This window comes from Theropithecus gelada, chromosome 17 (genome assembly GCF_003255815.1).
Source record: "Theropithecus gelada isolate Dixy chromosome 17, Tgel_1.0, whole genome shotgun sequence".
In the NCBI taxonomy this organism is placed as follows: Eukaryota; Metazoa; Chordata; class Mammalia; order Primates; family Cercopithecidae; genus Theropithecus; species Theropithecus gelada.
This window is the reverse complement of record NC_037685.1, coordinates 18,539,611-18,683,789: the sequence shown is the minus strand read 5'-3', so window position 1 is coordinate 18,683,789 and position 144,179 is coordinate 18,539,611. Positions and strand designations below refer to the sequence as shown.

Genomic DNA, 144,179 nt, shown 5'->3' with positions numbered 1-144,179 from the left:
AAATATCAAAAGAATATGATTCAGAGTGTACATTTTGGCAATCTCACATTTAAAACTTCATAGTTTTATTTTGTATACACACATGCACACACACACACACATAGACATGTATACATTATGAAAATAAAAACACATAACTAAGGCAACCCTAGGAGTCCTAGGATACCAAATGCCTAAATAATAAACTGAGATTAATTTTTAAATACCATACATAGCAAGTTGTTTCTTTCCTTCCTGCTTGCCTCCCTTGTTTGTGCCTTTCCTCTCTTCTTCCTTTTCTGTTACATTTCACAACAGGAAAGAAGGAAGGAAGGAAGGAAGGAAGGAAGGAAGGAAGGAAGGAGACGGAGCGAGGGAGGGAGGAGGACGGAAGGAAGGAGGGAAGGAAGGAAGGAAGGAAGGAAGGAAGGAAGGAAGGAAGGAAGGANGGGAGGAGGGAGGAAGGAAGGAAGGAAGGAGAGGGAGCGAGGGAGGGAGGGAGGAGGAAGGAAGGAACGAAGGAGGGAAGGAAGGAAGGAAGGAAGGAAGAAAAGGTAACTTCAAGAGGGGCGCAGATCAAATTTGCATTCCCAACACTGGCATGTGCATGTGGTTGGTCCCAGCCAGCCACCCCTTGAGCATGTTTGCAGATTGGTCATTGTGGCATAGTGCCAATGAGAAATGATTGTAGTGCCAGTGTACACAGATAACGGCAATCATTTCTATGGACCATGTAGCAAGATTGTGCCTATGACATTAAAAAACTGTACCCAGAACCAGGATGATGATCCACATAGCATAGTTTACTTAAGACAGGTTTAGATGCCATATAAGTCCTCATACAGTTTGTTGGGAGAGCCCTACTTAACAAGAAATAAAAACTGACAAATTCAATATTTCTGTGATCTCTCCCAAGGCCTTGGGAAAGGCTCATGCAAGTGAGAGATTCTAAAGCTTAAACTTAGATATTCCTCTGCTCCAATAGGGCACATTCTTTGATGTGGCACAACCTTCCCATGGCCAATTACAAAACTATTGCCACCAACTGCCTTAGTCCATTTGGGCTGCTATAACAAGATACCTTAGACTGAGTGGCTCAAAAACAACAGCAATTTATTTCTCACAGTTTTGGAGGCTGGGAAGACCAAGACTTAGGTGCCAGCTCACTTTCTCGTTCACAGATGGTATCTTCTCCCTGTCTCCTTGCATGAGGGATGGGGCAAGGCAGCTCTCTGAGGTCTGTTTTATAAAGGCATTAATAACTTCCTAAAGGCCTTACCTGCTTATAACTATCACCCTAGTGATTAGTGTCCAACATATTAATTTTAGGGGACACAAACCTTCAGACCATAGCACCACCCAAACACATGTCCTCTGGGGAAATCAAGAAGCTACATTCTCTGCTTATCTGAGCCACACAGCATCAAAAAATGATTTCGGTGACAATTTTCTCTATTAGCCCAAGATGGTCACATAACTAATACCACTCCAGATGTATAGGATAGAAGTTAATTATTTGTATATCATGGATGCATTAGTGCAATAAGGCCTAATTCTCTCATGGAACTAGTTGAGAAAGACTCCTTTATTCTCATATCTTGTTATTCTTTGCTGAAAATGTATCACTGGAAGTTACACAATCAAATGTATAAAATACATGTGTTAGAGTACTAACTAGTAGTAATCTTCAAGCCAATTTCTGTGAGACTAATTTATCACTCTAGACTATAGTCCCAGCAATAGGGGTTACTCAGAGTGGTCACATATAGGCAGATATAATCCTCTGGTTAGTACTAGAAGAGCAATGTCAGTCACTAGGGCCAAGAGGCAAAGATAAGGTCATAAACAGGAAGTGAGGAAAAGCAGCAGGAACCATGGTGGTCAGGAAAGAAAGTATCAAGTCTAAACAAGGAAGAAATGTTGCAAACTTGTTCTTAACAGGCCTGAGTCCCATGGCACAAACACCAGCTTGACAGAATGAGTCCCAAATGAGAGTCAGTGGTGTGCTGACACAGAGAAAGAATACTCTTTATTACTTATTCTCATGTTTTCCAAAAAAGGAGAACAATCTTTTAATGAACAATCATGAAGTTAATATTAGTCAAGAGTAGAAAGTCACAATTAAAGAACAGGTTGCAAAGAGCATATCAATAATCTGAATGAAGTCTGGTAACTTGCATAAATTCCATGTCAGTTGTGAGATGCATATTAGCTATTCCAGTGGGGAGAAAGGCATCTAGGAGGGATTCTCAGAAAAGGCAATGCTTAAGATGAACCTTAGAGATGAACAGAACATTTCAGGATAGATTAAGTAGGGTAAGGATAACAAAGTGATGTGAATAAGAACTTGTATGTGTATCAGTGTACTTGAGGGACTGTGAAAGATGCAGGAATATAATAAAGATTATCTAACATTCAAAAGAGATAAGAAGATCATTCCACACATTTCCCAAGGAGGATTCTAAATTGGATTATTAAAGAATGCTTCAAAGTCTTCTAGTTCCCAGCATGGATTAATTTGAAAAGATCAACACATCCTAGTCTCTCCAAATCCCACTTCTACCATTCATTACCCACATTAGAGAGTGTGTCTGTGTGCTTGCAGAGGGAGTGGTGGGGAGGAGAGAAGGAGAAGAGAAACATTTACTAAGGGGCTGCAATGAAAGTTAGTGCAACATGACACTGGAGATTGAAGCAGGCAACAGAAAGTCTATAGCAATGTGAGCTCTTTAGGCCAGATGATCAAGAAAAGAAAAAGAAAAATTTTGCCAAGTTTCAAAAATACTAGAAAAAAAGTTGCAGGAATTGAAGGCAGAATGCCCTACCGAAAATATAGATCCCAGGAAACTAATAGCACATGCAAACAGTTTGGGATGAAATAGGAGGAAAGGGTGAAAGTGGGAGAAGATAAACTCTTGCTCTAAAACATTGGTTCTTAGAGTTTGGTTCCTAGATAAGCATACATGAAAATTTGTTAGGAATGCAAATTCTACTGAATTAGAAACAGGGTGGAATCCAGAAGTCTGTGGCTTGATGAGCCCACCAAGCAATTCTAGTGCACACTGAAGTTGGACAACTGCTTCCCTAGAGTGTCAGCTAGAGTTTGCAGCTTGTTTTAATGGGATTAGGGAGCTCAGTGTAATTCCAATGGCCAGTTTCTGCCTTGTTATATGTTAAAATTTTAAAAAGCCATCCAAAATCTTTACCCTGCATTTGGAGTCCAGGGATCAATCACAAATCCTTTTGCTAAAAAGATCTGCTACACAAAAGAATGCCAGTTTTTTCCTAGCCACCGAGAGTTACAGTGCTTTTTATAGTTCTGAAAATAAAAGACCTAAAAAGAGAAAACTTAGTGAACTTGCGGCTGATTCATTTGTATGAAAATTTAGTGAACTTGCTGCGTCGAATTTTATTGACCAACCAATACAATTTATGAACCACCATCAATTTTTCACTCCAGCTATTGTTTTATGACTTTTGGCAATTATTTGCAATACTATTTCATAAAATCTTAATGCTAATTCAAGCATCAAGGTTCCTATTGTGTATTTCATAATAGATAAAGTCAGGTTTCCATAGCACATCCTCTTCTTCTTCTTGGGGACAGGAGCTTAGAGAAAAAAATACTATACACTATAAAACAAAATGTAATCTGATTTAGGATCTGTATTTCTATCCTAATAAATCCAATGAGCAAAAGACAATTTACTTGGAAAAAAAAAAGTACATGATTTTCTTTTCATAGGGTTTATGAGCCAGGGTCCAGGCAGGAGACAGAACCACAGCAGTTATTTAAAAGCAAAAGTTCAATATTAAAAATTGTTAGTTGAAGGGGTTATCTGCGAACATGGGCAAAAGGAATACAGAAGTATTGGGTGTAAAACAGCAGCTACTACCTACCTATTGTCTGTGAAAACACAGACAATAAAGGAACTAAGTAAGTACCAAGAGAAGGCTGCTTCTTGAGCCCAGGCTGAGATTTTGATCTCTTCGGAGATCAAGCCATTGCCATGGAACGCAACAGCCTGCAGGTGGTGAATGAGGTTGCCAGAGTGGAGATTGGCTCTGGACTGTAGAAGAGGCTTACAGGCCAGGCGCGGTGCCTCAGACCTGTAATCCCAGCACTTTGGGAGGCTGAGGTAGGCAGATCACCTGAGCTCAGGAGTTTGAGACCAGCCATTCCAACATGGTGAAAACCCATCTCTACTAAAACTACACAACAAAACAAAAATTAGCCAGGCCTGGTGGCCAGCGCCTGTAATCACAGATGCTCGGGAGGCTGAGGTGGGAAAATCCCTTGAACCCGGGAGGCAGAGGTTGCAGTGAACTGAGATCTCACCACTGCACTCCAGCCTGAGCGAAAGAGCAAGGCTCTGTCTTAAAAAAAAAAAAAAAAAAGGCTCACAGTTGTCAGGAAAGAAGGAGTGGGCAGAATAGTGTTGCTCAGAAGTGGGTTCTGATAAGGAGATCATGGGCTCAGGGTACGACGAGAGCTCATCTGCACGGCTGGCTACTCATCTCCTGTTCTGAATAATACTATTTAAGGACTGGAATCCGGAAGGGGAAGGGTCTTCCTGCTGCTATTGCCTGACATGGTTACACCTGTGCCCCCTACTGGCGAAGTCTAACATTCCCCTGGCAGGCAAGTGGGAACTGTTGAGTCCAGCTGCAGTATCATAAAACACGGCAAAGAATAGTGCATTTGGAGCTGAGAGACAATAAATTAATAACTGTACAGCCCACCCTTTGGCTACTTAGCTTCCACTTACAGTTTTCTACACACATTTAGACTTCTACTCAAAAACAAAACCACTCAAGTTTTCCATCCAACCAGATGTAGCTATCCTTCATACAAGTGAAGTTCTGATCTTCTTCCCAAAATGAGAGGACACACTATTCTAAGGGTTATTGTCATTCAAAGTCCCACCAAATACTCTGTTATCTAAAGGCTAAATTGTAAATGCAACCTTCAGAAACTTGTATGTAAAATAATAAATGAAAGAGAAGAAAATCACTAATACATACAAATAAATGCATACGCATACCAAGCAAATAGAAAATATACTAAGCCTCTACAGTCCTTGTTTCTGGAATAGGTCATGAGGCTGTAATTGCTATCTACATCCTTCTTCAACTATCCTTTCCACATTTCCCTTGCTTTCAGAAAAATATCAACTGACTGAGCCTCTTTACCTGGTGTAATAACCCAAAACCATGGATAAGATATTCATATTTTATAAAGTTGATATAAAATCTTTTTCTAGTGGATGACATGGATCACATATTTGCATACATAATACATAAAGTGGACAATATTTCCCTTCTTTCCTTTTTCCCAGCAAGTTATGATATGAACTTCTGATGATCCTAATGTTTTTTGTTTATACCAAACTTTCCACAGTTTGTCCTTTTTTATTTTTTCACTAGCTATAAGGCCAAAGTTTGTCAAAGTTTCTCATATAAATGAAATGGCTTTAATTATAATTACAACAATGAAAATTAGTCTTGTAAAAAACACTTCTAGAATTTTTCTTACTAATATCACACTCAATGTAATTTTATAATTTAATATTTATTTTATTTAATATTAATATTTAATGTTTGTGCTGAAAATATTTATTATATTTATAAATATATAATATTTATGCTGAAAATATAACTGTCTTGTTTATGAAACACATGATGTATTGCAATTCCAAATACCTGCTTCAAACATTGTTAAGGCCGGGCGCGGTAGATCATGCCTGTAATCCTAGCACTTTGAGAGGCCAAGGTGGGCAGATCACAAGGTCAGGAGATCGGGACCATCCTGGCTAATACGGTGAAACCCTGTCTCTAATAAAAATACAAAAAATTAGCCAGGCGTGTTGGCGGGCGCCTGTGGTCCCAGCTACTCGGGAGGCTGAGGGAGGAGAATGGCAGGAACCTGGGAGGCGGAGCTTGCAGTGAGCCAAGATCTTGCAGTGAGCCAAGATCCTGCCGCTGCACTCCAGCCTGGGTGACAGAGCAAGACTCTGTCTCCAAAAAAAAAAAAAAAAAATTGTTAAATGTTTCCATTTTAAAAAAGAAAAAACCCAGATTTAATTTTAATCAGAGTTCTATATTCTATTTATATGAAGAGTTTAGGAAATGAAAACTCAGTTTATCTCATCAGCCTCATTAATATTTACTTTTGCCCAGATAGAATGTTAATATAGCTTATAAAAGCTACTGAATTGTAATTAATATATACAGTTTTCCAAACAATAGCTAGAAAAGGATGATTTTGTAATTCATATCTCTTATTTTAAAATAACTTGTACTTATTTTTTATTTATTTTAGCATAGAAACTTGATAAAAGTCAAAACTGTAAGACCAATATAAAGAAATGTTATGGGCTGAATGTGCCTCCCCCTAAAATTCATATATTGGAGCCCTAATCCCCAGTATCTTAGAATGTGACTGTAGCAATAGGGCCTTTAAAGAGGTAACCGAAATAAGGTCATATTGGTGAACCCTAATCCGATAAGAATAATGTTCTTATTAAAAAAAGGAGGGTAGGGCCGGGCGCGGTGGCTCACGCCTGTAATCCCTGCACTTTGGGAGGCCGAGGCGGGCGGATCACGAGGTCAGGAGATCGAGACCATCCTGGCTAACAAGGTGAAACCCCGTCTCTACTAAAATACAAAAAAAATTAGCCGGGCGCGGTGGCGGCGCCTGTAGTCCCAGCTACTCGGGAGGCTGAGGCAGGAGAATGGCGCGAACCCGGGAGGCGGAGCTTGCAGTGAGCCGAGATGGTGCCACTGCACTCCAGCCTGGGGGACAGAGTGAAGACTCCGCCTCAAAAAAAAAAAAAAAAAAAAAAAAAAAAGGAGGGTAGGAGATAGACATGTGCACATACACACAGAGAAGAAAGACCAGGTGAGGGCACAGTGAGAAAGTGACCATCTGTAAGCCAAGGAGAGACCACAGAAGAAACCAGCCAACCCTGTGGATGCCTTGATCTTGGACTTCTAGCCTCCAGAACTGTGAGAAATACATTTCTCTTGTTTAAGCCATAGTCAGTCTGTATTACTTTGTTATGACAGCCATAGCAAAATAGCACAAGGAGTTTTTGACATTTTTCTCAACCTGTGTTGAAAATGCCTACTATATGCTATACACTATGAGAAACACAAATGTTTTAAGAAACGATTGTTTCACTCACGTTTGGGATATTCATGCTTATTGGGGTTGAAGACCACATTTGTAGATCTTATATTCTCTAATAAGCAGATGAGAAATTTGAGGGCTTTTTTCCTTCATGATGGCTAAAATACATCTGATAGCATTTGTTTGAACTCTAATACATAAAATCTTTCAATAACATGCACATATAGTTTATTCACAGAAAACGTATTAATGAAAGACAAGAATTTTTTCAATTCAACTGCACTATCACAAGAAATAGCAAAGCAAAAGCAGTGAAACTTATACTGCCTTTAACTGAGAATGTCCCAGTAATTTCCAAACAGGTGCTTATTATCAACTGAGTACCCACTGAAAAATAATAATTTGGGGCCAGAACACTGATAACTAGAACTGAGTAGAGAACAGAGTCCAAGCACCAATGGAACTATCTTCCCATCTGTGATATCCAGGATTTTTCTGTTTTTTTTTTTTTTTTTTTTTTAGATGGAGTCTCGCTCTGTTGCCAGGCCAGAGTACAGTGGCACGATCTCAGCTCACTGCAACCTCCACCTTCCGGGTTTAAGCTATTCTCCTACTTCAGCCTCCTGAGTAGCTGGGACTACAGGCACATGCCACCGCGCCCAGCTAATTTTTGTATTTTTAGTAGAGACGGGGTTTCACAGTGTTGGCCAGGGTGATCTCTATCTCTTGACCTCGTGATCTGCCCACCTCGGCCTCCCAAACTGCTGGGATTACAGGCATGAGCCACCGCGCCCGGCCTTTCTGTTCTTATAAAACAGGAGTGGCTCTGGTATTTGTTATGGTTCTGAGGAGTAATTACAGAGAATTTCTCTCCAGTAAGAAGTTTTGAGTTCTACACAACTGCTTTTATCCACTTAAAAAAGAAAAGAAAGAAAAAGGAAAACCTGGGGTATTACTTAAAAGAAGATATGTTAGTAAATGAGAGTTTCGTCTGTTCTCTGTGGATTGGTACAAGCTGTATAATCCATTCCAACCCACTCATCTACATTACTCATCTCTATCACTGAATAATTGAAAGTTAGCCTCACTTTTGGGCACTTACTGCATTGTCTTCTCATACATTCTTAATTCTGCATTGCTAATAATGTATTAGCAATACATTGTTGATAACGTACCCCCTTATATTAGAAATAAATAATTAATCAAAGGTGCTAAACTCTGGGAATATGAGCAGTCAGCTTTGCTTTCCTCCCTAAATATTGAGTTCATGACTTTTATTACTTGAGCCAGTGGTTACAGTTAGCCCACTCCCTGCTGAATATTAAATAAGCATTTGGAGGAAACTCCTTCTGGAAATGAACTAATTAATTTTATTATAAAGGGACAGAGGCAGATTTACAGACATGTTTATTTATAGTACTTGCTAAGAAATGTCCCCAACACATACTTGTTGCTGAATGTGAAGCATTCTTAGGCTGTGTCTCTACGTTTTATGATTAAATTAAACAAGATTAATTCCATTCATTGAGTCAGTCAGTCCACAAACATTTGTTAAATACCTGTGGTAAGATATTATCTACATTAAGTTCCCTAGAAGCAGAGTGTGAGATGGGGATTCTTGTTTATTTATTTATTTATTTCGAGACAGAGTCTCACTCCGTTGCCCAGACTGGAGTGCAGTGGCTTAATCTCAGCTCACTGTAACCTCTGCCTCCCAGGTTCAAGCAATTCTCCTGCCTCAGCCTCCCAAGTTTGTGGGTTCATAGGAATGTTTCCACCACACCTGGCTATTTTTTGTGTTTTTAGTAGAGACAGGGTTTCACCATGTTGGCCAGGCTGGTCTTGAACTTCTGGGCTCAAGTGATCCACCCGCCTTGGCCTCCCAAAGTGCCGGGTCTGTCCCGCAGACCCTGGCTGACGGATGAAATGAGTACTCAGAAACAGGTGTGCAGTGTAAAAGCAGCTAGGTGACTGCCTGGCTCTAGTGGCCAGAGAGCAGCCCCAAGAAGCTGGAGCTGCTTGCTTTTTTTCAGTACAGGCATAATGCCGAAGGCCTGGAGCAAACACAACCTCTAGGTAATTCACATTTATTGTTCCCCTTTCAGGGAACGTCTTGTGCGAGGTTGATCAAAGGTCAGTTCCTGGTCAACATAAGTAAACAAGCCTGTTTAAGATAAATTCCCCTACACTCCCTTGTACCTACACCTTGCCCTCTGCCTCTCAGTTATAGAACAGCTGCCTTCAGCTGTTCTCCCCAAGGGCTCTGCAGAACCTTCCGAGCTTTCAGAAGGTTTGCATCCTTTCCCTATAGTTTTCCCACCACTCTGACCAATTTCCTCACCAAAGTGCTGGGATTACAGGTGTGAATCACTGTGCCCAGCCCAAAATGGGGATTCTTATTTAAATGATTAGTTGAGGAAATGCTCAGGAAAAGTGGGGGGTGGGAGGCAGGAGAGTGCAGGAGGAAAAAGCTTAGCAAGGATGTAGTCTCATTAGGACACAGTTTTCTGTCCAGTCTGATGGGAAACTCTGGTACCACCTTCAGGGAAGGGAGTCACCTTTTGTGCTTCATGTCAGTCAATTATTGGATGGGATTATAACCCTTGAAGGTGTGGCTGCTCTAGTCTTCTGTTCCACTGAGAAGAGACCAATTCTCCTGAAATGGTGACAGTTGTGGGTTGTTAACAGCAAATACTCATAAGAGCTAAGGAATAAACCAAGGCCAGGGGAGTGGGCACCAACAGCGTCCACTAGATCAGGGGCCTCCAACTCCCGGGCCATGAACCAGTACTGGGCTGCACAGCAGGAGGTGAGTGGCAGGCTTCATCTGTATTTACAGCCATTCCCCATTGCTCACATTACTGCCTGAACTCTGCCTCCTATCAGATCAGCAGCAGCATTAGATTCTTATAGGAGTGCAAACCTTATTGGGAATTGCTTATGCAAGGGATCTAGATTGTACACTCCTTATGAGAATCTAGTGCCTGATAATTCCTCACCGTCCCCCATCACCCCCAGATGGGACCATAAAGGTGCAGGAAAACAAGCTCAGGGCTCCCACTGATTCTACATTATGGTAAATTGTATAATTATTTCATTATATTACAATGTAATAATAATAGAAATAAAGTGCACAATAAATGTAATATACTTGAATCATCCTGCAACCATCCCCACCACCTTGGTCCATGGAAAAATTGTCTTCCATGAAACTGGTTTTTGGTATCAAAAAGGTTGGGGACCGCTGCACTCGATGACTGTGTTAGATATGATAATGACTTATTAAATTTTACAAGTAGAAAGTACCATAGAGATTATATAAGAAATTACCACTCCTTTTCCACATAAGGACAACTGAGTTGAAACACAGTCCCAGAAGCACCCAATTTGGCATAATTTGGATTAAAGCACAAATCTCATTTCCAGCAAATGCAATTTTTATCATAGTGTAATCCTTGTTTACTTCCAGAAACTCTTCTGTTGATTAATACACAGGTAGCAGAAATCTTATCTCTAATATGTTTCAGAGAACTAAAGGACTAGAGAACATATTTTGGGGCTGAGTGTTGTAATAGGAAAGAATTAACTGCTCACGAACAGGTAACTGGATGACTTCTTCCTACAATGAGTTTAAGAATTCAGCATCAAAGTTTATATGAAAATGCAAAAAATAATAATAATAGAGCCCCAAACTGCACATAAGAATAGGGAACAACAGATCTGTTTCTTCCTGTCCTAAGTGACAAGGCAGAAAAACCCCAGGGCTGGAATAATGCCTAGAAATGGAAGAGCTGAAAGAGATGTCTCGTCACCAATTTTTTTTAAAAACACCATTAAGTATTTTGACCATATTTTATGAGGTGGAATCTCGAAAGAATGAGGATTCTATATTCAAAGCTTTAGAATTGACATAGACAAAACCAGGAATTTTCCTTTTCTCTTAAAATGTCCTGGTTTTATAGGTATATATTTTTTGCTATCTTTAAGGATTCTGTAACTGTACCAAATAGCCAAAATGTGAGAGTCATAAATTCTATTTATCTGTTTATATCAGGAGTTCTTAACCTGGAGTCCCTGGATGAACAAAGGGTCTGCATGGATAGAATTCAGAGGGCCCTTGAATTTGAATGAAGAAAAAAAATCACTTCTGTATTTTCAGTAACATTTAACTGAAATATAGAAAATCCTTCAAGTATAAATGCTTGCAAGAATCTTAGTCCCTGTGACCTTGCCACCAATAGAAATTACAGATACTTTCCTGTCACAGTGAATGCATGAGTGCATTAGATCTCAGCTTTCCTGTCTACAGACACTCATGCACCAGAGCTGGCCAACCAGAGTGCAATGCTGGGCCTGCAAATGGTGAAGCTGTGTAACCTCATAATAGAAGTTTAACTCAATGGATTTGGATAATTTTCATATTTGCAATGGAGTTAATGTTTGTGCCCCCCGCCCCACAAAAAATTTACATGTTGAAATACTAACCCCCAGTGTGATGGTATTAGGAGGTGGGGCTTTGGAGAGGTAACTAGGTCATGAGGGTGGAGCCTTCACTAATGGGAATAGTGGCCTGATAAAAATACATGAGAGATCTCTCTGTTCTCCACCATGTGAGAATACATGAAGAAATTAGCGGTCTGCAATACATACAATGGCCCTCACCAGAACCTGACCATGCTGGCACCCTGATCTTGGACTTCCAGCCTCCAGAACTGGGAGAAATATGTTTCTGTTGTTAATGTCACTTAGTCTATGGTAGTTTGCAGTCCAAACTGGCTAACATAGTATTTCTTGAGAGTACCTATCCGTTTCTTATTAAGCAAACCATGGAAACTTTAATTATATTTATGGTAATATATTTTTTAACCATCAGGAGGCCAGATGTGGTGGCTCATGTCTGTAATCTCAGTGCTTTGGAAGGCCAAAGCAGGTGGATCACTTGAGGCCAGGAGTGCGAAACCAGCCTTACCAACATGACAAAACCCCATCTCTACCAAAAATACAAAAATTAGCCAAGTGTGGTGGCATACTCCTTAGTCCCAGATACTCAGGAGGCTGAGTAGGAGGATGGCTTGAGCCCAAGAGGTGGAGGTTGCAGTGAGCCATGATTGCGCCACCGTACTCCAGCCTTGGTGACAGAGCAAGACCCCATCTCAAAAAAAAAAAAAAAAAAAGAATCTGGATTATCAATACTTGAACTAAAAATACCAAAAGCTAGAAGTCAACTGGGTTTTTACATGACATGCACATTGCCTTATCAAAGTTTTTTATTCTTATCATTTTTAGCAACAACAGCCTCACACTGATGAACATGGTAAAAATAAAATTTAACTTTGACTTGCCAATATTTTAAACCTATTGTAATTTAACATGTTTTAGAAGCTCATATTTTGCTATCTTATAAAAATATTTTCGGGCCGGCGTGGTGGCTCACGCCTGTAATCCCAGCACTTTGGGAGGTCAAGGTGGGTGGATCACCTGAGGTCAGGAGTTCGAGACCAGCCTGGCCAACATGGTGAAACCCCGTCTCTACAAGAAATACAAAAATTAGCTGGGCGTGGTGGCACATGTCTGTAATCCCAGCTACTGGGGAGGCTGAGGTAGGAGAAATGCTTGAACCCAGGAGGCAGAGGTTGCCGTGAGCCGAGATCATGCCACTGCACTCCAGCCTGGGTAACAAGAGTGAAACTGCATCTAAATGTGTGTATATATGTGTGTGTGTGTGTGTGTGTGTGTATGTGTGTGTGTATATATATATGTGTGTGTCTGTATATATATATGTGTAATTGATTTTTCCTTGTAATCTTATATGTTTCTTATATATTTTATATATTCCAAACATTTTCTTAATAGGGGTACATTGACTTTACCAGACTGCCAAGGGCCCCATGATATAAAAAAAAGTTAGGAAACTCTGGTTAGGTATAAATTACTTTCTATCTATGTAAATAATGACATTCACTGGCCTTTGCTTTTATGTTTTCACTTAAATAATTCTATTATTTTCAACTCAATTTTTTCCTATTTTTAACACATTTAACAAAATATATCATATATTATAAAATTCACCTATTTATTGTGTAAAATTCAATAATGGTAATAACTTTATCAAGTGGTGCAACCATCAGCATAAGTCACCTTTAGAACATTATCATCTCTGCAATCAGATCCTGCATGCCCATTTACAGTCTTTAGCTCATTATTAGGCATATTGAAATTGCATTCCACCTAGAATGCAATTGATTATAAATATTTTTATGTTATAAAAGTGAGTCTATAATAAAAATTCTGCAACAGTGCTGACACCATAGCATGACATTTTAGAAACAAAATTAATTTAAAAATACTCGTTCCAGGTTAATGGTTACAAACATGCAGTTAGAAGAAACACGTTCTAGTATTTGATAGTACGGTAGTTTGACTATAGTTAACAATATATTGTATATTTCAAAATATCTAGAAGAGAAGATTTGAAATGTTCCTAACACAAAGAAATGATAAATGTTCAAGGTGATGGATATCCTAAATACCTTGACTTGATCATTGTACATTCTATACATGTATCAAAATATTACACATACACACTACAAATATGTACAAATATGTATAAATAAGAAATTTTTAAAATATTCTAATTGATTCAGGCAGGAGTCATCAATGGATACAAAAACTAGTGTGAAAATGTTTGAGGAGTAACCAGATAGTTATGTAATCTCAAAATATCTTTGCGTAAGACATTTATTAATTATAATGGGTATAACAATGTTAAAGTGGAGAAACACAACAGGCATCAACTTAGCCAAATAGTCAAGGTTAACATCGCCAATAACAGGACAAATCAACAGCAAATGCCTTCTAAGATGGTGCACCGAGAGGAACACAGCATCATTTCTCTGGTATTCCTGCCAAGAGTATATAACTTGAATCTAATCAGGAGAAAACATAAGACAAACCCTAATGTGAAGGACAGCGTGCAAAATAATTGTCCCATACCCTTAAAAACATAAGCTTCAGTGGGTACCATGACTCATGCGTGTAATCCCAGCAATTTGGGAGGCCGAGATGGGAGGACCGCTTGAACCCAGGAATTTGAGACCAGCGTGGGCAACATGGCAAGACATTGTCTCTACAAAAAAAATTTTTTTTAAATTAGCCAGGCATGGTGGCACCTGCCTGTGATTCCAGCTACTGGGCAACACAGTGAGATTCTGTCAAAAAAAAAAAAAAAAAAAAAAAAAGAGGCCAGGCGCGGTGGCTCACGTCTGTAATCCCAGCACTTTGGGAGGCCGGCGGGGGCGGATCACGAAGTCAAGAGATAGAGAACATCCTGGCCAACATGGTGAAACCCCTTCTCTACTAAAACTACAAATATTAGCTGGGTGTAGTTGCGCACACCTTAATCCCAGCTACTCGGGAGGCTGAAGCAGAAGAATCACTTTAACCCGAGAGGCAGAGGCTGCAATGAGCCGAGATCATACCACTGCACTCCAGCCTGGTGACAGAGCGAGACTACATCTAAAAAAAAAAAAAAAAAAAAAAAAGGCAGCTTCATGAAATACACGAAAGACTTTCTACAAAGAAAGCCTCAGGAATTCCATAATATAGGCAAGTAAAGAGATAAGGGCTGTATATTAAGTAACAGTATTATATCAGAGTTAATTTCCTAATTTTTATAATTACGCTGTAATGTAAGAAAATGTCCTTGGTTTTAGGAAATACACCCTAAAGTGTATAGCAGGAAAAAGACATTTTATCTACAACTTATCCTTTTCAAAATGAATTTTATGGTGTATATTTGAGAGTTGCAACATGTTATGGCATACATACAGATAGTAAAATGGTTACTATAGTGAAGCTGATTAACATATCTATTATCTCGCATAGTTTCTATTTTTGTGGTAAGAGCAGCTAAGATCTACTTAATTAAAAATTTCTAATGCAATATAATTTTATTGAGTTTAGTCCTCATGTTGTACATTATATCTCTAGACTTGTTCATCCTACATACCTTCTATTTGGTATCTTCTGACCTTCATCTCCCCATTTCTCCCCCACTCCGCCTCCCCTGCCATGGTAACCACTGTTTCATTCTCTAGCTGTGTGTATTTGAAATCTTTTTTTTTTTTTAATTCCACATGTAAGTGAGGTCATGCAATATTTTTCTTTCTCTGTCTGGCTTATTAACATAATGTTCTTCAGGTTGTTCCAAGTTGTGGCAAACGGCAGGCTTTCCTTTTTTGTAAGGCCAAATAATATTCCTGTGTGTGTGTGTATATATATATATATACACACACAGACATACACACACATTTTCTTTATCCATTCATCTGTCGATAGACACTTAGGTTGTTTTCATATCTTGACTATTGTGACTAATGCTGCGATAAACATTGAAGTCAGATATCTTTATGAGGTGGGGATTTTATCTTCTTTGGGTATGTACAGAGAGGAGAAATTGCTGGGTCATATGGTAGTTCTATTTTTAATTTCTTTAGGAACTTTGCACTGGTTTTTGTAATGTCTATGCCAATCTTCATTTCCACCAACTGTGTGCCAGGATTCCTTTTCTTTCACAGATTTGCCAATACTTAATATCTCTTTATGGGTGCCATCTTTATGCGTGTGAGGTGATAACACACAGTGGTTTTAATTTGCATTTCCCTTGTTATTAGTGAGGTTGAGCATCTTTTTATATATACCTCTTGGCCATTTTTATGTCTTCTTTGGAAAAATGTTTGTCTTCAACTTACTTTTAAATGGTTAAGAAAATGTATTTGCATGGTGTGTGTTGCGGGGGAGGGGGATAGAGAGAGAGAAGAAGGAGGAGGAGGATAAGAAGAAATAAAAATTAACATTTGGGGAATCTGGGTAAAGATTATTCTGAAATTATTTTTACAGTTCTTGAAACTTCTATGAGTATGAAATTATGTTAAATGAGAAAAAAAGGCACTTAGTCTTAAGTGTACTCACTGTCATACTGAACACTGAGAGTTCTGATACCTCAATTTATACTCTACTATCAGTTATCTTTAGCTACTGGGGTAAATTTTCTCCATAGACTTTTTTTGATGTGCCCCATTTGCTTCTTTATTTGAGTCTTTGTGCTCTCGTGTTTTGTTTATTACTTCCCTAGGGCAGATGATGCTCAGTTTCAAACATATGGCCATCTTTATTTTCTGCCAATCACATGCAAAAAAATGCTAAGAAAGACCAATCGTTGTGATAAACTAAAATAAGGTATGGAAAATGTGGAAAAGAATGAGTCATGTGTTTTGGGAGTCAGCAGCTTTGGTTGGCCACTGATTCAATTCATGACCTTGGAAAAAACCACGTCATTGCTTTGTGCCCTATTCTCCTCATAATCTTTTCCCAGAGCTTGTATTACAGAGTGTTGACAGGATTAACTTATGATTGTGCATCTCTTTGAATCTCCATGATTTAGGTATTAAAGAAGTTGCCACAAATAAATATCCCTAAAAATAGTGTGCTTATGCAAATCCTCCTCTTGATATTTTGGTGGTTGTTTTAGAACTGTAAATGCTTTTCAGAAAACTCACAGTATTACTGGCATTGGCTTGTGGTATACTTTCTCCCTGTGGATATTGTATTATTGAATATTATTAAAGACACTAGAAAATCATACAAGGAATTTATTGAATATCCAGTATGTTTCCTATTTTGCCTTTTCATTTCTAGACTGGAAGTGCCTAAATTACAATTTTTTTCTTCCAAGTTTTTACCCTCTGCATCAGGCATACTATTTTTGCCTTCCTGGCATCTAGTCACCCTTTTTCTGGCATCAGCATGCTGAGTTTCTTTTCAGAAAATATGCCTCCCCCAACTTAGTTTATCTGATTTAATTGGGACTGACCCAGGGAGATGGGGTGCATGAAGCAGATCCGACCAATCAAAGCAGCACATGTCCTATCTACAGGAACGAAATGTGATACCAAGGACCATGAGTCCCATGCATAACTCATACTGAAATTATTAAGAAATGGGTGATCTCTTTCCACTGGGATTGCTAAACTGGGAAAATGGAAGCCTGGTCTTTCTCGCAGCTATCTCACTAACTTGAGGAAGGGATATGTCTAAGCCTGTTTCCAATCCAGTTGAAAGAAGAGCTGAGAAATAAAAGGAATAAGTTTCCTTTTATTTAATGATTATTTAAGCACCTAGATTGGATATGCCTATATAGAGATAACTGAGGTTTGCTAATGTGGGTCAATATATTTCCTTGCCTTTCTTCTGCTCTCCTTCCTCCTCCTCTGTCTCCTTCTCTTTCTCCTTTTTCTTCTCCCTCTTCTTCCTCTTTTTGCTTAAGTTTGTTGATAGAGCTCTGACCAAATCATATGGTGCATGTGGTAGAGATAGCTAGTTGTTTATTCAATATCCATTTCCCCCTTTATTCTCAGCAACGTAACTTCAGTTTTATTCAAGATGTCAATGCCCCCCCCCCCCTTTAAAAATTCACTTCACAGCCTCTTTCCTAGATAGGTATGACCATGTAACTAGATACAGGCCAAAGGGATATAGACAGAAGTTATAGGATGGAATTTATTAGAAGGCTCTTATTAACAGAAGCTCAGATGAGTTCATTTGCTCCTTGCGCCTCTGCTTCTTCCTGCCTGAAATGGACATATGATGGTTGTGTCACGGGATCCTTAGGGTGTCACTTCGCCAGCCGGAAACCTCTGTGGCTGGCAGTGCCTTCTGCCTGAGTATTACTTGCTCCCACTGGGCTCGTTCCACCCACTCGGCCTGGCAGGCTGCACTCAGCTCGCGCTACCAGCCCGGATCCCACACCTGCCAAGTGTGAGCCAGGCACAGAGTAGCAAGGGGTGTGTGGGCGAGCAAGTGCGGGGTCCAGCCGCTGTGCACACCCAGGCATGCTGGCTGCTGCAGTGCGGCAGGCAGCTCCAGGCACTGGCATAGGTGCCGGCTCCGTGCAAGGCTGAGGCTGGATGAGATGTACTGCACGTGGCTTCTGCTGCAGGCATCTACATCTGGCCAGGGGGAACACAGTGCTACCTGGAAGCTTGGAGATGCCAGGAACCACAGGACCCCAAAGAGCAGGTGTCACAGTCCTGGCTCAGGGAGCCCCCAGGTCTGGGATCCCCAAAGGGCCACAGCTCTTTTCTTCTTCCCTCTTCTCTCCTCATCGCCCGCAACATGGCGAGTGCAGGGGCATGTTTCAGCTCTGTTTGTGTTACAGCTCTTTTAATCCCGTCATTAGCGGGCCCCGAGGTCTTGTCCCACCTCCAGGAAGAATTAGGTATGCAGACACCTGGAGGGTGAGCAAGACAAAAAGGTGCTTTATTGAGAGCCAGAAAAGCTCAGAGGAGACCCTCAGTGGGTAGCTCCTCTCCGCAGGCAGGTTGTCCCGTCATCTGCCAAGTCGGGTGGAGTCTGAGGTTTTTACGGGCTTCAGAGGGGAGAAAGTGCATGCTGATTGGTCCATAGGCAGCCGTGGGTGGGCCCAGAAAATGTACCGTAAATTCTCACTCCAGTCCACAGAACTGGCAGCCAAGCCCTCAGGCTTCAGGCCATCCCTGGCTTGAAGGGGCTTCACCAGGAACCCGCCCCTTTTCTCCCAGGAGCCTGTCTGCCTCTTGCTGCCTTCAATCCACCATCTCTGAACAGCAGAGGCTGTTCATGCCTAGGGGTGCCTACAGGCCCATGCAGAGCTGCCCTTAACCCTCCTTGGCCTCCCTCCCATGCTGATCGGAGCCCAAAGTCCAAAAGGGGCCCAAGTGGCAGGGGGATGGTTGTCAGCACTGCCCAGAGCATGCACACACCCAGCCAGGTCATGACAGTGCCTGGGATAGGCCATAACCTTGCTCCAAATTGGAGCAGGGGCCAGGAGTCGGGAGAGGCCAGGCAGTGGGAGTAGGCACTTCCGAGCCTGTGGGAGCACAGGAACTTCCCGGCCCCCGAGAGTGCAGAGATGCCCAGGTCCACAGCTGCACCAGGGAGCACAAGGCTCCCCCACCCTGCCAGCTCAGAAGGGGATGGGACTTCTGCCTGTTGCCAGCTCTTGCCGGCTCTGTGGCGCATGCAGCCCTGGCTGTGCCTCCCCTGCTGCAGGCAGCATCATGACAGCGGCCACTCCAGATGGGCCACCACTGCCATCAGTTGCAATTCCAGTGGCCATCTTATAACCTTGGGGATGAAAGACATGTATTAAGAAAGGCCTAGATTCCCGCTGTCTTTGTGGAACTCCATATCAGTGTGGATCACCCATTTCTGAACCATTTTTTAATGTAAAATAATATAATCTTAGGCATTTGAGTCATTGTAGTTAGGTCTCTATTTCTAGTAGCTGACAACATTTCTAGCTAATATGATACTTCTCTGCAATCAGACATCAATGAAATACTTTGGTTATTTCGTGTGGATGTGATATAAGGAGAAATTATGTAACAATATCTTTGCTTAAAATGATAGGTATTTCTCTTTATTTTTCCTCATTTATGAATTCTAGGTGAGAAGCAATCAGTGCCGGCCACTACTATCTCAACTTTTTAATCTCATCTTTTCCATATTATTACAAAAAATTTGGATAGGTCAATGTGTGGCAGTTTAGAATCACAAAGCTTCGCCAATATGAGCTCATAGATCTCCTCAACTTTTAACCTTCTGTTTATGTTTACTATTATTGTCCCATTTTAGGCCATTATCATTTAGTCAGTTACTTGGGGCTTCCTGTATCTAAATCTTTTTCACTAAGTCTAATTATCTGCACTGACATCAGAATAACCATTTAATATACATTCTGATTTTTAAAATTGCTTTAAAAACAACTACCTAAATGAACTGGAGAGTAACTAAAATCAGGCAGAAGCTGGATATAAGTCAACACTTAAAGGAAAAAAGTGGCAACAGATGAGATACAGCACTAGAAAGAAATGAGCTATCAAGTCATCAAAAGACATAGAGAAACCTTAAATGTGTATTACTAAGTGAGAAAAGCCAATCTGAAAAGGCTACATACTGTATGATTCCAAATATATGACATTCTGGGAAAGGCAAAATTAAAGACACCAAAAAAGATCAATGGTTGCCAAAACTTGTGGAGAGGGAGGGATGAATTGACAGAACACAGAGGATTTTTAGGGCAGTGAAACTATTCTGTGTGATACTACAATGGTGAATAAATGTCATTATATATTTGTCAAAATTCATAGAATGTACGACAGCAAGAGTGGGTTCTAGTGTAAACTATGTATTTTGGGTGATAACAATGTGTCAGTATAAGTTCAATTTTAACAAATGTTCTAATATGGTGTGAAATGTCCATAGTTGGGGAGATTGTGCATGTATGGGGACAAGAGTGTATGGGAAGTCTCTGAACTTTCTGATCAATTCTGCTGTGAACCTAAAACTGCTCTAATAAATAAAGTTTAATTTAAAAATTTATAATCTAAGAAATATGATAGAATCCAAAGTCTCTACAATATGATTTTTTCAAGAACACATAGAAAATTACTACCTACAGGCCATACTTATAAGAAAAGGTAATCAATGAAGACCAACCTCGTGATGAGACTCAAATGTTGGGATTAGCAGAGGATTTTAAAGCAGCTGTTATGCTGTACTCAAGGATATAAGAGAAAATATGCTCATAATGCTTGAACAAATAGGGAATATCAGAGAAAAAAACAAAAATAATATCTGAAATTTTAAAAATACTGTGTGGGCTTAACAGCAGTTTAGAGATGATGAAAGTCACTGAACTTGAGATACAACAATCAAAATTATCTACTCTGAGAAACAGAGAGCAACAAAGATGTAAATTAAACTGAAAAAAACCTCACGGTATTGTGAGACAATTGAAAAAAATCTAATATATGTAAATCAGATTTCTAGAAAGAGAAGCAAGTGGGACTGAACCTGAAAAAATATGTGACTTAATAATTTGTTAAAAAATATAAACATACAAAATCAAGAACCTCAGACAATCTCAACTAGAAAAATACGAAGACAATAATATCATAATCAAATTGCTGCAAATCAAAGAGAAAAAGAAAATCTTGAATGCAGCCAGAGTAAAATGACACATCACATATAGGAGAATCATGGTATGAGTGACTGCCAACTTTTCTTCAAAAACAAGGGAGACCAAAAAGACAGTGGCACGACATTTTTAAAGGGCTGGAAGAAGATTACTATAAAACTTATATCCATGGAAAAGATCCTTCACAAATAAGAAATACATGTATTTTCAAATAAATATAAACTAAACCTTACAGCAAAGAAATAAAAATGTATATGTATAAATAGATATGTACAAGAATGCTTGTAGGCTTGTAGCAGCTTTATTCTTAATTCTTAAAGCAAAACAGTATCTACAAGAGCATGGATAAAATGTTGGTATATTCATGCAATGGAAACTACTCAAAAATAAAAATGAATGCAATACGGATATATACAACAACATGGATGAATCTCTAAAACAATGCTAAGTGAAAGAAAGTTTATGCAAAGAGTACATACTGTATGATTCTGTTTTAGAACAGTGGTTGTCTATGGGTGGAGGGGTGGGCATTCGCTGTAAAGGGAGTATGAGGCAACTTTTGTGGTGATAGTAATTTTTCTGTATTTTCTTTCTCAGTCATTTGTTCAAACTCATGGAATAGTACACTTAAGATATGTGCATGTCACTATATGTAAATTTTATCAAGACATAATATAAACAAATAATGAACTCATGTTAATGACAACAACAAAACTATAATTATAACACTTCTACATATCATAGTGGCTTATTCACTCTTTTGTCACACTTATTAAGTATAATGTGCTCAGGTAAACATTCCATTGCCATGGAAGGATGGTATTTTAACGATGGTAAAGTGAATATTGGATAAATTGCATTTGTGTCACAGAGAGTAAGTTGGTGGATAGATTTCTAATTACAGATTCAATCTTTTAGTCAGTTTTAGTTCTATTCAGAATTCTAATTTTTCCTCATTTTTTCTAGGAAATTGTCCTTTTCACCTAAATTTTCGAATATCTTGGCATGAGGTAAGATTCTTTTTATGCTGTTTTAAATCTCTATTGTATTTATAGAAACGTAATTTTTTAAAATAGGAGGTGATCCTGGTTGGATCACATTCTCTCTGTTGGAATTTCATTGTGTCCTGATTTTGTAGTGTTGGAAGTATCCAGGCCAGACATATCACTAACTAGTTTTAGTCCAGTTTTCTGGAATGAGTTTTCATAATATGTATACATACACAGATAATATAAATAAAGACTAAAAACCTACATCAGTAAAGGCTTGAGGTTTTGATTTATGGGATATTCCCTCCTCCCTACCATGGCTGCCAGAAGCCTCAGCTCATGCCCTTATGACTCTGATTTGAATTTTCTTTTTCATTTCTGTTACTAGTGGCATAGTACTTTCTTTGTTGCAAGCTTAACTAGGATTTTAAAACAATTTTCTCAAGCAATTCTGAGAAGAAAAATGTCTAGCATTAATGGTTATAGAAATAAAAATGAAAATAAATGAATCAAGCATTTTACTCAAAAGATTGACAAGGAATTACAAAATAAGCAAAGGAAAACAGAAGGAACTAACACAGATAAAAACAAACATTGGTGAGTTAGAAAGCTTAAAGAAAAAGTAGAGCTCAAGAATACAGTTACAGAGTAATTTGGAAAATCAGTTAACTAGCTAAGATAATCAAGAAAAAATAATACAAAATAAAGGGGAAAATAAGTAAGAAACAGAACTTAGAATCATGAGACAAGTTCGCTTAAAACTATGCCAAAATGTTAGAACACCTGAAAAAAAGTATAATTTTCTAGGAAAATTATTTGTGAAAGCTGAACTCTGAAGACAGAAAACTTTTAAAGAGATCAACTACCCCAGGAGAAATAGAGGAAGTAAAGACCTAACTCTTCAAAAGGCCCGGATCCAGACAGCTCTAGGGGAATTTAACTAAACTTTTTAAGATCATATAATTCCAGTGCTGTTTTAAAATGTTCCAGAGCAAGGAGAAAAAAACCTACTGAGTTCATTTTTATTAAGTGAGTAAATACTGATTCACTATCTGAAAAAATGCACAGAAACCTGTATACTGATTTACATGAATACTGGTACAAAAATATTAAACAAATGATATCAAAGAGAACCCAGGATGGCAATAAAAAAAAACTATCACCATTTGGGATTTATTCCAATAATGCAAGAAAGCTTCAATCTTAGAGTTGTCAACCTAAATAACATAGAGAGAGGCTCTCTTTCACAGAAACCTGTATACTGATTTACATGAATACTGGTACAAAAATATTAAACAAATGATATCAAAGAGAACCCAGGATGGCAATAAAAAAAAAAAAAAAACTATCACCATTTGGGATTTATTCCAATAATGCAAGAAAGCTTCAATCTTAGAGTTGTCAACCTAAATAACATAGAGAGAGGCTCTCTTTTAAAAAATGCTATTTATTAGAGAATAGATATTGCAATGGGAATACATGTGCCACAGTAAACTATGTGCGTACTCAAGGAGTTAAAACAAGCCGGGCTTGGTGGCTCAAGCCTGTAATCCCAGCACTTTGGGAGGCCGAGACGGGCGGATCACAAGGTCAGGAGATTGAGACCATCCTGGCTGACTAACATGGTGAAACCCCGTCTCTACTAAAAATACAAAAAACTAGCCGGGCGACGTGGCGGACGCCTGTAGTCCCAGCTACTCGGGAGGCTGAGGCAGGAGAATGGCGTAAACCCGGGAGGCGGAGCTTGCAGTGAGCTGAGATCCGGCCACTGCACTCCAGCCTGGGCAACAGAGCGAGACTCCGTCTCAAAAAAAAAAAAAAAAAAAGGAGTTAAAACAAGAAAAAGGTTTTTTTTTAAAGGAAAAATGAGGAGGATTAAATAATTGTTTTGAGATAATTATCCTTGGCTACAAAGATCGGTAACAAGAGTGATACCAGTCTGAGATTGGACAGGCAGTTGCTGGGCAGACAACCTCACGGAAGTATTTTTGTGTGTGTAAGATTGCAACGCCCTTCGTGCAAGGTTGTGTTTTTTGCAGTCTTTTGTGATAGTTCTTGTTGTCAGGCATTCATGCATGACAACTCTTCCTTCATGGCCTTCCCTGACGCCATTTGTCAGGGTTTTAACACAAATAACTCCCATTTTGATTCTGACAACTTTCACAGGTCTTTATTAGTACATATAATATTAATACATATACAATGAAAAATAACATAATCCTGAATCATATAATGACCTCCACAGATGGTGAACAGGCATTTGACAAAATCCAACAACTACTTATTATTAAAAAAATTTTAATGAAATAGAAATTCATTGATATTTCCTTAAAATGAAAATTTTACCTATCCCTGACCAAAATTTAGCATCATAATTGTGATCAAACTTTACAAGCATTTCTCATTAAAGCCAGGGACAGGACAAGTCTGCCAACTGTCATCGCTATAATTATTATTGTAGTCTAGCTACTGAAAAAATAAATAATACAAGAGAAATCTATTTGAGGCACAAAATTGGAAAGAATTTAAAACTATCACTATTAGTATTACTATTAGTACACAGAAAATCCAAAATAAGAATAGAAAAATTCAGTAGGGTAGTGAGGTAGAAAATAAAGAGCTTTCTTATATACATATTACAATATAATATGTAATTTTAAAAATCCAATTTATAATAGCAACAAAAAAGATAAAACTAAAAAGAATGCAATATATGTATATAAACAACTGTAAACTGCCTCTGAAAGACATTAAAAAATAGAAAAGTAAGAATTAGTATTATATGTATACATTTTTACAAATTTTATTTAAAATATTAATAAAAAGCAAGTAACAAATATCAACTTTGTTTTCAGTACACAGTTTGATCCTAAAACTCATAGGAAAAATAAACAGTCAAATAGCCAGGAAAGCTCTGAAAAGGAAGAGCAATGAAGAAGGGCCAGAATTACAGAGCAATAAAATAAATTATATAAGCACCAATGATTACAGTAAAAACTACAGAAATAGAATCAGAAGTGTAAGAAAATTTACTATTTGACATAGGTGGTACTGGAACATTTTGGTAACCATTTGGAAAAACAGATATGGATCCTTAACTCACACAGTACTTTATTTGTGAATAAAGTCCAAATCTAAATATTTCAATGAAAATTTAATAAAACATGAAAATACTAGAAGAAAACACGGAAGAATTCTTTATACTATGGGGTTAGGGGTGGCTTTTCTATGACCCCACATCTAAAAGGCATTAAACAAAATTGATAAATTTGGCTACATATATATGAAAACTGCATGCCAAATAAAAACCATAAGACAAATGACTTAACAAAGTGGCAACACATATCACAAAAGGCTAATCTCCCTACTCAATAAAGGCCTTCTACAAATGAACAAGGAAAGGATCCTAAAAGTGAGCAAAAAATGAGCAGAAAGTTAACAGAAAGGAAATACAAATGGCTTTGACACATTCTAAAGATGTTCAACTCACTCATAATAAGAACAGTACATTATACTGAGAGGATACATTTTTCATCTATCAGACTGGCAAACATCAAAAGTTAGATAAGACTCAGTTGGCAATATTATGAGGAAATAGACATATTGCTCCTGAGGGAGTATAAGTAGCTATAATTTTCATAGTGAAGTAATTTGGCAATATCCATCATTATTACAAATGCTTATGTCCTTTTACCTAGCAATCCCACTTTTGGGACTTTATCCTTCACACACATAGTCTTCACATGTAGAAAATGGCAAATATATACAAGTTCATTATTGGAGAATTTTCTGTAATTGGAAATGGAAACAACTGAAAAAATTTATTAAGTGGGAATAGATAAATTACTGTATATTCTTACAATTTGTCTGCTATACACTACACACACCTAAAAAAAAAAAAAGTAGTAAGGTCACTACTATAGACTTATGCCAATATTTCCAATATATATTAGTAAAAAGAGCAGGATACAGAATAGTGTGTATGATATGCTATTTTTGCATAAGAAAAATTCGATTAGAGTAAGATTTTATGTTCATATATGTCTGTATATTAATAAAGAAATTCTGAAAGGATACATAAGAAACTAATAATGGGTCAGATGTGGCGGCTCATGCCTGTAATCCCAGCACTTTAGGAAGTCAAGGCGGGTGGATCCCTTGAGGTCAGGAGTTTGAGACCAGCCTGGCTAACATGGTGAAACCCTATTTCTACTAAAAATACAAAAAATTAGCTGGGCATGGTGTATTACAGAATCCCAGCTACTCGGGAGGCTGAGGCAGGAGAATCGCTTGAACCAGGACATGGAGGTTGCAGTGAGCCTAGATTGCGCCGTTGCACTCCAGCTTGAGCAACAAGAGCAAAACTCCGTCTCAAAACAAAAAAAAAAAGAAAAAGAAAAGAAAAAGAAACGAATAATGGCATTTATCTGTGTCTTTGGAGGGGCTGAGAATTGAGTGAATGGGAATGTATTTAAATTATGTGTTTAATTTCATGTGTGATAACTAAATTTGAAGTGTGTTATATTTGTCATTTTTTATCTGTTATGTTTTATGCTTGTAGCTGGAAGGTTTCCATTTTAGTTTACTCCAGAAATCTCTTTTATAAACTTTTTTTTTTTTTAAGTAAGGGCTATTGGAAAAATAAACTGAATAGCTGAGTGCAGGTGAGTGCAGTGACTCACACATGTAACCCCGACAACTCAGGAGGCTGAGGTGGGAGGATTGTTTGAAGCCAGGAGTTTGAGACTAGTCTGGGCAACACAGCAAGACCCTGTCTCTACAAAAAGTAGTCCTAGCTGCTTGGAAAGCTAAGGCAGGAGGATTGCTTTAGCCCAGGAGTTTGAGGTTGCAGTGAGCTATGATCACATCACTGCACTCCAGCCTGGGTGATAGAGTGACACCCTTGTTTCTAAAAAAATTATAATAAAAGAAAAACAACTTGAAAGTATGTAATTTTAATTGGCATTTTTACATAAAATAAATATCATTAATATCTTTTTATTTAGAATAGATTTATTATTTCAACCTAAAGTATGAAGTGTTTTGTTTACTAATATATTTTCATTATTTAAATAACAACTGCATTATTTTTCAGAATCCAGCAGCTTTTTTTTTGTCTTTTTTCTTGGTACTCATTGGTTATAACATAGTAGCTTTTAAAAGATTTTCTTTAGTAAGTTGAAAATAATAAAAAAGTATGAGCTCCCTCTGCTGGCCCTGAAGTGGCATATCAAGGTACATTTTGTTTATTTGGAAACAAACTGGCACATGGTACATGCCATTAATGCAATTTGCTAATATTAAGAAGAATAGTTTTAAACTGTGTTTTCCATAATTTTATAAAAGTTAAATTATGCTAATGTGCCACTAATATTGGCAAGTAAGATTAGCATTTCAATATAAATTTTAAAGTTGTATTCATTATGTACCTGAGCTATTTGGTATATTCCTATATAGTGCCACATAAGTGTGTTGAACAGGAAAAGTTTCTGCATGCACCACAACAGGTACAGGAGGATTTTAGTTTTAAAATTTATTATGACTTTTGAATTGCAGTAATCATAAAACCATGTTGTGTTAGTATATTAATATTTAGTTCATTAAAAATATCATAGTTTTTGTTGTTGTTGTTTTCAGACAGAGCCCAGGTAGAGTGCAGAATCACCCAGGTTCAGATTATTCTCGTGCCTCAGCCTCCGGAGTAGCTGGCATTACAGGTATGCTCACGACGCCCAGCTAATTATTCTGTATTTAGTTGAGATGGAGTTTCACCATGTTGGCCAGGCTGGTCTCAAACTCCTGACCTCAAATGATCTGCCCACCTCGACCTTCCAAAGCGTTGGGATTACAGCCATAAGCTACCACATCTGGCCCATATGTATATTTTAAAGCTAGGAAAAATAGAAAATATTTGCATAGTAAGCGGTGACATATAATTCTGAGTATAAAATTTTTTGTCATGACACATAATCCCTGATGCATTGATTTATGATGTACTTTGCAAAATTTCAAGACACTTTTATTTTTATGATTTGTTTTTATCTTCCAGATCATTGATCTGTGTCTCAGTGGTGATCATCTCATCCTATTTATCTACTAAATTCTTTACCTTTTTGTGTTGTACTTAAATCTGCTTAATGATGCCTTTTTAAAAAATTCAAATTTTCATCTCTCTTTTACAAGTTCTACTTTCCCCTTGTTTCTTCTGACTGATACTCCTCTCTCAAATTGCTGTCTCTTACATAAGATGCTATTTTTCTTGGTTTGCTCAGAAGCTCAATTCTGATTGTTGAAATACTGGGAATTACACATGTGGTAGAAGGCAAAGGTGTTTCTAGTCAGCAGTGTGCTGAAGCCAGTTGTCACTAGCCTATGAGAGCTGATTATTAATTTTTCAAGAATTCTTCAAGCTAGTTGTTAAAGACAGATTTTATTAAAGCTGACACATAAACTTACTTATATTAAAAACCAACACAATTTTCAAAATCATTTCCTAATTATTTAACTTCATTTTATTATTATTTATGCTCCTCAGTTAATTTACATCAACTGCATTTGTATGGTGAAAATATAGTGTAATGGGGTGCTGCTGTGAATCTCTTTCCAATTCTGCATTCTGTGATCTCATAGTGGTAACTTGAAATCCACCATGGTGGGGACATTTACACAATAACTGGCAAATGCTACAAGGCTGGGCTTTTTCACTGTTTTGTTGATTGTCTGGACATAAAAAAAGTGATACAGAAAATGTTACCGATACAAGCATTTGGGAAAAATAAACTAAAACCTTTTGTGAAAAACAATAGGTTCTATGGAATTTACAATAAATAATACTGTATATCTTATTATTTGTAAATTCTGTGCTACACATTCTTCATATCAGTAAAACTTAGAACATATATATGTATCCATACATTTTGTTTTATAGAAAGCCACTGGTTGAACATTAACCAGCACATTACTGGAGTCTCTACCCACAAAGGTAATATAGGTGGGCAAGCAGTCAATTCTCTGTGAGACTCCTGGGGGAGTCACGGACTTAGTACATCAACAGTAGTGCTATGATTTTAAAATATGTCCACAAATTCTTTGACACATCTTCTATCTAAAGACAAGCCCTGATTTTCCTCCCCATGAATGTGAGCTGTACCTAATGACTAATGAATGTGGTGGAAGTAACCGTGTTAGACTTCCAAGGCTAATTCATAAAAGACATTGTGGGCTCTGTCTTACTCTCTTTTGGACTGCTTGCTTTGGGGAAAGCCAGTGGCCATGCCATGAGGACATTCGAACATCTATGAAGAGGCCCCACATGGTGTGCATGAGGACTCCTGCAACAGCCATTTTGGACCTAGATTCTCCTGCCCCGGACAGGGCTTCAAATGACTGGGGTCCCAGCAGACATCTTGACTGCAACTTCACAGGAGACTTTGAGCCAGAACCTCTCAGCTAAGCAGCTCCTGAAATTATGACACACAGAAACTGTGATGTAATGAATGTTTGTTGCTTTAAGTAAGCCCCTAAGGTTTGGAGTAATTCATTAGATGGCAACAGATAACTAGTATGAGCAGGGAATACTCATTATCCTCATTAAACTTCTTGGACTTTTGAGAGTCAATGAAATCTAAGACTCTCTCATATGGTGCTATACCAACTTTGTTGAAGGAAGGGTGTCTTCCCAGAGATCTGTGAAAACCAAACTCTATTCAGGATTAAGGAGGTTCAGAAGCCACCAGTACCACTGTTCTTCATTTGTTTGCTTAATCCATGGGGGAGCAAGTCGTGGACCAACTTCTCATAGCAGAGTCCCCAACAGAGGTCAAGGTCCCACCTTCTCCTACCTTCCTATAGGCCTTGGCAAGGATTTGGCTCAAGGGAGGCAAATGTCTTAGAGCTGGAAGAGAGGGAAAGGGAATTATGGCTAAGTTGCTATTTTTTAAGAATCTCTTGTTTTATATATATATATATATAATATATATAATATAATGTATATATATACACACACACACATATATGAGATAGTAATCTTATTGCCAAAAAGTAAAACAAAGTCAATAAAATTAGGTAAAAAGGTTTTAAAGACATCCATTATTTGAGAAAATGAAAGAACAACAAATCTCGCGTGTAATAATTTCTTTCCTATTCAGTTTAAATATTTTTCATGAAAAAGCACAAATGAAGGCCAGCATTTATTGTATTCATGCCTTTGGGCCATCTATAAACCTTTTAAAACTTTCTCCTAACTTTATATTAATGGAAAAATATACTAAAAAAGGGAAGTGGACCAACAGTCTTGTGTATTTTGCCTCTCATACCTACTAAATCATAATTACCAAAATGTCCAAGGCCGTTTGTATCTATTATTTGTATCTTTTATTAGAGACATTCCATTTTACATTTTTTGTTGATATATTCATATATTTATAGTCCAAATATTGAGGAAATGAACTAATGCATAAATAATGTGATTTAATATCGCTATTTTGTGGTTAGCTTTTTAATTTTAGTATTTTATTTGTCTATTTTTAACTAAATAGCTATTGCATTCTGTCAGTTAACAAAGTCTGAATTAAATAGCTATCACATTCTGTCAATTAACAAAGCCTGAATTGAATCTGGCTCTGGGTCTTACAGCAGGTAACTTGTTTCTTCTATTAGCTTTCCAGCTGACTTTGGAAAAGTCCTTGCACATGCCTAGACCCCAATTTTGTCATCTGTAAATATGAAGATACTGATTTAGGTTATTCTTAAACTCCTATTCAGTTTCTATACTTTTAAACAGTTATTGAATAAAATACTAATCATATAAAAGGATACAAAAAAATAAAAACTGAATTCTTATCTGAAACAGATTAAAATTTACTTGGCAAAAATAAATTCATATAAAGAAGTAGCTGGTCAGTTAAGTATTAGAAGTCACAAGGAGGAGAAAGGAGTAGAGGCTGTAGGGGTTAGGGAAACTCAGAGGAAACAGAACACAGTGTGAATCTAAAGAATCTGAAGTTGATAGAAAAATCCAAGCAAGACCTCATAAGATCATTATTGCTTTTATAGCTCCCAGAAAGTCTTATAATGATAATTTGCACTAGGTTTGTTTTGGTGTTTTGTGTACTTGTATGTCTGTTTGTGATTTGAATTTGTCTTTCAAACATACAGCTCTCCAACTCATATAAATTAGTATCTACCTTCTGGAAAATTACATGCAAAAAGTTAATAGTTTATTAAAGAAAAAGAATTAGAATCGGGTTCTTGTTAAAGTATTATAGTCACAACTTTTAGCATGCCAAGTGATCTCCCAACTTCTATTTGTAATAAATCCCTCTTCCTTACTCAAAGTGATAGGCATATACTTAAGCAAAGTCAATTAGATTCTCTATCTTGATAATTTGTATCTCAACACCCAGGATGGGTGATTGTTATTGAGTCAGTTGAATGCAGGAGCATTCTATAGAAAAAGCCCATGACTGAACAAGTTTTGGCAGCTCTGATTCCTAGAGATTTGATGGTTGCTGTTGCCTTGGAAGCCTATTCAGCATTTCCTTTGATGCAATGAGTTACCTGAATTTCATTTTTTAAAAAAGAATTTATTCTTATATAAGTAAATTGACTATGGATATTGGTTGAATGAATGGAAGTACAAGCTGTGTTATAAGAAAAATATATGTCAACAGAGGTCGCGAGCCTCAGTGTGTGTTTGTTAGGCTTTGTATCAATGTTCACTACCCCAAGCTTAGTGGCTTAAAAACATTTACTACTTTTCACCATTCTGTGAGTTGCCGGGGAGTTCTTTTGGTTTGCACTACCTGTGCAAGTTGGTTGGTTTAGGCTGGTCTCACTCACATGCCTGGTGGTTGTCAGGCTGGATCTTACTGGGATCTCATCACATGGCAGCCTCAGCATTCAAGCACTTTTCTAGTTGTTGCTTGCATCACATTTATTTTTATCTCATAATATTTACCTTAATCTCACTAGCAAAGCAAATCACTTGGACAAATCCAGAATCAATGTGGGAGGACACTACTCAAAGCTCTGAATATGGGAAGTGTGAACAAATTGAGAGGACATTACTGTAGAAATTTGTCAGGTGCTTGGAAATATGAGTAGAGACGGCTTTTAGCCTCCTCTACCTTTCTAGCTCCTTAAAATGCAAAACAAACAAAAACCCCGTAATTCTTTTTTTTTTTTTAACTAGTTCATTTTATTTTTTCCTCTTTCTCTGGGAGATTTACAAATATCAAAGAACGTCCGTTTAAAAAAAAAAACAACAAAAAACCCGACTTTCTTGTGGACTAATGTTTCACTTCATGGCACCTTGAGAGTCAGACAAGTGTCAATCAACATTTCAAAAATGGTGATTATAATGTAGGAAAAAAGTGATAGACTTTAAAAAGGTATCATCTATCCTATGTTAGATTTTGGGAATAAAACAGTGGATGAATAAAAGCTTTTGCCTTCAAGGAACCTAATCTTTTAATAATACAACATGATGTAATTGTAACAGAGATAAACACTGTGAACACTCAGCCCAGTCAGGGAAGGTTGCCTGGAGAAAGTGACTTTTAAGGTAAGTCCTGGAGTTAGATGAAGGATAGGGTTGGGCATGGTAAATGTTCTAAACCGAAGGGGCTCTTTGTGCAAAGAACACAATGAGGGACACCATGGCTTGTTTGCAGAAATAGATTAAGGAATTTACAGTCTCTATACACCAAAATATTATAGTGCTCTCTCACTTGAAATTCAAAATAAAAATAATGCTAATTATAAAATTACATGTAGGGAAGTCTTTCTGATTTTTCCCATGTTCTCATCATTTAAAAAATAATAAATACTCTAAAAACTGCCCCTGTGTTGATGATTTATTCAGCATATACCAGTTCATCTATTGCATAACGCAGTAGTATTCTGGGAACTGCAGATACATGGTATGACACCATTGTAGAATGTAAAAAGTGGAGAATGGGAGAAACTGAAAAGCTAGGCAGGTGTCAATTAATGAAAGATGTAAGAAAGCATGTGGTTAAGGATGTGGTGTTGATTACTGACCTGAGTTCAACCTCTGCCATTGATTCTATACACTTGGGCAACTTGAAGCTTAATTTCCTCAGCTGTAAACTGGGAATGCTAAATTGTGAGAATAAATAAATGTAAAGCATTTAGAACAGTGCTTAATACCATAAAACACAGTTAATTTCAATTAAGTATTACAATTAATAAATTTGTACTTTAACCTGGGATATGGGAAGCCAATAAAGGTTTACATGTTTAGAGGGGGCTTTAATGGGTTTCTTTGGCTGAAGTGTATCATCTGGGTTGAATGACAATGAGCAGTATGCCTAGGAGGAAGACTCAATAGATATTAATTGGGATATTAATTGGATAGTGGTAAAAGAAGAAGGATGATACCTAGATTTTTGACTTGAGCAATTGGATCATGGTGGCTTTCTATGAGTGACATATGACAGGAAAGGGGCAAAATTGGTTAGTGAAGATAATGAGTTTAGTTTTGGAGACTGATTTGAAATGCCTAGAAGACATCCAAGTAATGACCTTTGGGAAACATCAGCATGGATATAGGAGTTTAGTAAAAATAGGTAAGATGGGTTGGGGATCACGTTTAGATTGAAAAAAGGACCAGCAGGAATTCCAAGGCACATCCATATGAAGTGTGGTGAAGTTCAAGAAGGATACTTTAGAGGGTTCAGAAAAATCAGGGGGAAAAAAAAACCAAGATTGTGATACAGTAAAAATAGTGGGGAAAAAAGCGTTTCAAGAAAAAAAACGTGAACAATGCTGTCAAATGTTATATTTGGTCAAATAACACAGGACTAAATGTGGACATTACATTTAGTCAATGTCAGTGAAAAGCAAATCACTGATAACCTTGGCAAGAAGTGTTTTGGTAAAATGATGGAGACAGAACTAGTTCATACTGAACTGGAGTGATGGGAGGAGAGGGAGCTGAGACAGTGAGTACAAACAGCTCTTGCTTGCCTGTAAAGAGAAAAGAATGGTGGCTGAAAGCAGATCTTCAATTGATAGAGCTGAATAGTTGTTTTTTAAATGATAGACACATAATGTCTATCATTTTGAAAATATCAACACCATTAACACTCTAGTTCAAACTTCCAACATCTCACATGGACCATTACAATATTCTCTTGTTTCCTTCTTCTACCACCCCCATTGTATCTTTCTTGGCTACCCCTCCCTCAGCCCCATATACACTCCATACAAATCTAATTATAGCCTTCCCTTACTCATCTAAGCCAGTTGTAGGCGGCTTTTCCTTCTTGAACTAGAATGGGTATACCTCTTAATATTCTCTGGTGAGAGAGATCAGAGAAGCTATGGGGCCTCACACTGCTGGTGAGTGTTCATTTCTATCCAGTAATTCATCTGCTGGTAAGTGTTTATTATTACTTAATAGTTCACAAAAGGAAGGGTGGTGGCCCCCACTTTGCTCTCAGTATTGGCTGGTCCCCCTGCAGGTACTCTTCCCTCCCTGGGTCCTACCACACCTGAGCTTCCCAAACTGAACAAATGCCAATGGTGTTTTCAGTAGTAGTTTCATAGAAGCATTCTAAAACATACCAAAGCAGTACAGAGTAAGAGGACTAAGAGTTACTCTATTAATACACTGAGCTCTTTATTCCTCTCCTTTATTTCACATGAGAGGAAAAAGTTCTTACCTTTTAGGAAGGCACTGTCCAACAAAAATATGTGAGCTGCACATGTAATTTTAAGTTTTCTAGGGGCCACGCTTTTAAATAAAAAATAGTAATAAAAAGGTGAGGGCCAGGCGCAGTGGCTCACGTCTGTAATTCTAGCACTTTGGGAGGCCGAGGCAGGCAGATCACTTGAGGACAAGAGTTCAAAACCAGCCTGGCCAACATGATGAAACCCCATGTCTACGAAAAATACAAAAAAATTAGATAGGCGTGGTGGCAGCTGCCTGTAATCCCAGCTACTCAGGTGGCTGTGGCAGGAGAATCACTTGCACCTGGGAGGCAGAGGTTGCAGTGAGCAGAGATCGTGCCACTGCACTCCAGCCTGGGCAACAGAGTGAAACTCCATCTCAAAAAAAAAAAAAAAAAACAGTGAAATTAATTTTATTATTATACTTTATTTAACATATTAATAGGCCAATATATCCAAAATATTATTCTTTCAATGTGCAATTTAAGAATTAAGATATTTTACTTTTTTGTTGTTGAGGAACAACACATGAAAAACATTGTTCACGTTTTTTCTAAGGCTTTGAAATTTGGTGCACATTTTATACTTACTGCACACCACAATTCCAAATAGCCACAAGAACTCAACAGCCACACATTGGTAGTGGCTATGGTATGTGGCAGTGTAGTTTGTTTTACCCCCTATGTTTACTATTCATTTACTATGAAAACATGATGAATGCTGCTTCCACAGCCAGGAATTGGTCCAGCTGATGCTGTTAAGGGAGTCAACTCTTTCTTCTGGGAAGGAAGGATCAAATCCTGTCTGAGCTCTGGCAGTTACATGAAATGCAGGCTGTGAGCTCATTCCAAAATTCTGGGTCACCTTGTATAGTAGATTATATTATAAACTCACTTATGTTTGCTGCTCCTCCTTGCTCCAGCTTATTTTGAATCAGGCTTGGTCACATGACTTGCTCTGGTCAATGAAATGTGGAGAGAAGTGAGCAGAAATTGTAGGAGACAAAACATGGTTTGCCATAATCTCTTTTGTGTCCACCATTATGACTGACAATGTCCCAAACAGACAGAGGCTGCTCCATCAGCCTGGGACCTGGAGGGAGGACCATGTGGAGTAGAGGTGTAGCTAACCAGTAATGGACATGCAGGGTGTGAGAGGAATGAACCCTTGTTGTTGTTCATTACTGCAGCCAAACCTGGCCTCTTCCTAACTTATGTACTATTGTTTGTAGGTGATGCAGACTGTTTTTTCTCTTTGTTGTCTGGAGGATGGGACAGTGCAGCTTCAAAACTTTTGACAGTGTCTCCTAAGGGCATTTCATTATGCCTGATATTTGTTATTGCAATGTTATTGGTTGTTTTCCTGGCTTAGGTTCTGACCCCCAATAAAAATGGCCTCAAATTTCAAAAGCCCTAATTAAGGTTCTACATCATTACCTTTTTCAGTTTTGTCCTAAGGCTACTAAGGAACTAAGAACAATATGCAAAGGTGAATTTTCTTCAAAAGATTATCTGTGCCTTCCCACACTTCAATTAGTAAGCAAATAAGATTTCTTTTCTGATTTTTTCCCCCTAATTTTTGACTTGAAGGACAGAGATACCTCTACAATAAATATTTGTTGAAAAAAAAAGGAATGAAATGAAATGATATGATAGCAGCTTTCTAGGTGGGATCATATGCATATAAACATGTGCATATCTACTTATGAAATCCATGGTGAAAGTTTGTGAATCTGCTTTCTCTTGGAGTGGTTAAGTATTTATTCTTATAATAACTAACAAATGCCATTTGTAGTGTGACAGGGGAGTGAACCCCAGGATTCTTGACTTTGTCTGAGCTGACAGACTGTCACCTAGGTTATGGGTTTTATTCTCCAACGTTCATTCATTCAACAACAGAACCTGCCACGTGCTATCAACTTCTCTAAGCACAAGAGATGCAGTTGTAGAAAAGACAGGCAAAATTTCTGCTTTCCTGAAACTTCCATTGTAGCCAGTCTGTTAGACATTCCCAGAGATCTTTTTGTTTTCTGGGTCTCTCTACCTTAACAGATTTTTTTAAAAAACGTTTTTTATTATGGAAAATTTCAATATGTAAGAGCTCAAAGAATTATAACCATCCCCCATCATCCAATTTCAACCACAATCAACTCATGTCCAATCTTATTTCACTGATACTCTACTCTTTCTTATTCCATTTCAAATCATTTTGATAGCACAAGTATCACATCATTTCACTTACATGATCTTTAATAATATTACATACATGTTTTTCCTCTGGATGCTGAGATTTATACTTACCTGTCCTCATTTGACTGTTTGTATGGGAGACTTTGTGTCTGCATGTCTGTGTGTGTGAACATGCAATATATGTATCTATACCTTTTTAATGTTATGATTATTACCCACCATAACCATATTCATAAACAGTTCCACAGCACTTATAGAGATGGAGTCATAATTCATCATGGGTATAAACAGAGTGCCCCCTGAAGAGTTGGTGATTGCCTCTCAAAGCTTTTTAGGTAGGTGTGGTGGCTCATGCCTGTAATCCCAGCACTTTGAGAGGCCAAGGCAAGCAGGCAGATCACTTGAGCTCAAGAGATCAGCCTGGGCAACATGGTGAAACCCCGTCTACCAAAAATACAAAAAGGAAATTAGCCAGGCATGAGTGTCATGTCTGTGGTCCCAGTTACTCAGGAGGCTGAGGTAAGAGGATCACTTGAGCCCAGGAGGTAGACGTTGTAGTGAGCTGAGATTATGCCACTGTACTCTAGTCTGGGTGACACAGAGACTCCATCACACACACACACAAAACAAAAGCAAAAAAAGCTTTTTGTTTTTTTGGTTTTGGTTTTTTGAGATGGGGTCTCAATCTGTTTCCCAGGCTGGAGTGCAGTGGTGTGATCTTGGTTTGCTGCAACCTTTGCCTCCTGGGTTCCAGTGATTCTCCTGCCTCAGCCTCCCGAGTAGCTGGGATTACAGGTGTGTGCTACCGTTCCCGGCTAATTTTTGTATTAAAATAGAGACAGGGTTTTGTCATGTTGGCCAGGCTGGTCTCAAACTCCTGACCTCAGGTGATCCACCCCATCAGCCTCCCAAAGTGCTGGATTACAGGTGTGAGCCATAGCACTCGGCCTTAAAAAAGCTTTTTATGCCAGAAGTGCGCTGGTCCAATTTAGGGGGATATGATAGTACGTCTTTTTTTTTTTTTTTTTTTTTGAGATAGAGTCTCGCTCTGTTGCCCTGTTGCCCAAGCTGGAGTACAGTGGTGCAATCTCAGTTCACTGCAACATCTGCCTCCTGGGTTCAAGTGATTCTCCTGTCTCAGCCTCCCTCCCAAGTAGCTGGGATTACAGGAACCCACCACCATGTCCAGCTAATTTTTTTGTTTAGTAGAGATGGGTTTCACCATGTAAGCCAGGCTGGTCTCCAACTCCTGACCTCAAGTGATCTGCCTTCCTCAGCCTCCCAAAGTGCTGGGATTACAGGTGTGAGCCACTGTGCCTGGTCTGGGATATGATACTATGTATGTCTTCTGATCTCAGTTTACAACATCAGTAATTGCTCAAGTGTTTCCTCTTGAATTACCTAAGGATATCACAGAAAGTGTTATTTTTCTTTGCAAGTCATCAGTGTCTAGTCTTAGATAAGAAAACTATATTCCCTTTATTAACATGACCTTGATCTTCCAGGAAAATAAAAACCCTTGAATTATTATATTAGAGTACGATATGCTTCCTGTTTTTATTTTAAAATTCCCAAATTTAATCAGATTCTCTCTTAAAAGAAGTATGCGCTGGTGTGTTCATATTTTAAATTCATCCTGCCACACCAAAAACCTTTCAATGGCTTCACATCATTATTTTAAATAAAATCCAGTTCCAAAATCTTAACATGAAATTTTTTTTACCTCTAACTCGACTGACAGCCATTTCCCATGTCCCTAATTTGATACCCTCCCACCACTCTGTCCTTAAGATCCTGACTCTTCTTTACCTCAGGAACATCCCACAGGCTATTATGTGTGCTGGAATGTTCTTGTCTCTACTTTGATTCACATGACTTTTATTCATTATTCACTTTTCTTAACCATTTAAGTATCATATCCTTACAGAAACCATGCTTGAGCCTTTACAGTCTAAATTGCTAAAATGGTTCATAGTTTCCTCTTTCATAATACTTAAAATTTTATTAGTAACTATGATTTTAAAAATGTACAAAAATAGAATGAATCAGATGATTAAATTTGTGTTATAGTGTTCTCTGGGGAGTGGATGCTGAGATGGGGTTAAAAGTGCAAAAAGTTTACTGGAGAGTAGCACCGGTGAAATGGAAAGCGGGGAAGCAGAATTGGGTGGGAGAGCCATTAGATTACCATGCAGGTCTGACAATACTTCTGCCATCCCAATATCGAGCAGGTCCTTATCCCTTGCTCAGTCTTGAGCTGGGGATGGGCATGCAGGAGAGGGTTTGCCCTGAGAATAGTGTAACTTCAACGTGAAAGCTGAGGTGAACCTAGAAAGAATTAACAACTGGAGGCTGTCATGTATCTATGCTCCTTGCAGTTGGGCAGTGAGTCCTTTCTTGAAGGGAGATCTGAGCTGCACACCCCTGTGACTGCTATATATTGTAGGATGTCAACTCAATCCAAATTAATCCATAACTTCAATGAAGATTTTTTTTTTTTTACAAGTTCAACCATCTTGTTCTATGTATTTGGAAAACTAAAGGTTCACATTTATTTATGCATTTATTTATTTAGATGTAGTTTCACTCTGTCGCCAAGGCTGGAGTACAGTGGCACAATCTTGGCTCACTGACAACTCCACTTCCCAGGTTCAAGCGATTCTCCCACCTCAGCCTCTGGGCTGGGTACTACAGGTATGTGCTAACGCACTTGGCTAATTTTTGTATTTTTAGTAGAGATGGGGTTTCACCATGTTGGCCAGGCTGGTCTTGAACTCCTAAACTCAAATGATCCGCCTGCCTCGGCCTCCCAAAGTGCTGGGATTATAGGTGTAAGCCACTGTGCCAGACCAAGATTCATATTTAGCCAAGTTAAATTTGAAAAAGAGCAGAGAAGAGGGATTTGCCTTATTATATATTAAGATATTCTATAACATAATACAATATTAAATAAAAACAACATGGTACTGGTGTAGTCACAGACAAAATGACCAATTGAAAAATAGGTCAGAAGCAGAACACAAATGAAATGAAAACAGAAAGATACAAGTGGCATCAAAAATCAAACAGGAAGGAGACTGGGCACGGTGGCTCACACCTGTAATCCCAACACTTTAGGAGGCCGAGGCGGGCCGATCACTTGACGCCAGGAGTTCAAGAACAGCATGGCCAACATGGTGAAACCCCATCTCTAATTAGATGGGCATGGTGGTGCACGCCTGTAGTCCCAGCTACTTGGGAGGCTGAGGCAGAATTGTTTGAACCTGGGAGGCAGAGGTTGCAGCGAGCCAAGATTGTGCCACTGCACTCCAGCCTGGGAGATGGTGAGAGACTCCATCTCAGGGGAAAAAAAAAAGAAAAGAAAAAAGAAGGAAAATCAACAGGAAGGAATAAACTGAGTAGACTTATGGAAAAAAAATGGCCTAGATCCTCACTTTACACCACAAACAGGGATGTATTACAGAGAGAATAAAGACTTAAGTGTGATTCTAAGTAGAGTAATGGACTGTAAAAAAAACAGAAGAAAATACAGAATCTCTTTGTGATCTGGAAATCACTGGAAATGCAGACTGTTTTTAAAGAAGACTTCAAAAGCACTATTGAAAGTAGTAAGGCTGTACTCAACTGGAGAAGACAGCTGGAAAAACCTGAGGAGGAATTCAGCACACTATAGAGAATATTCCCGGGATCAGTGCAGCTGAAAGATGAAGGCAACTTATGGTAATAAACCATAAAGAAATATAGGTCTGTTAGAGGGTATATCACTCTCTTGCCTATCTGAAATATTTTCTCCTGCCTCTGCTTCCTTCCTATTTAAAACAAAGCATGTGTCTTCAATAAACATTTTTTGAGTTTCAGACAGAGTTAAGAGCCGATAGTAGAGAGGAATAAACTTGAGTCCAGTCCTTAAAAGAGCTCATAAGGCCAAGAAAGATGAGAAAACTAAATAAAACGTTTTATTTTTATCTGTCCTCACTATCTCTTCCCAGTAAATGTTTTAACTCCTGTTCTACAGGTAGGGAGATAGACCTTTGTCTAGGGTATCACTGAGGTACTGGCATTTGAGCAATAAGGAAAATCATTCTGGCAAAAGGAACAGCGCTAATAAAGTCACAAGGCCTTGAAAGAACATGGTGTATTGGAAAATGTTAAGCAGGTAACCTAATACTGGACATCCCAAAATGTACGTTACTGAATAGAGAAAGTAGTCTATGGCAGCTGTTTAGTCTTCTCTTAGTAGAATTGATGATTATATCAGCTAATTGTTACCTTTGAAGGCAGGGCCAAAGAAGATGAAGCAGGGATAAATGAAGGATAAATGTTAATGGTTAAGGAAGAGAAGCATTCTAGGAAGCAAAAATGACTTGCCGTGGAGTGATAATAAACACTGTACTATAAATTTAGAGGAGGAAGATATTGCTATCAGCCACAGTGGCCAGGAAAGGCTTCATGGAAGTGGTAGGGCTTCCTTTGGTCATTCAAAAAATAGAGTTGATCCTTATTACTTGCAGATTCTGTATTTGTGAGTTTGCCTACTTGCTAAAATTTATTTGCAATGCCCAAATCAATACTTGGAATGCTTTTGCAGTCACTTGTCGACATGAACAGAGGCAAAAAATTTGAGTCACGTGATGCACATGTTCCCAGCTTTGGTGAAACAAGGGGATGCTTTGCCTTCCTGTTTTAGCCCTCACACTGGAAACAAGTGTCCTTTTCATGGTCTATTTAGTGCTATATTTGTTGCATTTTTGAGCTTTTTGTGATTTCACTGTTTAAAATGCCCCCAAGTGTAGTGATGAGGCTATCTAGTTCCCTAAGTGCCAGAAGGCTCTTCTTTTTAAAGAGAAAATACATACATCATGTAAGCATAAGTTATAGTGCCACTGGCTATGAGTTCAATGTTAATGAATCAACTATATTAAATAAGGTGCCTTAAAAATTTTTTTCTGCCTACATAAGGTGCCTTTAAAAAGAAACACACATAAAGCAAGGTATTTATGGGCTGGTTGACAAACATTTGATAAGAGGCTTGAAGGAACCTAATCCTGTATTTCTCCTAGTAGCAATGGTTCCATATTCACTAATTCATTATTTGTGGCTTTTTTACAGAACCACTGTGAATAAGAATTGGCTGTATATATTAGTAGCTGTTCTTGAAGCGGGGGATTCAAAGCTATAATCCACTAAAGAACAGATAATCATATACTTGCAAAAATAAAGCTATGAGTGCTATAAAAGAAGCAAACACAGGCTGATGTCAGAACATCTCAGAGAGACTCTTGCTTCAGATAAGGGAGGTGAAGGATGGATTTCCAAAGGTGATGCTGCATTTTGCACTGCAAAAATGCACTGCATTTTGACGCGTAAGTACAAATCCATCAAATGAAAGGTAGAGAAATGCATTTTGCAATGGCTCAGTTTGGTGAGAGGACACACTTCTGTGGAGACAAACGGTTACTCCATCTTGAATGCTAATTTGTCATGCTGACTTCTGATTAGGCCCAGTTCTGTGATTATTACTTTATTTACTGTCCTTAGTGTAAGAACAAAGCAACCCTGATTTTATCACACAAATTACAGGCTATGATGCATACAGCATTCTTGCCTGTCTGGAGGGCTGCCTTTAAATGTCTCTATAGAGTACGTACACCCCTTCCTTATGGCACGTAAGTACTGGTCTGGGGAGTAATAGGGCAGAGATCTACCTGTCTTGCTGCCACTCAAGACCATGCTTCTGTCTGTAAGTTACCCCCAACAAAACACTCTTTACTGACCAAACTGGATTGTCTGCTTTGTTCATTTGATTTCTCCTTTGATATCTGGGGGGCACCTTGCATAAAGGGCCTTTTCATGGAACAACTTCTTTTAAGGAACTCAAAATAGTTTAGGATGGCTGGAGCAAAGACTGAAAGGCACTGAAAGGAGTTTCTAGGCAAAAAGGAAGGTGTCTGATTTATGAAAGAACCTTTATAGGATGTTAAATAATGTGTTTTATTCTAAAGATAATGTGGAAGTGAAGATTTTAAGCAAGAAAGTGACATGATTAGATCCAAATTTTTGAATTATTGCTATTAAAGGCAATGATTATGAGGGTAACTGAAGATGAACTGAGATGGAGGTCAGCATAAAAGGCAAAGATATTAAAAGGCTTTTGCTATTATTTAGGAAGAATAAAAAACTTTAAATAAGACAGTGACAGGTATGAGAGATGGATGGGCAAAGTTTGAGCAGTCAGGGAAAGAAGTAGAAGCGTTCTCTGTGAAAATAAAGTGAACAAATGTTTGGAGAAGGGGAGGGTGAGCAAATCAGTTTACCTGGGGTATACAGTATTTGCTAGAAGCTTTGGAAGGCTGAAGTGGAGAACCAGAGTCATGGAATAGCTGGTGATAAGGCTGAAAATATTGGTGACATCAGCCTGTGGCAAGGCTACAACAAACAGACTAAACAAATATAATTTTAACTTTTGGCAGTATTAAATTTATAAACAAACTTTGTTGTAAAATACATATAAAACCTACCGTTTTCATTAAGTATATGGTCCACTGCATTAAGTACATTCATATTGTGCAACCCACACACCACCACTCATCTCCAGAATCTAAATCATCCTAAACTGAAACTCTATTATTCACTGAAAAATAACTCATTTCCCCTTCTCCTGGGCACCCTCTCCACCCCTGCTCTTGCTACCTTTCCAGCTTCTGTCTCTAGAAGTTTTGACTACTCTAGATACTTAATGGAAGTAGAATCGTAATATTTGTCCTTTCATGTCTGGTTTATTTCACTTAGCTAAATCACTTTAATCAACACCCTGGTTATTCAGTAGCTGGATTCTAATTTGTATTCTACTCTATATGCTGTATTTTAAAACAAATGTCTTGCTTTGTAGTTCATAATCTTTCCACTTAATCCTTGAGGAGACTTCACTCTAGCAAATTATAAACTCAGAGTTCCTAAGAACAATTTAGCCTATCGGTGTCTCTCATAAAGAGCTTTCATTGATCTCCTTACTGAAAATGTCTTTAGATTGTGAATATTTTCATTCCACTACAGTTCATGGAACGTAGACGCTTCGTAAAATTCCACCTAGTATCTAAATAGAACTCAAGCAGGAATCAAACTTATTTGATCACCCAGGAAAATAGTTTGTTTATTTGGGTTGCTGATATGAAGACTCTCTTTTTTGATACTATATAATTTCCCGATGTGAGATAGGGCTGAATTTGCTCTAAATAAAGAGCATTTTAAAAATAACAAAACTTATCTTTATCTGGGGGAAAGTGCAGGCTGGAAACTACCTGAGAGACGTGAAGGTTCTCTCACCTTTCCCTTGGAGCATCCCTGAGTCATTAGGGCTCTACCAACAAGTCGAGTACTGTTGGACGAGGCACTAATCCTCTGGCGGTCTCGTTGGGCTCCATTAGACCAGCCTGTATTTATAAACCTCGTTCACATCACAGCATACACAGAATATGGTACTGGTAGGGCACTTGGGTAAATTGACGAGGTAGCGCGCTCTGCACCTGGAACCTACGGGCCGCCTGGTGTCGCGCACGCGGGTGTGTACGCTCTCAACGAGCGATCCATCCGGCAGGTCCGTTCCAGCTGACAGGCCACGGCCGTCTTACCGGGGACGAGCTAGGGCTCCCGCTGTTTCTGAAGTTCTAGCTCGGGGACGAGCTAGGACTCCCTCCTTGTAAGAAACAAGTTCTTTATATCATAAAGATAAGCAAAGAATAAAAAGGCACAAAGGCCGCAAGCAAAGCACACACTCAAAAACCTAACTACAACACTCGACCCGCGCATTCTCCGCCGACCTTACGTCTCTTCCCAGCAGGCTCCAGGAACCACCGCGAGACTTCATCAATTATCGCGAGATTTATCGGCAGCCATCTTCTTGGGGGTGCTGGGAGGCAGGAAGACCCCCTGAATCGTTCCCATTGAGCTGCTCTTCGCCTTCGCTTTCTTTACTTTTGCCTTTTCGACGTAGCCAACAAGCACCTGGTCCCGAGGCCGAGAGAACGCCTGGGTCTAAGCGCGTGTCGCGCTTCCGGTCTGGGTAGATTTGCTGGGGAAGAGGGAAGGGGGAGGGCCCGGGCAAACCGTTGCTGCTTCAGCCCGGGCCGGGGTCCGGGGACGGGGAGCTCCTGGCATCCCGTGCATTTGCGGCCTGCGGCGGTCCCTGCAGAGCTGTTCGCCGACCGGGGCCCGCGGGAACCTGCCACCGGCGCCTCCCACCGCGGTCCACGCGGGCGGCGCGCGGAGGAGGGGGCGGGGGCAGCGGCGGCTGTAGCGGCTGCGACCTGGGCGGGCGGAGGAGTGTGACGGGCCTTAGGGCCGCTGTGGATGGTTTCTAAAATGATCATTGAAAACTTCGAGGCACTCAAGTCCTGGCTCAGCAAGACTCTCGAGCCCATGTGAGTATCCGGGGGATATCTCTCTGCAGGGATGGCAGTGGGAGATAGGCGGATCCACAGATCTGTGCGGTTTCCCCGAGCGCCTACGGTGGAGGCCGAAGCGGTGAACGGAGGTCCCAGGGCTCTGTGGCTTTTACTTCTCGTCCACCTCGCTTCTAGGTTCAAGATACCCCCAAGAGCCTGACTCGAGTTTTATTTTATTGCTGAGCTGGTCTCGTTTTCCCGTTATATGTAGACCGATTCCAACCCCCCACCCCCAATATTTTCCGAGGGCCTCAAAATCGGTTTTTAGTGAAACCGACTGTATTTTCCTTCCTACAGACTATTTTACCTTGTTTTTCTAAATGAAGTAGACGGCCTTTATTAGGGATTCGGGCAGTTCTAGCTTAAATCACTCACGTTTCACCTAAATACAATTCCTGAAAGCAAGGCCACGTCTCCCATGTGCTGTCTGGCTCATCTGCACCTCTCTTCACTGATTGAAGATGTAACAGGTGCTGAGGTGGCCAGTAAAATTCCCCTTTCCCGCCTACACGTTCGTTAGCTTGGAGAGGAGGAAGAAAATTGAATCTTCATACATATGGAATATTTAGCAGTTTTAAGTGGGATGCTATAGATAGACTTTGTGTTGGGGGGGGGCCTTAGAGTGCTGAAATAGTCTTAGATTGGAAAATTTAAGGAGTGTTTTGACGACTTGTTAATACTAAATATAACATGGACCAAGTCCTTTATCAGAATTGGTTGATTTATAATGCAATAAGGAAAATTCATGCATTTAATGAAGTTATTAGGTACCTACTATGTACTACGGGAGGCTTTGGGGATAGAGCTTTTAAATTCTAAAATCGACAAGAGATAAATCCAGATATTAATAGAGCTGTGACTATTTTAATAATCATGTAAAAGAGTGATTATGAGGGAGGCTACTTCACATTGGTCAAGGAAGGACTCTCAGAGAAGGTGACATTGGAGCAACATCTAAAGAAGAGAAGGGACCATCTGTGTCAAAGTCTTGGAAAAGAACGTTTCTTGCAGAAGGAAGAGCAAATGAAAGGCGCTGTAGCAGAAGTAATTGTGGTGTGTTTCAGGAAGAGAAAGGCCATTGTGGCTGCAAGGAGCCTTGTGATGAGGGAGAGAATGTAAGAGAAGTTGGACAAGTAGGTAGGGGCCACATCATGTATGGGAAGATGTGAGATGATTTAAAGCAGACAAGGACTGATTTAATTTTGTTTTTAGTGTGCCTATTTTGTAGCGACTGAGAGGACAAGAATGGAAGTAAGACTATTCAGAAGGGTATTGTAGGCAGAGATGTGGCTAGTTTGCATTAGAATTTATTGTAGGCAGAGATGTGGCTAGTTTGCATTAGAGTGATGGTGGAGACAGGCAGATCCAAATACATTTCGTAAGTAAAATTAATGGATTAAATGTGAGAGATGAGGGAAAGGGAAATCAAGGGTGATGATCGCCTTAGATAAACCAAGCAACTGAATGGGTTATAGTAGAGAAGGCAGAGAACAGGTTAAGGAGAGAAGGAAAGGGGTTGGCTAGTTTTGATAATAAATACAGTAAGTGTGAAGTCTGTGGGATACACCTAAGTGTGAGATCATTGAATGTATGAGTCTAGAACTCAGGACTGGAGAAATCTGGAGTCATGCAGATGGTATTTAAAACCATGACATTGTGGGAAATTTCCTACGAAAAATGTGTAGATAGGGAAGAGAAGAGGACCTAGTACTGAGGCAGGAGGAAAACTGGGCTTTATGTCATTAAAGAACAAGTGTGTGACAAAAGAGAGGAGTTTATGAAATGCTGCAGAATGCGTGAAAAAATGTAGGCAAATAGGTGGCCCTTAGATGTAGCAAAGTGGAAGTCGTTGGTAACCTTAGCAAAATAGTTTCACTGGAGTGGAGTTGTGCGGATGGAAGCCCTATTTCAGTGTATTGGAGAGTGGGCATCATAGTATAGGGGTGAGAAGAACTCTGGAGCAGAATGTCTGGTTTTGAATACTGCCGCTGCCACTTACCAGCTGTATGATATTGGGTAAGTTACTTAACTCAGGGCTTCCATTTCCTCAACTGTAAAATTGGGAAAATAATGAATGTATATTAAGGAAATCTTAGACTACTGCCTGGTGCGTAATTAGCATTCAGTAGTTATTAGGTGAACACAAAACTTATAAATGTTTTGGGTTGAAATAGCTTTCCTTTAGGCGTTCAGTTTCATATCAGATTTACTGCCGTATCCCCCCGTCTTACCTAAATGAGAAGACTGTAGCCACTTAGAGTGTATGCTTGTAATTTTTCTTTAGTCTTAATAAAACATTCCATGTATCATAAAGCCTACTCTCGATGGCTGTAGCACTGCAGTCATTATGTTGTCGTAAATAAGGCACTGCTAGTAGAGCCTAGACACTGGGAATTGTAATTGGTCCTTTTCTAATGTATGTAGCTGTGGTAAAATTGAGCCCTTATCCAAGTTCTTGTCCTTTTAATTGCATTTCAGGTGGATTCTTTTGTATAATTTATAAAAGCTGATCCCAGTTGTTTAAGATCAGTGATTTCTAACCTTGGTTTTGTGAAATGTTATGATCTGTTATCTAAAAGGATTTTTTATTTTTTTATTTTTATTTTTTGCTTTAACATTGTGATTACCAAACTACTCTGTTTGAGAGAGGAACATACAGAGGACCAAGGGTAAGCTGTAACTTGAAACTTACATAAAACTTTTTAGTTACCTGTGCTGGTTAAATACTTCATGGTTTTGGACTTACTCCACATTTTGAACGTGTTAATTCAGCAAACATTTATTTTAAGAGTACTTAACCTACCCTGTGCTAAGCAGTGTGCAAGATATTGGGGAAATAGGTAACAAGACGTGAAATGACTCTCTTCATTTTATTTACCATTTAGCAGGAAAGATAGGTGTTGAAGTCTAGGAACACTTCCCTGGTGTAATGTTTATCTCAGCTTGGAAGGATGAAGAACACTTTGCGGGGGAAAAGGATGGGATTGGAGACCTGTGAAAGCATTGTAGGTTTGGTGAACAGATTGTATGGAGGTCCTAAAAATGGACAAAAAAAGATATCTTGGAGGAAGTGAAAGAAATAGAAAAAAGCAAGGGAGAAGAATGGCAGTGGAAAGCTCCAGAGAAAGGAGTCAGATCACACAGGACTTTGTTGAGTCATGTTTAAGACTTTGGATGTTATTGATAGTGGGAAGCCAGTGAAGGGTTTTAGGGCAAAAGGGTTTTCAGATGGATGTTTAAAAAAAAAAGCCTGGTTGTGTTTTCAGCGTGGAATAGAAGTCTGCATATCTGTATTTTACTCTTTAATAACTTCTGTACATGTACCAGGGTTCTGAGTTTCATAAATTATTGAAAATAATTTTCAATGTCTTTTTCATCAAATTGAAAATTTTGAACTTTATTGTCATCTTCAAACGCTTAAGACTGATGTTTTGTTATCTCAAAGTTGTGCTTAGTCATACTTGCTAATAATATGAGACTAAATGTTAGTCTTTTTTCTAATATTTCGTTTTGGTGATAAGAAGTCCTGAAAAAAAATTAAGCTCTTTTGTTGTAGTAAACTTACAAAAACAAAAAAAAAAAAACAAAAAACTTTCTACTGTATTTAAAACTTTTAAGTGGACTTACTCATCAAAGTCATGTTTTTTGTTTGTTTTATTTTCTGAAGAGACACCGAAAGATCTAATGAAACTTTAATTTTTTAGAAAATAAAATTGAGGGGCAGATGGGTGTAATGATGTACTCAGGTTTTGTGAGTTGAGTAGTAAAGAAGAAAATGCCTAGTGTTGTGCTTCTGCCACTGTGTAGTGCTGTGGAGGAAGTGTGTGGTGGAAAGAAGATCTCTGTGCCCAGATAGATCAGTATTCAAATCTCACTTCTGCCGTTTATTAGCTGTCTAGGCAAAGGAACCTCGTCTTTCCTTATTGGTATAATAGGAAAGGGTTGAATGGGACACTTGTTTGAGAGCCTTGCCCTTCCCCTCCTTTCTTAGATAATTGGTTGATTAAACACAGATAGGTTACATTACTACTATTGCTACTGTTAGAATTATCACCAACACTCCTGCTGTGGCTACCACCTAAACTGTATGCATTGTTGTTAAACATTTTGTATTATTGTACTTACAAGTTTTATAAGGTAAGCATTGTTATCTCTCCATTTTGCAGGTGATGAGACTGAGGCACTGAAGCATGAAGTTAAGATTTATTTGCCTACAGTGATTTAAACTGTGGACAAACTCTAGAGCCACATGCATATTCTTAATTTACTGCTACACAATGCAGCATCCTAGTGTTTTCTATTACTGTATATACTTTTTTACTATGACATTTTCATAGTATTGGCTACTATTGTAAAAGAACAAAATTCTAAAGCATCGTGGTTATCAGTGCTTTAGAGTTTAAGAAATACACATCTTTGGGGTTTTTGTAGTATTTTTTCCTTCACCTGTACTTGTTACTACACCTTTCTCACCATATTAAAATTTATTTTTGTTCCTGTCTGGTAGGAAGAATTATTCTTTTGGGTTTGCTAAATGATCTTTTTACTCCTGAACTTTTGAGTATTTTTGCTTCCTTTGACCTTTCCTTTTCAATTGGCTCCTTTTGGCATAGTAAGTCCATTTCCCATTCCTTAGGAAAAACTCAGCAATAGCAGCAAAAAACAAAACAAAAAATAAAATGCTTCTAGTCACTTTCTTGCTAGCTTTCTGTTCCTGTCGCTGGTAAATCTTGAAGTAGTAGTCAGACTTTTAATTTTTTGTTAATTTGACCTCAACCATTTACTTCTTAATGTCTTGGAATAGAATTTCTTCGTTGTAATATAATTAGAACCAAAATTGCTTACCTCAGTGTTACCACTCAATTTATATTTATTAAAATAAAGGCCCAAACTTTTATGTTTTTTGCCCTATGCATGTATAACATCAGTGTTGATGCCGCCTTTTTAACTTACTTACCTTGAATCCCTAATATGTTGGTTCCTTTTCTTAAATCAGTCTTACCCTCTTTTGTTCCTTTTCTTCAGATTCTAATTGTGTTTTTCAGTGTTGTTTCATTGATATTTTTTTCTTCATCCATTTTTTACTTCTGACATTTCATTAATTACTGCTAAGATTTAAATGTTTGTCTTCTCCAGAATTATTGTTGAAATTTAATTGCATTAAGTATTAAGAGGTGATTAGGTCACAGGGGCTTTGCCTTTGTTGATTGGATTAATGCCTTTATAAGAGGTTAGTTTTGCCTCTGCCCCTCTGACTTACTTCTGCCATGGGAGGAACTCCAGAGGATGCAGTGTTCAAGGTCTGTCTTGGAATCAGAATTTTCAAACCTGCCAGTACCTTGATATGGGACTTCCCAGCCTCCAGAACTGTGAGCCAATAAATTTCTTTATAAATTGCCTGTCTTGTCGTATTCTGTTATAGCAGCACAAACGGACTAAGACCTTTCCCATGAATGGTTTTCTTTGTAATCCATGCCAGTGGTTCTTAAAAACTTCTTTGGGAGTGTATATTGTAGATCCTTTAAAGTCTGATTAAAGACAGCCTCCCTAGGATTTGCAAATACATACACATTTGCATTGAATTTCAGAGCTTTTCACCCTGAGCTTGTTAATGGATTCCAAACTAGAACCTCTACTCTGCATTTATTTTCACATAAGTATATTTAGACTTAACCACTCTTCACAGTCTTAAGCTTTTATCTCTAATTACTGGCTGTATATCTGCTTGGATCTCTCATCTAAACTTCAGACTAATTTCTGAAAAGAAGTGTTCTCTGGATTCACTTATTTTAATTTCACTTCTCCAAATTATGCTGGCTTGAAATTTTTTGGCTTCTCCTCCCTCCCATTCACTTAGTCATGAGGTTCTCTCTTGATAATCCTTACTGACATTGCTTAGTAGGGGGCTCACACTCCGTATCTAAATGAATGCAATTTGCTTTCTAACAAATCTATTTTTATCTCTAGGCCTTTCTCCCTTCCAGTTCTTCTGACATGGATGCCCAGCCTTGTTTATATCCCATTGCTTGATCAAAACCTTCAGCATTCCCAGATCATAAATTGCCTTCTTTTTAGCTTGCCTTTAAGAAAGCTAATGATTTGCTTTAAATTATCTTTCCATTGATATCTTTCTACTTTTTATATGTCCTAATTTCAGCAAAGTTGAACTTTCGTGATTCACTGTCATGTTATTTTTACTGTTTCTTTTTTCTGAACATTAGTAGTAGGCACCATTTATTGAGTGCTTACTATTAATATATGTTAATCATTATACAGTCATTGTGTGCAAGATAGGTTCTTGTTTCTTGAAGATGAGGAAATTGAGTATTAGGAAGATGAAATAGCGTACTTTATTCATAGCTAGTAAATGATGGAGACGGGATCCAAAATAAGACGTTTTGATTCCAGAGCCTTGTGTTATGGTGTACTGTCTTTATATCCTTTCGGTGTGTTGAAGTCAAAGATGAAGTGTGATTCCAATTCTTCCAGAAAGCTATCTATGATCTGTCTAGCTGGACGAAGTGACTCCTCCCACCATGACTTCTCTCTCAGCACTGGTTTCAGTTGTCATGACACTCATCACTTATACATTAAATTATTTAGTTGTGTTATTTTAGCTTTATTATTAGAGTCTCAGGTCCTTGATGGCAGACTCCAACTCTTAAAATTTAACTATATTCCTGTTCATTATATACATTATCTAGCACAATGCTTTGTGTGTAGTATATATCTGATTAAGTGCATTAGTTGAAATTTCAAGGTTGTGTACCTAAAGCCAAGGGAAGAGGCAATAATTTGGGTAAAACTATAGAATCTACCCTGCTTCAGAACAGCAGATATGTGAGCCATTTGAAGATTAAGTAGTCTTTGGGTCTACTTCTGTATTTTTACTCCTAGCACCTTTGGTTTAGGTAAAGCTTAAGTTTAGTTCAGATTTTTTTTTTTTTCTTCTTAGAGGGAAAGGTCACTGAAGTATATTAATATTTACTTGTTAAAGTATTATTGAATGTTGCTATGTGCAAGATTGCTGTCTCCATAGAGCTGCACATAAAATAATTATAGTAATTCTAACCTGATGAATGTTATAGCTGGTAGAAGAGTTAGTAGTCTATAATTATTGGTTAAAACATTTTTCTTTATCTCTTTATCCCCTTAACTTTTGATGAATTGACTTTCATAATCACATTTTGCTGCTGCAATCTTATTTGGCCTTTCCGTCTGAATGCTGAGTTTAAATGCATTTAGTACTTTTTTTCTGTATGCTTTAGCACTTCCTTATTGTTGGCTGACAGTGCTTCTCAAAATTATTTTACATGCTTAAACCAAGATACAGGGACTGTATTATGAGCAAAATGTAAAATATTCCCATGTTAGGTACATACATAACGTAAGCTTGAGAATGACTAACCCAAGCTTGAGCTAAATAGCTTCTAAGATTTTTTTTTCCCCTCTTCTTGCTTCCTTTGTGCCAGAGAAAAGAATGAATGAGAGGAATGAATGGTAAGCTGTTCCTAATAGACTTACTCATTACTCTCCTACTACCTACCTTATTTCTGTGGAAAAAAATCTTTTCAATTTACATACAGTAACTTTGAAATAGGTGAAAGTTTATTTTTAACTTAGGGTTTTATTTAGTATCTTTTATGTGTGTATTAAATAATGGAGTAAGTTCAAGGTCTGTGACTTAGTGATTCTTCTTGAGATATTTTTCCTATATAGAAGCATTTCTTTTGTTATATATTTTTTCTGTGACATGTTTTACAAGTGCTTTTAAACTTTTGATTTTCTAATTTTTATTTTTAGTATAAAGAAATATATTTGTATATTGACCTTGAATTCTGAAATTTTACTAAGTGTACTTATTCTAATAGCTATTTTATAGATTCAGTGGAATTTTCTTACACCAATCTCATCATCTATGAGTAATGACCATCTTTTCTGATTTTTATACCTTCATTTTATTTATTTATTTATTTATTTTTGAGACAGAGTCTGGCTTTGTCGCCCAGGCTGGTGTGCAGTGGCATGATCTCAGCTCACTGCAGCCTCCACCTCCCAGGTTTAGGTGATTCTCCTGCCTCAGCCTCCCAAGTAGCTGAGACTGTAGGCACGTGCCACCATGCCTGGCTAATTTTTAGTAGAGACGACGTTTCATCATGTTAGCCAAGATGGTCTCGATTTCCTGACCTCGTGATCCACCGGAGGATTGATTTTCAAATATTAAGCCAATTTTGTATTCCTGAGATAAACCAGGCTTGGTCATGTTGTATTACGCTAGATTTGATAATATTAAAACAAGTGGAAGTATTCGATCCTCTGTTTTTCTTAAAAAATTTATTTAGGATTAGTACTTTTTTTTTCTTAAAATTTTTGGGATCCTTCAGTGAAGCCATCTGGGACTGAAATTTTTGTTGTGAGGATTTTTTGATTATAAAATCAGTGTCTTTGACAGTTATAGGGCTGTGTAGGTATTTCTGTTTCTTCTTGTGTCACTCTTGACAATTTATGATATTCAAGGATTTTTCTGAAGTTGCCAAATTTATTGACATAAAGTTAGTTGCATGTAACCTTACTGTTCATTTAATAACTAGGATTTACTGTGATGCTTCCTTTCCCCTTTTTAATTATACCTTTGGTTGCTCTTTTATTTTCTTAATCAATTTTGCTGTTGGCTTTTCAGTTTTACTCAGCTTGTTAAAGAACTGTGTTAACTTTTTTTTCTATTTTCTATTTCAGTATTTTATTTTTATGATTCCCTTTGAAAGCACTTTGGGTTTAATTTGCTGTCCTTTTCTTCTTAAAGTGGAACCTAGGTCATTGGTTTTACACCTTTCTTTCAGCTATTTTATGATGTTGTTCCATTGCCACTGTCATCTGTTGTTTCTGGTGAGAAATCTGCTGTCATTTCAGTCTTTGTTCTCCTGAATGTAATATGTCTGTTTCCCCCCTCTGACTACCTTTAGGATTCACTTCCTTTTATTTGGTCAGCAATTTGACTATGGTAGGCTTGTGTGTCTGTGTTTGTGTTTTATCCTTCTTAAATTTGCCAATTTGGGTCTGTGTTTTGGATCTTTCATCAGTTTTGGAAAGTTCGTGTTCACTATATCTTCAAAATTTTTCTGCCCCATTTTTCTTTCCTCTTTTTCTGAGACTTTATATTTAGTTCCTTGTATGTTAGATTATTTGATAGTATCCTACAAATCTCATGTATGTTTTAAAAAATTACTTTTGTCCCTTTGCTTTTGATTTGGTTATTTTTTTCCTTTTTTTTTTTTTTTTTTTTAAAGAGACAGCATCTCACTCTCTTGCCCAAGCTAGAGTGCAGTGGCGTGATTGTAACTAATTGCAGACTTGACCTCCTGGGCTCAAGGGATTCTTGTGCCTTGGTAGCTGGGATGTCAGTCACACACCACCACACCCAGCTGATTTTTTAATTTAAATTTTTTTTTTTTTTTTTTTTTTTTTAGAGATGGGGTCTCGCTATGTTAGCTAGAGTTGTCTTGAACTTCTGGTGTCGAGTAATCCTCCCACTTCAGCTTCCCAAAGTGCTGAGATTATAGATATGAATCTCTTTCCCTGTTTTCAAGTTCACTATTGATTTTTCTCTACTGTTTCCAGTCTGCAAAGGAGAGTTATTTCTGATTCAAATTTTTTATTTCTAGGTTTTCCCATTTGGCTCTTTTTAATAGTTTCTGTGTATTCACTGAAGTTCCCCCAGCTCTCCATGCATGTTGTCCACATTTTGCAGTAAATTCTTTAGCATTTTTATCATTATTGTGAAGTCCCCATCTAATCTATTATTTGGGCAGTCTCTGAGTATGTTTCCATTGACTATTTCATCTCATGTAGATCACATTTGCTTACTATTTTGTGTTCCCCTCAGTTGGTTTTATGCTAGATCCTTTGTGTAAAAGGACTGTAGAGACTGAAGTAAATAAGATTTATTTTCAGTAAAGGGCATGCCTTTTTTTTTGTTAGGCCACTTGAGTGGAGGCTGAGTCATTTAGTTGCCCTGTAGCCTAATTGGTTCTGGGCTTTGTAACAACTTTCGTTTGAATCAGTTCACCTTTGGCTTCAAATGCTTTGAGGGCAGAATCAGAATTTTCCCTTTGGGGCTGGGTGCCATGACTCACACCTGTAATCCCAGCACTTTGGGTGCCAAGGTGGACGGATCACCTGACATCAGGGGGTTCAAGACCGGCCTGACGAATGTGGTGAAACCCCGTCTGTACTAAAAATACAAAAATTAGCCGGGTGTGGTGATGGGCACCTGTAATCCCATCTACTCAGGAGGTTAAGGCAGAAGAATCACCTGAACCCAGGAAGCGGAGGCTGCAGTGAGCCGAGATGGTGCCACTGCACTCCAACCTGGGCAACAGAGCGAGACTGTCAAAAATAAAAATAAAATAAAATTTAGCTAATTGCCGCAAGGGGGCTGGACTTCCTTTCATTCAAATATGAACTTGAAAGTCTTGATGCATGTTGAGAAAGGCATGGAATAGAGGAATGGATGCTACAGAAGGAAGCTGGGAGGAAGCGAGAGAAATACTTATGGAAAGCCTTTATATGCTTCCAAAAACAGCACTTTGATTCCAGAGGGCAACGTTTATTTGTCCTCTTGATAGAAAGTAGTAACCTCTAGAGGACTTAGGGCTTGAGGTAAGCACTCGCAAATGGCAAAAGAAGAATTTCTCTTCCTCCTAAAGGGGTGCTAATTCAAAAAGCAAGTAGGGGGAATCAAAGGGCCAGAGTGAGCCCTTATGCAGGTTGACAAACTGCTTCAAAAGGCACCAGAAAACTCAACCATGGGGCATAACAGGAATGGAAAGCATATGGTAAGTCATAAGGAGCTGACAGAGCCGCAGTTCCAATTAGTGTTTGTCCCAGCAATGTGCCAGCAGACAGGGGAAGGGTTGGAGGTCATTTGAGCTGGTAGGATAAGAACAGGTATACATCTCGGGATATCTGTAGGGGATCCTGGGCCTTTGCTACTGTGTAAACTCAGTAAAAGCCGCAGGTGCACAAATAAGAAGTGTGTATTTAAGAAGTCATGTGGCATGCAGAGTGAAAACAGGCAGATTTTCTCCCAAGGTGAACAGTCCAGCAGGCGCACACAGCCATTTGCAGAACACACACGCACAAAAAGAATAGGCAGTGCCGCTTCTTGGGGAAAACTGAGTTTAGTTGAACAAAGAGGAAACCCAAAGCACTACACGGTTTTAGGCTTTAGCCCTATCATTCTCATGAGCCTCGTGTCCAGGAGGGTCATTAGTGCCTCAGTTCTACTCGGTGCAGACCCCAAGGTCCTTCCCACCACCACGAGCCACTCAGTAGGGTGATCTCAGTGGTCAGATGGGGGAGCAGAGCCACTTATGACCAAGAGGAATTGTTCTGATGGTTGGTTAGTAAGCTAGACAGTGAATGGGAGAATAAAACTGTGTCTATGTGGTTTGAATGCCTCCAGCCGAAGACGGCACTGCGTACAGGTCTCTTATGAGTAGGGAATGTACCCAGGTCATGCAGCACCGACATATGTTAACTGCTGCAAATTCGTATGGGTCTGCAGCAATCTCACTTCTTGTCTCCTCAGAAGAAAAAATTCGACCAAGGAGATATAAGGCAGAAGGAAAAACTGAGGCAAGTTTTAGAGCAGGAGTGAATGTTTATTAAAATGCTTTACAGCAAGTATGAAAGGAAGTACACTTGGAAGAGGGCCAAGTGGGCAACTTGAGAGAGCAGGTGCCTCTGGTTCCAGGTTTTTGAATTGCTGAGGAGATCTTTGTTCTTCAGTCTTACCTCCTGCCTTTATGACTTTTGGAACTATTTTTCAACAGTGTTGTTCCTTTCCTTGTCTTTTGAATGGTAACCCACCCAAGAATGCCTCAGAGGGGTTTCCCTCAGCCCTTGTGCTCTACCCTCAGACTTTGTTAGCTGGAAGCTTTTAGTTTCTTGGTGATCACTTCTAGTTCTTCCTTGCTCCCAGAATTACTCACGAGTCTTTGGTTAGTAAGTGTTGATGAGTGGCTGTAGACTCACTTTGTGGCTTGTGGTACTTCTGAGTCTAATCTCTCTCGACAGCACATATATATGACTGCTAAAAGATGATTTAAAGTTTGGCTGGTTTCTCTTTACCTCCATCTATGGAGTCATATTTTTCTTCCTGACTTTCCACCAGGAATGAGAGTAAACATGGGTTTCTTTGCTCTTCTGAAGGGCTTGTCACTTTCTGGAATTTAGTTAGTTCATTTATGAATTTTTTTTTTTTTGGTCTCCTCAGGCTCTTTAGGTTTTAAAAAATACTATAGTTTTGTAGTTAAAGTGGCTTGTTTTTTGTTGTTGGGGTGAAAGCAATGGTCTCTTGTGATTTTCCACATCCAGCCCAAGATGGAATGGCTAATGTAGTTTTAATGTGCATTTATCTTATAAAAGTTAGGTTGAAAAATTTTTCCTATGTTTATTTTTATATATAAATTTATGTAAATTATTATATATAGATAATATGTATTTTATGCATTAGATATGTTTATATGTATAACATATATAATTATATAACTAATATATTAGAATATGTTTATGATTTATGATGTAACCATTGCTTATATATAATACATACTTATATAATTATTATATATAATATATAATGCTCCAGAGATTAATAATTTAAGAAAATAAGCTTTTTTCCCTAAAAAGTAACGGTTACATCATAAATAATATATAATGTAATTATGTATGATTACTAATTGTATATTACTATTATATAATTATATTACATATATAATTATAATTATGTAATATATAATTATATGTTGTATGTTACATATTATGTATTTTTTTCTGTTGATTGTTCTTACACTCCCTGGTTTTTCTGATACATTGTTGGTTTCTTAAAAAGTTGATTTGTAGGAGCTTTTCATGTATTAGGGAAATTATGATATGAGCTGCAACTTTCTCTTTTCCATACTGACATTTATGTTTTGATCCGGCTTGTGTTAATTTTTCTAATATAGAAATGCTTCAGCTGGGTGCGGTGGCTCACGCCTGTAATCCCAGCACTTTGAGAAGCTGAGGTGGGTGGATCATTTGAGGTCAAGAGTTTGAGACCAGCCTGGCCAACATGGTGAAACCCTGTCTCTACTAAAAATATAAAAATTAGCCTGATGTTGTGGTGGGCACCTGTAATCCCAGCTACTTGGGAAGCTGAAGCAGGAGAACAGCTTGAACCCAGGAGGTGGAGGTTGCAGTGACACGAGATGGGGCCACTACACTCCAGCCTGAGTGACAGAACAAGACTCTGTCTCAAAAAAACACACACACACACAAAGAAATGCTTCATTTTATGTAGTTGAATTTATCCTTTACTCCATGGAGTCTAGATTTTCTATTGTAGTCATAGTCAGAAAAACTTTCCCTGTTTTGAGATGAAATTACTGCCAGTGATAATATAGCAAAAGTTATCACTAGTTGTGCTTACTGTATGCCAGTGTACTAATTGATTTACCAGTCAATTAATGAACTCTAATTGACAATATGTGTGCTATAAATCATACTGTGACCACGAGAAGTCAGGCAAAATGGAAACCAGTCACTGTATTTTCTCAAGTAGTATCACACATGTCCTTTATTATCTTATTTTGAAAGAAAATCCAAGTTTGAAGTAGGGATAAAGCCTTATTTATGTATTTTTATCCAGATGCACACAAAGGTATCTCTATAAAACTTGACTGCGTAATCCGTGTTTTCCCAAGGATTTGAGATGCAACCTTAAATAGACACTGAGTTCTTATATGTATTTGGGTTTATTCTAGACTTTTTATATGTTATATTTATCTATGTCTTTTACACTATTCTCTTATTTTTGGTGATAAAAGGCTAGTCCCCTGCCAATAATGTTCATTTTTAGAATTTTCCTGCCTGGTTTTGCTTGACTGCCCTTGCCCCTCAACTTTATTATGAAAATTTTGAATATACAGAAAAGTTGAAAGAATTTTACAGTGACATACCCATCATTGAGATTCTGCCATTAACATTTTAGTGTGCTTGTCACTATTATCCTTTGGTTCATTTCAGAATAAATCGCAGATGTCAGTGCACTTACCCCTAAAGCATGCATACCATGCTTTACTTCAGGATTTTAGTTTTTATTTTAATTTTAGAATTTTGATACAATCAAGTGCACAGATCTTAAGGGTACCATTTCGTCCTTTTGACAAGTGTATACATTTTTGTAACCCAGTCACCTGTTAAGGTAAAGAACATTACTATAGCCCTGGAAAATTTACTCATTTCTTTTCCCGTGCCCCCACCTACCTCTAGAAGGAAGCAGTGTTCTTTTTTTCCACGTATATTAGTATTACCTGTTGTAAAACTTTCTGCCAATGGAATCAGAGTATTATTTTGAGCAAGGCTTCTTTTTAACTCCTTGTTAATATGGCTGAGATTTATTCATATTATTGCATATATCTGTAGTTTGCTTCTTAGTATTGCTGAGTAGTATTCTGTTGTCAGATTCATGGTATATATAGTAGTTAATGATAATGCTCTCATTATTTTTAGGCTGGATTTGTTAACACAATTTCTTAAGTCTTATTAATTGAAAATAGTACGTGATGGTTCTAATAAAAATTTAAACAGCATAGAAATAGAAACCAAAAATGAGTCTTCTTATTGCTTTCTGATTCTCATATGTAAACATGTAAACATATTTGTAAAAATAAACATGTGCCACCTATTTATGAAGATACGTAACTTTTTTTCATAGATAGAATCATTTATATGTTACTACTGCAACTAGTATTTTCAGTAACACTGCACATCATCCCATAAAAGTATACTATTAGGTAGATTCCTGTTCTTTCCAGTGGTTCCGTAGAATTCCATTATGTGAGTATATTGCACTTTGTTTAAATAGTACTTTATGATGTAATTATTACTTTTTAGGGGGGAAAAGTTTATTTTCTTGAATTATTTAAGTAATTCCTGTACATAGTCAAGGAAAACTTAAAGACTTTGAAATGAAAAGCAAAATCCTCTTCACGTTTCCCATCCTTGAACTTTTACTATTAATATGTAGTTTTTATGCTGTTACAATGGCTGAAATCCAGTGTTTTTGCATGACCAAATCATCTACGGCCATACCACTCTGAACACCCTTGATCTCATCTAACTTGGAAGCCAAGCAGGATTAGGCTTGGTTAGTACGTGGATGAGAGACTATAGTTTATGTAACCGTTCTGTTCTTATTTGTCATTTAGGTTGTTTTCTTTTTTCTTTGGCTTTCCAAATAACTTTTTTTTCCCCTGTTTCTTTTTTTCTTTAACAACACAACTGGTACACTGTTTTTGACTTTCTAAATAACTCTGCAATGAACATCTTCCTCTGTGTGTATGGTTTGCTTTATTCTCATTAGTAGAAGTTATTTTCTAGAAGTCAGCTAATGCTGCTATTGGGGGCTTTCTTAGTATTAAGTATACTTTCTTGGTTTAAATCCAGTAGTTCAGATGAACTTGTTTTATGATGTTATGTATTGCATTATTAGTAATTCCTCATTTTGTTTTTTAAAGAGCCATTTTAAAAGAAGTGACAGGAGATAGTGTATCAACGTAAATTCTAGTCTGCTTTTGAGTTCTCTGTATCTCTGCTCCATACATTCTGCATTTATTTATTTTCCATTTTACGGGCAATTTAAAAGTCGATAAAAAACATTTATAAAATCTTAAATGAAGTCACTTATAAATGAAAAGTGTTTGAATGATTACAGATTCCACATTGCATTAATATATACTTCAGCAGATCATTTTTTGGTTGCTCTTTGTATTAGTTATAAATGCAATAACAGGTGCTGTAAGGTCTATAACTTGTGATCTTTTTGTGGGCATATTTTGTAAGAGATTGTTGTTGTGATGTTTCTTGTATGTTACTGTTATTTTCTTTAATGATCTCTCAAATACTTATCTTACCTTTTTAAAAAGTTTAATTTTTTATAGTAGCTGGCAGACTGTGAAATAGGTAGACCTTATTTTGAAAACTGCTTTATAAACTTGCAGTTACCAGTCTGCAAAGTTATTAATGTACTTTCCTAAATTGAATCATGTTGAGTTTGGATGCCTCTGATGAGGTTAAACAGCCAAATTGGAGGAACAGTTAAGTTCTGTGAGAATACATGAAGTTTGGAGGAATCATGAGTATACATTGTGATTAGGAAAAGGCTCTTGAATCCACCTAACCTGTGGGTTTCAGATGTAGAGAAAGTTTTATTGCCATACTGAAGTGATCAGACAGTTTTGGAGCTATATTAATGACATGTGGTGAAGGTTAAAACAGGGGTTACTTGATCCGATCTCTTTTTAAGAATGTTGCTTGCTGGGCACAGTGGCTCACGCCTGTAATCCCAGCACTTTGGGAGGCCCAAGCGGGTGGATCACCTGAGGTCAGAAGTTCAAGATCAGCCTGGCCAACATGGTGAAACCCCATCTCTACTTAAAATACAAAAATTAGCTGGACATGGTGGTACATGCCTGTAATCCCAGCTACTGGGGAGGCTGAGGCAGGGGAATTGCTTGAACGCGGGAGGCAGAGGTTGCAGTCAGCCGAGATTGCCACTGCACTCCAGTTTATGGCATGTAGAGGTTTGATTAGATAAAACATTTTGAAGACAAAGGAAGACTACTTAGCCATTTCTTAGTCTAGTTTAAGACTGAGTTGTGAAATGCCTGAATTTAGATTGGTATAATGTTGGTAATTAGAAGCTCCTTCTCAATACATTGTGATTTGTTCTAGGGAAAAGGCAGACATAGTTATCTGTATACCAATGGGAGAAACAGACAAACATACCAGTAGTTGCTATATAACAGTGGTAGAAACAATGTATAGATACATAGGTCTGACAATTTAGGAGAAATATACAAAATGTTTCTATTAAGTAGAATTTATCTATTTATGCCTTCCAAGAGCTCAAAATTTGGTCATGAGTGCAGAGGAAATGGGATTCTGTGACTCTTCAGAGAGACATAAAGGAAAAAAAAAATCTCTTGATGATTCTAATGCTCTGTGCTGAATTATTCTGAAGTTCAGTTAACTAAAAGTTACTGGGAATGAGAAGGGAGAAAGAGTGCAAAGTGGTGAAAGCTTAATATTTTTTCACAAAAATGACCCACTTCTTCAGATTGTATGGTTCAGTGCCTTTATTTTTAAAATGAGTAAACTAAAGCCTAGAGAAATAAAATGCTAACACAGGATTATATAACTAGTGAGTAAAGTAGAAATGACACCAGACTGGAAATCTGAAAACTCTGTGTTTTTTGGAGTACAGTTCAGTGCTTTTCTTCAATACCAGACCGCTTCATAGAAAGGCTGACAATTTGACTTGGGACAAAGTAGGTTTGAAAGGGAATATAGGACTTAAAATATGACAACCAGAATTTAACTAAAGTATGTTTTTAGGGGCGATTATAGGCATTTTAAAATCATAGTTCATTATTTAGTAATTCCTTAATGATTGTTAGGGTGCTTGGCAGGTTAATAAAGTGCTTCTTATTTGTAATTATACTTATTGGTAATTATTTCTAGTTTGGCAGGTCAGCTGTTAGATGAAGAAACTGAAGCTTAGTTTGCTTAGTCTTAAGATTCATGAGCGGAAAAGTGTCTGTAATAATTTCTCCTTTTTAAAGAAAGATTTTGGCATGACTCTGGTAACCGTATCAGAAAATTTTGGTAGCAATGTTAGAGAAAGACTTAAAAATGAATCTCTAGCATACATAACCACACGGCATTAGCCAGACCTTTTAAAGAAATATCAGAAAAAGTTTAAAGGTTTAATCGACTCAGCCAAATTTATCCAACAGGCTGATAGAACTAGATTTTTTGTATTTCTAGTTTTAGTGCTATTTCTTTTGGATAATTTTGCCTTTTTGGTTTTAAAAGAAAATGTTCACTAGCCTCTACTCTCTAATTTTAGTAACCAGAGGGATAGATTATCTGAGCTCTGTTGTTAACTAGATAGAATGTGAGTAACTGGAGTGGGGGTGGCCTCTAGAACCAGTCTTTTCTCAGAGAACTCAATTCTTCCTCAACTATAAATAGGAATTACAAAAAAAACCAAAAACTAAATATGAAGATTAGTCATGGGCTACCATATTGCAGATCCACCTTTTTTTTTTTTTTTTTTTAAAGAGAGAATTCTGTGGCTTGATGTTATAACCATACTTATAACCACAACGATCTGTGCTTAGTTTGTCATTTGGGCTGCTGCTCTTTGCACTGAATAGCACAAACTTTTACTTTGGTTTTGTGATCTGATTGTTGGGTCTTTGACACTTAATGGACACTTCTTTTTTTTTTTTTTTTTTTTTTAAATTTAATTTAGAAGTTACGTAACTTCTAAAGGTATGGTTCCCAAGTGTGGTATGAGGATTCCTGGAATTTCCTGAGAGCCTTTCATGGTGTCTGTGAGGTCCTTATTTTTCCAACTATGTATCTGCGTCAGGTCAGTTTTTCTTCATGTACTTCAAGCAATATAAAATATCATAACAGACTGAATATAAAAACAGATATAAGAATCGGCCTGTCCTCCATTAAGCCAGACAAAGGTATTTGCAAAAAGTGTAAAACGTGGTCACTCTTCTCAGAAAAGTTGTGTTTTATTTTGGAAAAATAGTTTTTGGGTTTTTTTAATTTAAAAAATATGGTATTTAATTTCAGGTGAGGCTGTTTATCATAGAGCTCTGCCCATCCCTGACCTGCAGTGGGGATATGACCTAAGCTGGGAAAGATGAGTCATTTTCAGAGGCCAGTATGGATGCTGGGGGAGAGAAGAGTAGCGTCCTTTTTCTGGTTTCACTAGCTGTGAGAATAATGTAAGCCTGGAACTGCTTGGGGGCCATCATTTTTGCCACACATAGAGAGCCTTTCTGAAAGTGAAAATGCAGAATAGAGAGTCCTGGTGATATGATTTGAACTCCTGGATTCAGAAAAAAAGCCAGCCCCACATATAGGCTTCCTGTTTGTTTGCACGAATAAATTCTTCTTCTCATTACTCAAACAAATATATAGGGTTTTTATGCTAAGTTACAATGGATTTATTATTTCAAACTAAACTAAATTTTTTCTCAATTTTAATTCTTAATAAATATTGATATAACTCTTTTAAATAAAAAGCTGTTTGGACTGGTTCCTTATTTGTAAAGCTTAGAGGGCTCCTGATACCAAAAATGTGAGAATCGTTGTTCTAAAAGTAAGATGGAATCACTGCTATTTCTTGGAGTGATGTGGGGGAATAAAAGAACTGGCCAGTAGTTTTCAGTGTTGTAATTACATGTATTGTGATACATTTTGCAGTGATGAAGAAGTATTAATAGAATGTGTGATGCTCAAGGATGGATCATGTTTAGATGATTTTATTTTGTAGAATGAACTGGGTGTGTAATAATTCTTAATGAGTAGTCTTTGCTGTAACTAATTGCTGTATATAAGTAATCTATTTTTGCTTTCTTGTTCGAATTGAATGAAGCATGTAATAAATTACAGCAATTGAAAATTTCAATGTATGTATTATGCTTGCTGCAATGAAATTTGGATTTTTAAAAGAGTAATTCGAAGTACAGAATATAAAATCATGACTTTGATGCAAATTAGATATTTTTCCTGAATATAAAATGAAAATTTGGAAGGAACAGACGTGGGTGCATATCCGTGTTCTAAAGTTACTCAGTTAACATATTTAAATTTAATTTTTAATTCCCACTGCCACCTCCAGCTCCTTTTCAAGATTACTGAAAATGGAAGCTTGGGTTAAATTCTGTGAGTTACATTCTACTAAATGTCTAAAGTCTCGAAGAAACTCGTGCAAAACAAATTTTTTGAAATACTGTATTGGAGTATTAAAGATTTCTTTACGGTCTCATTACTGTTTTGAAAATCTCAAAAACTAAAACACAGTATGAGTGTGTTGGGGGATTAGTATGACCTTTATTTCTAAAGGTGATTTGTTTCTTATTAAGAATATTTAGTTTTTAAAGATATTTTATTATAACATTTGATTTTCTGTATTATTTTTGGCTTCTGTAACTTTAGTGTGTGTATTTCCCTCTCCATCCCAGATATAGTTGGCAGAGAATTACCTTCTTAGATGGTCACTTGTATGCTTTTAAAGGGTATGCATGAAGCTGGAAGTCTCCAACTGAACTATTTTTAAAAAAAACAAAGATGCCAGCTGGGCACTATTGCTCACACCTATAAATTCCAACACTTTGGGAGGCCGAGGCAGGGGGATCACTTGAGGCCAGGAGTTCAAAACCAGCCTGGTCAACAGAGCAAGACCCTATTTCTACACACACACAAAAATGAGCCAGATGTAGTTGTGTGCACCTGTAGTCCTAGCTACACGGGAGGCAGCGGTGGGAGGATCTCTTGGCAGGAGTTCAAGGCTTCAGTGAACCATGATTGCACCACTGCCCTCCAGCCTGGGTAACAGCAAGACTTTGTCTCTAAAAAAGTAAAATGGGAAAAAAGCTTTATTAGCTGTGTCGTTAACACAGTATATTCAGGAATCGACAAAGTTTTATTTTTATGCCTTTAAAATCATTGATGTGAATGACTTGGTAGTGATTTAGAGATTTAATTTGCCAGAGCTCACTGAAGCAGTTAATTTGAAATCCTTGGAGAATTAAAATTGGAAACTCCAGTGTTCATGAATGCTCACTTTGCTCCATTTCACTTGACTCCTATCCTTCATATGTGTCAAGTAGGTCAAGTAGGCCTTAGGCTCTTTCTGATAGGTTCCCTTGGCCTGGGCTTTTAAAATTTTTTTTTTGTTTTCCTAGATAGCCATAAAGCATGCTTGCATTCCATTTCCATTCCTATCAAAATTCAGATCCCTGTTTAAATGTCACTTCAACAGAGTCCTTCCTTGATGATCTTAAATAATACTTGTTTTATCTTTTCTTTCTCCTTACCTTTCTTCCTTTCTCCTCCTTTACACTTTATCCTTTCAACCTGGATTTTTCCTCAGAGCACATGTTGACAATACATAGTATAAATGTATGTTTGTGTAATATGCATATTGTCTCCCCCCACCCACCAATGTAAATTCTGTGGCAACAGTGACTTTTCTAAAAGTTGTGTTTTCAGGATCTAGAACAGTGACAGAGTAGGTGCTTTTAAAATGTTCTTGAATAATGAATGCGATATTTGGACGATAATCACCAAACCCAACATATTTTCTTATTTTATTCATCAAACTTTATATGAAGATGAAAGATAATCCCTGACAGAAATGAGCCATTGATCTAGTGAAACAGATATTTGTACGTATATTCTCTTGCTTAGTAACTATTAATATGTCTCAGATTTTTTGTAAGGTATATTTTATCTACAGTGTAATTTTTTAAAAATGCTTTTTTATTACTAATATATGTAGATCAGTAATTGAACAGACTACTGTATTATCTTATATTTCATATATATGCACAATATCTTATGAACAAATTTAAACCTAATGATTATATGCATTGATATTTGTGAGGGATTTACTATCCAATCCAGTGCTTATCTGCCAAGAGCTGTTCAGCCTATGCTTGAAACCATTCTAATGATGGAGAACCCTCGGGCAGTTTGTTCTGCCTTTGGGAGGCCTCTGATTATTTAAAAAAAAAAAAAGTCTGTCTCTATTTTAAGCCAAAACCTGTTTGGCTGCTTCTGCTTACTGGCCTTAGTGACGTTCCTTGGATATATTGGACAAATGTAATCCTTTTTCCTTGTGATAACCTTTCAATTATTTGAAGACTTACCAAGTTCTCTCTGACATTTCAGTTCTCTAGGCTGAGAATCCCTAGAAAACCGTCTAATAATGACATCCATGTACCATCTTGGTCATTTTCTAAGAATCTGTTTGAGTTTGTTTATGGATTTATAAAGGTGGTACCTAGAACTGAAAGCACTAACACTCTACTGCATAGGAGAGCAGCACTCTTTCCTGTCCAGTTCTCAGTTTTCTGTTTATTGCATGTTTAGAGTTTGTGTTTCCTCCCAGCCATTTCACACTTTCATTTCCTTTAACTTAGCCATTTATTAAAGTACTTAAGTTGTTCACCTTCTATTTGCCCTCTACAAATGCTATTGTTAAGTCACATCTCATGCCTTGTTTTGTAGTTTTTGCTTTTGTTTGTATTCTGTCCCCTCACCAGCCCCAACACACACAGAAGAGTAATTGCAGTTGGAGCACTTGGTGGTCAGAATCCTACTTTATTGGCAGATTTTGTTGTTTGTGGGAGCTAAGAAGTAATTTTCAAAACTTGATTTTCTTTTTTTTCCTTGATCTGTAAGGCAGTTTCAGCTCTACTTTTTCTTTCACGCATTTTCAGGATGCTAGCAGTATAGCAGGGGTAAAGAAAAGTCTAGCTCTGACAAGATACAGATCATTCAAATTACAAACCTTTTATCAGCAGTGGCAACTGGTAAAGTACCTCGAACAATCTTGCTAGCCATGGAGATAATTTTTAAAAATAGTTTGCTATATGAATATAGTTTTTTAATTAGGTAATTTGAATATTTAATTGACTTTGCATAACATCATTACTAGATGTTCAGATAATATAACACATAAGACGAATAGAAAAGAGAACATACGTTTTGCCTTTCTGTTCCTGATATATACCATTTCAGTATATTACTAAATTTCTGTGGTCTATATTTTTTACTCAGCTTTTTGTTTTCAAAAATATTGAAGTAAAAATGGAACTTCTTATAGGACTTAAGGAAAATTGCCTCCTAAATGCAAATTCAGTTGTTTTGCCATTAAATGCAAAATTTTAACCCCTGCTTCTATGTAATTTGAACTCTTAACACATGTTAAAAAGTCATCTGCCTTTCAGATTATTTCAAGGATTTAGAACTGTATGTGGTAGTTTATTTGTTGTGGCTAATGGTTTTTGTTTCAGTTCAGATTGCTTCTACAGAAGATGTTGAGCAGAGATTCTTCTGGAATTCTGTCTTGCTGTTCTATAAAACTGGTTTATAGACCATAATAATTTTAAAAATCATGAAAGGCTTCCTCTAGATTTTTAGCTGCTAACATTTTAATTCATTTTTAAAATGTCCTATTTAAAAAATAATGGTGTGAAAATGAAACAGATTTGGTATTTCGTTGAGAGAATTGAAAAATGACAGGTAAGTTACTGGAAAAACCACTAATAAGTTGAAAATTCACCATGACACCCAAACCAATATTAAATTACAGCATTTAGACTCAGTGTAGACTGAATTTATTTACAGCAGTTCAATAAAACGCAGTAATAGTATGATGTATCATAATGATTTCCAGTAAATTGAAATAGGTTTAGCTTGATGTCTAGTTTGGTTGATGTCTGGTTGATTGTGCTTATTCAGGATATCTGTTTCATGGTCTCATACAGTATTACCAGATGGCCAGATGTAAGTATATCTCGAGATACATCAAAAGGTTATTATTCCAATTCTTCATCCTTATTTCATCATAGATCTGAGTATTCCCATGCTGATTATGATAAAACAAAAATTTAGTGTATCATAAATCATTGTATTTAAAAATGTTGAAATAAGTATATGGAAGTAAATTTTTGAAAGAAAAAGTGAAAGTCTTAAATCTCCTTATTTAAAAATGTTGAAATAAGTATATCGAAGTAAATTTTTGAAAGAAAAAGTGAAAGTATTTTAAAAATCTCTTGTACCATCGAAGTGGATTTTTTTTCTTGTTGCATAGATCATAACTCATTTCAAATCTTTGTAAATAAATGGAAATAGCTTTATGAGAAAAGTTGATCTGTGAATCCTGAGTGACAAATTACCCTGAAACTTGGTGACACGGCATACATTTATTATCTTACGGTTTCTGTGGGTCAGGAATTTGGGAGCAAGTTAACTGGATATTTCTGACTCAGTGTCCCTTATGAGATTGTAGTCAAGCTGCTGGGCACACGTATAGTCTTAAGGTTGTGCTGGGACAGTAGAATCTACTTCCAAGCTCACTCACATGTGGCTGTTGGTTAAGAGGCCTTAGTTCTTTGCTAGCCATTGACTGAAGGCCACATTTATTAGCCACATGGTGTTCTCCCTAAGGCTGCTTTAGTGTCCTTCCTTGGGGAATAGCAGGTGATTTCTGTAGAACAAGAGAGAGAGAGAGAGACAGAAAGAAAGAAAGCCTGCAGGAAGATGTCACAATAACTTTTAAGACCTAGTCTTAGAAGTCAAACACACCGTCACTTCTATTTGTAAAAAAACAAGTCACTAAATTGAGTCTGTGTTCATGGGGTAGGAAATTAGGCTTTACCTTTCTGAAGGGAGGAATGAAGAATTTGAGGATGTACTGTAAAACAACCACAGTGATGTTGATCAAGTGAGTCTTATAGCATATACAATAAACTACTAGTTCGTTAAGAAAGTAGCTCTTATCTCTGACACTTTATCAGTTGCCTTTGTGGTCTTTATGATAAGTAAAATCCGTCTGTTGATTGACTTACAGTCAAGTTTCTCTGTACAAATTCTGTGCAAGCAAAGCTATCCACTCTTTAAGATGTACTTTTTGATTCAGTGACATTTGTTACTGTTTACTCTTTTTTTTTTTTTTTTTTTTTTTTTGAGACGGAGTCTCGCGCTGTGTCACCCAGGCTGGAGTGCAGTGGCGCGATCTCGGCTCACTGCAAGCTCCGCCTCCCAGGTTCACGCCATTCTCCTGCCTCAGCCTCCGAGTAGCTGGGACTACAGGCGCCCGCCACCACGGCCGGCTAGTTTTTTGTATTTTTAGTAGAGACGGGGTTTCACCATGTTAGCCAGGATGGTCTCGATCTCCTGACCTCGTGATCCACCCGCCTCGGCCTCCCAAAGTGCTGGGATTACAGGCTTGAGCCACCGCGCCCGGCCTGTTTACTCTTATAGAACTATTATATGCCAGAAACATAGGAATTGAGATGTTTTCTATATGTCTTGCAGTATTTGCTAGCTTTACTTTGATGTGTATCAGTTATTTTATTAACATTCTGCTTTTCAACTTTAGGTAGAACATGTAGAATCTCTATTTTGTATTCATTATTAGTTAAAATTGCTAACAGATAAAGAGATTGAAGGATGTCATGTCAAATATATCATTGTATGTATCTCTTTTTCTTCAAATGAACTATTAAGTTATCCTTTCCCTGTGCTCATTTGTAGTCATCTTCCTACTGTGATTTCCTAATATCTTTATTATATCCTTTTAAAGCTATTACTGTTAAACCTTTTTGTATCGTCAGTATCCTTGGAAGATATTATTTACTGACCCTCACTTATGTTATGGGTGTGAAATTAAGCCATTGTTTTTATGCTGCCAAGCTATGAAATTAAATCTAAGTTGAGGGGTTGATTCTCTGTTGGCATTTTACCCAGCTGGATAGATGAAAGGATGGTAAGAGGACCATGAGTCATACGTGGTTGAGGCATTGTTTAGAGACTGCTTGAAATAATGGTCTTTGAAAATTAAGCTAAGAAGGGGAGAGAGGACAGGAAGAGGTGAGCATGGACTGTGTCATGGCAGCAACTAAGGATACAGGGAGGTGGAAGCATTGTGGATGAATTTTTTTGAGATGGAGTTTTGCTATTGTCGCCTAGGCTGGAGTGCAGTGGCGCGATCTCCGCTCACTGCAACCTCCACCTCCCATGTGCAAGCAATTCTCCATCCTCAGCCTCCCGAGTAGCTGGGATTATAGGCGCCCGCCACCACGCCTGGCTAATTTTGTGTATTTTTAGTAGAGACAGGGTTTCGCCATGTTGGGCAGGCTGGTCTCAAACTCCTGACCTCGTGCTCTGTCCACCTCAGCCTCCCAATGTGCTGGGATTATAGGTGTGAACCGCTGCGCTTGGCTGTGGATGACTTTTAAAAGGAGTAATCAAGTGAATAGGGAGTGACTGTAACTCTTAAGTGTTTAAAAAGTAAATTGGAAGTCAGGTTTCTGGCACCTCGTTGTAAGAGGCAGTCTAGTGTGGTGGTTAAGAATGTGGACTTTGGAGTATGAGATTTAGTTTTAAATCTTGATTCATTTACTTGCTATATTGTCTTGGGCAGTCTACTTAGCTTTTCTCTGAACCTCAGTTTCTTTGTCAGTAAAGTGAGAGCCCAATATAGTATGTAAAATTAGAAATGCAGTTCATGGCACAAACTAGGTCTTGAGTAAGTGTTAGTAATTAACTACTGCTATTATTTTATTGTTAGTTACTCTAACTTGTAAAACCTACATAATAATTTTAGCTTAGTTATAAATTATAAACAATTATATCATTTTTTTGAATTGGATGAAATAGTTCAGACATCAAACATTTTCCATCCTGATGTTGTTAATTGAAATAAACCAGGCACAGAAAGATTAATGCTGTATGTTACCACTCATATATGGAAGCTAAATAAGTTGATCTCATATAAGTAGAAAGTAGAATAGTGGTTACCAAATGCTGGGAAGAGTGGTAGGGAGACAGGGAGAAGTTGGTTAACAGATACAAAATTACAGCTGGATTGGAGGAGTAAGTTTTAGTGTTGTTTAACGCTGTAGCGTAACTATAGTTAATTTATTATATATTTTCAGATAGCTAGAAGAGAAGATTTTGAATGTTCCCAACACAAAGAAGTAAATGTTTTAGGTTATAGATATGCTAATTACCCTGATTTATTCATTACACCTTGCATACAGGTATCAAAATATCACATTGTACTCTATGAATACATAGAATTATTATTATTATTTTTTAAAAACTTTCCCTTCTGACCCTGTCCTTCCTTTACTTATAGTTCGTACTATCATCCTGCCAAATAGCCGTAGTTTATTTATCCTTCCACATATATATAAGCCAGATTTCTCCCTTCTCCCCCAACACAAGTGGTACATACTATACAAACTTTTTCTCTGTCTTGCATTTTAAATTTAATAAATTGATATGAAGATTTCCTTAAGGGTTGAAAACTTCATTACCTGTTTCTTGTATCCTTTTGCTACATGTCATTCTTTTGTGTGGATTTTAATACAGTTTATTTTTCCAGTCCTCTCTAAATGGACATGTGCACATTTTTGATTTTACAATCAGTATGACAATAAGTAACTTGTACGCATGTCATTTTGAACACGTGAGTATATCTGTAGAATTCATAGATGTAACTTGCATTTGTGACTTTGATACTACCAGAATACTCTATCATCTACCAGTTCACTCACACCAGCTCATGTTTAAAATTGCTTTTTCATTAGTCTTGCCACCAGAATACATTTTCATATTTATTGGATTTTGCCAACCTGATAACTGAAAAATGTTTCAGTTTAACTTAAATTTGTATTTCTCTTATGGGTGAGGTTGAATTTTTACTCGTTTAGGAATCATTTTTATTTATTTTATGGTTTAGCATCTATTCATATCCTTTGTCTTTTTTTCTCTTATGATGTTGGTCTTGGTAAAAACACTGTGGGTTAGGGGAATTAACCTGTTTGTGATGAGATAAACTGAGCTTGTTTTTCATTTGTTGACTCTTCATTCTTAGTTTTTTTTTTTTTTTTTTTTTGTTAATAATCACATTACTTTTTTGATGTATGGATGTTATGTCTTTCTTACTCCAGGGTTAAATAAACTGTGTTTTCCTCTAACATGTTTCCAAGTTTATTTTGTAAAGATAACTGCCAAGTTGTCTCAATACATTTTCTTTTCTTTTTTTAAGACAGGGTCTTACTCTGTCACCCAGACTGGAATGCAGTGATGCGATCACAGATCGCTGCAACCTTGAACTTGGCTCAGATGATTCTTCCCCCTCAGCCTCCCGAGTAGCTGGGACTATAGGCACACACTATCATACCTAATTTGTTTTTCTTTTTTTTTTTTCTTTTGGTAGAGACGGGTTTTGCCATTTTGCCCAGACTGGTCTTGAACTCCTGGGCTCAAGCGATCTGCCCGCCTCAGTCTCCCAAGGTGCTGTCATTACAGGATTGAGTCACTGGGCCTGGCCTCAATACGTTTATTGCATAATTTATCTCTTCTTTGTTGGTTTGGATGCCACTTTTATAAAATCTGAATTCCTAGTACGTTTGGATCCATTTCTAGACTTTCTTTTTTTGCTGTTTAAACTAATATACTGATGGGTATGTTTTTAAGAAATAAAATGGCTGCACATAGCATTAAGAAGTGTTAGTATAAAGAGAACTTAAATTTCTTCAAGGTCCTCTGTGACCCAGGTGCTTTTTACATGTATTAACTCACTTAACTGTTATTCTCACTAATTCAGTTTGTAACTGGAATTTGTAGAATGTGCAGTTGACTAAATTTTCTTCAACGCTGGTTTTTTTCTTTAGCTGTGATGCAGATCCATCTGCCCTAGCAAAATATGTTCTGGCTTTGGTAAAGAAAGACAAAAGTGAAAAAGAGTTAAAGGCATTATGTATTGATCAGCTGGATGTATTTCTTCAGAAAGGTAAGATCTTTGGTTTGAAAATACTACTATATTTTAAAAAGTTAAGCCTTGGCACAGTGGCTCACGCCTGTAATCCCAGCACTTTGAGAGGCTGAGGTGGGTGGGTCACCTGAGGTCAGGAGTTCAAGACCAGCCTGGCCAACATGGTGAAACCCTATCTCTACAAAAAATATAAAAATTAGGTGGGCATGATGGTGGATGCCCGTAGTCCCGGCTACTTGGGAGGCTGACGCAGGAGAATTGCTTGAACCTGGGAGGCGGAGGTTGCAGTGAGCCAAGATCGCGTCATTGCACTTCAGCCTGGGTGACAGAGTGAGACTCATCTCAAAAAAAAAAAAGTTATTTAAAATAAGTTTATCCACAGAATATTAAAGGAACTTAGTAAGAAGCCCTAATTTTAACAAAGTTAAATAAACAATATTATTACTGAGTATATCCTTAACTTACTTAAAATGGATGCCACCTCTCAGTAATGTCCACGTGCTTATTCTTAAAGCATGTTGATATTTTTTCTTACGTAGATTAAAAGATTAAGAAAATGACTGCTTATTTATTTAAAGCTAATACTGCTTAGGAAACTGCTTTGAATCTTACCTAGCACATTGCTTTTCAGCTTTTTGCACCTTGCCACATCTAGATAATGATAGTGTTTGTGTTTACCACACTGAGTAGGCTACATGGAGAAGACTTAGTCATGGCTGGAAGTGACTGACCCAGAGGCTGCGGCCATTCCAGCCCCTGCCATCTTGAAAATAGCATGAATCAGTATTGCCTCAGAACTTGTGCCATTGCACACTGATTGGGAAGCTGTTGATATTAGTATATTTTCTTCCTTTTTTTTTTCTATTTTTTGAGATGGAGTCTTGCTCTGTCACCCAGGCTGGAGTGCGGTGGCGTGATCTTGAGTACAATGGCGCGATCTCGGCTCACTGTAGTGTCTGCCTCCTGGGTTCAAGTGATTGTCCTGCCCCAGCCTCCCGAGTATCTGGAATTACAGGCACCTGCCATCATGCCTGGCTAATTTTTATGTTTTTGTAGGGACGGGGTTTCACCATGTTGTCCAGGCTGGTCTTGAACTCCTGACCTCAGGCGATCCGCCCGCCTTGGCCTCCCAAAGTGCTGGGATTACAGACGTGAGCCACCATGCCCGGCCAGTACTAGTATATTTTCTAATTTGTAAAGGTCAAGGTGTATTTCATCATATTAGAGATAAGAGATGTGGAAGCGGGGAATTAATCTTAACAAATGTCTTTTAATCTATGGTGTTTGGTTTTACTTTTAGAGACACAGATATTTGTGGAAAAACTTTTTGATGCTGTGAATACAAAGAGTTACCTACCTCCTCCAGAGCAGCCATCATCAGGAAGCCTGAAGGTAGAATTTTTCCCGCACCAAGAAAAAGATATAAAGAAAGAAGAGGTAATGATTTGTGTTATACCTTACAGGTTATTTAAACACATAAGAGGAATAACTAAACTGAGTTTTTATCTTCTATATCTTTTTGTTGGGAGTCCTCAGGACCACTCCCAGTTTAAATGATTTCTCTAGGAGGACTCATAGGACTTTGCATGTAATTATGCCCATGGCCCTGGCTTATTTCAGCAAAAGGATTCAAAGCAAAGTCGGCAAATGGAAAAGGTGTATGAGGCCAAGTCCAGTGGAAAACAAAGCGCAAGCTTCTAAAGTCCTCCGAGTTCCACAGGATGTGCTTAATTCCCCTAGCAGTGAACTGTAACAACACATGGGGATTAGGCAAGCTCCTTAGATACTCTGCCCAGCGTTCTTACTTGGAACTGGTCACATAGGCATCGCCTACCTAGTATGTACCAAAATTCCAGACTCCTGGGAGGAAAGCAGATGTTCAGTGTAGACCATGTTGTTTCATAAACAGTTCAGGCATAGTGAACCATTCCTTATCAGGGAGTAATGGGAATGCTCAAGAAATCAAAGTGCCCAGGAGCCAGCCAAAGGCCAGCCTTACAAGCATGCTGGCTTTCTAAGGATAGTATTGTCAGGCCCGCTTTTACTCTGCACAATATCTTACAGAAATAGAGTCTTATCATCTGTTCTGTGAAAATAATTAGGTTGACAATTGGTCTGTTTGCTTTTGTCCTACGTGCATTTTAGTAGGGGACTGTTTTTAAGGTAGTAAAACACAAGGACCTTCACAGGACAGTGGAACTGACTTCATACTTCAAGAGGTCCTGAAATTTTTGTGTGTATTTTATAACCTCCTTTCTTCACCCTAATAGTCATATAATAATTTATATCTTTTCAATTTGATGTTAAAAGATTATAATTTGGCCAGGGTGAGCGTGGTGGCTCATGCCTGTAATCCCAGCACTCTGGGAGGCTGAGGCGGGAGGATCGCTCGAGCCCAGGAGTTTGAGACCAGTCTGGGTAATATAGTGAGACCTCATCTCTCTGAAAAAAAATTTAAAATTAGCCAGGTGTGATGGGGTGGTGCATGCCTGTAGTCTTAACTACTTGAGGGGCTGAGGTGGGAGAACTGCTTGAGCCCCAGAGCCTGAGGGTGCGGATTGAAGCACTACACTGCAGCCTGGGCAACTGAGCAAGACCCTGTCTTAAAACAAAAACAAAAACAAAAAATACCTATAATTTTAGTGAAAATAATTGTTTGCAGTTAAGCCATTATGTTTCTGCATTTAGCCCTAGCTTTAGGTCACACAAATCTTGGTTAAAATTTTGGTTCTACAAATCACTGGTTTGTGACCTTGAAAACTTTACTTTTCTGAGCCTCATTTTACTCAGCTGTGAAATGGAAATACTAAAGATTCTTGTGAGAATTAAGTAAAATAATGTATGTAAAGCACTTGATTGGTGCTTTACATACATTATTTTACTTACTTCTCACACATGGCACATGGTAGGTTCCCAGTCAATGGTAGCTGCTGTCATTTTTGAGATTGTAGGAGATGTTGCTGTTGTGACCTTTGTTTTTTTTTCTCCTTTTATGCTTTTTCCAGATTATATATAAATAATACATTTTATTATGCAATAAAATATATATAATATGTAATAATTATCAAATATATTTTTATCTCTATCTGAATATATTTACACACATGTATATTTGTATATTTTCGTATACACATACCCACATGTAACATCCCAATCAGTTTTATCTGCCTGGGAAGACCAGAAATGTAATTTATAACTGAACATATTTCATACCTAACAGTATAGGGGTTCTGTTAGGAAGAAAGGGACGGTGGATATTGTATTGGCAATTGCTTATGCCACATAGAGATATGCAGTGGTTTATTCAAGTTTTGTCTATTGGTGGAACTTTGGGTTGGTTTCAGATTTTTGCTGTTAAAAATTATACTTTGGCTGGGCGTGGTGGCTCACGCCTGTAATCCCAGCACTTTGGGAGGCTGAGGCGGGTGGATCACCTTAGGTCAGGAGTTCAAGACCAGCTTGGCCAACATGGTGAAACCCCGTCGCTACTAAAGATACAAAAATTAGCCGGGCGTGGTGGCAGTCGCCTGTAATCCCAGTTACTCAGGAAGCTGAGACAGGAGAATAGCTTGAACCTGGGAGGCAGAGGTTGTAGTGAACTGAGACCATGCCATTATACCCCAGCTTGTGTGACAAGAGCGAAACTCCATCTAAAATATATATATATATATATATATGTTTTAATTCTCAAAAAATCTTGAGTAGATCACAGTCCCTTGGTTTGAGAAGTAGTCTTCCCCCAAATCGAGTAGTAGCAAAGCTTTAGTCTTACTATCTATTGATGTAATACTTCCTGTTTTTTCAGTCAGTTGTGGGAGATACTTATCCCTGATCTTTCAGAATTGTCAAAATGCCAGACAGCAATCTACGTTTAAAATGCTGTGGCTATACTAAGATGGGCATGTACTGTGGAATATGGTGATCTGTTAGATTACTTGCAAAAGTGCATTGAGTAAATAGAAGGGAAAGAGTGTATCAGAAGGGTTGTATTAGTACCCAGTTTTTTGTCTGGTCTGGGAGGAGAGCTGGAATAGGTGGAAAGAGTACAAAAGTACTTGAGTTTAAAAAGGCAAACTGTTGAAAGAATGCTTTAAAGTTTATTTCTCCTAGTTTGGTCTGTTAATAGGATTTCCATCTGATTTCTCATCTAAAGTGGCACACTTCTTTTTTTTTTTTTTTTTTTTTTTGAGACGGAGTCTTACTCTGTTGCCCAGGCTGGAGTGTCGTGGCCCCATAGCAGCTCACTGCAACCTATTGCTTCCTGGGTTCAAGCAGTTCTCCTCCCTCAGCCTCCCGAGTATCCCTCCTGTAATCCCTTCCTGGGATTACAGGTACGTGCCACCATGCCCAGCTAATTTTTGTATTTTTAGTAGAGGTGGGATTTCAGCATGTTGGCCAGGCTGGTCTTAAACTGCTGACCTCAAGTGATCCACCCACCTCGGCCTTTAAAAGTGCTGTGATTACAGGTGTGAGTCACTTAGCCCGGCCTAAAGTGGCACATTTTGACAGAAGGTCTTATCAAAGGGATGCTGGAACAGCTGGCATAATCTGGGACATGTGTACCCTGTGCGTAGACTACCTGCATAAGAATATCTTATAGTTCTCAGTAACGCAAAATCTTGAGCCCTGTCTTATTTATGGAAGCCACTTGCACAATATTTCCTGAATTTGTTTAACCTCTAAGTCCTTTTTTTCTAATTGTCTAGAAAAATAGTGATTCCTATTGTTGAGGACCATTGTTCTCAACAATATAGTCTGGAGAAGGTAGCACTGAGAATATTTTCCAGGGTTGCTTTCTAGTAGCTATATGATGTGAATGGAAGCACCTTGTAGGAAACAGGAATATATAGCTGTCATGCTGCTGTGAGAAACTGGAAAACTCCTTCATCTTATACATTGTTTTCCCATATATATAAATGTGTATATAAATATGTAAGTATATGTAAATATATATTTATATTTTTACATTTATATATAAGTATATGTATAAATGTGTGTATATATGTGTATATGTGTGTGTATCTGTATTTATGACTTGGTGAGTTCTAATGTAGTCTCCTATTTTCTTTGATGTGTTTGGTACCAGACCAAATCCATGAAACCAAAACACGAATATGTGTTAGACTTTTGAAAGAGGAATAAAATTGGATTTCCATTAATTATGTTAAAATGAGCATACTTGCTTAAAATGTTTTCTCACCAGTGTAATCATTTCATTACAGTTAAATGATGATACTTAGTAGAGGAATTTACTTTGTTTGGATACTTTTAGGAGATGATTTTGCTTCTACATTATATAAACTAATATTAATTAAATGTTAATGTTAATAAAGTCTTAAAGTAGTAATGTGTCTACCTAAGGCTTTTTTTTTTTTTTCTCTGAGACAGAGTCTCACTCTGTCGCCCAGGCTGGAGCGTGCAGTGCCACGATCTCAGCTCTCTGCAGCCTCTGCCTGCTGGGTTTAAGTGATTCTCCTGCCTCAACCTCCAGAGTAACTGGGATTACAGGCACCCGCCACCGCGCCCAGCTAATCTTTGTATTTTCAGTAGAGACGAGATTTCACCATGTTGGCCAGGCTGGCCTCGAACTCCTGACCTCGCGATCCACCCGCCTCAGCCTCCCAAAGTGCTGGCATTACAGGCGTGAGCCACCACGCCCGGCCCTATCTAAGGCTGTTTAACAGTGGAATAACTACTAAACTTCTTGTACACCTTTTTTTTTGTATATCAGATCACTAAGGAGGAAGAGCGGGAGAAGAAGTTTTCTAGAAGGCTAAATCACAGTCCTCCACAGTCAAGCTCCCGATACAGGGAAAATAGGTGAGCGGTTCATTGAACCATATTCAGTGTTTTGACATAAGTTACCTTTTATATGAATGTTTAGACTTGGATTATCTTTTATGCAGAGACAAGTAATACCTACTCTTTTATTGGTCTAGGAAAATATAACTAGGTCTGTTTCTATCATGAAAATCTAGGTCAGATTTGTAGATCTTGGGAGTGAGTTTAGAACAGTGCTTGACATATATTAGCTGCTAATCTTTTTATTCCTAACTTCAGATTCCAGTAGAATCTTAATGTGTGGCTCTTTTTTTTTTTTTTGCCTGCTGTTTCCCTTTAGTGTGATTAAATTGTTTTTCTCATTCAGGCTTCAAAAACCCTTAGAATAGAATGCATGCGATACATGTCTGGAAGTGTGTGACTGTATGTACGGGATAGTATGTTCTATATGTACTGTAAGTCATATGTATAGATGCCTTTATCTACAGATGCCCAATTGTATAGTTGCCAATGTGTATAAGACTAAGGGTTAAGGCTTTAAAAAGATTGTTTTTCATTTAAAAGGGATTTAGAGTACTAAATATTAAGCTCAGTTTTTTCAAGTGTCTGATGGTAGGATAAAAAGTTATGTTACAAGAATTAAATATAACTTTTGCATTTAATTAGCTTTTTCCTGTGTCACTTAAAAATTATTTGTATAAAAGTGACCATATATTTCTTTAGAAGCCGTGATGAGAGGAAAAAAGATGATCGTTCTCGCAAAAGAGATTATGATCGAAACCCTCCTCGAAGAGATTCATACAGAGACCGGTACAATAGAAGACGAGGGCGAAGTCGCAGTTACAGCAGAAGTCGAAGTCGAAGTTGGAGTAAAGAGAGGCTTCGTGAAAGGGACAGAGATAGAAGCAGGACTAGAAGCAGAAGCAGAACACGAAGCAGGGGTAAATAGTACATGTATATGTATATTTTGGTTATCTTTTTATTGTGAAAAACTCCATGTTTAAGTGTTTTTAAAAATTGCTTAACATTTTGTCAGCGTTTTCTTCTATTATGATGTATTCTGTGGTCCAAGAGAATGCTTTTTAAAAATTCCTTTAAAAGTTTTATTCCGTGCAATTAAAATCACAGTTACCACTACACATTCAACAGGATAGCCACAATGATAAAGACTGATTCTGTTTGGTGTTGGTGAGAATGTAGATAAGCTGGAACTCTTTGGAAAACATTTTGGCAGTATGTAAAAATTAACATAGGGGTCCGCTATTCTACATCTTACTGTTTAAAAATGAAAGTTTATGTCCGCACAGATACTTGTTCACAAAGTTCATAGCAGACTCATTTGTAAGAGCCAGATGTAGAAACAGCCTAAATGCCCATCAACAGGTGAATGTATAAACATGTTGTGGTATATCCATACCATAACATGGATGAAAAGAAAAGAACTTTTGATACATGCAACAAAATGGATGAATCTCAATATAATTATGCTGAGTGAAAGAAGCAGGAAAACAATATGTATGTATATCAAAATATTTTTTTCTTAGTCTTTGTTTTTGAGACAGTATCGCTGTGTCACCCAGGCTGGAGTGCAGTGGCGCTGTTTCAGCTCACTGCAACCTCTGCCTCCTGAGTTCAAGCGATGATCATGCCTCAGCCTCCTGAGTAGCTGGGATTACAAGCGAGTGCCACCATGCTCGGCTAATTTTTGTATTTTTAGTAAGAGTCATGTTGGGGGTTTCACCATGTTGGCCAGACTGGTCTTGAATTCCTGATCTCAGGTGTTCACCTTTCTCAGCCTCCCAAAGTGCTGGGATTATAGGCCTGAGCCAGTGTGCCCAGCGTAAAGTTTTTAAAAATGCTAACTAATCTGTGATGACAGAGAGCAAAGCCAGTCGTTGCCTGAGATGGGAGTAAAGGAGGGATAGATTACAGATTACAAAGGGGCATGAGGATTCTTTTGGAAGTGATGAGTATGTACATCATTTCAGTTGTGGTATTGGTTTCAGAGGTGTATACTTTGATTAAAACTTACACAATTTAATATGTTCAGTTTATTATGTATCACTTACACTTCAAAACTGTTTTTAAAAGTTTAAAAAGTGTTATTTCAGATACATATTTCTGCAAGAGCATGTCATTCCCAGCATGTGTAATTTTTCTTCTAGTACATGTTATTGAAAGTAAGATATTGTAGTAAAACACCTAAAACACTTTTCAGTAAAACACCTTTTCTCAAACTTTTTTTACTACTCTTAATACTATTTATGGCCTTTGTATAAGCCCTGTATTCTGTTACTCTTTTCTTAGAAATTTTCCGCTGCTGTGATCTAGGTATACTGGGCTTCTTGGAATGTTGCTTCACTTAACTAATCTCTTTAATTGCTTTTCTTTTTCTTGAGGACCATATGTATAGTCTAGTTAGTTTCTTTGTGCATGTTTAATATGAACTCCTTTTGGCTCATCCGTTCTTATCTTAATAAACAGCCATTGTAGTAACTTCAGATGGATGACTACAAAATGTTCACCACAGGAAAAATAACTCTACTTTATTGCATGTTTTGTTTTGTGGTCTGCAGTTATGTATACTAAGATTGTGATGAAGAAAATAAAAAATTTCTTTTTTCTATAAACAAAACTCTAAGGAAAAACATTAAATACAGCAGCGTTACCTGGTTTTGTAGCTTGGGTTATATTGAAAAGAAATAACTTTTTAACATTGTGTATTAATTAAATATTTTTTAAAAGAAAAGGATTATTATGCAAAATTTAAAACTTTTTTTTCTGTTTATAAAAATATCACTGTTTCTTAGATCTGGGACTTGTGTTTTTAATACAGTGTAGTTTTATATGTCATTTATCTTTTGTTGCAGAAAGGGATCTGGTAAAACCTAAATATGACCTGGATAGAACAGATCCATTAGAAAATAATTATACTCCAGTCTCTTCGGTACCTAGTATTTCATCTGGCCACTACCCTGTACCTACTTTGAGCAGCACTATTACAGTAATTGCTCCTACTCATCATGGTAACAACACTACCGAAAGTTGGTCTGAATTTCATGAAGACCAGGTGGACCATAACTCTTACGTAAGACCACCCATGCCAAAGAAACGGTGTAGAGACTATGATGGTAAGTCTTTCGGCTGTTTCATGAAGTATTTAATTAACATTTCCAGCTGCCTAAATTCTGTGTTTATGTTGTACACAGTTATTCAAAGACTTACCTCTGAAAAGGGGGAAATTAGCCTTAATCACTTTTTGAATTCCTCAATATGATTGAAACATTTATAAGTTGCCACTAATTATTTGAGTATCAATTTAAAGATAATATTTATTTGCAAGTAAGTCTTAATAAATTTTGGGAGTTTACCAAATGAGTAAATATCTACTGAGTTATTATGAGGGAATCTGCTACTGAAACATTGTTGACAAAAGTCATTTCTTTTGAATGAGTGATAATTGGACTACAAGTAGAAATGTACCTAGAAATATAAACGTCACCTTTGTAAGAATTTTATTAAAGAATTGAAGACTTTTGGCTGGGTGCAGTGGCTCACGCGTGTAATCCCAGCAGTTTAGGAGGCTGAGGCAGGCGGATCATGAAGTCAGGAGATCGAGACCATCCTGGCTAACATGGTGGGCAACCCTGTCTCTACTAAAAATACAACAAATTAGCCAGGTGTGGTGGCGGGAGCCTGTTTTTCCAGCTATTCAGGAGGCTGAGGCAGGAGAATGGCATGAACCTGGGAGGTGGAGCTTGTAGTGAGCCAAGATCGCACCACTGCACTCCAGCCTGGGTGACAGAGCGAGACTCCGTCTCAAAAAAAAAAAAAAAAAAAAAAAAAAAAAAGAAAAGAGGTTTCTTTGGCTCATGGTTCTGCAGACTGTACAAAAAGTGTAGTGCCAGCATCTGCATCTGGTGAAGGCCTCAGGAAGATTTGCAATCATGGTAGAAGGCAAAGGGAGAGCAACAAAGAGGGAGCAAGGGAGCAAGAGTGGGGTTGGTGGTGGGGGAGGTGCCATGCTCTTTTAAACAACCAGTTCCTCTGAACTAATTGAGGGCGAACTCACTTGTTACCTTGTGAAGATCACCAAGCTATTCATGAAGGATCTACCCCCATGACTCTAACACCTCCCACCAGGCCAACCGCCAACATCGTTTGTCACATTTCTCTCTCTTTTTTGTGGGGGATGGAGTCTCACCCTGTCCTCCAGGCTGGAGTACAGTGGCGCAGTCTCGGCTTACTGCAACCTCCACCTCCCGGGTCCTAGCGATTTTCCTGCCTCAGCCTCCCTAGTAGCTGGGCTTGCAGGTGCCTGCCACCACGTCCAGCTAATTTTTGTATTTGTAGTAGAGATGGGGTTTCACCATGTTGGTCAGGCTGGTCTCGAACTCCTGACCTCAGGTAATCCACCTGCCTCAACCTCCCAAAGTGCTGGGATTAACAGGCGTTAGCCACCATGCCTGGCCAGATTGTCACATTTCAGCATGAGATGTGGAGACGATAAACGTAGTAATTATGTCAGTATGTTAAATATACTCTTACTTGACAAATATTTATATTACTGGAGAAGAGCAAGTAGCTCTTGGGAAATGGTTAATTATCCTTTTGTCCTATATTAATAATATTCATATTTTTAAATACTTTACTTTTGCTGACTTAGAGAAAATATATATTTCCAGTGCTTTTGACATTTGTTTCTAACTATTCTTTCCCCATAGAAAAGGGTTTTTGTATGAGAGGAGACATGTGTCCTTTCGATCATGGAAGTGATCCAGTGGTTGTAGAAGATGTGAATCTTCCTGGTATGCTGCCTTTCCCAGCACAGCCTCCTGTTGTGGAAGGACCACCTCCTCCTGGACTCCCCCCACCTCCACCAATTCTTACACCCCCACCTGTGAATCTCAGGCCCCCAGTGCCACCTCCAGGTCCATTGCCACCCAGTCTCCCACCTGTTACAGGTAAGTAAATCTGTTTGTTTGCCTGTATTTATCTAGCCATTCTTAGTCTATTTTTAAAACTTAATAGATTCTTAAATTAAAAGTATCTAAAGGAATCCCAAAACTGCCTAATAGAAATTAATAGCAATATACTTCCATTTGGAATACACCTCCATTTTGTAGCCTGTGCCAAGCCAGTTACTATGGTTTGGAGTGACCTTGTAATTAAGTACATCACTGGTAAAACCCAGCTGCCTGCAGGCCTTTATGGCTTAAGGCAAACCTGCTTTGGAATGTGTTAAAAGGATATCTGATTAGTTGTAAGAGCTTGGTGTTTGTAGATATTATAGTTTGATAAATGAGAAGATTATGTTCAGATGTGCAATAACTTGTTTTATTTGTTTGCTTTCAGATGATATTTCTTATTCTTTGGTTTTGACAGGACCACCACCTCCACTTCCTCCTTTGCAGCCATCTGGCATGGATGCTCCTCCAAACTCTGCAACCAGTTCTGTTCCTACTGTAGTAACAACTGGCATTCATCACCAGCCTCCTCCTGCTCCACCCTCTCTTTTTACTGCAGGTACAGTTTTGGCCCTTTTTATATTCGTAATGTAATATAGTTTTAGATGAAGAATTTTAAAATGTCTAGAGAGAATTGCTCTATGAGGACTACTTTTCTCACTAAAATTATGTAGGCATGGTGAATGAATGTTAAGCCCTCAGTTATGAATGTTTTCAAAATGTTTCTTTTTAATAACTTTTAAAAATAAAGTTATTTTCTTTTTGATACATATAAAGCATGTTATATGTTAATATGTTATATTGTTTACTTTTTCTCTTATCAATATTAAAAAATTACCAAGTGGAGTTTTATAATTGTTTTTTAATTACAGTTTTTGTATTACCAGATACATATGACACAGATGGCTACAATCCTGAAGCCCCAAGCATAACAAACACTTCCAGACCTATGTATAGACACAGAGTGCATGCACAAAGGCCCAACTTGATAGGACTAACATCAGGGGATATGGATTTGCCACCCAGAGGTACTATAATTAATCTTTCCTTCCTGTCATTTTCGTAATATAAACAGTGGGAAAACATTTATAAAGAACAGTTGGTCTTGCCTTTATTGGGGTTGGATAAGGAATGGTGATTTATTTATTTATTTATTTTTTTTGAGACGGAGTCTTGCTGTGTCTCCCAGGCTGGAGTGCAGTGGCGTGATCTTGGCTCACTGCAAGCTCCGCCTCCCGAGTTCACACCATTCTCCCGCCTCAGCCTCCCAAGTAGCTGAGACTACAGGCGCCCGCCACCACGCCCAGCTAGTTTTTTGTATTTTTTTTAGTAGAGACGGGGTTTCACCATGTTAGCCAGGATAGTCTCGATCTCCTGACCTTGTGATCCACCCGCCTCGGCCTCCCAAAGTGCTGGGATTACAGGCTTGAGCCACCGCGCCCGGCCTGAATGGTGATTTATTTTATTTTACTTTATTTTATTTTATTTTTGGAGACAGTCTCACTCTGTAGCCTAGACTGGAGTGCAGTAGCATGATCTCAGCTCACTCTAACCTCTGCCTCAGCCTCCTGAGTAACTGGGATCACAAACACATGCCACCATGCCTGGCTAGTTTTTGTATTTTTAGTAGAGATGGGATTTCACCATATTGGGCAGGCTGGTCTTGAACTCCTGACCTCAAGTGATCCACCTGCCTTGGCCTCCCAAAGTGCTGGGATTATAGGCTTGAGCCACTGTGACTGGCTGGGATGGTGATTTTATTTGTTCCCTGTATCCTTCATTCCCCCATTAGAGAAAATATATTGTGTAATTCTGTATTTGTGGTAGAGGTGACACTTTATTATACAGTTATTACACTGTCCAAGAGGGAAAGGAAGTTCCTTAAAGAAGCACATTTTCTTGGGTAGGCTTTTTTTTTTTTTTTTGTAATTTGTATCATTTGTAATCTTAATTGATTCATTTAAACTCTTGAGAATAACGTTTTAATTCCTAAGAAGTTTATTCCTAGTTTGGAAAATCATCTGTAAAAATTGTGCTTGTTATTTATTTTTACTGACTTTTCACATGTTAAAATTTAATATTAGTTTGCGTATATTTTTAAGCAAAGGATATTGTGTGTTAGGAAATGACTCAAAATTTTCTTAGAGGAGGCAGACTTTTGGATAAAATTTCTAAAAGGTACAGTTTGGATTGACATAGTCACAACCTAGGGCAGCAAAAGTGCTACACTAGAGATATAAATGTAAACTAATAACATTCAGAGGGAGAAAGTTCACATTAATTTGGAAAATACAGTATTTGCTACAGATCACATTTGATATGGGGAAATGATGGATTGTCAGACATAATGGAAAATATTTCCTGGGCTAATGAAAAATATGTCTTTTTCCCTAACCACCTCAATTAAGTTTTAAATCCCATTTTCTTTCCAGTCTTTTCTTGTCTTACCTAGTCAGAATTAAAAATCATGCTACGTCAGTTGTGAATAAAAATCTTAGTTAAGTAAGTAACAGTGCCTAATGGAGTTTGGTAAATGTGTGATTACTTACATACACTTTGTGTTTTTTCTTTTGTTCATTGGAAGCGATCAGATTCTGAGCATCTTCCTTGTATGTTTAAAGGACTTTTTGTAATGAAGGTGTAAGGAACGTTTTAATTCAGATTTATATCCTCTTTGAGATCATAGGACAGCATTTAATGTGGATGCCCATTCTTAAATTCTCTTGGAGGAATCTCAATAGCTATTAACAACAACAGAAAAAAAGATTTTTTTAACAGTTTCTGTTCTATGTGAGGAATATAGGGATTGCTTGTAATTGAAAAGTGGCCACTTAAGAATTTAACTGTTGTGTGATGCTTACCCATGTCCTGAACCTGTTTCCCACCTGGCTAGTTCATAGAAACCCTCTTTTCTTCTTTGGATAACTATTTAGCATGTAGTTTTGTTTCCCTCATACCAGTACTCCTTGCTTTTACTGGGAACCTTTTAGTGGGAATTTCCACCTCAGTTAACCTTTTATTGGGAATTCCCTCTAAAGTCATTTCTTTCTACCTTGCTGCTTTGGAGTGCTATAAATATATGCTACTACAGGTCAATATTTATTAGATCCATTCACATGCCAGGGCAGTTTCTGGTTGTGATCAAGAGAAACAAGGGGATCAAACCCCTTGCATATAAATCTTACCGTGTACAAGTTGGATCTATGGTAATTGCAGCTCTTAATGCTTATAGTTATAGGAAGTGGTCCTGTTCAGAGATAAATGTCTGGCATACCTACTTAGAAATTTGAATGCCTTTTCTCATAGAATCATTGTATGTAGTGATTATTTTAGTACTCTTCTTTAGATACATCATGTACCATTTTTGTGAGCTAGTTTAGGATTGAATTCTCCATTAATAACTGATTTTATGTACCAAACAACTGATTTAGCACCCCATCTAAATTGAGGATTGCCTATAGTACTTCTATTTTCTTACCTCTTTTTAGTCCTCTCCATCCTCCCACCATATGTTCTCATCTATTCCCAGTTTGGATTTTAAATTTACTGTCCTGGATTGTGACAGATACCTAAAAAGCTTATTTATTGTTAATTATATAATTATTACACATTCCTAATAGCCTATAGATGGCCTTAATTTGAATTTGTCATAGACTTATTATTATGTGATAGCTAAACTTTTATGCTTACTGCTTTAAATCTTGAGGGGAATTATTCAGCAAAAGGAAGGAAATTTGGGCCCTTTGATGCATTGAAATTATTAATGTAAAAGTTACCTGGAGGCCCTGACAGTTATGTTTTGCAGAGTTCTAAAGAGGCGGAAAACTTGATAGATGATCTCATGATTGAATATAGGCAGGAGGAAGGGTTAAGTAGTTTTCCATTTCTAGTCAACAAAACCAGTGCTGACAATTATAGGCAGAAAAACAATTCATTAAAAGGATTATTGGGGAAAAATACATTACATAAAACTATTTAATATTAGACCATTTGCTGACTATATACCAAGAGGAATTTCTGTGTTTTTAATACCCTTCTTTTAAATATATATCAATGAAAGGGATTCTGAATTAGAGAATACAGATGAGATGGAACAAACCCATCTCAATTACTGGAGGCACAACACGTTATTCCTTCTCTTAGTGAACCTTCAGGTACAGAACATATTAAAGTTAAAAACAAAAGATGTTGGATAGGTCACAGATTCTCTAAAAGGGCCGGTGAACCAGGCTTGGGAGGCAGGAATAAGACCAAAAATCCTTTTGCAGAACCGGTCCTGTGAAAGTACCACTGGACAGAGAAACATCAGAGGAGCTAGATACAGGATGTTTCCACCCTATCTGCTTTAGAGGTGTAGGATAAGTCAAAGTTAGACAGAGGAAGAGAGTAGATACAGCCTATGTACCCTGTGATACTTTTAAGAAACTGAAGGAATTTTGTGACTGGAAGAGAAGTAAAGAATGTGGAGGGAGGTAAGAGGCTAATTAAAGCATTTACAGAATTTTAGAATAGAGGTGATGATAGTAGCTGGACTAGGGTAATAATAGAAGTGAAAAAAAATTAAGTTTAGTGGAAAGAATTGACAGAACTTGTAACTTACTGAATTTGGAGGCTTAGAATAGGGGTAATAAGAGGATGAAATTAGACACCCGTTTCCTGCCCTGGATAATTGGGCAGGAATTCTCATTCATTGAGAAGAACAGCTTTGACAGAGAGAGAAATTTAGTTTTGAAAGTGTTTAACTTCTTGTGCCCTGGGGCATGTGAGTAGAAAAGTCCAGTGGGAAATAGGATATGGAAGTCTGAGGCCCATGAGAGACAGCTGGCTAGAATATACAGATTTTGGAATCATGCATATGTAGAACTTCGGTCCTTTATCTTTTCTTCTGTCCCATTAGTACCAGTGGGAGGTAAAGGGAAATAGAAGGAGCCATACCAAAATCTGTAGGTCTGAACATAATTTTATTTTATTTTATTTATTTATTTATTTTATTTTATTTTATTTTTTTGATTTTTCTCCTTCTTAAGAGTGTTTAGCAAACTAAACACTCTTTTTTTTTTCTCTTTTTTTTTTTTAAATTTATTTATTATTATTATACTTTAAGTTGTAGGGTACATGTGCATAACGTGCAGGTTTGTTACATATGTATACTTGTGCCATGTTGGTCTGCTGCACCCATCAACTCGTCATTTACATCAGGTATAACTCCCAATGCAATCCCTCCCCCCTCCCCCCTCCCCATGATAGGCCCCAGTGTGTGATGTTCCCCTTCCTGAGTCCAAGTGATCTCATTGTTCAGTTCCCACCTATGAGTGAGAACATGCGGTGTTTGGTTTTCTGTTCTTGTGATAGTTTGCTAAGAATGATGGTTTCCAGCTGCATCCATGTCCCTACAAAGGACGCAAACTCATCCTTTTTTATGGCTGCATAGTATTCCATGGTGTATATGTGCCACATTTTCTTAATCCAATCTGTCACTGATGGACATTTGGGTACATTCATACAGCCAACAGACATATGAAGACATTCATACAGCCAACAGACATATGAAAAAATGCTCATCATCACTGGCCATCAGAGAAATGCAAATCAAAACCACAATGAGATACCATCTCACACCAGTTAGAATGGCGATCATTAAAAAGTCAGGAAACAACAGGTGCTGGAGAGGATGTGGAGAAATAGGAACACTTTTACACTGTTGGTGGGATTGTAAACTAGTTCAACCATTATGGAAAACAGTATGGCGATTCCTCAAGGATCTAGAACTAGATGTACCATATGACCCAGCCATCCCATTACTGGGGATATACCCAAAGGATTATAAATTATGCTGCTATAAAGACACATGCACACGTATGTTTATTGCAGCACTATTCACAATAGCAAAGACTTGGAATCAACCCAAATGAACATAATTTTAAAAACCTTTCTCGTGTGTTTCTAAAAGCTTCCTCTCCCCATCCCAACTGAGAATCACTGAAAAAGATAAATGAAGCCATGGCAGTAGATAAGAAAGTTATTTTAGGAAGGCTACATAAAGTGAGATGAGAAAACCCAAGTATAACTGCTTGACAAATATCAGCATCAAAGTAAATGGACAGAGAAAGGGGAACTTTATAGAAAACTTAGAAATGAAGCCCAAAAGCTGCAGACAAAAGCAAGGAGTGGGGATTCCTAAAAACCCAGGGAATATAATATCTAAGATGGAAAAGGAGATGATCAACAGCCACAAATTCTCCTGTGAGGTCCAGTAAGAGGACTGGGATGTATTCATAAACTTAAGCAACAAGTGAGGACATGAGTGATTTTAGCACGAGCAAGTAAAGTGCAGTAATGGGAGCAACTGCCAGTTTTCAGAGGATTAGCGAGTGGGTGTTAAGAAAGCAAAGTTAGTAAGTGTGGACATTGATTAGGAAAGGGCTGTGGGGGTATGGAGAGAGATGTTGTTGCTAAAGGGAAAACTGGTTTTACGAGCGTTTCTTTTTGTTTAAAATGGAGTAATTTGAGCTGTAATGTTTGAATGTTGATGGGAGGTTTCAGTGTCCTGGGAAAGGTTCAAAATGGAGGAAAGTAGCAAGGGTCCCAAGCATTGATTTGAGTCTCTGTATGTATGGCATCTGTGGGTAGTCATATATCAAATATGACTTGACTGGAATGATTGGGAAAATGGTAGTTTCTTTAATAGAAATGTTTAAGAAAAAAGAAAGGTAGACTTAATATGAAGATAATTTGAATGTTCTGCATACTGAGTTTTGAGATACCTGTAGGATTTCCAGAGAGAACCAAGAAGTTGAAATTTAGAATTGACTATATGCTGTCCTCCTGAAGGAGACCATAGCTGTAGCCATGACAGAGATTGTGCTGAAACAGATCTTCAGTTCTTTTGGTTAGTTATGTGTTTAGAAATATGTAAGAATAGGATTTTAGACAATCAATTTTGCCGTCTATAAAAAAGGAGTTTTTAAGTTCCATTTTTCTCTGTGGATTAAGGTTTGCATGTTTTAAACTTTGGAGTCATTTGGGAATAACAGATTAAATGTGCTATGCTCATTACATGCCATGAAGTAAATATAAAATGTTGAAAGTAACAGACTTTTACATCTCTTTTACACTGTATTTTAGACTTGAATCTTTTCCTTTTTAAAGCAAGTATGCTTTCATTATGTTCATATTTTATGAATCTATTCCATATTTAAAAGCAGCTCACTTCAAATCATAACTCTAAGCTATCACTTCTCAAAGGTTATTGGTTTAGTGTTAAGTTTCGAACCTTTTAGGTTGTGCATTTGATTTCAAAACTGTGAACTTAAAGCCTCAAAGTGATTCTTTCTCATTTGTGCGCATATGTATATATATATATTTGTAGTGATGGTAGATGGGAATGGTGACTTGGGTTTTATCTACAAAGAAGTGACCTACAGAATCACATTTTAATTTGGCATATGAGAATTGATTCTTTTTCATAGTTAGGTGTGAAATGAATATATTGAAATAAGTTTTAGAAAACCCTTAGATTACTGTATTTGAATATACAGTAATTCCCCTTCGTCTGTGGGTCATGTGTTCCAAGACTCCTCGTGTGTAAAACCACACAGAATACCAAACCCTATATACACAATGCTTTTTCCTATACAGGCACACCTGTGATAAAGTTTCACTTGTATATCAGACACAGAGCTAAACAACAATGTCTAATAATAAAATGAAACAATTATAACAATATACTATAATAAAAGTTATATGAATGGTCCCTGTCTTTCTCTGTTAAATATCTTATTGTATTTACCCTTCTTGGGATGATAGGAGATGATAAAATGCCTACATGGTGAGATCAAGTGTTGGAGTAGGATGGTGTGAGATTTTATCACACTACTCAGAACTGCAAGCAGTTTAAAACTTAGGAATTGTTTACTATTTCTGTAGTTTTCCATAATTTTGACTGTGGTTGACAAGAGGTAACTGAAATCGTAAAAGTGAAACTGGATGAAGGGGAGCTAGTATACATTTATTTCTATTTCTACTAGTATACATTTATATATATTTCTACTAAAATATATATATGTTTAGACAAAACCCAAAAATTTTTCTGTATGAAGAAGGTATCTATGATAAATAGAAAAGATTAACCTATGCTTATTTTTTTCATTTTCTTTTGTTTTAAAACAGAAAAGCCTCCTAATAAAAGCAGTATGAGGATAGTAGTGGACTCAGAATCAAGGAAAAGAACCATTGGTTCTGGAGAGCCTGGAGTTCCTACAAAGAAGACTTGGTTTGATAAGTAAGGTGGCCGGGAAGATTGAGGAGTGTAGTTGTGCATTGATTTTTAGGATCGTTTCTGTATTATTATGATAATACGGTTTGTTTTCTTCCAAAAATGTTACTCTATTCTGTAAACAATTCCTAAGTGTGAGTTTTCTAAAAATTCGTAAGTTAGTTGTCTGATGTTAGAAAAGCATTTTCTTACAGAAATGGTGTGGTAGTTGAGGGCCTAATTTTTTCCTCTTATCATTTACCCTCCTCCAAAAAACTCACTCTTTAACTTAGACCTGTTGAGTACTAGCTATATACAGGATAATCATGAGCCTCTCATCATTAGAGAAAGGAGGTATAGATCAGACCTGTCAAGACACTTTCATATGTGGACGGTTGCTGTTAGGAGCTAGAAAGGGCTTTTGTGGGGGTTAGGGAATCTGGATAGGCATGGAATGGTCAAGGAAGAGCTTCAGAGAAAGGGATAAGGAATCAGAATGTTAAGATATGTGTGAGATGATTCATTTATAAATAAATGTGTGAAGAGAAACTAGGATCACTTTTAGAGCTTTAACGTCTACTTAATAATGGATAGTTTCTGGTTCTTTGTGATTAATTCTGTGATTTAATGCAGTGTAACCTCTCCAGGCCACAGTTTTGTCCTTTTTTCAAGTGTCAAAATGTATTCTCTATAGTTCCAACAATTCTTTTTTTCTTTTTTTAAAAAAGTAGGAAAGAGGTTGAGACTGTCATCAAAGAAAATAAAATTTAAAATCAAATTTAAAACTTAAAGTTTTAAGGTAGGATATTTTTTAGTAAGCTGGCGTTTACAGAATCAGAATAAAGGTTATATATGCAAATTGACTAAAAGAGGGTACTGAGACTTTTCCTGATAGGAATATTAAGTAGAGGTGGATCAGAAGTGGAAAGTAACAAGTGATATGGCAGAACCCTTCTCAGCTGGCTTCCATGAAAGGTGCTAACAGTGCTCATTTGGAAACTTCATTGTTGGAAGAAAATTTAAATTTCCTTTATCAACCAGTAATTTCAATTTGGGGGAAAATTGAACTTAATCGGATATCTATTTTGTTAAACTTTATTCCCTTATATTTGGTCGGGGTCAGGATTTATAAATGTATTGGCTAACTTAAATTTTGTTTACAGACCAAATTTTAATAGAACAAACAGCCCAGGCTTTCAGAAGAAGGTTCAATTTGGAAATGAAAATACCAAACTTGAACTTAGAAAAGTTCCTCCAGAATTAAACAATATCAGCAAACTTAATGAACATTTTAGTCGATTTGGAACCTTGGTTAACTTACAGGTAAGAGCCATGAAATGGTTTTGTTATCTCTTCTTATTGTTTAGGGAACTTAATGTAATAAGAAAACTACCTTTAGAAATAAATACTATAAGGCTGGGTGTGGTGGCTCACGCCTGTAATCCTAGCACTTTAGGAGGCCAAGGCGGGCAGATCACCTGAGCCTGGCCAACATGGTGAAACCCCGTCTCTACTAAAGATACAAAAATTAGCCAGGTGTGGTGGCAGGCACCTGCAATCCCAGCTACTTGGGAGGTTGAGGCAGGAGAATTCGCTTATATCTGGGAGGCTAAGATTTCAGTGAGCCAAGATCATGCCACTGCACTCCAGCCTGGGCGACAAGAGCAAAACTCCGTCTCCAAAAAAAAAAAAATAGAAAATTTGTTACTCTCAATTGGGAAAATTGGACATGAAATGGAACTCTGTCTTTTAGAAAAAATACAATTTTCAGTGTTTCAATTAATCATACTATAAACTTTTTGTCTAATAAAGGTTGTCACAAAACTACAGCAAAGTTAATCACAGTAGTAAAATGCAATCTTACAATAGTTTTCAGTTCCTCAGTTTCTCAAAATCATTTCAGCAGAAATTTTAGATTTATTTTTGTCACCCGTATGGCGGGACACACTTAATAGAGACTTTTGGGGCCCAGATACCTTGTAATCCGTAATTAGTTTAAACGTTTACTTTTTCTTTACCACTTTTGAATATCCTTCAACATAAGTAACAGTAACAGTAATTTGTATTTGACTGCACCTATAATTAGACCTTGGCTTGGGTATATATAACTTGGGTATTTTTTTAGTATTGAGTTTATATTATGTGATGTGTTGAAAGTGTTGAAATAGTATGTTGAATTTTACCCCCATTTTGTATGGTGTTCTTTTTGCAATTAAAATAATTATGTTTTATAATTTAATAAAAACAAATATTAGAGGATGCGATTCATCCTAACAACTTAGGATATTTTGGAAAATTTTGGTTTTTTTGCCATTAAAAAGTACTATAAAAGTAATAGAGGGGGAAAAATTCATGTTTGATTCAGGTAGGGCGACAGAAATATATACATAGAATTTAAAGGAAGTGGTTCCCTTTCAACTCTTTGTGTCTGTTCCATTCCCCTGCCCATCTATAATTACATTATTGTTGACAGTTTATCATATGTTATTTTAGATTTTTTGTTACACAATTCTGTGTCTATTTATCTGCACACAAACTTAAAAGTATTTATGAGCCCATAGTATACACATTACCCTGTGGTTAGTTAGATCTTGAATATCTCTGAGTTATCTTTTTATGGCAATTTTATTTGATCTACCACTATATCTAGTCATAAAAAGGTTTTCAAAATATTCACACAATTAACTACTAATATTTAAAATTTTTTTTAAAGCTGAGGGGCAAAACATATCTCACTGTTGTTTCTATTTGCTTTTACTCAATTACTAGTGAGGTTGAAATCTTCTGTTGATTGGTTCTTTTGCCATGTCTGTGTACTACCTGCATTATTCTTAAAACATGTTTTTCAAAATCAGTTTTCAAAACTCTTTAGCTTCATGCTAATTAAACGTAGTGATAAAATTGATATTTATAAAGTCTTAAAAAATGTATAATTTTTAAAATGTTACCAAAATTATCTTCATAGTTAATGGTTATTGAATACTTCTGACTGTGTATACTCTCTGTTCTATGTGAATTATTTAATTCTTAAAATAACCCTAAAGAGTGAGTATGGTTATTCTCATTTGTAGAAAAAGAAAACAAGGCCCAGAAAGGTTAAGTAACCTGATCATGTTCATGTGAAAGTAGCAGCCAAAGTTTGAGCCAGGCAATATGATTCCAACTACTCTTGTTTTGTTTTTTGTTTTTTGTTTTTTTGAGATAGAGTCTCACTCTTGTCACTGAGGCTGGAATGAGGTGGCATGGTTACGGCTCATTGTAGCCTCGACCTCTTGGGCTTATGTGATTCTCCTGCCTCAGCCTCCCGAGTAGCTGGGACCACAGTTGTGTGCCACCACACCCAGCTAATATTTTTTCAATTATTATTTGTACCAATGGGGTCTCAATATGTTGTCCAGGCTGGTCTTGACCTCCTGGGCTCAAGCAGTCCTCCTGCCTTGGTTTCCCAGAGTGCTGGGATTACTGACATGAGCCACCATGCCTGGCCCAGGCCACTCTTAATCTCTGTTCTGTATTGCTGCACACCACAGTGGTTTATATACCACACTTTGGAAAACTCTATTATTGAAAGAATAGGAAGTTTGAAGTGAAAAGTCTTGGATTTATTACTTATTAGCTGTAAGTGTCTATAGAATCACATTCCTTGAAATCTCAGTTTTCTCATGTATCAAATGTGATTGATGCTGTTATTATATGGTCTCTTTTTTTGTTCTTAAATTTTCTTGTGCTTTTGGAAATGTGAGAATTACGAACTTGGGCAGTTGTTCAGATGGATTTTTCTGTAATTTTTTATTAGAGCTAACCCCTTGCAAAGTAGTTTACTGCCTTCTTCAGATTCTGTGGATCTTTGCCATGTCGTTTATTGACAATCGGGATTGTTTCTCATAGTCGCTATTAAAATTGGGAATAAAAAGAGAAACACTTTGAATGCCTGTGTATAACATTTATGCAGTTGGCTTTCTCTGCTATTATATAGAGGGACTCTTTTTATACTGTGAACAATCCTTGGTTACTATTTCTTCTGGAGCAAAAGTAGACTGTGGTCTACTAATCTAGATACTAGGAAGTATAAATATAGAATCTTACTTGGAGGGACCAGTATTTCACTTCTTGAGGAATTTTACTCTATGAAGCAACAGATTCCTTTGGAAATTCACTGTTCTTAATATTTTAAATCTTAGGTTGCTTATAATGGTGATCCTGAAGGTGCCCTTATCCAATTTGCAACATACGAAGAAGCAAAGAAAGCAATATCAAGTACGGAGGCGGTATTAAACAATCGCTTTATTAAGGTTTATTGGCACAGAGAAGGAAGCACCCAGCAGTTACAAACTACTTCTCCAAAGGTAAGATAGAAATTTGTGTAAAAGTACATGCATTTCTTAGAAAGCTCTTGGCGTAGTGTTTACAAGTAGAGGCATTGGAATCAAGTAGGCCTGAGTTCACACCTGAGTTCTGCATTTAGCTTCTGTTACCTGTAAAAACTTGAAAAAGTTACTCAACCTTTCTAACCTGTTCTCTCATATAATTGTGATGTTAATTGCTAGTTGAGAGAATAGCATGATGTGTGTGAGGCATATAGAATAGTCCCTGGCAGATAGGAGGTACTCAGTAAATGATAGCTATGTATATTCCAGAAATTTAGACTGTAGGTTCATCTTAGAAATTCTCTCTTCTTTCCCCTCTCCCTTTTCTCTCTCCTTTCTGTCCCAACCCCATCAGTGAATCAGTCAGTGTTTATATAGAGGTTTATTAACAGCAGTGTGGGTTTTGATTGTTAAAACAGAAGACAGTGAAAGATGGACTTTAATCTTTTCCAGTAAATAAGTTATTTTATGCAAAGATAACATCTTTATATATGTGTGGATGAAATTAGAAGGCAGTTAGGTTTTGACTCTAAGCTGTATTTTAAAAACTTTCTCTGCATGGGCAATTTAGTAACAAAATAACACAGGCCGCTTTCCATCCTCTTGAATGAATCAACTTGTTTAACATTTTTTTCTTGTTCTGAGGTAATGCAGCCTTTAGTCCAGCAGCCCATTTTGCCTGTTGTGAAGCAGTCAGTCAAAGAGCGACTGGGTCCAGTACCTTCAAATACTATTGAACCTGCAGAAGCCCAGAGTGCCACTTCAGACCTTCCTCAGGTAAAGCGAAGATCTTACAATTGTGCCTGTAATAGGTTCTCAGTAATTTAGTTTCCCTTGGTGATTTGAATTATAGTTAATTATATATATTTTACATAGAAATATGATAGTCTTTACATATTTGAACCCCACCTATAAGGTTTTTTTTTTTTTTAATTTTTACCATTACCATAACATTTTCTCAGTCTCTACTTTTCCTATAGTATTTGAATCTTAAATTCTTCTCTCCAGTTAATATTTATGAGAAAGATTTCTCTCTCACTTTGTGGAGGAGATATATTTCAGCAAAACTGCCTGAAGAGTGAAGTTGAGTACATTAAATCTTATTTTTTCTATCATCTTTTTACTTAATTAGAATTCTGTTCCAGAGATAATTGTGTAGTAGACTGAACTAAAAGCTTATGGGAAGGGAAGGCTTAAACCATCAAGTTAAGCATGCTTGATATTATACTGTTTTAAGTACTTAGACTGCTCTCATAACTTTGCATCACTTATTCCTGACTCTGGGATTCTTTTCTCCGTGTATCATTTCCTTCCCACTTCCTTCGACACTTGAGTGGCAGTTTCTTGTTTCTACACTCTCAGTCTCTGAAACTTAGCTTTCCTTTGTCTCCCGATGTTTCAGCATTTGCTGTGTAAAATAGAGTTAGGATGTAGTATCCTACTTAGCTAATGGATGCCACCTTACTAAAGTATTCTTCCTAGATAATTCCTGAAGAGTAAGATATTGAATTTCTGCAAGGACATGCAGAATATCAGTTGGTAAATTATTAGTTAATTTTAAAAATGCCCAGTCCTAACATCCCAAATTATCTCCAAATACAGTATATTTGGATATAAAATAAACATACTTTAGAAGAAGTTGGCACTATTTTTAAGCTCAGTAAATGGGCATATATTTTAATTTTTAAAATTTGAGATTTTCTCCTAATTTATTCTGTGTCAGTGGCAGGGACTTTAGCAACCACATGGCTCAGACCTCTTAGTTTACATCATTTTTCATGATTGAATAATATTGCATACTGTTTATTTTTGTTTTCCCACATATTTTCTTTCTCTTTCTTTTAAGAAGAACCAAGTTTTTGTGGTTAGTGTTGGTATACTCATAGGCTCTGTATATATTAGTAGAATCAGAATGTTCAAGATCCCAACAGACTTTTTATATGTTTGGGGAAACACTGAATATGTCCATTTTAATTTTTTTAGAATGTAACTAAGTTATCTGTGAAGGACAGGTTGGGTTTTGTATCAAAGCCATCTGTTTCAGCAACTGAAAAGGTAAGAAGAATAGCATGATGTGTTTGTCTTGGCTTCATAAATGTTTTCAGGTGGCATCTTAATTTTTAATTTTTTTCATAGTTCTAAACTCTGGCTTCTTAATAGTATCTGTATCTTTTCCTACCTTTTGCTTTCCATTTGCTGAAAAAGAAAAATATTTTCCTTTTTTTACTTTTGCATCAGCATTTTAATACTTGCCTCCCACTATATTTCCGTGTATTCCATTCCTTTTCTTTGTTTTATTCTTTTTATTTACTTTGTTTTCCTTAGAGATACTGTGCATTTTGATTTGACAGCTCTGGCAGCCTAATAGAAAGGGCCATGATTAGGAATTTCACCTGAGTTTGAGCCCTGGCTCTTCACTTACTAACTGCATGACATTGGGCAGTGTTCTTAATTTTTCTGAATCTTTTTACTCATCGGTAAAATGGTGATGGTAATATTTGTCTTGCTCATGGGGTTTTCTGAAGATCAAATAAAATCATTTGTTTACATATATTTTCATAAAATGGAAAAGATGATGTAAATGTAAGTTTTTTACTTATTACTCAACAGTAATTGATGTAGCATAACAATACGTTTAGTCATTTTTTTTAATGAAGGGGTAAATATTAAATCAGGACCATTTATGGATATATCTCATAGTTTTGTGTAGATGTTATTTTTTTTCTGTTTAGGTATGAGTAAATGCTTTGTCTTTAATTTTATTTGAGGCATATGAAATCACAGAATGTGAGAATTAAATAATCTTTCTTAGTTCTATATGCTTATCTTAAAATCAAGGCCCAAACAGTGTTATGATTTCATCTGTATACTGAGAATCACTGAGCCAGAACTAGAATTTGGGGCTCCTATTTCTGGTCCATGGCTCTTTTCAGTTTGAAGATTGGAAATCGATTTCAGAGATAAACAGTACATCAGTGAGATAGCTGCCCTGTTGTCTTCACTATATTCTTCAGTATATTATTTTCTTTATTTACAGTGTTAAACTTCGGCAGTTTTAGATATTTGAATCTGAGTTTGTGTATCAGACTTTCCTCTTGGGCATCTCAGCATTACTTCGGGCATAATGTGCCTAAAATGAATTCGTTGTTTCCCATATAAATTAACTTATCCTAGCCCTTAGATCAGAAAGTGATACCACCATTTTCTAAGCTGTGTGATCTAACAGCCTTACAATCATTTACTTGTGTTTGCAGACCACTTCTTTTTCTGCCACCTTCAGTTCCCTAGCCTCTGGGTGCAGTGTCTTAACTGGAATCCTGGAATTCCCCTCCTCTAGTTTGTACTGTCACCATCCTACACTCAGACTTATTTTGGTGTTAATTCATTATAGAAACTTTGAGTTTCTCAGCTAAATTACTTTCCTTGATTCACAGCTCATCGATAACTCAATAATTCTAGTTCTGTTACTTCTGCTCTAGTCTTTCCTTTCTACCCAAGGGAGTACTTTTCTGCTCATTGTCCTTTGGCCTTTCCTGACTTTTATTATTATTATGTTTTTTGGGGGGGTGATTTTTCTGGAGTGCATTTCCCCCACCTAACTAAATTCTAGTCATTCTTTAAAGAGTGAAAGTCTCTCTAACATCTCCCATGAAACCTCCAGATTTTTCTGTTACCCCCCTCCTCCTTGGAATTTCTGTGCTGCTTAGTCTGTACCACTAAATTTAGCAGTATCAAATACTTACTTTGATTAGGTTTATCCTCCTTGAAAATAAGTATTGCAGAAGAAAGAAACACTGGAAGTGTTTGAGGTGATAGATTTTGATTATTACATAATGTATGTATGTATCAAAACATCACACTGTACCCCATAAATATGCACAATTCTGTCAATTAAAAGTAAAATAAAACTTAACACTAAGTTCAGCTATACTTAGTGTACTACTGAGCAATTCTAGAGACATCTGAAATACTCAGTTATATTTGGAGTCTGTGTAATGTAAGATTTGGACTTTTAAAATTGAAGTATGTACTGATAGCTTTTATAAAATTTTTGCAGTGTATTGTGAGTACAGATTTGTAGTTGATAACTTTACTAATGGATAGACATATATATAATGTTAATGCAATAAACCACTAACTGAATTTTTATGGAGAAAAATTCATTTGTGGTAGCAAGGTATTTATGGGGAAAAATATTTTTGATAAATACTGTAAACAGCCTATTAAGGAAAACAGTAAGTATGTAACTTTTATTTGTCTTCAGTGAGTGTCTTTACAGAGGAACATTTTATTTTTGCTTATTTCTGTTGTTTCTGTTCCCCTAATCCTTAGGGGGTTTGGGTCCAAAACACTTACAGGGCAGTGATTCAAAGAAGTCTTAGAAAGAATAGAAGAATGTTCCCCATCATCAAATATTAGTTGAAAGATTCTTTATTTAAAAAAAATGAAGGCAGGGGAAAACCCAAAGCTTGTATCTACACAGTATCCTATGTCATTATTAAAGTAAATGAATGCGCAAATGTAACATTTTATACCTTCCCTATCAACCACATGCAGTAAAACCTTTAGTGATTATTCTTTATTCTGAGACCGCATTTTCATGAGGGGGCTAGAAGAGATTCAAGTTAAAACGTAATTGCTGATGGTAAATACGAAGATTTGCAATAGGTATTTAGTTATTATGTGAATAGATTTGATAAATTGTGTTTGAGTGCCTCTGCTTACTAAAGAAATTCATGAAGAATAAAGGGCTACATCTGTGTATACTGTCCTGGTTAGTTTTTTTAACTGTTCAAATTATCTTGCTAAATGCCTTCTAAATTCTAAGAAGGTAAACTGAATAACCAATGGAATATTTAATCTTTTTTATCATATCAGCTTTAGATATCGAATTTATGATACAGGATGTTATTGTTCTTTACTCATGTCTTTTGCAGTTTAAAAATATATCTTGGTCTCTTTGCTTGATGGTATATTAACATCTATACCATGGAACTTTTAAAAGGAAAATTGTCTGGTATAAATTTTCCTTTTATACTTTTAAAAGGAAAATTGTCTGGTATAATTAAAAGAATATTGCATGTCATAGAGAAACTTCAGCTGTTGGTTTAGCAGCTGCCATCGTGTAGATGCTAAGCAAATCTTACTATGTTTCCTTGGATTTTTGAAATTTGGATTTGTTGTGTAACTTTGCTGCTTTAAAGATTTAGAGGAATTTGGCCGGGCGCATGGCTCATACTTGTAAACCCAGCATTTTGGGAGGCCGAGGTAGGCGGATCACGAGGTCAGGAGTTCGAGACCAGCCTGGCCAATACAGTGAAACCCCGTCTCTTCTAAAAATAAAAAAATCAGGTGGGCCTGGTGGCGGGTGCCTGTAATCCCAGCTACATGGGAGGCTGAGGCAGGAGAATCGCTGGAACCCAGGAGGCAGAGGTTGCAGTGAGCCGAGATGGCGCCACTGCACTCCAGCCTGGGCGACAGAGCTAGACTCTGTCTCAAAAAAAAAAGGGGATTTGTGATAGTTTTTTTTTTTTTTTTTTTTTCTTAACTGTTATTGACTTTTTAATTTTTTTAAATTAATGCATTGGCCTCTGTTGGGATTATCTCGATTATTTTTTTACAGGAAAATATGAAATTAATTTATTTGAATATATTAGCTTTGCTGAACTTTGTAGTAACTAGGCTATTTGTGTAGCAAAAATTCATTACTAGCTGTACATATTTTTTACTTTGATGTTTGTTAAAATATATCTCTGCAAGATTTTTAGTCTTTGTTTCTTTTAATCCCTTTGTCTATTCCACTTATATGTGGAATCTTAAAAAGTTGAACTCATAGAAACAGAGAGTAGAATGGTGGTTACCAGGGGCTGAGGGCAGGGGATTGGGAAATGTTGATCAAAAGATATAAAACTTCAGTTAGACAGGAGAAATAAAGAGATCTATAGTACAACATGGTGACTATAGTTAATAACAATGTGTTGCGTTCTTGAAAATTGCCAAGAAAGTAAATTTTAAGTGTTCTCACCACAGAAAAAAAGGTGAGGTAATACAAATGTTAATTAGCTTGACTTAGCCATTTTACAGTGTGTATATTTCAAACAGCATGTTGTACATGATAAATATACAGTCATCAGCTTACAGTGATTTGACTAACGACTTTTCAATTTGATGATGCATTTATTACTTACAAGTTAAAAATGTATCTTCAACTTAAATGGGATTTCAACTTACAATGGATGTAGCCCCATCATAAGTTAAGGGACATCTCTATGCAGTTTTTGTCAATTAAAAGAATAAAATTTTGAAAGATACAAACAAGGTAAGATAGATCAGTGCATTCAAACATACTTTGTATTCTTGGAATTTAAAAACTATTAATATCTAAAAGTATGTATAAATTTAACTTTAAATCAAAATCCCATTCTTCTCATCAGAATTCTCAGGCTTGGTACAGAACGCACATCTATGTGCTGCTTTAAGTGAATATCATAAACGAACATTCAGATTTACTGAACAGGTGACTATTTACTTACTATGAAGACTGACCATACAGTAACTGTATTAATACACTTCTTACACATAGTTCCTCAGATACCGTCTTTTGATTGCATTAAACCAAGGTATTTCTGCTTTAAAAACCTGTTGGAGCTATTTATTGTGAGTGTGGCTGTTAAACATCATAACTATATTTGTATGTAATGTCTACTTGGGCATTGGTTATTTAAAAATGATGCTTGGATAACTTAATTTTACAAAACACTTTTTCCCCTTCCATTCTTATCTATGAAAAACAGCTGTTTTTCTCTTTCTTTACAATTCCCTGTAGTTATGACTGGTAATACTTTACATAGGAAATAAAATAAGGAGGTGTTAATGGATTGTAACCTCCCTCTCTTTAGGGAAAACTAAAGGTATTAGTGCTATACATTTTAACAACACAGCATGTGATACTTTTCAACTTACTTTCTGAGTTCAGCATACCAAACCTGACAATATACTATAAAAAAGGAAAATTACAGACCAACATCTGTCATGAACATAGACACAAATATCCTAAACAAAATATTAGCAAATGCCCAGTGATACGTGAAATATATAATCAGTCATGGCCAAGTAGTATTTATTCCAGAAATTCAAGGTTGATTTACCATTGGAAAAATCAGTTTAATTGACATTAGTAGAATGAGGGAGGAAAAACCCTAGATGATTTACCTCAGTAGAAAAAGCGTTTGATAAAATCCGTTACTTAGTTACAGTAAACACTCTGCAAAGGAGGAATAGAGAAAAACTGTTTAATTTGATGAAGGAAATCTGCAAAAAAAGAAAAAAAAACTGCTACAGCTAACATAATATTCAATTGTCAAATATTGATTGTTTTTCCTTGAGGTTGGGAAAGACAAGGATGTCCATTCGCATCACTTTTATTTTTTTTTCAGTTTTGTACTGGAGAGACTCACGGGTACACTAAGAAAGGAAAATAGAATAAACCATATAAAGATTGGAAATAAACAAAACTGTTTACTTGCAGATGACATGGTTGTAGATACAGAAAATCCAAAATAATTCACACACAGTTGAGATTAAGTGTAGTAAGATGTATAGAAGTAAATATGTAAAAATTACAGCACATATAGAAATGCATTTGGAAAATAGAGATGTGGTTGTTTGGAGAAGTCAGTGTGTGTGTTCTTAGGAATTGAAGTATCTTCTTTTCTGTTGGGCTTGTTACTTCCCTCCACTTATTTCATTTTTAATAGATTTTCTTCTTTTGAAAACACGTGCTTCTTACTATCCAAACTATCTGATCTCCAGAACCAAATAGATTCAAATAGTGAACAATACAGTTCATTGTTTATAAGTCACATTTTTACATTTTAACACCTCTGACATTGGGCTGTGTCTTATAATTGTTAGACACAGGTTATGACTGGCAACCTTTTTTTCTTTAGAAGAGGTACATAATGATAGTGTGTCTTGCAGTCACTGAATTGTAGGCTCAGTGAGTCACATTCGCGCATGTTCTAGGTTTACAGAGGGATGTTCCTAGATCATAAAAAGGAAATGGGAATGCTTCTAGGAATAAAGGAGTCTTATCATTGTCAGATACTTTTATTCACTTTGAACCAGCACTCCTTAGCCTGATACTACATGTTAAGAATGATTTGAAAAGAAGTATTCTCACTGAAACTGGAGATGCTTGGTTAAATCAATTATATGGGTCTGTTCTGGGCTTCTCACTGCTTTTATTATGAAGATAATATAAAATAAAAACTGGAAAATTGAGTTACGATATTCATTGTTTCCCACTTAAATAATTAGGATTTTTTTTTTTTTTTTTTTGGCCACAACTTTTCAACTAATGGAATCCTCATGAAGAAAACAGTTTGTGAAACTTAATTAGACTCTGTTTTCAACAGCTTATCCTGTGTTTCTCTACTAATACAGTTATTGTCTTATCTTTGTATAGTCATATGGTTTGGCGTTTTGTGCTGTGGTAAGGTAGCATGGAAGAAATTTTTCTCTAGAACTGCAAAGAAGGGTCACTGAAGTGTGACCACAAACAAAATCTTTGTTTAATTGGTCAGTTGTGGTGGCTCACACCTATAATCCCAACACTTTGGGAGACCAAGGCAGGAAGATTGCTTGAGCTCAGGAGTTTGAGACCAGCCTGGGCAACATGGCGAAACCCTGTCTCTACAAAAAATACAAAACATTAGCTGGGTGTGGTGGTGCGCGGCTGAGGTCCTAGCTACTTGGGAGGCTGAGGATCACTTGAGCCCATAAGGTGGAAGATTCATTGAGCCAAGGTCCGTGCCACTATGCTCCAGCCTGGGTGACAGAGTGAGACCCTGTCTCATAAGTATAATAATTGATCAAATTTTAATACACATCAAGTGTTGTTAAGAACCTTTATTTTTAAATGTCAGCTGTACTGTATGAAACTAGTACAGTTATAGTATTTTAGGTTTTTATTTCATTTAGAGGCTAACACCCTCTTGAATACTTAGAATAGTGATTCGTGATGTTCCCTAATCAAATTTCATGATGAAAGCTTAGAAAGTAGTCTTCAGATTGCTACTTACCTGTTATAACCAGATGTTAATGTTTCAGTGGCTAAAAAATAGGGCCACTTTTCTCATTTATACTCTTAAACTTGAGTAGTTCTTTTAATCTTATTTAGGTCATGAACTCCTTTAAGACTTTAGAAACAGTTTTTCCTCAGAAAACTTGCAGTGTTCACACACATGCTTTCATGTTTAGTTTTATAGCATTCGTAGATGGCCCTGCAGGGATCCCTAGGCTTCTTTTTAAGAACCAGTAACCAACCACCCCATGGAACTTAAACTGTTTTGCTTTTGAAGGGTAAAAAAGGTACCCAATCCTTTTTTTTTTTTTTTTTTGAGCTGACCATTGTGTAGGAAAGGTTGTCCACTCTGACCTGTAGTCATTTCAGTCTAGTTTAGTGCAGAAATGGTTTTTTGAGTACTTACCCTGTGCCCTGGGCACTGTTTGTAGCACTGAACCAAGTTAAAAAACAAGCAAAATCTCTGCCCTCTTGGAATGAAGTTTTGGGTTGGTAAGGACTTTAGACACCATCATGTTCATCTTCCTTATTTTATAGATGAGCAAACTGAGGCCCAAAATGGTACTTTATCTTACCCGTGGTCTCATAATTAGTTGGTGACAAGACTTAGGTACTGGAAGATGCACAGAAGAGAAAGGCATAGTCTTTATGTTAATGCCCTTACAATGTAGATGGGGAAAAGACACATTAATTAATATATTATCAGGTCGTTTTTTTACTAAATCGCTAACACTAACTAAAAATAGCTAATAGCATTTTTACCTAATAGCCAAAGGAATAAAATTTCATGTGAAGACCTGGGTAGAAGAGAGAAATGATTCAGGCTTTGTAGAGGTCTTGATTTTGTTAGGCTGATTCTAAGCTGGGTTTTGGGGAATAAGGTCAGTTCAAGCTGAAGGAACATTGCTACCAAAGGAATGGAGAATGAATGCAATAGGGTATGTTTCAGAACTGGAGATTGCAAATGATCATGTTAAATTGAGGGACAGCAACCAGTTTCCTCCTGTGCCATGCTCTTGAGTGTGGTTTTTGCTTTAGTCACTAAAAATATTAGTAAATATATTCAACAACTCATACTTTCTCAGTGATACAGTAATAGCAGTGTTTTTGACATTTTTGTGTTTTTCTTTACTTTTTTTTCTATAGGTATTTGGTGTTAATTTTTTTTAAATGTTAGAGCTTATTTATACTCTACCTTTCAAATCACCAAATATGATTTCATTTTTATAAGTATAAAATACGTTTAGTTCAGTGTGTTTTGAAGCTAAAGTTTGACAGTAGTGCTTTAAAGTTGAGTTTTATAGAAAATAGGATATCATGAATGGCTGATCTATATTTTTAAAAGTTAAATTTGTATTGGTAGGTGTTGTCTACATCTACTGGCCTAACAAAAACAGTTTATAATCCAGCTGCTTTGAAGGCTGCACAAAAAACCTTACTTGTTTCCACCTCTGCAGTTGATAATAATGAAGCACAGAAAAAAAAACAGGTAAGTACAACTGGTATAGTATAAAAAATTTTTGCATATAAGAAAGGTTTTCTTTGTGTATGTGTTTTTTCAGTGCTTATTGCAAAATAAGACTAAAAGGGTGTTTGTTGGCTGCCACTGAACCTTTATTTTCCATAGTATAGCAGTAAATAAAAATTTTTTCTTTGAAAGAAAGGTTCCCGTGATTAATCTTTGAAACTTGCATACATATTTTAAGTTTTACATAGAAAAGGCTTGCATATAATTTTTGTTGACAGGCTTCTGCGATTACAACCATTTCTCTTCTCTTGAATAGTATTGTTTATCCTTAGTAATATTCTAATGATATTTTTGATCCCTGATTCTAGGAGGCATTGAAACTTCAGCAGGATGTAAGGAAAAGGAAACAAGAAATTTTAGAAAAGCACATTGAAACACAGAAGGTAAAATATTAGAGTTAGATTTGGCAAAATTGCAAATGTTATAATTTGGAGTGAACTTAATGTTATACTACAGTCATAAAAAGATTTGCTGTAATTGATAATGGTAAAACAAATATTTGTCAATGATAATATTGGAGATGAAGAGCATACATCAAATGGTGGGTATACTTATACTTTAACTGGTACTATAGTTATCAACATAAAATGAAATTAAGGTGTTTATTCAGCTGTGTTGCTGCACAGTAGTTTGTTCAACAGATAATTAAATGGAACCTTTTTTCTCAGTATTGATATGTACCTTTCTTTACTCGCTTAGGATCCTCTAGTCCTGTGTTGTTTAGTATAGCAGTTAGTAACCACATCTGACTGTTGATAGCTACATCTGACTGTTGAGCATTTGGAATGTCTCTAGTCCAAACTGAGATGTGCTATAAATGTAAAATATACACTAGATCTCAAAATGTAGTACAAAGAAAAAAGTAAAACATCACAATTGTTGAAATGTCACATTTTGGATATATTAGGTTAAGCAAAATATTTTATTTAATTAATTATATTTGTTTCTTTTTATGTTTTTAATGTGACTGCTAGAAAATTAAAAATCACTTATGTGATTTGCATTCTTTCTTTTGGACCGTGTTACTCTAATTTATGACATTTAATTAGTCTCAGTTCTTGATTATGTCTAGTAATGAAGGTTAGTAGTATGACATTTCAAAATGTTGAAAATACAGAAACTGCATTTTGATTTGAAATGTATATCTTTTCTAATTTAAAGTTGGATGTACTTAAGAGAAATCACAGTACTTTACAAAACCAAAAACTGAAGCCATCCTAATTCAGGAAACCTACAATAATCATGTGGCTTCTTTTACCCCATATTATCTTTCTTATCTTATTGTTTCCTGTTCATGTTGGGAATATCATTCTCAGGTGAAAAAGTAATTAAACATTCATTTTTTCTAATATCTCGTTGTATGAAAGGAACCATAAAGCTTTTTCTCTTGTTCTTTCTGGGCTGGAGATGACATTGATAGTGGGAATACTTAGAGGTGGTAACATCAACAAATGAATTAGAAAGTAAAATTGTTAATATATTTTTCAAAAATGATAATTTTTCAGTGATAGAATTGAGTTTCTTCTGGTTGTGTGCTTTGAACTTATGTTCTGAGAGACCCGAATAGTAACAGTTCTTCACAAATTTAACCAAGAGTAAAACTTGAATTGAGATACAGTTAGCATCACTGAATCTGCTATTCTGCTATCTTTAGATAATTCGTCGTGGTTAACCTTCTCACAAATGCATAAACTAAAAAAAGTAGTAATATTTATTTTTAAACTTACTTTGCAATGTTTGTTTTGTTAATGATAGTAGGAGTAATTAGCTTTATTTTTCTCTTTTTAAAAATTTGGCAGATGTTAATTTCAAAACTGGAGAAAAACAAAACAATGAAGTCTGAAGATAAAGCAGAAATAATGAAAACTTTAGAGGTTTTGACAAAAAATATTACCAAGTTGAAAGATGAGGTCAAAGCTGCTTCTCCTGGGCGCTGTCTTCCAAAAAGTATAAAAACCAAGACTCAGGTATTTTAATTTGTATTGTTCATATTACTACTTACTAAAGAGTATTAGACACTACATTTTTAAGATTCAGTTTTTCTTGTAGGTAATATCTTACGTTCAAAATCTGACCATTGTATGTACCATTCTCCCCCTGCCATAAATTAAAAAGTATGAACAAGTAAACTCTACTAATTTTTTAAATTCTGTGGAGTTATAGTTGGAAAGTCAGTAATTAGAAAAATAGTCATGGGTAATCTTGAAAAGGCAGCTTGAGGACAAAGTGATATAGGTACTTGACTGCTTGACTGAGGGTTTGAGTTTTATATAGTAGTAGTTGGTGATATAGAGGGTTAATAATAGAAAAGTATTAATAACATTCTGACAACACTGTCCACAGTGGGTTGATTGAAAAGGGGAAAATTCAGGTAGATCAACCTATTAGATACAAATAAGTGAGCAAGATAGTTTTAGATGGTAATAAGTAATTAAGAAAAAACAGAGTTATACAGTGTTTATACTTGGTGTGTCTGTCTGTATGTATATATGTATAAAGTCATGACTCCAGTTGATATTTTAAATTCAAACCCAACATCACGTGGTTCTTCCTTATTTCATATTTTATTTATATTCCCATAATGACAACTTGGTTTCACTAATATCAATATATTATTATTAAACACAGTACTATAATACATTCAAAGTAGTACCAAAATTGCTACAACAATACCGCTCCCAACAGCTAACTAAATATAAAATTCAAAATTTATTTACGTTCTTTAAAGCCTAGGTGTATTCCACTAAAGGTGTGAAGTCTGAACTATGGTCTAAAATTACTTTTGTCCCCCTTTTGTGTAGTTGCTAATTTGATAAATCTATTTGCATTTGTATTCAGTTTTGGATCCTCTCTCTCTGGCCCAGTTCTTGCAGATTATATTTTATTTTTTGAACAAATGAAACAATTCTCATGGTTCAAAAGAAAAACTATGTAAAAAGGAATACATAAAAGACCCCTTTCCCTTTGATTCCTGGCACTCTGTCCTCACCCCTTATAGGTCACCAGTATCATTAGTTCTGTTTTATCCTAGATTTTCTTTTTGCAAATGTATATATGTAGATAGGTATATTTTCTACACCAGTATCATTAGTTCTGTTTTATCCTAGATTTTCTTTTTGCAAATGTATATATGTAGATAGATATGTTTTCTACATAAAAACATACTCCGTATTGCTCATTAGCGCCTTGGTTTTTTAGGGTTTGTTACTTACTTTTCCTTTCAGTTATTTCCTTTAAATTACCCCATATCAGTCTATATAAATCTCCTTCTGGCTGCTATATGGAAAATGAATTACAGGAAAATCAGTGAAAGTAGCAACAAGTTAGGAAGCTGTTGCAGTATTGTGGAGGTGTGGAGTATTTTGGCTTGTACTAGAGTGATTATACTGGAGATAGAAATATATGGATTAAATGGGACTGTGTAAAAGTTATTATAAAAAGGTTTGTATCAGTACAGGATAATAATTACTGTCACCTAAAATATTAATTACTATTTTTTAGATGCAGAAGGAATTACTTGACACAGAACTGGATTTATATAAGAAGATGCAGGCTGGAGAAGAAGTCACTGAACTTAGGAGAAAGTATACAGAATTACAGCTGGAAGTATGTTTAATCACAGCTACACAGTAGGCTTGAAAGAAGCAAATGCAGTTGTAGTGGTCAATTTAAAAATATATTCCCTTCCCTTCATTCTCATTAGTAATTGTTGGTAATCCTTGGCATATATATTGAGATGTTAATATAGGAAAGAGGGAAGAGGTCAACAGATTTTTCAGAGCTGCTAGGTAAAATCTTACTTAATGAGGAGTGGCAGTAATTCAGCCTATATCCCCAAGTTCCTCCATTTCTAATGAATTTTATTTCTTTTCTATTTTTGTTCTGTCCTCCCTGGAATAGAAACCTTATAATAAAGGCTTTTCAGGTATTCTTATGGAGATATTCTTTGCATATAAATTGAGTTGCTGTATGACAGTTTTAGTTGGAGAACTATATTGAGAACTATTTTGAAGAATATGTTTACTTGAGTTTTGCCTATAGATGGTGCTGTGGATGTTTAGAAAAGAGAAATAAACTGCTTTCTTGTAATTTAGTTAGATGGTTATTTATATAAGAAACAACTCCTGGTGAAATTAATTCCTGTTATATGACATGAGAATTTTTGAATAGCAAAACGATGTTCAGAATTTGGAACTGTATTTTGAAATAGACATTGACGTCATTAATACAGTTGGCACATGTCTATATTGTGGTTTGATACAGGAATTTAAGATTTTTGTACTTTAGATTATTTAGCTTTGTCTGAGATTAATGCTTTTTTCTGAATTTGTTGGCAACTTGATCATTTTTTGGACATGGTAGAAATCTATTTTGAATACTGTCATCCAGGTATTAAAGACTTAACTTTTAGTAGCTACCAGACTTGCCTTAAAGCTCTGTCTTCTCTGAAAGTCATAGGAAGCCATAGGATGTTGTCCTAAATGTGCATACCTTTGTATTCTCTGGAAACTTGAAGTGGTTGCATGTGTGTCCTCCCCAATATTTTTTTGGGGAAAAAAAAGGTTTGAAAAATATTTCTTTTATGTTAACAGAGAAATTGTGTTTTTCCCATTGTAGCGATTTTATGCCAGTGTTGGTGGAATCTTTGAAACAAAATATCATTTTCAAAATTCTGGCCCATAATTTAAATAAATAATAGCATTAACAAAATTCCTTATTATTCTGTGTTTTGCTTTTTTGTTATAACATAGCTAAACACTGAATGACATTCTCTGTTTTTCCTTTATCATGGCTTATGTTTAGTTTTCAGTAATTATTAGTTTTATGCAGTAATGCAGTACTTCCCAGAGTGTGTTCGTTCACCACAGTAATTCCATTAGTTGTTAACAGAAAACTAGTGAAAAAGGTTCTTAGGCTAAATAATATAACCTTAGAACAGGTTGTATTGGATGTGCGTTTTTACTGTGGGGTTTCTTAGAGGCTTTTAATTTCTGAATCTCTAAAAATACATATTAAGTATTCAGTGTTACTCAAATTTATTTGTCCAGGGACCCCCGTTTTCAAGGAGCATTTTGAGGTATTAATATTCCTCAGAGCATACTTTTGTATATACTGTTCTATTACTAATATTAATCCTTGACCTTTAAAATTTATTATTATGTATTATTTTGTTATACTGACAAATGAAGAATTATATATATGATAATCCAAAATGTTTTGATATATGTATAAGTTGTGAAGTGATTACATCAAGCCAACATGTCCATCACGCCACATACTTGTGATTTTTTGATGAAAATTGAACATTTCAAATCTGCTGTATCAGCAATTTTCAATTATACAATAATTATTATTAACTGTAGTCACCAACCAGTGCTGTACAATAGATCTCTAGAACTTACTCTTCCTATCTGACTGAAATGTTGTATACTTTGACCAACATCTCTCCATTCTTCGTGCCCCCACAGCCACTAGTAACCACCATTCTGCTGTCTGCTTCTATGAGTTTCATCATTTTAGATTCCATGTATAAGTGAGATCATACATACTTGTCTTTCTTTGCCTGGCTTATTTCACTTAGCATTATTATTTGGATATTAGATGATTATTTTAGCTAATGTTAAGATTAACTGTCTTGAGATGAAGAAACTGAAATACTTATACTAGCAGAGATTTGGCAGCTGTGCCAGCTTCACACTTCCATTGGGTATCTCACATCTAAGACTCAACATCTTCAGAGTTTTGCTTATCTTGCTCCTACACCTCATCTGTACAGTTATGCAAACCAGAAATCTGGCAGTCTTAATTGATTTCCCCTTTCCTTCAGCGTCTATATCTAATTAATTATCAAATTTTACATATGTTACTCCTAAATGTATCTTAAATGCGTTTACTTCTATCTCCATTGCCACTACCGTAGTCCAGACTTCCTTCTTCCAGTCTTTCGTAGTGGCATACTGAATGGTTTCCCAGCTTCTTTTCTTCCTTCTACTCTGTTCTTAAAACTCTAGCCAGAATATCCTCTTCAACACTGATTTGGTTACATCACTCTTTTACTGCTTAAAATCTTTTAATTTATTTTCATGGCTCTTGGGATAAAACTCAAAATCCTTGACATGATCCTTAAAGTTACGTGTAATCTGACTCTGCCTCTCTCCAGGCTTACCTCCCCATCCAACTACACTGAATTATATTCATTCTTTGGGAAATTACATTTCTTTCAGTGTTGGTGCTTTTTTTCATGCCGTAACCCCTACCTCATTCTTACCTTTTTCTTTGCTCCTCCTTTGATTCATTGAACAAGTATTAAATATAATCCACCAGCTACTGCTGGGAATAAAGCAGAGAATAAAATGGAAAAAAAAAATAGTTTCAGGGGACATACATTCTAGTGGGTTATTCACTGCAAATCTTTGAAGTTCTTTTCAAATCTTAAAGCATTTCTTCACTTTTTGAGTAACTTCTCATTAATACAATTAAATAACTTAGTTGTTCTTGTTGTTTTTTGAGATGGAGTCTTGCTCTGTTGCCCAGGCTGGAGTGCAGTGGTGCGATCTCGGCTCACCGCAACCTCCGCCTCCCGGGTTCAAGTGATTCTCCTGCTTCAGCCTCCCGAGTAGCTGGGACTACAGGCACTGAGCCTGGCTAATTTTCAGTATTTTTTGTAGAGACGGGGTTTTCCCATGTTGGTCAGGCTGGTCTTGAACTTGTGGCCTCAGTGGATCTGCCTGCCTCGGCCTCCTAAAGTTTTGGGATTACAGGCATGAGCCACCGCACCCGGCCATAACTTAGTTGTTTAATGCTTCTTTACACTTAGGATTTGAGTTTCGTGAGAGTAAAGACTTGTACACAGAAAGTGCACATTAAGTATTTGTGGAATGAAGGAATGGTGTGCTGTCATCATACAGAAGAATGTGGTGGAATATCAATATGTTACAATGGTTCTATAATGATAGAGATAAGTAATTAAAATGATTTGAGATAACTGTACCTATTGAAGTCAACTGGCAAACAAATAGAAACATTGTATTTGAAAATCATAACTGGAAAAAATATTTATTGTGAATGTAGGTATTATTTATCTGTTGATTAGCCTGACTTCTGAAGTAACATTTAACACTGTATACTTGGAAATCAGGAGTTGCTGATCTTTTGTTGATATATCCTGATATCTTAGAGAGCGAGAACTTAGAAAAAGGCACAGTTAGTAATTCCAAGACCTCAGTGTTATTTTTTTGTTTCAATTTACTAGCCACCTACGTTTACTTTCACCAAACTAAAATCCCGATTTAAATTATGTGATCCTTCTATAGAGCATTTGAATACATTGTCAAATTGCATTAAAGTTTTATTCATCTGCCAGAGTGTAATGCTTGGCTTGTGTTAGTAATCGCAGCATTGTTTAACCTGTGTGTCTGATCTCTTCTAGGCTGCCAAGCGAGGGATTCTTTCATCTGGTCGGGGCAGAGGAATTCATTCACGAGGTCGAGGTGCAGTTCATGGCCGAGGCAGGGGGCGAGGGCGAGGACGAGGTGTGCCTGGTCATGCTGTGGTGGATCACCGTCCCAGGGCATTGGAGATTTCTGCATTTACAGAGAGCGATAGAGAAGATCTTCTTCCTCATTTTGCGGTACTTTCTTACTGCTCAGCAAAACAAATACTGATAATCATCACTGGGGATAGTAGACATATTTAAAGAGGATGTTATGAAAAGGACATAAGTAATTCCAACTCGTTAATCTGAACAAAGGGTTTGAATAATCTTTAATTTTTTTGTTAATTTAAAAACAAACTGTAGGATTTGTGTAATTATCTAGAAGAGACATTACTATTCTTACACTTAGTAGGCCATGAAGTATTGTGAAGTGAACAATATAAACTTTATTGTTTCAGAGAGGGAAGACTTGTAGTTTAGTTTTATTTGATATTTACTTTTAAAGAAAAAGTTAACATATTGCATGGGCTATCCAGATTTTTAAAAATTAAAATAGGGTTTCTATTTGTTAAAAATGTATTCTTGATCTAGTTGACCCAGTATTGAAACAAGATAAAATTTTGACCTATGATCTAGAAGTTGCCTTAGTCTGTGTCAGGGTGTAATGAAAAAGACTTTATCTAATGGTAATAGATTGACCTACAAGAAGGGAGAATGGGATTCTAGTCTCTGTTAATCCATTATTTAACTTGGACTTCCTGGGATTTATTAGACTCGTGTTCAAAATGAAGATTATACCTGCTGAATGACCCTTTCATCCCAAATGCTGTGATTCTTAGTGGTATCCCAGAGGTTGGTTACGAAGCATCGGTTTTACCCTCAGCATTATATTTAATAGTAGTTGCTCTGGAGATATGAAGGAAATAATCAGTTATTTATCCTCAAGGCTTTTAAATATATCAATTTAACACAGAGTAAACTACAGACATAATTTATAATGAAATTATAATTTATTAAGCACTATAAATACTTTAGTAACTTAGAGAAGTATCACACTGGCATATGATGGAAAAAACAAAGGAAAGTTTCATGAAGTAGTAAAACTATAGTTTAGATCTTAAAGAATAGGTAAGCTAGTAGGTAGGTACGTAAATGATTTAACCTTTTGAAAATTCAGACTTCGGTGTTATTGGAGGCTTGCAGCAGTTACAGATATTTTGTCGGGACATAAGCAGATATTGACAGAAATGGTTTATGTTTAAGAAATAACCAAAATGATTAGTATTTAAGAATGAGGAGTCTAAAGTCCTGTTCTTGATGGATTTGAAGGGATAAAGAAAGGAATTAGAGAACTAGAAAGGAGCTTGGAGATAAATCTTGCCCAACTCTTCCCTGCTGTGTACCCCACTTCCACACCTTCCACAAGAGAAAGGAGATCCAGATAATTTGTATGTTGTGTATAGTTTTACAACTAATCAGGAAACTAACAACGAATGTGCTAAAATAATCCAAACAGACAAAGTGAGTTTGTTGTGAGTATGTTTTGGTGAGACTAAAGTTCTTTTGGCGGGAGAAGTATTCAGAGCCTCTAAATAAAAATTCTGACATGCATTTGGACATTCAAATTTCACTCTAAAGTTCACATTTAAATTATTAGTCTTAAGTTTAGTTGAAGTTTAGCTTATTTCTCTCAACCTATAATTTGAACACATGGTGGATGTCAAAGAAAAAAATTGACATTATTTAATATCTGTAATATTAAAGGGCCATTAACTATTACAAATTGTGATTAACAAAAATGCTGTATATTCCAGTACCAGTAGTAATAGTAATAAATATTATAACTGAAAACCTGTAGAATACTTACTTTGTGTCAGGTATGCCCTCTGAGTGCCTTATGATAATTCATTATGAGTTATTTGGATAACCCTGAGAGGTAGATACCTTTATTATGCCCATTTTAGAGATGAAGAAAATGATGCATGATGAGGTTAAGTAACTTGTTTACACAGCTAATAACTGGCAGAGCTAGAATCTTAGTGGCTCTAGGACATTCTCTTTACTGTGCTCTACAGAACATTTTTATGATATGTATGGATCTAAGGAGATTAGTTATAAACTTTGGGGGTGTAAGAAGGAAGATATTGGTAATGATATATAAAGGACTAGAATTTTGTGGGATAAAGGTTGCTGTTTGTAGAAAAATCCTCCCACACATGAGGGAAAAAAATCCAACAAACCACAAACAGGAATAATATAATGTTTTTAGTGTTTAAATGTTCTAAACAAGTATAAAGTACAGTGGAGTGTGTAGTAAGCAAAACCATGGTCAGTTAGAATGTTAAACTTTTGAATCAAGAGAACTGTAATCTCGTCCCAGTAATTAACAATTAACTTTGAGGAAGTTAACTTAAATTTTCTTTTTCTTTCTTTCACCATTTATTGGGAATGATACCAAAAACTCATAGAAATTCTGAGGATTCAGTATGTTGCTTAAGAAAGAGTTTATCTTGGGATTGGTTTAATGAGTATAAGAGGAAAGTTAGCAAGAAAGCTCAGGCTTTGACCATTATTTCCTTCATTTAAAGCATAGTTCAGTCGAGTATAAGTCTTACTAATTCTGGGAAGTGTGAATTGTGAGTAAGATTGGAATATAGGACCACCTTTTATCTTATAATATCAAACACTAAAATAAGTTGCTCACTATACTTTTCTGTTAACCATTATGAATTGGTATGTATTATGGGTTATATTTATTAGTATTTTAATGTTTTTTAATACCATTAGGATTTTTGGATATTTCAAAATATTTATTTGGAGGAAATACTTTTTTTTTAATTTAAAGCAATATGGTGAAATTGAAGATTGTCAGATTGATGATTCTTCACTTCATGCAGTCATTACATTCAAGACAAGAGCAGAAGCTGAAGCAGTAAGTTTTCAAAATAATTTATCAATTCAGATTTAAATGATTTATAAGTATTACTTTCAAGTTTTAATATAAATGAATTTTTTTTAACTTACTAGATAATATGCTTTGATAATAGGTAGAACACCTGAAGTGGAATTCATGCCCTCAAAGAATGTCCTAATGCAGTTAAGCAATTCTGTGTATAACGTAATACAATTAAAATACGTATTTAGTCACCAAGTGGAATGTCAAATTGTGTTGTCATGAGATACCAGGGATTCTCCTTTCTTTCTTTTTCATAGTAGATAGGGCCACCCCACTACCCATTATTCTTTTTTTTCAGCTGACCCAAAACAGGATCTGCTTTGGCCGAATGAGTGGTGAGGGATAAGGTACAAGCAGTTCTAATGTCTACCCATCTTAACCATTCCTCATCTGCTGCTTTCTGGTCTCATCAGGGTGAACTCTAAAAGAAGTGTCCCTAGTTCAGCATAGCCCCAACTAGACTTCTGTGACTTTTTGCCTAAGACATGGTATATACCTCTAACTTTGAGGGTACTTTTAGTAAGGTTACCTTAAACCATCAATCTTGAATTGTCTTTCCAAGGACTGACCGGAATATATGCAACCTTGTCTTTCATTTGGGTTCCAAAGATTTAAAAAAAGGAAAATGGGAGTGAGGTGTGGGGGATTCATAGGAGCCTTTTTTGCCCTGTGTGTTCTTTCTTCAGGAATTATAGAGAAGACAATGTCACTGTTTTGTCCTTGCCATTGTTTCAGGGATGAAATAGTTTTCCAAATGAAAGAGTGGGATGCTTTTCACAAGTTTTAAATTGATTACAACTTAAATAAGTTTTGAAAAAACCTCTAAATTTATTTATCCTCTTTGTAGTGAATGTTCTCTGCCAGCACAGTGGTACATTGCTTACCTGATAGAAATTATTTTCAAAAGTAAGATTGGTTTGTAAATTTTGGGAGGGATATTTTTGTCAGGTATCTCTGTTAGTTGTCATTGGAAAGTTTCCATTTTTCTTTGCTTTCTGAGATAAGTTGCATTGGAAATACATTTTTTAAAATTTTAATAGAATTCATTTGTGAAACTATCAGCATCTAATGGTTAAACGTGTCTTTACAGGCTGTTCTGTAGAAATGATTGGTTTAGGTTTATCTCTTCTGACTTTAGTTTAGTACTTTGGTAGTTTTTTCAAAAGTTATCTTTTTAATCTAGATTATCAGCTACATTTGCATTGGGAGGCAAATTTTATCTTCATCCGATACTATTTCCCCCCTTTCATATTTTGTGGATTTGTACCTGTAGCTCCACTTTCACCTTTTTTGACCACTACCTCCTTGCTCGAGTAGGCATCCTGTAGAGCACGTTTAAACATGGTGTTCCTTAACATTTTATAAATGGCTATACAGTTGACTTTTTAAAATATATTTTAATGAAATTTTAAAGTACATGCGTAACTCTTGAAGCACTGCCATAGCATACTTTAGAAAATTATTTATATTATTTGTACTGTTTTATTTATTTATTTATTTATTTTTGAGACGGAGTCTTGCTCTGTCGCCCAGGCTGGAGTGCAGTGGCCGGATCTCAGCTCACTGCAAGCTCCGCCTCCCAGGTTTAGGCCCTTCTCCTGCCTCAGCCTCCGGAGTAGCTGGGATTACAGGTGCTTGCCACCACGCCCAGCTAGTTTTTTTTTGTAATTTTTAGTAGAGACGGGGTTTCACCATCTTAGCCAGGATGGTCTCGATCTCCTGACCTCGTGATCCGCCTGTCTGGCCTCCCAAAGTGCTGGAATTACAGGCTTGAGCCACCGCACCTGGCCTGTTTGTACTGTTAAAAAGCAGTACAAAGCAGATTAATACAATACAATACAGTTCAGAAATAGACCTAAGTTTATACAGTCATGTGCCACTTAAGAGGGATATGACCTGAAAAATGTGTTGTTAGACAATTTCATTGTGCATACATCACAGAGTGTATTTGCACAATCTAAAATGATATAACCTACTACACACCTACACTATATGGTATAGCCTGTTGGTCTTAGGCTACGAAACTGTGGCATTGTGTTAACTATACTGAATACTGAGGCAGTTGTAACACAATGGTAAGTATTTGTGTAGGTAAATATATCTAAACATAGAAAAGATACAGTAAAAATAACGTATAAAAGATAAAACATAGTATACCTGTACGGGGTACTTACCATGAATGGCGTTTGCAGGACTAGAAATTGCTGTGGGTGAGCTAGTGAGTGAATGTAAAGGCCTAGGACATTACTATCCTATTTTATAAACTTGTACTTTAGACCTTATAAACACTGCACAGTTAGGCTATACTAAGTTTATAGAAACATTTTATCTTTCTTTAATAATAAATTAACCTTAGTTTGCTATAACCGTTACTTTTAAACTTTACGATTTTTAGACTTTTTGACTCTTGTAACACTACTTAGCATAAAACACAGACACGCTGCACGGCTGTACAAAAATATTTTCTTTCTTTATATCCTTATTCAATAAGCTTTTGTCTATTTTTAACTTTTTTTAAATGTTTTACTTTTTAAAGTTTTTAATTAAAAACTAAGACACAAGCACATACATTAGCCTGTGCCTAAACAGGGTCAGAATCATCAGTATCACTGTTTTCTACCTTTACGTCTTGTTCCACTGGAAAATTTTGAGGGACAGTAACACACACACAGTTGTCATAGGCAATGTGTGTATCATAGGCAATGGCCTACGATAACAATTCCTTCTTCTGAAATACCTCCTGAGGAACCAGCCTGAGACTGTTTTATAATTAATTTTTTAAAAAAATGAATACACTGTAAAATAATGATAAAGAGTATAGTATAGTAAATACATAAACTAGTAACAGTCATTTGCCGTCCATATTCAAGTATTATGCTGTACATAATTGTGCGTGCCATACTTTTATATGACTGGACTGGCAGCACAATCAGTTTGTTTACACCAGTATCACCGTGTGAACAAGGTATTATGATAGTTACAAGGTCACTAAGCAATAGGAATTTTTCAGGTTTATTAAAATCTTAGGGGACCACTGTCGTATATAGTCATTGTTGACCAAAACATTGTTCTGCGGTGCCTGACTTTATGAGGATTTTAATGGATCACAAAGGAGATGTTTTAAGTCAAGGAATAAAACAAGTTATTCAGTAAATGATGTTGGGACAATTGACTAGCTATTTGGAAAAAAGACAGCATTATGTCTTTTTAAAATATCCAAATACATATAAATTGGATGAATTTTTTTTCTTTTTCTAATACATAAAACATTTAATACATGCTACAAAATTCTTTTTTAAAAAATAGTGAAAACCTAGAGATTTTTTTTGAAAATAATATTGAGAGGGCTTCTTAGGGTATGGCACGATATTCATAAAGGAAAACATTGGTAAATTTCAGTACCGGAAAAATTTTAAACTTGTTTATGACAAAAACGAACAACAACAACGCCTTTCTGTCCAATAAAAAGTGCATCATAAAATCAAAGTCCAATTGGGGAAAATATTTTGCCCAAAATATCACCAAATTTCATTCAATTAGAAAAATGCAAGCAGCACAGATTGTGAAAAAAGTCAAGAAACATTTAGCTTCTAATAGAAAGTCACACAAGATGCACAAATACACAAGATTGTTCATATCTGTAGAAATTGCTTTAGTTACGCTAAATATGTACTATATATGGCCATTCAAGAAAAGTGACAGATTTATTGGTATGGACATTGAGAGATATTTATAAAAAGAATTGGGTTAATAATTTAACCATGAAGTTATAAACTAGTATGTTTCCATATACATATCATACATATTTGTATACAGAAGTTTTTAGTATGTGTATAGAAAAATATATGTAGGATTTGACTCCGAATTCTTCACAGAATAGTGATCATCTTTTAGGGCTAGGGATAATCATGAACTGTGCTTTTTTACATTATGTGGCCTGAAATTTTGAATCTTTGTAAAAAATAAAATGGGTGGTTTGCAGAAGGAATTGTTTAAACTTTAAAAATTTTATGTTGCACTTACCTGAAATATTGGTTTCTTGAACTTTTCTAATATAAAAACATAGTTTTATCAAAATGAAAGTATAATTATGGAGTATGTTTCTTATAACATCAGAAGTTCTTAGTTTTCCTGAGTAAATTTACATCTTCAGAAAGCAAAAACTCAGTTCTTTCAAAAATTTACACAGCCTGATTCTCAAGTTTGTAATGGAGCAATGTTAATAAAAATTTTGAAAATCCTCTTGTAATTAAAGTTGAAACTTTAGAAAGTTTTAGGCTCATCTTATAGATTTGAGGAGCTTTGTGCTGAATATAGAGATGTGTAAAGTTAGATCATCGGAAATTTTTGTCAATAACTTATTTTTTTAAATGTCAGTAACTCTTTGCTTTTTAGGTGAATTTTTTTAGCTGAATGTAAGAATGAGTTTTATGAGTAGGTATTTTGCATTAAACAGTTGGAATTCCTTATAGTAATATGAAACATTTTTATGTAATAGTGATGGCTTCAAAATATTGCAACTTATCCTAGAATTGAAATATATGTAAGTACTTTTTAAAAAAATTCTAGTTGTATGGCATTGTGACAAAAATACTCCTGAGCAGCATTTTAATAGGCATGAAATCTTTTAAATTTATCATAAATCTGTATGTGTAGATTTAAAATTTATACCTGGGGATTTTAATACCACACAACTTATGTCAAATATCATTGAATATGTCATTGCTTCTACATTTCACATTATGCTGTACTTTGAGATTGTATTATAAATCTCATGTGAGTATAAGTTATTTGCAGTATGTTGCTAACAGTGGATTTACCTTAGTTCATATTACTCTAATTTGAATGCAGTTTCCAAACCAGCCACTTGGTATAGCAAGTACTTAGACATGACTGTTTTGTAAGTTCATGTTTTATATTCAGTTATGAAAGCTTAGTAGAAAAAACTTTTTCAATGGAAAAGTTCAGAGGGTTTTTTTTTCCTTTCATGGAGACACTTACATTTCATATTAGTTTTACAATAAACATTTCATGGTAGTTGGTCATTTGATATAATTTGAAAATAATGTACACATGCAAAATATTTATTAAAGATTAATAATTACTATATACCATTTGTAAATGAACAGTAATTAAAATGAAATAATATATATTTAGCATATTGATCCCAATTTAGACATTGATTCAGACACTAAAACTAGGATCTTGAAGTACCTTGGGATTGTCATCTTAAATAGCAATCGTCATTGTGTTATAAACATGTAGACATATTTCTTTTAGTCAAATATTGGCCAGTAGTGAAATAGCTTTATTTTATTATGAGGAATTATCGTTATTTTCTTTTTAAAGGGATTTGCAATTACTAGTCTGATTGTTGGAGTAAATAACCATAAAAAGTAAAGTGTAAATTGTTAATAGTAAATTGAATAGTAAATAAAAAGCAAACAGGTAGATAGCCATCTTCAGTTGTCTTTAACTATTTTAATTTTAATGTTAGGCACTATGAAATTTATTTTTTTCTTCAGAAATTTTTAATGTCTTATATTCCAATATTTTTAATCGTTTTAGGCTGCAGTTCATGGAGCTCGTTTCAAAGGGCAAGATCTAAAACTGGCATGGAATAAACCAGTAACTAATATTTCAGCTGTTGAAACAGAAGAAGTTGAGCCTGATGAAGAAGAAGTATGTTATTTTTTTTTTCCACTTATTTTTACCCTTAATCGTTCGTAGCTTTTATATAAAGTGTGATTTTTGTGGCTGTGATTTTAACATAAAACTTTTATTCCTGACCCATAGTCCAGGCAGGGGATATCAGATAAATGCAAACAACTTTAAATTTTCTGGATAATGAGAAGAACTGTGGATTGCTAATTCAAAAAGAATATATGAAAATCATATATATACTCCATTTTTATTTACCTTTAGAGACAATAATTATTCATTAGCTTTTTATCCACAGGAAATCTTGTAATATCTTAAGTTTTAGGGTAATCTATTCTCAGTTGCTTTGTTAACATTTCAACTTTCCTTTATTTTAATTCATATATCATTTTAGTCATTAGAATGAATGCCTGTTATATGGTAGATACTGTCATAGGCACAAAAATGAATAAGACACGGTCCCTATCTATCATCAAGGAGCTTATAATCTGAAAAGGGGGGTGGTGGCAGACACATAAGAAACTAGTTACAATAAAAGTCAGACTGTTAACGCTGAATAAAGATTTGAACAACATGCTCTGGAAACTCAGAGGAAGGAGTGATTGTTTCCATCCTGGAAAATTTTAAAGGAGGTATTGACAGTGGAACTGGGCCCTGAGCAATAAAATAGCTTTCATAATCTAGAACTGGAGCTGGGAATATAATTGAGAGGTATTTTAGATGGAGGGATAAGCATCAGGAAAAATGGAAGTGTGCATTTTTCTTTGAGTAACAACAATTAGTCTGATGGCTAAGAGGTATGGGCCAGTGAAGTGGTAGAACCCCTTGAAAGCAAAAACGTAAACAACTCTTATTTAATCACCAAATAAACTTTAGGAGAAAGTTTAACTTAAGAAATAAAGGTAAGGTGGGGAAACTAAATGATTCCATGTTTTACCTTCATAGTGGCACTTCATTTTGTTTGAAGAGCATTTCAAGGCTGTTATACATATCCATAGTCAAATGCAAGAATAAAAATGTATATTTTGAAACTCATATACATGATTTGTCATTTTATATTTTAGATTATACCTTTGTCCTTCCATGAGTTTGAATTGAATGGGGAGAAAAGCAGGAGAGCTCCTGGTATTAGGTATTTTGAAAAGTTTGAAATAGCAGTCTGAGAAGTGTTTATGAAGGGAATGGGGAAAAGAAAGGAATGCAATAATAGAAAATGTTTGTTGCATACAGCAGAAAATAAATATAAATATAAATCCTGGTAGAATTTTATACAAGTCATTGGTTGATTTTAGTATTCAAGGTTAGGAGGGTAAATTAGAGAAAACTTACTGTTTTCTTTTTTAAAAAAGTTTGACCAACATTTTAAAGTTACAGAAGATGGCGTAATTTGCTAAAGAGAGGCAGGAAAAAATGGCATGTACAAAGGCTTAATTTGATAATTTGTTTAGTGTGTTTCATGCAAGCAATAGAATAGATCATATAGAGAAACCATCGAGTGGTTAAATGTCGCTTTTGCTTGTTTTGTGAATGTTCTAGCTATAAAAATGCCTTTTGTATTCAACTCTGTTGAGAGAGATCAGTATTTAAAAGTGTCACCTTTTTTTTCTTTTCTTTTTTTTTGGGTAAATTCCTAAATACATTTTAACCTAAAGTTTCAGGAAGAGTCTTTGGTGGATGACTCATTACTTCAAGATGATGATGAAGAAGAAGAGGACAATGAATCTCGTTCTTGGAGAAGATGATTTGACTGATCATTGATCTACATATGCTAGAACTCTACCTGTGTTTCATTAGTATTATCTAATGTACTTTTACATATTTGTAAAAACAATTTTTGGTAAAATGTGATGAAGATGGATTTCACAAATAGACAAAAAAGAAGAAAACTACCTTCTGATCTTGTATTTTGAAAGATTGATGTTTGCATTTTATTTCAGTAAACAATTGCTAAAGACATCACACTAGAAACATATGCAATGTTTTTATTACATACTTCTACTGGACATTACAGAATTCTTTGGGTTCTTTGTAATTTAATGAATAGGTCTGAAAACTTATGACCAATACTTGTTATAACTTAGAGGATTTTGTTTTATTCCAAATAAGGAATGAATTTGCATTTAAAATCTTAATGAATGTTTTCAAAACTGAATAGATAACATAGTACTCTAACTAAAGTCTCCAAGTTATGTATTATAATATTACATAGTAGTATGCTTAGGCTTTACTATGTATTAGCCTTTTGTTGGACTGTGTATGTATTTTACCATATGGGTTTTAATGATAATGGTGTATGACTGCTTTACATGAGTCCTTATGCATCCGAATGTTATAATAAAGTGGAATGGTCTCTTAAAAAAAAAAAAAAGAAAAGAAAAAAGCAATGACAAAAAAAAAAAAGAAAAAAAAAAGCCAAGACAATGTTCCTTGATTTAAAAAAAGAAAAGAAAAGAAAAAACAAAAGAAAAAACTTAAAATAGACCATTCCAGATGGTGATCTACCCTTCCCCCCAATTATCACAAAAGGAGCTATAATCACTAATTTATTCTTAATAATAATGGTTACTGGTACCCTTACAATAATGTACAATCCAATGTTTAAAAATTATACCACTTGAGTTTGGTTTGATCCTATAAATTTTCAACAAATGTCTTAAAATTTAAAAGCAGGCTGATTAGTTTGGAACCAGACTACAAGTAGAGCTAACATTTGGTGAATAAGAAAACATCACATTACATTTTGGATGTATGAAAGAAAACTTGACCATTTGAAGATAAATGAATAAAGAAATGTACTATAGATACTACTTTAGGAAAACACTGTTTGGTAAGTGTTCCAGTCTGATATTTTAAGTGTGTACTTCCTATACTTGTATAAAAATCTTTGACGTTTGCAACAATACTGTGATTTTTTTAAGTGGATTTCTTTTGCAAGTGAACATGATCATTGCAAGTTGATACAGCAGTTTCCAGGAAATGAATGCATTCTTTGTAGAATGGGGGTGGGAGATTACATATTTATATTTTAAAATTCATTTCGATTGCAAGTGTTTCTGCCTCTCTTAAGATGATAGTGATAATATTAAAAAAATCACATTTAAAAAATTACTTTCTTCCATATTGGGGTCCTCACAATCAAAAGCTGTTGTTCCACCACCACCATAGTCTTCTGCCAGTGGAGTAACTTAAGGATGCTGTTCTTTTTCTTCTTCCCCATACCCCACTAATTGGGGTTGAAGTTGTGTGTACTTTCTTGATGGTAACACTATTTCATAGAAATGCTTTGCCTTGCAATTCGTGTATACGTTTATATTTAAAATTTCAAAATCAGATATCAGTTGTCAAAATAGTGACTTTGCTGAAAAAGTCACTATTTTTACTTATATATTTAAATCAAAGATCTATTTTTATGTAGTCTCTTGTATGTTGACTATGTGCTATTCTGATTCATTAGGTAAGTTTGTTTTCTTTTCTTTTTAGTAGTCGTGAAAGGTGCCAAATTGGCAGAGGCTCACGTTTCTTCTCTTTACACCAAACAGGTATTATAAAGAAAGTAAATCTTTCAAAGGCCAGTTAAATCTCCATGCTGATTTTTGGCTTTATAATTTGATTAGTATGTTTTAGCCTGATATTTCAAAAATTTAAAAATTCCCTTATAATGTAACTGAAAATACGTATTCTGTTTATTTCAGTCCATGAATAGCTAATCTGTTTTCCTAGCCTAAAATTTCCAAGTAACCTAGAACTTAAAATATTTTAAGCCATGTTGCTTTTAATGAATCAGAAGACAAATATGTTTCAGTGTGTTCCCAAAGAATGGAGATTAAATCTTACGAACATTAATTAGGTTTACAGTTATATTTTCATAGTATTAATATGATTTTAATTATAAATATTACTTAGTATTAAGTTGCTACTGAATATTTTACTTGTTTATAAATACTAGTACTCTACATGTACTTTCATATGTTCTTATTTAAAACTTAGGAAGGAATTGTTAATTTCCATTTTATAGATAAGGAAACTTAGGCTAATAGAGATGGAATGATTTGCCCAGTCATAGCTAGTGGATGAAAATAGATTTGAATTCAACTATTCTGATTTCAGTGCCAACTTTTTTTTTTTTTTAAACTTTATTTTGTTGCTGCTTTCCTAATTATTGATGGAGTGGAACATGAGATTGTGTTTATAGTAAATATGGTAGTTCTTGCCTCAAAGGTACTGCACAAAAGTAGTAGACATTCTACTTGGTCATTCGCCAGTTCATACTTATACCCTCCCTTTTAATACAGCACTTTGTTCATATCTCTGTTACAGTACTTACATTGTAATATAATTTATCTGGTTTATGTCTGTCTTCCCCACTAGATTACAAGCTCCTCTAGGAAGGTGGACCATGTCTTATTCATCATTTTATCTCTAGTGCTTATCACAAAGCCAGGCTTATAGTGGGCACTCAAATGTTTGTTGGATGAATTAATGAATGAATGAATGCATATTTAAATATCCAATCATAGAGTGACAGATACCTCCCTTGTTAATTCTTATCAATTTTCCAAAAATCTCTTGAAAATATCCTCAGTCACTGGGAGCATTTTGCTAAGCAGTTGATACAGTTCAAGTTTGTCACTGGTGGGGTAACAAGTACTGATGGAGGTATACACATATGTAGACTTAGTGGAGTTTCCAGAACATTTAGTAAGGCATTAATATTTTGGGGTAATAAATGTTGTAGTCTGTTTCAGAGGTAAAATACACTTTTCGTTTCTGTCAGTGTGTATGATTAGAAATGCTAAGAGTCACCAGTCTAGTCCATCCCACTAATTTTTATATCCAAAGGTGACCTAGTTTAGAATACTAGACAAGGTTTATAAGAGATTTAGCTTTTGGTCCCAGTTCTGCAACTTAACTCTGTGGCCTTAGGCAAGTCTCTTGCCTTATCCAGGGTGGTTTCCTTGTCTGTAAAGTAAAAAGAGTTGGACTAGATGATCTCTAAGGTCCCTTTTCCATCTGTAGTTTCCCTGGTATTATATTAGTGTTTGATACAAAACAATTTAATATAAGCCATTTCTCCCTGTTGTCGTTGTTGTTTTCTATCATTTTATCATTGGAAACAACTTGGATTTGGTTATGATAATTTATATGATGCCTCTTGGTACAATTTTGTGTATAGTGTTCCTACATGCTTGCATTTGCCAGCACAAATCACTTTCAGCCTATAAAATAGAGATGAACTTCTGTATTCACTTCCTTTTCCCAATTGTAACTTTTCATTTTCTGTCTAAATTCAGAGTTTTAAAGTAGAAGTACTTGCTAGTAATGCAGATACAGTCAGTTCTCTCACCAGTATGGATTTAAATTCTCCTTTCCATCTCAGTTTATTCTTTAAAAAAAAAAAAAAATATATATATATATATATGCTACCTAAAACTAGAAACACATTTTTAATTCTGCAGCTCTCCTAACGGATTATTTTGCTTTAGTACAGACCTGGGCTGCAGGCTGAGTTGGGAGTTGGAAAAGGATTGAGGACAGCAATGTAGGTCGCCTCTTCCTACAGGAAAAAATTGAGGAACATTGTGTATTACTGGTTAAAAGATTGATTAGGATTATTTCAAGGGATGGTTGAGTTGTCGTTTTACATATTTCACGCAATATTTTGTGTCTCTACTTAAGCATTGTTGTTTTAAATGTTACTGGATAATTGTAACATATCAAATTAAATTTTATATTTAACTGATACCCAAGCATTCGATGAAAACATGTTGCAGGAATGGGAGAATATTCCATAGCTTTTGTTTTATTGTGATTTGATTAAGTATGACAACTAATAGTTTAAAGACAGGACTTCACTGTTTTAGCTGATTTCCTGTAGAAAGTGTGGCTAAGTTTAATGGAAAGAAATGTCTTCTTACTAGAACTGATTTTGGGGGACTCTATCCACTCTTACTTGGAACACTAACCGTTGCCTATAAGGGTTCAAAAAGGAAGCAACAGTTGCTTATTTGGTATGTTGAAATATCACTGGCTATTTTAGAGTATGAAGCAAACTTTATCAATGTTTTCTCTCTTTTCCCCCTTACAATGTAGACTAATGATAGAAAACTAGTTTTAGTTCTTCTAGAATTTATATAAATTTTGTAAGCTCCACCCAACACACACACACAGACACACACACCCCGCCCCACTTACAAAAGTCTGTATTAGCCTTTTAAAACAAAAATTTCCTGCGTGAAATTCTGGCTTAGTTAACTTTTTGGTCTTTCTCTCGGGGCTTTTCTAGTTCTTATAAAATACTATAAATTACAAATGGAAATTTAATGCATAATTAAATTACTAGTGTACAATATTTGTAAGACAAGAAGAAAATTTCCTTTTCCCAGATTTCAGGAACTACCTTGTTCCTGTTAACTTCTTGAACTGGCTAGTTGCTCAAAGGTATGTATACAGGACTTTAGAGAAGAGCAGTTTTTAAATTTTTCCTTTCTGATCATTATATACCTATCAGATGACAACAGATAATCTTCCAAAGTTGCTACCTAAAAATCCTAGGAAAGAAACTGGTAAACGTGACTGCCATTCCCAATAATTGCTAATGAAAAACATCAAACTTGCTTAGTAGAAAAACACCTAACTTTCTTGCCGTTTATCCATATTATGTGCTTGTTACGTAATGTAATTAAAAGCATTTTAAAATTCTACTTTCTTTTGTATCTACTTTTTATACTTGCTACTTCCTAAATTCCTAAATTCCTCCCTCACTGTTTATTTCATCCATCTACTCATTTTTCCATCATCCAAAGTAAGCCTCTCCTTATATACCAGGCACTGTCTGATTTCCATATATTCCTTTTATTTTTACTGTGGGCCTTTGTGCTTAGTATACTTTTACTTCATATAATGTGATTAACAAATGAAGTGATTATCATATGGAGTTTAAGGAAATTAGATGTATCTTGCAATTACTTTGACATCTTTGAGAAACCTTAAGAAAATTGTTTCTGTTTTCATTTTTATTTACAAAGTCTTGGAATTTGTTCATGATTTCTTAAAATTTCTTTGCCTACCCACATCTCTGTGAAAATTTTCCATGTCAGTTACTAGTTTTTCTAATGAAAATTTTAGACCATAGATATGTTGTATGCTGTGATCTTTTGCAGCCTAATGTTTGAAGGAAGCATGATGCAGAGAGGTTTTGTTAAAATCATTTTAGCCCAAAGCTTTGTGTAATTTTCCTGCAACTTTGATTTTGATTTCTTTCTCAAATAGATTTTTTTAATGTTTAGAAAAGTTGGAGGTCAATTTATGATGTGATTCAAGTTTTAGATTTATTTGCTATTTTCAAAGTTTTTTTTAATAGTCTTCTCTTTTTCCAGCAGAGAGAGATCATCATTGCCTGAATTCCCTTAGCTTTGTGACTGCAAGAGCAAGACCAGTTCCTGTCTGGAGACGACTGTTACAATAATATCATCCTATTATTTTATGTTCACTCTTTATCAATTTGAACAGATGTTTACATGTACTATAATTAGCATTTTATCTCTACAGTTCTCTAAGAGTACATCTGAGTTCAAAGTGTATCTGAATGTGTGCTCTGACCTTATTCTTAAATGTTTTCTCCCCGTACTTTATAGCCATTTATTTTTTAAACACCTTAAGAAGGAATGAAAAAGTTCTCTTGGATGACGTATATTCAGTCTGAGCCAAATTGAGGATTGTGTCTAGGAAATCTGTAAAGCCATATACTACTGTGTTCATTAGCATGAACAATTTAAAATGAAAATGAATTAAAAAGTTAAACATGAGTTTGGTTTTAATTTTGGGGGGATCTTAAGATGTATTTCTGGGAGTAGGATAGCCACTTAAAATAATTTTGAATAGATGATAAAGTACTTTTTTATGTACTGTAATAGCTTGTACATTTCTTCTGACTATACTTTCTGATGATGTTGCCAAGGTCATTTACCCAAATATTTTTTTAAAAATTCTTAACTCTTCAAAGCCAACAAAATAATTTTCTTCCAAGTGACAAATGATAATCTGTAGATTACAAGTCTTTTAAAACTTATTGTATGTCTTAACATAATTTTTTCACATTTTTTGGACTTTTCAATCAAGACATCAAAGACGACCTTTAAAGCAAGAGGAAATAGTGTCGTGTGCCTAAAATTGGTAAAGACTAGTTTTTACCCATTTTAAGAAGTGTATGTCCAAATTATTTATAAGCAGTATGGCTTAATATGGCTTAGAATTACTTATAAAGAATATGATTAAATCTCATCCTAAATATGTACCCACAATATCCTTTCTATAATGGGCACCATAAGAAATGTTTTCACTTCGTTTCTGAGTATTCCTTCATAGATTCTCAGGAGGCATTTAAAAAGTTGGAAGCTATACTTGGTAGTAGCTATATTAGAAAAGTCCAATTTACACTGATTTTTATTCACCCTCATTTTTATTTTTATCCAGTCATACTACCTTTATCACCTTTTTTTTTTTTTTTTGGTGCAAAGCTGAATATTCTGCAAATTTTTTTTCCCCTTGAGTATGCATTGCATTTGTCATGAAAAATAAAAAGAATGTAATAAACACATCAGTCATAATGTAAATTATCTGTTTTGATCCACATTGGTTGGACACAGCATGGTTAATTCTAGGCTTGGTTAAAGCAAATACATCATTTAGAAAGTCTTCTAATATTTTAAGGACCTGGTAGCTTACAAGGCACTTTTTTTTTTTTTTTTTAATTGTTAAGACTTTTGGTTCACATTTGCAAACTAGCCACAGGGTGTTCATTAATATTTTCCCAAAATAGTTGAGTATTTTTAATTTTGAACAAAGAATTTTCTGCCCTACTACAGTGGCTTACTGCTAGGGTAAAGACTATTGTCTGAAGACACTATACTTGGTGTTAACAGTGTTGATTGCTTAATGGATATGGACCACATGCCACTACCTGTAGCTTTGTCATCCTGGTGTTTTCGGTTGGGTTTGGTTTTTCATTTTTTGCTTTTAAAATTAAAAACAAAGCAAAACAAAATTGAAGATACCGTTGAGAATCAGAAGTCAAGATGACTTAACTCTCACGAAGATCACTGCGCTTTTTGAAAATTGCTGTGAGATCTAGTCAGTTACATATTTAAAATCCCCATATGTTGATTAATTAAAGATAAGGTTTTCATTATTTTATTTTCCTAAGTAGGATTCTCATGGAGCTATTGTAGATAACTGTACAGAATCACTTTTGTGTAATTGAATGAAGCAGTTTCCTCTGCATGATTGCATAATGAAAGCCTTTTATATATCTTTATATTTTTCAATATACTTAGATTTTACACTATTAAGCTGCTCTAGTCATGCTATATTTGTTTTTTTAAAAATAGAGTTTATAAATATTTATGCTCAAAATACAGATCAACTGAATATTTTTGGTCTTGTTTACAAGATAAATCATACTTTAAAATGATACAGGCCCCTCAAGTGTCTTAGGAAAAAGTCATTGGTGCTATAAAACCTTTCAATATCATTTTTGAACCCATTGTTCAGACTCTGCTAGGTTTTAATCTGATTGCTTGTGATTTTTGATAATGTAGCAGCAGCATAATTATATAAGTGGTCTCTGATGTGTGGATAAAGAGCTCAGCCTATTAGAAACACTTTGTAATTTAAGAATATGATGCAGAATGACCTTACATTTACTTGTGCCCAGCTTCCCAAAAAGAAATTTGTTAAGAGGAAGGCAGTTAATTTGGCTAGAATCCAAAAACTCATTCAGCATGGCTGTTTTTCCCTTATTTCAAATGAAAAACTTTTCTAATACTAAAATACGTAATCCTGCTTTGCTTTAAATTCCCATATCCATCACTCAAGAGGAGGCATAGTGATTCTTAAATATTCATAGAACATTTGGTGAGTTGTAAAGAGATGTATTATTGCATTGTAGGTTTTTGCATTGATGTGTCGATTTTTTTGTTTTGTCCCCAAGATTTCCTTCCAGCACCTTAATGAATGTTCACATGATAGAATGTTTTAAGTATCAGCAAAGCATTCATGGATGCCTGCTTTTCATTCTCAGAAGGTTAAACCTGTTTTGGGTGTGATGCTACTTCAGAACATATTGTCTGGCACAAGATTTCTTCTAATAAGTGGTTTATTTTAACTCAATTTCTGTGGACTGTTGAATTGAAAAACACCAAAGGCGTCTTCTTGTTTGGAGACTGGATTGTTCCAGTTTTAAATACCTGTGCCCATAAGTATCCCATTTCATGAATGTGTGTTGGCATGGGGAAAAAATTTCCCTGCTCTTTGAGTGGAGCGAAAGCAATTGGTTAAGCTGTAGCAGCTTTTTTGTTTATTTTTTTAAAGTGATAATACAACTTGAACTGAAAAAAGATAAAACTTGAACTAGAAAACTACTCTTGTATGCTTAGAATGTTTATAGTATTAAATGTTTATGTGGGGTTGTCAACATTTTTATTATTTATAGTTGAATTATGTTTTGTTAAATCCATATTTATTATTTTTATATTTTGAAAATTTTTAAAATAAAAGTCTTACTAAAAACAGTTAATGTTTTAAAATTGTCCTACATCTTGCATCAGTTATATTAATTTATACTGGAAAAAAAAATTGCATTCATTAGGCATTACATTATTGAGAATTCTGAGAATGTTTATACAAAGAAATGACTTCACATTTCCTCTTCCCCTCTTTACCCTCCATTTTAAGTTGTATTAAGTCAATTTTGGCACCAATATGTCACTGGCTTAATGTCTCCTCCTTTCACACATACACAAATCCTCATGACCCTTCCCCCTAGTTCCTGACTCCTTTACTGCTTGGAAGTTTTTCTCCTTATTCCGCTTGGCAGCCAAAAAATTCTCCTTATTGTAAGTGGTAAGTGTAAAAATACTATTCTGATGTTAAAGAAGGAATACCATAGTTCCTGAAGTGCAATTAGACACAAAGTGCTTATAATGTCAATTTGCAAAGCTGTTGAAAGTTTTCAGAACTTCTGTAATTTCCACAGTTCATCTGGACCATTTTTCCCCCGATCTGATTTGGCCTGCTTTTCCATCATTCAGCATGTTCATTTCATATTATGTAGTTTATTGAATGATGAATTATTTCGATTTTCATCACATATGTATTTTCTGTCATCTGTGACATGGTAACGTGACACTGCTGCTGCAAGAAAATACATTCTCATCTACAGATCACAAATTTGATAAAAGTCTAGTTAAAAGAGATCTAGTGAAGTAGAGGACTTTGGTTAATAATGGTACAATTATTTTTAAAAGTTACATGTTTGTGTATATACACACAAACATGTATGGCCAGCCCCCGTGGAGTAGTTGCAGATTAAGCATGTTGTCAGCCTTCACTTATCTGAAAAGTATTTCTGCACAATGAATGAATTTGTCCTTTAATCTTCTTTTTAATCATGTGATATTGTGGAGAAGCTAAACATTTTTAAAAGTGTGGAGGTAATATGATAGCCTGTCATTTATAAATGATCTCCAGACATTTAAAAACTGGAATTAAATAATTTTTACTGCCTTGTAACCTTTTTTCCCTTATGATATTGATACTATTTTTAATGGTTCCTCCATTATTTGAAGATGAATCAATGTAATGTATCAGTTCTCATTTTGGGAACTTAACCTCTCCACTTTTTAGTATGAACAATGCTGTGAACATCATGCCTTTGATTATTCATGATATATTCTCAGAACTTCATGGTCAATATATATAGTTTTTAAAACTCGTGATACATTTTGCATTTTCTTTTACAAAGCAGATATGTATAAATACCTAAGCAATAATTTTGCTTTGTTAACAGCATAAGTTATTTTTTCTGAAATGTGTTAGAACTTACTGAATTTATTCCATATTCCTAACAGAAACCAAATTATGCCTAATACAGTGGTTAAGCTCTGCTGTAGTAGTGACACTATTATGGATATTTTACACAATATATAATTGCCAGGATTTTGTATACCATAGCAGATTTTTTTTTCTTGAAACTACAGATGTTTTATAAATTGTCAAGAAACTTTTGATAGTCTCATCATGAGTATCTATTGAAAGATATGGGAGATAATCTTTTTTTTTTATTAAGTAAGGTAAAATAAATGCCAGAAGCAGGATTGGAATTTTCATTTCTCATACTATATTTACTGTGAGAATTCACAGAACCGCCAAATAAAAACTCATAACAAAGACGTCCCCAATATTTTTAATCAACACTCCAAATGCCTTTTCTCCAGAAAAGCAATTTGTGTTTTCCCCCATGAACTTCATACTGATACAAATAAAGCATCAATTGGACTATGAACAGAAAACTAGATAATGTTTTTCCTTTTTTTTTTTTTTTTTTGGTCATAAACAGAAAAGGCTTTTTTTTTTTTTCTTTTGAGGCAGGGTGTTATTCTGTAGCCCAGGTTCGAGTGCAGTGGCTGATCTCGGCTTGCTGCAACCTTGACCTCCCTGGGCTTAGGCAACCCTGTCTCGGCTTCCCAAGTAGCTGGGACTATAGGCACGCACCAGCACGCCTGTCTCATTTTTGTATTTCTTGTGGAGACGGTTTGCCAGATTTCCCAGACTGGTCTGGAACTCCAGCTCACATAATCTGCCTGCCTCCGCTTCCCAAAGTGCTGGGATTACAGGTGTAAGCAGCAGTGTCCTGTTCATTTTTGAAACCATAATTCATTTCATTGGAAAGAAAATTTCCTGCAAACCATGAATATTTTCGTTAGCTATTCATATAGTGGTCGTGTTTTTATTCAAGTGGAAATGAGAACATTTTGTACACGTATGACATTACTTTGAATATTCAAGGGTTTGCAATACTATTGACAGTTTTCTTAAATTCTCAGTCTTTGTTTCACTTTATAAATCTAAGATGTGTGTTACTAAAGAAGTAGTACATTTTGTATTCGGAGCTCCGAATCATGAAACTGATTATCTAGTATGCAGTGTATTTATTTGGGGGATTTTGAATTTAGGACATAGGTTAATAAAAAGACCATTTCATACTTCTGATTTTTAAGAAGAAAAAGTACAAGTGACAACAAAGCCTTTGAAGTCTTTGACATTTTTTAACTTTTAATGTTAAAATGTTTTTTGTTTATCCCAGAGCTATATAAACCAAATCTGTCTGGAAATACAGGTGAATATTCATAATGTCAAGGACATTTCAAACCAGTTTCTGAAGGTTATTATCTATGACTTCAGACTTGAAAAATTTCCTGTATTTTCAAATTGGAAATGTTAAGAAATACTTAAAAATGATATGTTTATAATGTTGGAGTTAGAAATTGTCAAAGTAGTTGAATAATGTTCCAATTTTACATTTTTTATCAACTTAACAACAGAAATTAAGGAATGTTAGGAAGGAGACTGGCACTTAACAGTGGTTATGTCTGAGGTAATTTCAAAAAAATAAAAAAGGCAACTCTTGGCAAAAAATATTCTTGATTACTGATCTGATTATTAATCGTGAGCCCTCATTTGTCATACTAAAATGAAGACTACATATATTAAAAATCGTATAGAATCCTAAACAACCATTTTGGTTAATGGAAAGAAGAAGGGGCTTTTTTGCTTTGTCAAGATCTCCAGTGAAGCAGAGAGAATCCTTAATTTGGGATGCTTACAAAATAGAGCCATCTAAGGTATCATAGACGGGAAGAGGAAAATGGGTGACAAATTTAATCCTGCATTTGTGAAAGTTCTGTTTTAGGTTATAAGCTGCCTGGAAGCAAGTAGTCCAGTTTGGCTGCTTCTCCAACTGATAAGGTTTATTGATCATCAAGTGACATTAAAACTTCATAGAAAAGGGTGCATCCAAGAGCACATCTGTTCAAGGTCTCTCGTGTTCCTCCTGGGGGAGCCCTCAAAATAGAGGTAATGATCAGCAACCTGAGTGGGTACTAAGGTACTCCTTTTTTTCTTTCCTGCCGGAAAAGCAGCACAAGGGCATAACCATACCCTGCGACCTAATGTCAAGGTTCAACATTCCAAGGTTTTTTCTATGCTATGTTTACATAACTTACCTGTGACCACTCTTGGCCAATTGTACCTGGCAATTTTCCCAGTGTGTGTACAAAGGGCCTTCCTGTGTGGAGATGTAACTGTGGTCGACCACAGCATGCCTCCAGATTTTATGGCCCTAAGAAGGGTTGGGGGAGGGAAGGAAAGGTTCCTACCTAAGATTTTACCAGAGTGTCTGGTCTTGTATTGGGATTCTATGTCAGGTTTCATTTGATGTAAAGGATCCATCGTTTTAATACTGAAAACCAATGTTCTCTACCACATTTGAATCCCCAAATTTTGGTATGTTGTACTCTGTCTCCAATATAGCCCTCATCAAACTCTCATCCCACCTTTGTGTTTGTTTGTTTGTTTGAGACGGAGCCTCACTCTGTTGCCCAGGCTGGAGTGCAGTGGCGTCATCTCAGCTCACTGCAAGCTCCGCCTCCCGGGTTCACGCCATTCTCCTGCCTCAGCCTCCCCAGTAGCTGGAACTACAGGCGCCCGCCACCGTGCCCGGCTAATTTTTTTGTATTTTTAGTAGAGACGGGGTTTCACGGTGTTAGCCAGGATGATCTCGATCTCCTGACCTCGTGATCCGCCCACCTCGGCCTCCCAAAGTGCTGGGATTACAGACGTGAGCCACTGCGCCCGGCCCCCCACCTTTGTTTTTTAAAAGTGTGAAGGACGTATAACCATTAGGGAAGATGAGTTTATAATTTTAAATCTCCCCCTAAAAAGAAATTCCAATCCAATACAGTAATTATCTGTTAACACTGGTTAATCATAAGCACATAAGGGCCTAATATTCAATCAGTTGATCAATCAATCCATGCTCATAAAAAAAAAAAAAAGGTTGACCAGGTCCTGCCTTAGGATTGTAGGCTACCAAGGCAGACAAGGTAAGCACAGATGAAATAATAATAGGCTTAGCCATATTCACTCTATACAATAAGGTAGTGGTTCCCACACTGCAAAGTATAATCACCCGGGGAGATTTTTTAAATCCCCACGCCTGGGTCATGCTACATGCTAATAACATCAGAGTGTCTGGGGATGGAAGAATTACTGGAGAATTCTACCAAATATTTAAAGAAGAATTAACACTAATTCTATACAATCTCTTCCAGAAAATAGAAAAGGAGAGAATACTTCATTTTGTAAAGCTGGAATTATTCTGTTGCCAAAACCAGAGACAGTACAACTGAGAAAACTACAGGCCAATATCCTTATGAATATAGATGTGAAAATCCTTAGCAGAATGTTAGCAAGTAGAATTTAGCAATACTTTTTAAAGACCAAATGAGGGTTATTCCAGAGATAGAAATCTGGTTTAATATTTTAGAATTGACTACTGTATTATCAGGCTGAATAAAAGTAAATCACATGATTGTATCAATCAGAGAACAAGCACTTGACAAAATTCAGTGTTTGTGATACAGAAATGATCACACTTAGGAAATTAGAAATTAGAGGGTAACTACTTCATCTTGATAAAAAGCACCTACAAAAAAGCTACCGCTAATGTTCATTAATAATGAATGACTGAATTACTTCCCTCTGATAGGAAACAAGGCAGGGAAGTCTGCTTTTACGTCTGTTAATTAACATAGTGTTGGAAATTGTAGCTAATGTGATAAAAAGCAAAAAGAAAAAATAGAGATTGGAAAGGAAGAGTTAAAACATTAAAACTCCCTATTTGCAGATAACATTGTTTACATACAAAATCCAATATGTAAAACAAGTAAGCTCAGTAAGTTTCCAGAATAAAAGATAAACATACAGGTCAGGCGCAGTGGCTCATGCCTGTAATCCCAGCACTTGGGGAGGCTGAGGTGGGCAGACTGCTTGAGTATAGGAGTTCAAGACCAGCCTGGGCAACATAATGAAACCCTGTCTGTCAGTTTCATGACTATGCCAAATGTCATGCCCAGGGTCAGGTTCCAGCCCATGCTGAGGTTCAAGGGAGTGGGTAGATGAGCAGAAAGAACACTTGGGGAACCATAGACAGGTGAAAGATGATTTTATTCAGCAGCTCTCATAAACAGCTCTCTCCGCCCTGTCTCGGCTGCTTAGTCAGGCGGCCCCCACACAGAGCTGTGCAGCCAGCTCTCTCTCCCTTGCCTTCGGGGTCAGCAGCTAAACTCTCTCTCTTTGGGCACGAGCGGGCCAAGCTGTGTCCTGGCTCCCCTCTATCTGTCTGCAAAGATGGACAGCTTTGGCTCTCTCTCTTTCTCTGGGTGCCAGTGTGCCTGCACAGTGTCAACAGGGCAATTATACCTTTTACTGACAATAGTGGCATACAGCCAAGTGATGAACCTTCCCTATGTTATGGCTATGGTGGTGAACTCCTTTCTGTTATGTCTATGTGGCTATGATAACAAGTGAAGTTATACACCTGCACTCTAGACTCGCTGAGTCACTCTGGATATTTACCTCGGCCTATCCTTGACCAAAGTACTTCCATGTTCCTTACACCGCCTCTACCAAAAAACTACAAAAACTACCTGGGTGTGGTGGAACATGCCTGTGATCCCAGCTACTTGGGAGGATGAGGTAGGAGGATCGCTTGAGTCCAGGAAACAGAGGTTGCAGTGAGCCATGATGGCACCACTGCACCCCATCCTGGACGACACAGTGAGACCTTGTCTCAAAAAAAAGCAAAAACTCCAAAACCAAAAAAGATAAACATACAGAAATCAATTATGCAAGTGAGAAACAGACTTGTGGTTGCTAGGGGTTATGAAGGTGGTGGGGGTTGGAAGGAAGTAGGTGGGATTGTAGAAGGGCGACATGAGGGATCATTATGGTGATGGAAACATTCTGTATCTTGACTGTATCACTGTCAGTATTTTGGATGTGATATTGTACTACAGTTTTGCATGACAACGCTATTGGGGGATATTTGGAAAAGGACACATGGGATCTCTGTATGTTATTGCTTACATCTTTGTGAATTTAAAATATCTCAAAAAGTTTAATTTGGAAAAGAGAAAAAAAGTAATCAAAGGCAGAATAACATCTAACTAGCAACATATTGGACATGCAGAAATGCCCTGGAGGGATATGTGCTCTCTGATAAGAATGAACTTGGGAAAGCAAGAATTGGAGATATAGAAAAGGAATAAATTGAGTGTGCTCACCTGAGAGTTTCTGGAGGCACTGCAGACTCATTTCTCCCAATTGTTTCACTGCAACCAGTGCCAGTAAGTGCCACATGCATGTTGCTTCTTTTAAACTTCCACCAGTATTGCTAACTAAAAGAGACTCTAGACTAAGAAATGGCAGATCTCACCTACCTCAAAAAGGTGGATGACAATGAAAACAACTAATGTTTGCTTTGCTCTCTCTGCCTTTACCATAGATCAGGAAGGTTGAAATCATCCGAAACGGGAGGACACAGAAAAAACTCGTAACTGTAAATTAAACGCTCTGAAGGAAAGAGACAGTGTTATGGGAGTGCAAGGCAAATGAACCTGACCTAGGATGATATGAGAAAAGGCTTCTTATAAGAAGTTCAGTTGAGATCTGAAAACTGAAAAAGAGTTGCTAGGTGGGGAGTATTATTCTTGAACAGTTTATTCTTGAACAGTATTATTCTTGAACAGTTTGTGCAAAAATATAGGGGGACTAAAAATGATGCATTTGAAGAGCTGAAAGGCCAGTGTGGCTGCATACAAAGACATAAAATTTGAGAAATATCGATATGGAAATCTAAATTTAACTGATAGGTAAGAATTAGACTCTCTAGAGATCAAATATAGAATGAGCAGCTCTACATTTAATCTAGGTAGTGTAGGCTAATTCTGCAAAGGAGAAGTAGAAGGGGCAGTCAAAAAGGTAGGAAGAAAACAAGAAAGGGAGTTAAAGAGGTCAAAGTAAAAAAATAAAATAAAATGGTTTTAGGAATGAGGGAATGACAAACAGTATCAAGGATTGCAAAGTAAGACAATGAAACATAAAATATACCTTGGAATTTAGGATAAGGAAGCCATTGGTAACCCTGGAAGGTGGTTGTTTTGTTTTGCCTACTTGCTTTTATTATTATTATTATTATTATACTTTAAGTTCTAGGGTACATGTGCACAACGTGCAGGTTTGTTACATATGTATACATGTGCCGTGTTGGTGTGCTGCACCCGTTAACTCATCATTTACATTAGGTATTTCTCCTAATGCTATCCCTCACCTCTCCCCTCACCCCACAATAGGCCCTGGTGTATGATGATCCCCACTCTGTGTCCAAGTGTTCTCCTGGTTCAATTCCTACCTGTGAGTGAGAACATGCAGTGTTTGGTTTTCTGTCTTTGTGATAGTTTGCTCAGAATGATGGTTTCCAGCTTCATCCATGTCCCTACAAAGGACATGAACTCATCCTTTTTATGGCTGCATAGTATTCCATGGTGTATATGTGCCACATTGTCTTAATCCAATCTATCATTGATGGACATTTGGGTTGGTTCCAAGTCTTTGCGATTGTGAATAGTGCCACAATAAACATACATGTGCCTGTGTCTTTATAGCGGCATGACTTATAATCCTTTGGGTATATACCCAGTAATGGGATGGCTGAGTAATATGGTATTTCTAGTTCTAGATCCTTGAGGAATCACCACACTGCCTTCCAAAATGGTTGAACTAGTTTACACTCCCACCAACAGTGTAAAAATGTTCCTATTTCTTCACATCCTCTCCAGCACCTGTGGTTTCCTGACTTTTTAATGATCGCCATTCTAACTGGTGTGAAATGGTATCTCTCTGTGGTTTTGATTTGCATTTATCTGATGGCTAGTGATGATGAGCATTTTTTCATGTGACCGTTGGCTGCATAAATGTCTTCTTTTGAGAATGTCTGCTCATATCCTTTGCCCACTTTGTGATGGGGTTGTTTGTTTTTTTCTTGTAAATTTGTGTGAGTTCTTTGTAGGTTCTGGATATTAGCCCTTTGTCAGATGGGTAGATTGTAAAAATTTTCTCCCGTTCTGTAGGTTGCCTGTCCTCTCTGATGGTAGTTTCTTTTGCTGTGCAGAAGCTCTTTAGTTTAATTAGAACCCATTTGTCAATTTTGGCTTTTGTTGCTGCTGCTTTTGGTGTTTTAGACATGGAGTCCTTGCCCATGCCTATGTCCTGAATGGTATTGCCTAGGTTTTCTACTAGGGTTTTTATGGTTTTAGGTCTCACGTTTAAGTCTTGAATCCACCTTGAATTAATTTTTTGTATAAGGTGTAGGGAAGGGATCCAGTTTCAGCTTTCTACATATGGCTAGCCAGTTTTCCCAGCACCATTTATTAAATAGGGAATCCTTTCCCCATTTCTTGTTTTTGTCAGGTTTGTCAAAGATCAGATGGTTGTAGATGTGTGGTATTATATCTGAGGGCTCTGTTCTGTTCCATTGGTCTACATCTCTGTTTTGGTACCAGTACCATGCTGTTTTGGTTACTGTAGCCTTGTAGCATAGTTTGAAGTCAGGTAGCGTGATGCCTCCAGCTTTGTTCTTTTGGCTTAGGATTGTCTTGGCAATGCAGGCTCTTTTTTGGTTCCATATGAACTTTAAAGTAGTTTTCTCCAATTCTGTGAAGAAAGTCATTGGTAGCTTGATGAGGATGGCATTGAATCTATAAATTACCTTGGGCAGTATGGCCATTTTCATGATATTGATTCTTCCTATCCATAAGCACGGAATGTTCTTTCATTTGTTTGTGTCCTCTTTTATTTCGTTGAGCAGTGGTTTGTAGTTCTCCTTGAAGAGGTCCTTCATGTCCCTTGTCAGTTGGATTCCTAGGTATTTTATTCTCTTTGAAGCAATTGTGAATGGGAGTTCACTCATGATTTGGCTCTCTGTTTATCTGTTATTGGTGTATAGAAATGCTTGTGATGTTTGCACGTTAATTTTGTATCCTGAGACTTTGCTGAAGTTTCTTATCAACTTAAGGAGATTTTGGGCTGAGACGATGGGGTTTTCTAAATATGAAATCATGTCATCTGCAAACAGGGACAATTCGACTTCCTCTTTTCCTAACTGAATATGCTTTATTTCTTTCTCCTGCCTGATTGCCCTGGCCAGAACTTCCAACACTATGTTGAATAGGAGTGGTGAAGAGGGCATCCCTGTCTTGTGCCTGTTTTCAAAGGGAATGCTGCCAGGTTTTGCCCATTCAGTATGATACTGGCTGTGAGTTTGTCATAAATAGCTCTTACTATTTCGATTCTGTCCCATCAATACCTAGTTTATTGAGAGT

At 36.3% G+C, this 144,179-nt stretch overlaps 1 protein-coding gene across 4 annotated transcripts; it reads left to right on the top strand.

Annotated features, from left to right (window-relative positions):
- Nucleotides 1-44,803: 44,803 nt before the first annotated feature.
- Nucleotides 44,804-134,471, top strand: RBM26 (RNA binding motif protein 26). Of its 4 annotated transcripts, XM_025364347.1 has the most exons (23): nucleotides 44,804-45,419; nucleotides 73,769-73,887; nucleotides 75,170-75,306; nucleotides 79,601-79,689; nucleotides 80,374-80,591; nucleotides 82,521-82,781; nucleotides 84,375-84,614; nucleotides 85,006-85,176; nucleotides 85,505-85,645; nucleotides 92,787-92,898; nucleotides 94,035-94,194; nucleotides 97,053-97,217; nucleotides 97,884-98,015; nucleotides 99,222-99,293; nucleotides 107,687-107,812; nucleotides 108,160-108,234; nucleotides 109,651-109,818; nucleotides 111,353-111,457; nucleotides 115,281-115,481; nucleotides 118,132-118,218; nucleotides 123,811-123,924; nucleotides 125,556-127,442; nucleotides 131,280-134,471. In XM_025364347.1, exons 1-22 carry the CDS (start codon nucleotides 45,349-45,351, stop codon nucleotides 125,643-125,645), a joined length of 3,054 nt encoding a protein of 1,017 aa, XP_025220132.1. In that variant the 5' UTR covers nucleotides 44,804-45,348; the 3' UTR covers nucleotides 125,646-127,442; nucleotides 131,280-134,471. The 4 variants fall into 4 exon arrangements, with proteins under 4 accessions (XP_025220132.1, XP_025220133.1, XP_025220135.1 ...); XM_025364348.1 differs by lacking the exon at nucleotides 131,280-134,471 and having other exon boundaries at nucleotides 44,902-45,419; nucleotides 85,036-85,176; nucleotides 85,490-85,645; nucleotides 97,893-98,015; nucleotides 125,556-127,011; XM_025364350.1 differs by lacking the exons at nucleotides 99,222-99,293; nucleotides 131,280-134,471 and having other exon boundaries at nucleotides 44,902-45,419; nucleotides 85,036-85,176; nucleotides 97,893-98,015; nucleotides 125,556-127,011.
- The last annotated feature ends 9,708 nt before the right edge of the window (nucleotides 134,472-144,179 follow it).

Excerpts from the sequence above, each read along its gene's own strand:
- RBM26 (XM_025364347.1), top strand. The coding sequence starts at position 45,349 with ATGGTTTCTAAAATGATCATTGAAAACTTCGAGGCACTCAAGTCCTGG. Across the intron at positions 109,819-111,352 it reads GTATAAAAACCAAGACTCAG|ATGCAGAAGGAATTACTTGA; the intron begins GTATTTTAATTT and ends ACTATTTTTTAG. Across the intron at positions 115,482-118,131 it reads ATCTTCTTCCTCATTTTGCG|CAATATGGTGAAATTGAAGA; the intron begins GTACTTTCTTAC and ends TTTAATTTAAAG.